The 144,179-nt window shown below is 42.9% G+C and overlaps 1 protein-coding gene across 1 annotated transcript; it reads right to left on the bottom strand.

Annotated features, from left to right (window-relative positions):
* Positions 1 to 50,209: 50,209 nt before the first annotated feature.
* Positions 50,210 to 122,767, bottom strand: LOC124712760 (alpha-1D adrenergic receptor-like). Its single transcript, XM_047242900.1, has 2 exons — positions 122,485 to 122,767; positions 50,210 to 50,454 (listed from the first exon to the last, which is right to left on the bottom strand). Exons 1-2 carry the CDS (start codon positions 122,765 to 122,767, stop codon positions 50,210 to 50,212), a joined length of 528 nt encoding a protein of 175 aa, XP_047098856.1.
* Positions 122,768 to 144,179: the final 21,412 nt, after the last annotated feature.

The following is a 144,179-nucleotide window of genomic DNA, read 5'->3' as shown; positions in this document are numbered from 1 at the left end:
TGTGCGGTTCTGGGCGCTACAGTCTGGAGCCGAGCGACCGCTACCGTCGCAGGTTCGAATCCTGCCTCGGGCATGGATGTGTGTGATGTCCTTAGGTTAGTTAGGTTTAATTAGTTCTAAGTTCTAGGCGACTGATGACCTCAGAAGTTAAGTCGCATAGTACTCAGAGCCATTTTTTGAAATCTTCATCAAAATTAGTGAACGAAATACAATAATTTGAAGATTTAAAAAGTTTGTAACCCCTGAAAATATCATACACACCTGTTCCCATTGTGGAACCCAACTCACAAGGTGTGAGGTCTGGAGACGTAGGAGTCACCGGCGACGAAGTTTATCTCCTGCTTTTTCCAGGTCTCCACACCTCACACCTTGTGACTTTTGTCTGTGGGGTTACGTTACGTGAAAGACCGCGCTTTTAAATCCCCTTTCGCCCTGTGGAATTCTGTATTGTACCTTTGTTCATAATTACTTGCAAGCGCCGGTTTATGCGTGGTTTCCCACTTAATTATTGCCCACACATGAAGTGGCTGTGCGGTTCTGGGCGCTATGCCTCACACCCTTGAAAGACTGCGACATCGCATTGTTGAAGCTGTGAATTCGGTAACGAGAGGCCAGATGCTTCGTGTTGTCAGGAAATGAGCCACCGTTCTGATATTTGTCATGTAATACATGTTACTTCAGTTCATAAAAATTTGAACTTTCCTCTTTCGAGGAAAGTTGGAATTGTGCTTGTATTTTTTGTAGTATGGAGACAATAAACGTTTGAAATCTGTTCCTCCTTTTTGAATATCCCTCTATAAGAGGCAGAAAAATCTGCTGAAACCGTATTCCAACTATTTGCAATACTTTTTTTTATAAACATGATTTTTAATTTTGTTATCCGGGGTATATATGTACAAATTTTTTCGAATTTCTTACTCGAGAGCAAGCCACGTATAGTTGGCCGTTAGAGTAGCAGGAGTCTTTGAAGCTGATGCCGCAATATTTTAAAGTTCGTCCATGAGATTTGTTAACTGGTAAACTGCTGGTAATTTGATTGGAAAGTGCAGTCTTGTAAGTTGGAATGGTGGTTCAGTAGACATCAGTGGTATTCTGTGGATAAATAGGGAGTTCCCTTTGTACTTTCCAGTCCTAAATTCGGCTTTGATGATGTTATTCGATATCTGTTTGACCACCAACATTACATAGTTTTGGTGAGTTGAGATTTCTGAGTAGTATGATCGTCGATCCAGTTTTAAGTTGAAGGCAGTGCAATAGCATTCCTGGTACAGTACTTGAAAAGAGTTTGTAAATGTTGTATGGAAAATCACTCTTTCTTCAACGTTTATCCTCGTGTCGATCGATTTGTATATTCACTTTCCGCAGAGAATTTTCTTTTGAATGTTAAAGCTGATATTGTCGACAATATTATTTTTAATTGCCAAAATTGCCCTTTCAAATAGCCATTTCGGATTGGTATAGTTCTGAACAACGTTTGGATAAACTTGGTCGATGAGTTCATTTTCAGCCGTAGCTATGTTCCAGAAATCTCTGTTGAGTTTAACGAGGCCGGTCGTCTGGTCAGTAGGATATTTGCCTTCGCCTAATTGTGGAACTTGTTGAGCAAAATGTGCTGTTGTTTCGTCTTTCGATAGTTTAGCTCTCATATTTATTGTTAGTCGCAGTATTTGTATGTGTGGCCAGATATGTGATTTTTTTTTAAGCATGCACTGATCTCGCCTGCTTGTGTTGACTTGGAGATAACTGGAAATGTTTGTCGATAATCTCCTGGGATTTTGAGTAGAACTCCTCCCATCACTTCAGAGTTTCCTCGCAAGTCTTGTAATGTTATGTGCACGCCTTCGAGTGATTTTTATGTGCCATTGTGTCTTCGCCCCAGAAGATAATTAAGATAATTTTAGTTTGCTTTAGAAATTCATCACGTCCAGATGCTCTTGAGATTTTTACGTACCGGGCATTATTCTTCGGCCATATATACTAGAAGGTGTCAGATAGATTATATAATGGTAAGACAAAGATTTAGGAACCAGGTTTTATATTATAAGACATTTCCAGGTGCAGATGTGGACTCTGACCACAATCTGTTGGTTATGAACTGTAGATTAAAACTGAAGAAACTGCAAAAAGGTGGGAATTTAAGGAGATGGGACCTGGATAAACTGACAGAACCAGAGGCTGTACAGAGTTTCAGGGAGAGCATAAGGGAATGGGGGAAAGAAATACAGTAGAAGAAGAATAGGTAGCTTTGAGGGATTAGGTGGTGAATTCAGCAGAGGATCAAGTAGGTAAAAAGACGAGGGCTAGTAGAAATTCTTGGGTAACATAAGAAATATTGAACTTAATTGATGAAAGGAGAAAATATAAAAATGCAGTAAATGAAGCAGGCAAAAAGGAATACAAACGTCTCAAAAATGAGATCGACAGGAAGTGCAAAATGGCTAAGCAGGCATTGCTAGAGGACAAATGTAAGGATGTAGAGGCTTATCTCACTAGGGGCAAGATAGATACTGCCTACAGGAAAATTAAAGAGACCTTTGGAGAAAAGGGAACCACTTGTATGAATATCAAGAGCTCAGATGAAAACCCAGTTCCAAGCAAAGAAGGGAAAGCAGAATGGTGGAAGGAGTGTGTAGAGGGTCTATACAAGGGCGATGTACTTGAGGACAATATTATAGAAATGAAAGAGGATGTAGATGAAGATGAAATAGGAATACGATACTGCGTGAAGAGTTTGACAGAGCACTGAAAGACCTGAGTCGAAACAAGGCCCCGGAAGTATACCATATTCCATTAGAACTACTGTCGGCCTTTGGAGAGCTAGTCCTGACAAAACTCTACCATCTGGTGAGCAAGATGCATGAGACAGACGAAATACCCTCAAACTTCAATAAGAATATAATAGTTCCAATCCCAAAGAAAGCAGGCAATACTGACCCTACGACTTATCTTAGAAGAAAGATTAAGGAAAGGCAAACCTACGTTTCTAGCATTTGTAGACTTAGGGAAAGCTTTTGACAATGTTGACTGGAATACTCTCTTTCAAATTCTGAACGTGGCAGGGGTAAAATACAGGGAGCGAAAGGCTATTTATAATTTGTACGGAAACCAGATGGCAGTTATAAGAGTCGAGGGACACGAAAGGGAAGCAGTGGTTGGGAAGGGAGTGAGACAGGGTTGTAGCCTCTCCCCGGTGTTATTCAATCTGTATATTGAGCAAGCAGTAAAGGAAACAAAAGAAAAATTCGGAGTAGGTATTAAAATCCGTGGAGAAGAAATAAAAACTTTGAGGTTCGCCGATGACATTGTAATTCTGTCAGAGACAGCAAAGGACTTGTAAGAGCAGTTGAACGGAACGGACAGTGTCTTGAAAGGAGGATATAAGACGAACATCAACAAAAGCGAAACGATGATAATGGAATGTGGTCGAATTAAGTCGTGTGATGCTGAGGGAATTAGATTAGGAAATGAGGCACTTAAAGTAGTAAAGGAGTTTTGCTATTTGCGGAGCATAATAATTGATGATGGTCGAAGTAGAGAGGATATAAAATGTAGACTGGCAATGGCAATGAAAGCGTTTCTGAAGAAGAGAATTTTGTTAACATCGAGTTTAGATTAAGTGTCAGGAAGTCGTTTCTGAAAGTATTTGCATGGAGTGTAGCCATGTATGGAAGTGAAACATGGACGATAAGTAATTTGGACAAGAAGAGAATAGAAGCTTTCGAAATGTGGTGCTACAGAAGAATGCTGAAGATTAGATGGGTAGATCACATAATTAATGAGGAGGTTTTGAATAGAATTGGGGAAAAGAGGAGTTTGTGGCACAACTTGACAAGAAGAAGGGACCGGTACGTAGAATATGTTCTGAGGCATCAATGGATCACAAAATTAGCCATGGAGGGCAGCGTGGAGGGTAAAAATCGTGGAGGGAGACCAAGAGATGAATACACTAAACAGATTCAGAAGGATGTAGTTTGCAGTATATACTGGGAGATGAAGAAGCTTGCACAGGATAGAGTATCATGGAGAGCTGCATCAAACCAGTCACAGGACTGAATACCACAACAACAACATATTCAACGGTAGTTGTAGGGCGGCATGGGAAGTTCGTTCCAGTGGATGCAACGCCGGATGATGCTAGTGCAAGCCCGATGTGTTGTTCAGTACGTATTTCCGCCAGCAATAGATTTATTAGAAACGTTTTTCCGGTCCCGACTGATGCATCCAAGTAAATAATTCAGTCGGTGTTGTTGTCGATCCATTCCATGATGACGTCATTGAGGAGTGGTTTATTGTGAGCAAATGTAATGAAGTAGTTCGTTGATGTCGTAGCCTTTTTCCTTTGTAATTTTGAAATGTAGCACACTGATGGCAACTCTTCGTGTTGCTTGCATCCCGAGTTGTACTAAGGTCTTGTTGCTTATTGCTAAATAATTATCTCATAGACGAATTAATGTCTCATTGAAGATATCGTCGTTTAATTCGAAGGTCAGTTAGGATGAACTTGTCGGATTTGGCACAGTATTTCATCACTCATACTTTCTTTGAAGCAGTCCCATAGCTTTTTTTAGATTCGGTGGGTTACAAGTCCTTAGAATTACGGCTAATAAGTCTTTCATTTGTTCAGCTGAGGCTGTGAGGGAGGCTTCTTGTAGCGTTAATTCCCAATGGTTGTCGTTTTCCAATGGTCCTTAACGTTAGCATGGTTCTCTGTACGTCTGGCATAGGTGACCGTCAACAGTCTTGAGATCTGTGAAACTTTTGGGCCCTGTATTTCGTGTAGTAAATCCGGAGATAGAAACATTCGGCGTTGTTCTGATATACACTGTGTATTCGGTGTAGTACAACAGTTTGGATGTATGATCCTCTACTGGAATTCCTTTTCCTCGTCGTTCAAAAATTTTTCTTGTTGTGTTCCTGTATAATAGATCGGGACGTCGATCTACATTAATGTTTCCGCGAACGGATCCGTTTGGCACGGTTGGTAAATAGCTCTTAACATTGTCTTCTGAGGTGTTTCGCTCGCATTTTTCCTGACGGTGTCTTTTGTGAAGTAAACTGTCTGCTTATTTTTCAATTGTACTGCTACAATTCCAATTGGTTCGCGTTTGTGTATGGGAAAACTGAAAATCCGCCACGCTGCTTCGTTACTGTTGATGTATCATTCTATTTGGTACATGAGGATCTCGTCGTTTGTTTTGTTGTTCGCTGTCTTTGGCTACTTGAAAAAATGCCATTTCGCTGCGTTTGTTCACATTCTTACATTTGACGGATTTCACTGAATTGCAATTCTACGTTTATGTGTACTTGGAACGTTTCGGAAAGTAGTGTGTTATGTGGTACTATCCATTGATTACATATTTTCATCTTGGTCGCTGCCTTGTATTCGTATTTTTGCTGTGAAGTCACAGCTCCTGTAATTGAGACAGCCGTCAGCTCCGGTTTGTGTGTCGCCAAAATATGGTTTTGGGTAATTTTTTTGGACATTTTTCATCACTGATAAATGGCGAATTGGGGTTTAATGGCTCGCACGGTCCGTGAATAATGTTTTTCGCTACTATGTCGTGCAGTTCCGGCTCTTCTTGTCGATTGGGAAATTCACCTTGGATGATTTTTTCGATACCCGTAGGATGAATTCTATCGTGTAGCCATGTGAGATTGTGTAAAATCAGTAAAATTGAGTAAAATCAGTAAGCGGATCGAAATCTATTCAGTGATCACACCTGTACCGAAACTTAAGATGACAGAGAGGAGGACAAAATACTGAATTCGCTCTCCCAAAATTGTTTCACCTCGGAAGATCGTAACATGGTTTCTCCTTTCAATAGTACGATAACCGACCGCGGAATAGCGCCGGCCATGGTGGCCGAGCGGCTCTAGGCGCTTCAGTCCGGAACCACGCGGCTGCAACGGTCGCAGGCTCGAATCCTTAGGTTAGATATGTTTAAGTAGTTCTAAGTCTAGCAGTAATTGATCGTAGATCGCTTGAGTGATCCACCTAGCGACTGGCAGAAGGCTCAGGTCATTTCCGTTTTTAAGAAGGGTCGTACAACAGATGCACACAATTATAGACCTATATCGTTAACGTCAATGTGTTGCAGAATTATGGAATATGTGTTATGCTGAAGAATTATGAAGTTCTTGGAGAAGGAAAAGCTCTTCTACAAAAATCAGCATGTATTCCGCAAAAACAGATCCTGCGAAACTCTTCTCGCTCTGTTCCTCCATGAGATTAATAGTGCCGTAGACAATGGCGCTCATGTTGATGCCTTGTTCCTTGACTTCAGGAAGCATTTGACACTGTTCTGCACTGCCGATTAGTGAAGAAAATACGAGCTTATCGAGTATCGGTGCAGATATGCGATTGAATTCAAGTCTTCCTTGCAGACAGAACAAACTCGACAGATCTAAAGGTAACTTGCGGTGTGTTCTGCCTTGCTGCAGATCTCCAGAGTATTTCCACATGAATAGCCGTTTGGGACAGGATTACTGGAGCTCTAGAGCTAAGTCAGCGTCCGGAGGTTTTACTGTCAAGTAGTATTAAGATTGTGTCTCTATGGTGCCAGTCTTGTTGCTTGTTTACTGGTAATGCGGTTTCCTGTGCAGGCTGCACACGATGTTGGAGATTCAAACGGTAGAGTAGTGGCAATTATCTAGTTCACGAAGACCGCTCATATAAATTTCTGAAATAGCATATCTCAAAAGTGTAGTTCATTAATGAAGCCTTAAATGGAGCAAAGAGTGATTAACTATGTACTTGTTTTCCTGTTTCCTAATTGCACTTCCACCTGCAGGAAAAAAACAGAAGAGATTAAATGCGGAGGCAGATGTAACACGTCCAGCGTTGAAAATGCAGACGGGCATGGGTTGTCAACAAGCGGCAGCACCTGATTCACGTGTCTGACAGGTAGGTACCGCGGCAGCATAGGCACGGCCTACGAATATGTTATAAGGTTTTTTACTTTTCGTGATGTGGTATCGGTCAATAGAGGATTACTGGGCGTTCTGACAAAGAATTCGTTGGTCTCGGCATCAGCATTCTTGGAACTGATTACATTAGTGACAGCTTTTCCCAGAATTACTGAGGTCAGCATCCACTACATGTACAATGACATCATCATTCCTCCCTTTCTCCTCTGTGGCCAATGGCGTTACGCCGATAGGCCCCTGGGGCACCAATGGTGTGCAAGCGTGACCCCCATTTGCTTCGAACAATTTTAATTTTTATAGTTCAGTTGCATTAGTGTCATCATTTACCATCTGTAAGCAAGTCCAAAATGAAGTGCAGCCAGCAGCAGCGGCGATCAACTGCGTAGAAGAAGACTATCAGTAAGTATCTGTCAATATCGCCATATTGTTATAACAATACGGTTATGAGCATAAACCCACAAATTTTGCTTGTACATGTCTCAGCATACCATTGCGGCAGTTAATGTTGTACTGTTTCATTGCGTTTGCATTTTAAGGTGCACTACCGTACTGTCATAGATTAATAATGTTTATACTTAGGTTTTTGTCATTGTTACTGTGGATTAGGTAACACAGTTGTTCTGTGATGAGCCTGAGTATTTCTGGCTGACCTATCGCACCTGGTGTTGTTCAGCTGTGTCCTAGCACAGCCACAGCAGATACTGTCCCTGATCTAACGCAAGCAGAACTGCTGGACGAGAAGATGTAGGTGTTCAACGAGCCACAGCAGCAGTCTTCTACAGTGCGTTTATTTGGACTGCCAAGCAATCTGAAGGAATATAGCATCATGATGAGTGGCTGTTACTGTAATTGTCGCTTGTAAATTGAGATACATGTATGTGAGTAAAATTTGTCCTACAATTTTTTATTTTTTTATTTTTCATACCTATCAGCCATTAACAACACGCACGCACGCCCGAGTACGCCTATGCGTGTACACGCTCTCCTGTACATGAACCCACTAAAGTTGTAAGATAGGTATGCAGTCTTTCGCCCCTACTGTTCAATCCATAGGCCCTGTGTCGAAGAAGCAAGAAGTTTCAAGGCTGGAATTAAAATTCAAGATGATATTACATCAGTGATAAGATTCGCTGATGACATTGCTACCCTTAGTAAAAGTGAAGCAGAATGACAGGAGTTTTGAAACGGAATTGTCTAATGGGCATAGAATATGGCTTGAGACCACATAGGAAAAAAGTCAAAAGTAATGAGATGTAGCAGAAATGAGAGCAGTGAGAAAGTTATCAACAGAATTGAGAATCACGAAGTGGACAAAGTTAGGGAATTCTTCTACCTAGGCAGCAAAATAATCCATGATGGACGGACCAAGGAGGACATAAGCAGACCACTGGCAAAAAGGACGTTCGTGGGCAAGAGAAATCAACTAGTATCAAATATCGAGGTTAATTTTAGGAACAGATTTCTGAGAATGTACGTTTGGAGCACAGCAAGACATGGTAGTGAAACATGGACTGTGTGGAAGCCGGAATAGAAGAGAATCGAAGTCTTTGAGATGTTTTAAATGTTAAAAATTAGATTGACTGATAAGGTAAAGAGTTAGCAGGTTCTCCGCAGAATCGGTCAGGAGGGGTACATGTGGGAATCACTGACAAGAAGAAGGGCCGGGAAGATAGGACATCTGTTAAAACATTAGGGATAAAATCCCATGGTACTAGAGGGTGCTGTAGTGGGTAAAAACTTGAAAGTGAGACAGAAATTACAATACATCCACCGAGAAAGTGAGGACGTAAGTTTTAACAGCTACTCTTAGATGAAATGGTTGGCACAGGACAGGAATTCATGGCAGGCCACACACATCTGCTACCTGACACTCATCATCAGTCTCTGTGTGGGTGCAGTGCGGCCGGTGAATTGAGCGACGGATGGAGGACCTTGCCCCTCTCTAAATGCAATCAGGATGCATGACATCCTAGAGATGTTCCGTCTCTACCTATGTTAATGTACAGATACGCATTAAGATGTGGTGCTGACATGTATGTAGGTGCAAGGCCCACGTTATTGCAGTATTTTGAGTGGAAAAAGCCTTTTATTTTTGTCCTACCTATCTGGGTAGCTCAGCTGGCCGTTTTGGCATGCGAGGTGATCATCACCTGGGCAATGCGTTTCCCAGGCGTTCAGTGCAGGTATAGCATGAGAGTACGAATAACAATGTAAACAAGGTTTTTTTTACTGCTCTACCTAACACTGTACTTTGCGAGATTGTAGAAGAGAGGTGGTGATCGTACTTGTAGACGAGACATCGACTCGTCAGCTGGTAGTAAAAGTTTGTCTTTCTTCATTGTGGGGGCGATACCCCTAGTCGTGATATCTTAAAGTCAAGCAGCTAATTCTATCAATTGCATTTTGATCTACTCCTCGGATTATATACTGCTGGTTACACTCGCAAAGTGTGACGTAATTCGGAAATGAAAGGATTTCCGGTTCTTGTCAGCCATACGCAACAGCTAAACGATTGTAAAGAAAGATAAGACATTTGGGACTGATTATTTAGCGTGGATGAACTCCAATTGTGCAGTAAAAACATAATAAATTTATACGTTAAATCACTGACTCAGGAGTGCACAAAGTTATTGGTACACACTTGTTTGATCCTTTGCTAGAATGTAGAAGTGCTTTTTTTCCTTTTTTCTTTTTTTCTTGTTTTACGCTTGCAGATGGTTTACAACATCCTCCGATGTGGTGTCAGTTAACGAATAACTTGCAGTACTGACAATGTGTGGTGTTTAATAACACTCTGCAGTTCGTCTAATGATGTACAGGTAAGCTATCCAACCAAAATGCCCAGTGATCCTCTACTTTGGTCTGTTAATTTTGTAATTTTAGAGTCGTGTTCTATGCGTTGGTTCGTTCATGTTTCTAAAGACGTGGTTTTGTATGAATTATAAACGTACGTGGTTCTGTAACATCCAAGTAATTCTTTATGTAATTTTATTTAAAAAAAGTAATCATGGATTCATATTATCACCATTTCTTATATTGTAACATTTAAAATAGCACTATGAATATTCAGAATGATTACGTAATCCAGTTGTGTTAAATATTTAATAATTCTTTTAATGTAAATGGCAAGTAACATCTTCGTTCATCGAGCCAGCTTTGAGGAAGACTCATATTTGTGTAGAAACGTGTTTTGTAACGTGTAGTCAGTTGTAATACGGATTCTTATACGGACGTGTTGTATGTAAGACAGCTTAGAGGGTAGTTGGAAGAAATATGTACATAGTACCAAAATAATTTTTGGCTCTGATGAAAAATCAATCGTTGATGGAATTATTCGTTTTATTTTAAAATATCGTAGCAACATAGGTCTATTTTATTTGAAGTTAATGCCGAACCCGAAAATCTGAAGAAGATAGTTGGCAGTTGGCTACAGTGTACTGCTTGTCAATCGTGTTCAAGGATGTGCTAAATATTTTATTGTACTGGAACATCACACACCTGGATCTGTAAATATCTGACACTTTGATGAGAACGAGTGGGTTATACTGTGCTGCCGTTTTTAAGTAGGGATAGCTGTGTGGTGGGAACTTGCAGTTAAAAAGGGGTCAGTGGAAGTCGAGTAGTTAAATGATTTCCTCTGGAAACTTGATATAAAATCGATTGATCGCGGGTAACATACTGAACTTATTCACCTGTTCCCTTGAGGAACCCTGTTACTCTGGCATACAAAGCGCTCTATGTACAGCCGTTCCATCAGCGGCCTGACTTGCCTTAAGCTAGAGTTTCACACATTTGATGCGCCTCTCTCTTCTCCCTCCCTCCCTCCATCCCTCTCTCACTCTCTCCCTCTCTTCCTCCCTCCGCTTCGTCCCACACATATACGAATGTGACGAAGAGAAGCAAGTGAATACCGCTAAAGACGTATACGAACTGACCTCTCAGCATACGCCAACGACGATCGATAACATCGAAATAGCGGGCCCAGCAGTGCACAGGCATAAAACTTACGCCAAAAACACGGTCCATTATTTACTTTACACCTTGTCCCCTCTCCCTATAGGGTTTAGTATATATGCATACGAAACACAGACCCACTGGAAATCTAGAGCAGTTAAGCTCTCATTTTTGAAAATAATGTCGTCGTTATCCGAGAGTTCTGCAGAGCTACAAGCTAGGCGCCTGCTGCGAGAAGACATAATCAATAAACTTAGCGAATGATCATGACCGGTATTTCGCGTTGTGAAATCTGATAATGGTATAGCATTAGTCAGAGCAGGCACACCGGAACGACTGGTAATGACAAAGCTCGGCGAGAACGAGCGCTCTTTATATCCGTCAGGCAGCTGCGGCCGCCACCGCTGTCAGCACAGTGTGGGACTGGTATTGGAACGGGCGGCTCTCTTGGAAGTCCGACCCGGTCCCTCCCTGTGTCATGGTGGCGGCAGCGGTTGGCCAAGTCGGGAAACTTCATCCATCTCAAATTCAGTCGCCGAAACTATGTTGCGACAGTACCGCAAAGATCAAATTTCCAGGCAGATTAAAAATCCAGAACGAGATTTTCACTCTGCAGCGGGGTGTGCGCTGGTATGAAACTTCTTGGCAGATAAAAAATGGTGTGCCGGACCGAGACTCGAACTGGGGACTTTTGGCTTTCGCCGGCAAGTGCTCTACCATCTGAGCTACCCAAGCACGACTCACACCCCGTCCTCATAGCTTTACTTCTGCCAGTACCTCGTCTCCTACCTTCCAAACTTTACAGAAGCTCTCCCGCAAACCTTGCAGAACCAGCACTCCTGAAAGAAAGGATACTGCTTAGACGTGGCTTAGCCTCAGCCTGGGGGATGTTTCCAGAATGAGATTTTCACTCTGCAGCGGAGTCTGCGCTGATATGAAACTTCTTGGCAGATTAAAACTGTGTGCCGGACCGAGACTCGAACTCGGGACCTTTGCCTTTCGCGAGAAAGTGCTCTACCATCTGAGCTACCCAACCGCGACTCACACTCCGTCCTCACAGTCATGTCTCCACAATATCCTTTCTTTCAGGAGTGCTAGTTCTGCAAGGTTTACGGGGAAAGCTTCTGTAAAGTTTGGAAGGTAGAACACGAGGTACTGGCAGAAGTAAAGTTCTGAGGACGGCGCGTGAGTCGTGCTTGGGTAGCTCAGATGGTAGAGCACTTGCCCGCGAAAGGCAAAGGTCCCGAGTTCGAGTCTCGGTCCGGCACACAGTTTTAATCTGCCAAGAAGTTTCAGATTAAAAACGTTTGCCGAACCGGGACTCGAATCAGGGACCTTTTCCTTTTGCGGGCAACGGGTGCCCGAGCACGACTCACGACCCGTGCCGCGAAAGGCAATGGCACACTGTTTTAATCTGCCAGAAAGTATCAGTGCACACTCCACTGAAGAGTGAAAATTCATTCTGGACTACAACACGTATGACGTTACAAGACGAAGCAACAAAGTATTAACAGCAAGTGACTCACTAAATTTATGCGTCTAGTAAGAGACGCATGTCTTTCGCTTGTTGTTCCAAATCCTCCACGGAAAAATCAAACAATTTATTCAGTCCTAGACCTCCTGCTAGTCATTATCCCCTGCGTAAATACTTCACATGGCTGCACCCTACTTTGTAATACGAATCCAGCTCGCGGATGTTCCTTGAGAAGAAAGAGGAAAGAAATCTGGTGCCTAAGTAACATTTTACACCGACTGCGAAGCAGTCACAGCAAAATTCACAGTAATCAAAGAAAGTGTGTATGTCTTTCTACAGTTGTCATGCACAATCTTTCATTAAGGTAATTAATTTTGATTTATAGTGGCTCGTTTCCATGAACGATGGACCTTGCCATTGGTGGGGAGGCTCGCGTGCCCCTGCGTTACCGTACAAGCAACCATAACGGAGGGGTATGTGTTGAGAGGCCTGATAAACGTGTGGCTTCTGAAGAGGGGCAGAAGCTTTTTCAGTAGTTGCAGGGGCTACAGGTGGATGATTGACCTAAGTGGCCTTGTAACATTAACTAAAAACAGCACTGCTGCGCTGGTACTGCAAACAGCTGAAAGTAAGGGTAATCTATAGCCGAAATTTTTCCCGAGGGCATGCAGCCGTACTGCGTGGTTATATAATGACGGCATCCTCTTGGGTAAAGTATTCAGGAGGTAAAATAATCTCCTATCTGGATCTGCGGGCAGGGACTATTCAGCATAACGTCGTTATCAAGAGAAACAAAAATGCCGTTCTACGGATAGGAGCGTGGAATGTGAGATGCCTTAATCGGGAAAGTTGGTTAGAAAATTCAAAAAGGGAAATGGATAGGTTAAAGTTAGATATAGAAGTAATTAGTGAAGTTCAGTTGCAGGAGGAATAGAACTTCTGGTCAGGTGAATACAGGGTTATAAATACAAAATCAAGTAGGGGTAGTGCAGGAACACGGGTGAGCTACAACGGACAGCATAGTGAATACATTATTGTAGCCAAGATAGACACGAAGCCTACGCCTACCACAGTAGTACAAATTTATATCCCCACTAGCTCTGCAGATAAGGAGGAGATTGAAGAAATGTATGATGAGGTAAAAGAAATTATTCACATAGGTAAGGGAGACGAAAATTTAATAGTCATGGGGGAGTGGAATTCGATAGTAGGAAAAAGAAGAGAAAGGAAACTATTAGATAAACATGGACTATGGTAAGGAATGAAAGAGGAAGCCGCCAGGTAGAATTTTGCACAGAGCATAACTTAATCATAGCTTGCACTTGGTTTCAGAGGCATGACAGAAGGCTGTATACGTGGAAGAGAGTTGGAGACACCGAAAGGTTTCAGACAAATTATATAATGGTAAGATAGAGATTTAGGAACCATGTTTTAAATTGTAAGACATTTCCAGGAGCAGATGTGGACTCCGAACACAATTTGTTAGTTATGAACTGTAGATTAAAACTGAAGAAACTGCAAAAAGGTAGGAATTTAAGGAAATGAGACCTGGATAACTGGAAGAATCAGAGGTTGTAGTTTGTTTCGGAGGGAAAATTAGGGAACGACTGACAGGAACAAGGGAAACGAAAATAGTATAAGGAGAATGGTTACTTCTGAGAGGTCAAATAGTGAAGGCAGCAGAGGATCAAGTATGTAAAAAGGCGAGGTTTTAGTAATATAGCGTTATAGATGAGCGAATGGCGCTTGGAACCTGCACGGCAAATGTGTTAAACGAGTGATTCCTTACTTCCACGCAGCAGATCATTTAAACCATGCTAACCGTGCATATCTTTACTTACAGCACATGATCAGTAAAAGTTAAAAAAGATCATAAGAAATTTCACATGTTGATGTCGGAAGGTTAGTTCTCTATTCGACGTACTGAAAAATTTTGCTCGGGGGTCTGAATGCACATGTTCATAGAGCAGGTCCTAATGACGCCGATGAAAGGTTATAGATGGCTAACATATGGTCGGAGCATAACGGATAATGTGCTGTCTCGAAGGACTTTTGTTACTGCGTGGTACCAATACTCCTGAGAACAAATAGAGAATTTCACTTATGTATATTCAGAAACATTTGAACAACTTGTAGATAAGATGCCTTTCCTTGCAATGAGGGATAATCTTGATATTGGAAATCCACGTGTGTAGTTTTCTTAACATCCACATTTCGTGAAGACTAAGGAGATAGTGTCACTTAGCACACAAACAGTTGAACTCGAAGAGCTGAATTATTTAGTTCAAGGAATTGGCATCGACTGTACGAAGAAAATGCTGGAAGAAAATACTGATAATCTGAATCTGAAATGAAATATTAGTGTTTGTCCTCTAACGACAGTATCAAGTGTCCTGAAGACTACAGAAAAAAAAACCGCAGTCGATCCTCTTATTGCCTTCCAATGTTTGCATTGCCACGCAGTCTTTCGATGACCTGAGAGAATTATTCAGATCTGAGCTTTCATTCTTTCCAATGCGTCTCTTTACTGAAGACTGTGTGCGCAAGGGCAGAAAGTCAGCATTCCATGCAACATTCACTCCGATTCAAGAAGCCGTAAACTTTTGGATATTCAAATACGTAGTAATTGATTGAGAATGCCTTATACCGGAATTTGTAAGGAGTGCAACTAAAACAGTCAGGTTTCAGTCAGTGCATTAAGACCACTATATAAAAAAATCATCAGGAGCAGATTTTAACAGGTATTGTAATGTATACCTTAAAGATAATAAAATGAATAAAGTGAAATTTTTGAATGTTAATTGTTCGTTTTGAGGTCGGATACATCACAATGACGGCAGTAGTATAATAATGATGTGATATCATACATTATTTGTCTTAATATTAAAACTGAAATACTGCTGTGTTGACTAAAGAAAGTTGGCTGGCTCTGAGCACTATGGGACTTAACTTCTGAGGTCATCAGTAACCTAGAACTTAGAAGTACTTAAACCTAACTAACCTAAGGACATCACATACATCCATGCCCGAGGCAGGATTCGAACCTGCGACCGTAGCGGTCGCGCGGTTCCAGACTGTAGCACCTAGAACCGGTCGGCCACCCCGGCCGGCGACTAAAGAAAGTATTACCTGAAATTTCCTGTTCTGATGAAAGTCAGAAGCAGAAATCGTCGTTGGAGAACGGAAAAGTTTGGTGCTGTAGGATCATGAAAATAGTAAATTGCAATGGTAGTAATGATTTCCATGACAACGACTTTCATATTTGGATTTCGCAGAAAGAAAATGAGACTGTATTAATGTACATTCGACAACGAGCTGATGGCGTGATGTCATCACGTCACCAAGCCGTCCACTTTCAACGGTTTAATTAGCTGGAACATACATATGCCTCATTTGTAGTAGAAAAAATCACAGGGACAGTACAAAAGAATGAAACAAATAGCATTTGTAATTATCCACTATATTATTAAATTAAATACATAATCTCTTTCTCTTGCACGTCCATTCGAGAGATGGAACAAAGAAGAGGCGACACACGATGGTCCCCTATTAAGTCGTACTTCAATTTTTTCAATACATCTGATACTTGAATTTTCTGCGAAGCTTATCATATCTGCTACCAATTGACTCTCAGAAAAATGATTACATCTTTACCTTTAAATAACGACGCGGTACAGTATCCTAGTGACATTTTTTATCAAATCAGCAAAACAATCTCGTCGTGCTTTACTGTACTCGCCAATAAAATTCACTTCCACGCAACAACAGTCGTTACCGTCTCACAAGAAAACTTTTAATGCAAGGACATCAGCAAAGAAAACTTCCTCTGAATGCTGAAGACTGAAATGGCAGCAAACAGTATTGTGATTAAGCTGGCAGTTGAAGATACTGATGCGATGATAATGAACCTGCTGTATGAAAGGCTGCTTATTTTTATAGTTTCACTTTAAAAAAATGTAGTGTAAAAATACGTTTAAGCAGTGAAAGTTGCACACAAATAACGCTCTGCATGGAAGGTCGAAGTTCTTTTTGTCGTAGGCTGCAAGTAAATAACAGTACGGAGAAAACCGAAAAAATCGCTAAGTTTGCACCTCTCAAGTTAGTATCGGGTTCTCTAGATGGAAATGTTAGATTCTACACTGCAGACCACCTACACAGTATGCACTAAAAGTTTATAAAATTTAGGCTTTTCGTAAGGTCCAATATACATACCAATTGCAGTAATTAGCCCCTACAATATTTTTTATTGCCACTTACTAAGTGTTTGGGAGTAACGAATGCGTTGTGAACTCTGTAACCTGACGATATTGCCTTCCTTCAATTTCTCTCATGGCAGTTATTGTTGATATTACAAATACTGTAGACGTAAGGGAATTTGAAGTGTCTACTCAGGTGATGTACTTGGGGGGACTATTCACAGGTTTGATCTTTTTCTTTTTTTAATATTTCTCGGGTATTTAGCCAGGTGGAGTCGTCCAGAAGGCTCGATATTCCAGCAAGCCGATTCTTGCCATCTTCAGGCGATCCTGATGACTGTTTTCTGCTGGGCGCCGGGTCGCCGCCTTTATATCCCCTCTCCGCCAGAGACATCAAAATATAAGCAGAGACAGCCGCGATAGAAGACAGAGAATTGAGCGGATCCGTCATCTCTCCATCCAGTCATGCAAATAAAGGCTCCTGCGGACTTTACGGTAGCAGAATTGTCTGAGCCTTGGACTGAGACCTTCCACTCGGCACTGTACCAAACGTCCGCAATCGGTCACGCCAGCAAAAAACTACTTCGAAAATATCTTCAAAACAAATTTTCCCTTATATTCCTATCCCAGTATGGTGATTCTTAAAACTATATGCCTCTCGCATCCCATACATTTCATAACAGGAAACCGGTATTTCTGTCTCCAGAATTAGCGTGCTTTGTTCACAGTGTCATCCGGTTTTAATTTGCAAGTTGGAACTAGTCACATATGCGATTGCAGTCTTTCTTGGCGTATTCCAATGATGAATTCTTCTCGGGTTATCAGAGAAGAATTCATCACTCAGTCAGTTGATTGTATCTTCACTACGATGAAAGTAGATAATGTTCAACAAAATAGATGTAATAGACACGCAAGCTACAATATATCGCATTAAGTTTGAGTATTCGTTCTCAAATTGCCAATTAACTGTAATATCGAAGTTAAAGGCATTAAATATTGTTTTAAATTTTTAGGTCAATGTTCATTTTTGTTGTTACTGAGGCGAAACTACGACATTACTTGGGAAGCTTTCCTTTTTCACTGAGTGACCAAAAACTTCAAAGTTCTATTAGTGCAGTTGGTTAAGTTTTTTCTCTACTTGAAATGGACTCTAGCTAAATACTTAGAATAAGACGACATATATGACAGATTTTGTACTCTACAGGACTTCGCAGCGATTGTGTGCGGTCAGAATCGTCAGTTCTTGTTTTACTCTCTAGGATAAAACTGAGCAAGTTTTACGTTTTCCCCTAGCATAAATAAATGTAGGCGATATTATATTTACTTAACAGTCAGGCAGGTTATCTGGAAGGTATCATATGGGCGTCTTTGTATTGCGTTGCAACTGTAATAAATCTGCCACAGTGAATAACACATTTACGTTTGTAAATGGTAGTCAAAGTCAGACTAATACATATCTAACAAACCTGTAGAAATCGTATCTGTCATTGTACAAAAAGGGATATATTGTTCCACGTTGGTGTATTTGAACAAAACAAACTCTTTCCATTTCTTGACATATTAATCAATTATTATGTGATATGATGAATATTGCTACGGAGATAAGCTACTGAAGTGACGGCTAAGCGGCTGCTTCAGCGAAGAAATTATCTGTGTTAGTGTTGTGGTGAGGTGTTAAAAGGAGAGCTCCAGGTTTTATTTTTACTAATGTATGGGGTGATCAAAATAAAACTGTTCCGGGGATCTTCCAGGAAATGAGTTATCATAGTTAATGAGCAGGTTAACTAATTACAGAAGATTCTGGAAATGGGCGCCGTTGACTTCGAGACAGAATCTGTTTGTTGTTTGTATTACATGGTCCCACAATGCCGGAAACGCTTTTTGGAGATAGTGTTATTTGATTATTTTGAATACTACTCGTTCGCCTGTGTACTAATTTCTATCATGTTTTGGACAGTCTTATTCTACCTTAGTATCCTCTTAATGCACTGAGAATGTTTCATACTTTTTCTTTTTTTCTGTTCCTCTTTACTCCACAGCCGGACTCTGTGGCCGAGCAGTTCTAGGCGCTTCGTTCCGGAACCGTGCTGCTGCTGCGGTGGCAGCTTCGAATCCTGCCTCGGGCATGGATGTGTGTGGTGTCCTTAGGTTAGTTAGGTTTAAGTAGTTCTAAGTCTCGGAGATTGATGACCTCAGATGTTAAGTCCCATAGTGCTTAGAGCCATTTGAACCACTTTTTTATATACTCCACAAATAAATTTAACGAGTGAGGACTGAGTTACTTCAGACCCGACTTCTGTATCACAGAATATAGAATTGTATCACACAATTACAGTAACTCGGTGGTACTGTACGTTGGTTTCCCTTCGCCAAGCGAGCAGTGGTGATTCAGAATTGTTTTAACGGGCAGCCCAATACGCAATAGTGCGTGAGTGTGAACAAACTTCCTGGTGGATGCCATATATTGAATCACATCACGTAGATGTAGTAGATAGCATCGATTAACGCAAAATGTAATACTACTCAATAATTTCTCTGATAATTGTTACGTCACAAGGAAACTTGGACAGTAAACGACTGTTGTGTCATTTTTTTTCCTTAAGTTCAGTCACACGAAGTAAATCGAGAAAGAGGGTTAGCATTGCTGCCTCTGGATCACGGGGACCAGGGTTCGAATCCCCTACCGGGTTGGGGATTTGTCTTTGCCCGGGAACTGGGTGTTTGTGTTGTCCTCATCATTGCATCATCATCATCATTTGTGAGAATGCCTAGACTGGATTGCGAAAAGAAAATGGAATGTGTAAAAATTGGAACTTCATACAGGCGCTGATGACTGCGCAGTAGAGCGCCCCACGAACCAAACATCATCATCATCAAATCGAGAAAGTGGGCAGAGATGCCTAGGATTTATTTGTAATATGAACAAATTCTTTCGCATTCTTTAAGAAACTATCGATCTTTTCGCCACTGCTACCAGTGAATATCTTTTGCCTCAAAAACAAAACAAAAATTTCTTCTACAATTTTGGAAATGAGTGTAAAATTTAATTCATCCCGTCGAACTTCAGTATTTATACCGTAAAATGATCTGTGCCTAATAAACCCATGAGATAGATTTTTTTTACGATATTAAGACTCCGTGTTTCTTTTGAGCTGTCATTTAGAGCGGGCATTTTTACGTTAACAAATAAAACCCACTCATTCAACACGTATTCAGAAGGAATTACTTTGCATCACAGAGCATTAGTTATTTTTTGTTTGGGTTGCAAGGGAAAAAAATGACAGAATTAAAACATATTGAAACATATGGAACAATTCGTTCCGTTCGGGATTTGGTTGCAATGAGGAAGAAAATTCTGAACGAGACGAGTGAGCGCTGAGTACTGTTATCAATCTGTAAACACGCCTCGTAGTTTCATTTCAAACTTAGACCGAGCGCACACGGACGGTCATTTTCCGGCAAGAAGAATAATCAGCACGAGAAGTCGCCTCACAGCTTGGCGCACAGCACAGTCACGTCATTCGAACATCCAGCTCCTAGTACGAAACTCAGAGCGGTGGAGATCTGAGTTGTTGTGGTCGTATGCGACCAGTAACACCAGGTGATGACCGATAACTACGAATTATGGTTCGTAGGCCTACCATACACCGAAAAGGACGCAACTCTGCGGACTCCCACACGACCAACTCGTCCTCTAGGCGACCACTACCAACAATATGACGAACCCCCAGCACTTTAATTCGTGAAGAACATGGATTAAAGACCATTTGGCATGCACTCTTCAGAGAGGACTGCAGGATTTTTCTAACGCCTCGTGACTGTCGTACGAATGCGCATCTCTCTCTGAAAATCAACACAAAACTTCGTTTTTAGAAACGGCTTTGCTGGATCAAAAGTTACATCGAGCGCTTTTTAAAGGAAGAGACCAAGATACCCGATGCCGACATCGTCGGCATCAACTTTTCAATTGTGAGTAACACGATCCACGTGAAAGTCATTAACGGCGCTACATGCGGCAGAGTTCTTTGAGAGATGAAGCAAGGATTCCGCTTCTGCCACACAGTCGGAAATGTTTGAGAACTATCGAGATTATTCGAGAATTACGAGTTGCACTTTCATTTTATATGATTTCGTAAGCAGCACATTGCACAACCGCCACACTGGGGGACTGGGTCTTACATCAAGGTACCTTCTCCTAGGTAGATTGCCAACCACAGCTTAAGAGATCTACCTCCGCTTTTCTTCCCTGTTAATTACACGCTAGAACAGAGGGTGGTTACTTTTGCCCGACAAGCAGTTTTGAGAACGTCTCATACGAAGCTCTTGTCTTCACTCTAGCCCAGGTAACGGATCTTCACAGCGTTCTGTCATCTGGGATAGATGAACCAATGTTTCGGACGTTTCGGACTAAAACTTTCCCTCAAATTCTAATTAATTTTATTAATTACCCCGGTCACTTCAAGCTATGCTGGTCAAATTAACGTCTCGTTCGTCCATTTTCCACTCTTCGTTTGGCTGTAAAAGTTTGGAAAAAGTCCATTATGTAATTTCTAGGGGCTCTTGTTTTCGCTCTACTCAAACCTTTGACCAAAGAAGACTTTTGTATAATGATATCTCGATCAGCTGTAATTCGTTTGTATGTACTCTGAACACTTTACAGCGTTTTTTGTTAGTTTAGCGAACACAACTGATAAACAAGAGATAAATTAATCGACAGCAATACGTTCTTCCACATTATCTAAAACAGTCTGACAATGCCCTGACTCACACCTGTAAAAACCTGTTATTGTATGTTGGTAACACATCGTCTTCTTGCGTGTTACGCTGCGATGACAATAAACCTGTGCAGCTCCGTGTGATGAAAAGGCGAGGGATATCGCGAATTCTGTCAGTGCCTGTGCGTTTATGTAATATGAACAGCAGAGCTTAAAACAGTCAATACATACTGAAATAGGTAGTTAAAGGCTTACAAAAGTTGAAATCCCTATAACATTACTAAAACTGAAAAATCTGAGCACTGCTTTTTACGTGATCTGTAAACATCTGAATCATTCCACTCTGAAGTTTTTTTTTCCGTGTCTCCAACTTGTTTTGTTGCAGGAACAGTGTTTGTTGAAAAGTACACGTTATGCCATACTATTTTCAAGGTGTAACAACTTGTCATGAGTCAATACCCTACAAAAGGCAATGTATAAACTAAATTGCTTTAGAGAAATAGCATTTTCATAGTAAGGGAAATTTGTGAAGTTGTGTAAGAAAGTTACTCGCATCCAGAATACGGCACAAGGCCTACAACTAGTTCATCTACATCTACATCTACGTCTACGTGATTACTCTGCTATTCACAATAAAATGCCTGGCAGAGGGTTCAATGAACCACCTTCAAGCGGGAAAAACGAGCACTTAAATTTTTCCGTGCGAGGCCTGATTTCTCTTATTTTATCGTGATGATTACCTCTCCCTATGTAGGTGGGTGCCAACAGAATGTTTTCGCAATTGGAGGAGAAATCTGGCGATGGAAGTTTCATGAGAAGATTCCGTTGCTACGAAAAACGCCTTTGTTTTAATGATTGTCACTCCAATTCTTTGTACTTTTTCGATATCATCCGTCAGTCCTACCTGATGTGGATCCCACATCGCACAGCAGTACTCCAGAATAAGGCGGACAAGTGTGGTGTAAGCAGTCTCTTTACTAGACCTGTTCATCTTATAAGTGTTCTGCCAATGAACCTCTGTCTTTGGTTTGCTCTACCCACAACATTAGCTATTTGATCGTTCGAATTCAGGTTATTTGTAATTGTAATCCCTAAGTATTTAGTTGAATTAACAGCCTTCAGATTTGTGTGACTTATCGCGTAATCGAAATTTAGCGGTTTTCTTTTAGTACTCGTGTGAATCACTCCACACTTCTCTTTATTTAGGGTCAACTGCCACTTTTCACGCCACATTATCTAAATCATTTTGCAATTAGTTGTGGTCATCTGATGACTTAACAAGACGGTAAATGACAGCATCATCTGCAAACAATTTAAGACGGCTAATCAGATTGTCTCCTATGTCGTTAACATACATAAGGAACAATAGAGAGCCTATAACACTTGCTTGGGGAAGGCCGGATATTACTTCTGTTTTACTCGATCTCTTTCCATCTAATGTTTTTACTACGAACTGTGACCTTTCTGACAGGAAATCATTAATTCAGTCGCAAAACTCAGACGATATTCCGCAAGCACACAGTTTGGTTACAAGACGCTTGTGATGAAAGGTGTGTGAAAGCCTTCTGTAAACCTCAAAATGTGGAATCAATTTGACATCCCTTGTCGATAGCACTCATTACTACATGAGTATAAAGAGCTAGTTGTATTTGACAAGAACGATGTTTTCTGAATCTGTACTATGAGTCAATAAATCATTTTCTTCGAGGTACTTCGTAATGTTCGAATACAGTATATGTTCCAAAACCCCTAAGGCAAATCGACGTTAGTGATATGGGCCTGTAATTCAATGGATTACTCCTACTTACATTTTTTTTGTATTGGTGTGACTTGAGCAATTTTCCGGTCATTAGGTACGGATCTTTCTGTGAGCGAGCGGTTGTATACATATATAATTGCTAAATATGGAGGTTTTGTATCAGCATACTCTGAAAGGAACCTGACTGGTATACAATCTGGACCGGAGGCCTTGGCTTTATGAAGCGATTTCAGCTGCTTTGTTACACAGAGGATATCTACTTGTATGTTTATCATCATGGTGGTAGTTCTTGATTGGAATTCAGGAATATATACTTCGTCTGATTTGGTGAAGCAGATTCGGGAAACCGTGTTTACTAACTCTGCTTTAGTGGCACTGTCATCAGTGACTTCACCGTTGTTATTGCGCAGTGAAAGTATTGATTGCGTCTTGCCACAAGTGTGATTTATATATGACCAGGATTTCTTTGGGTTTTCTGCGAGATTCCGAGACAGTTTCGTTGTGGAAATTATTAAAATCATCTCGCACTGAAGTGCTCTCTATATTTGGAACTTCTGTAAAACATTGCCAGTCTTGGGGATTTTGTGTGCTTTTAAATTTGGCATGCTTTTTTCGCTGCTTCTGCAACAGCGGTCTGACCCGTTTTGTGTCAGTTATTAATACTTATGGTATATATCTCTCATTTTCTGTCGATAGTATCTGTTTGAAATCATTCCACAACTTTACTACACTTAGATGATCAGAGCGGAAGGAGTGAATACTGTTTCTTAAAAAGCCGTTATGAGCATTTTTATCAGCTTTTTTAAATAGTGATACTTTGCGTTTCTTTTTGATGATTGTAGGTGTTACAGTATTCAGCCTAGCAGCAACTACCTTGTGGGATCTAATCCCTGTATTCGTCACGATGCTCCCTATTTGTCCAGGATTATTTGTTGCTAAGAGGTCAAGTATGCTTCCGCAACCATTTACGCTTCGACTGGGCTCATGAACTAATTGTTCAAAACAATTTTCTGAAAAAACATTCAGTACAATTTCGGATGACGTTTTATGCTTTCCGCCGGCTGTAAACGTATATTTTTTCCAGCATATCGAGGGTAGATTGAAGTCATCACCGACGATAATTGTATGAGCGGGGTATTTATTTAAAATGAGACCCCAGTTTTCTTTGAACTGTTCAGAAACTCTATCGTCTGACTCGGGGGCTCGGTGAAACGATCCAATTAATAGTTTAGTCCTATTGTCATGTATAACCTCTAACCATACTATTTCGCAAGGACTATCTACTTCAGTTTCACTATAAGGTAAACTACTTCTAACAGCTATAAATACTCCACCACCAACTGTCTTTAACCTATACCTTCTGAACACTGTTATATCATTTGAAAAAAATTCGGCTGAACTTATTTCCGACTTCAGCCAGCTTTCTGTACCTACAACTATTTGAGCTTCCGTGCTTTGTATTAGAGCTTGGAGCTCTGCTTTTTTCCCCGCACCGTTACGACAATTTACAACTATAATACCCACCGTTTCTAAAACTACCTTAATGTGTTTTACCTACCCCCTTTTAGACGGACGCCGTTTCTGTGGTTTCCTGAGACCCTCTAACCCAAAAAAACCGCCCAGTTCCTTCCACGCAGACCCCGCTACCCGTGTAGCCGCTTCCTATGTGTAGTGGACTCCTGGCCTATTTAGCGGAACCTGAAAACCCACCACCCGACGGCGCAAGTCAAGAAATCAGCAGCCTAGAAGTTCACAGAACCGCCTGAGCCTCTGATTCAGACCCTCCACTCACCTCTGCACCAAAGGACCACAGTCGGATCTACCGACGATGCTGTAGATGGTGAGCTCCGCCTTAATCTCGCAAGCAAGACTGCCAGCCTTTACCATTTCTGCTAGCCGCCCAAACCCAGAGAGAATCTCCTCTGATCCAAAGCGACACACATTAGTCCCGACATGAGCCACCACCTGTAGTTGGCTGCACCCTGCACTCTCCATGGCATCCGGAAGCACCCTTTCCACATACGGAATGACTACCCCTGGTAAGCACACGGAGTGCACACTGGCTCCCATATGTGAAAATAACGAATTCGTTCCACAAAATTGTTGTTACCTGTCTTTGAATTGTTTCTATAATCGATCGAAACTTGATACCATTAAAAAGCCTTTTTTAAAGTCTAAAGGAGGAGGGACCGGGAATAATTTAAAACAAGTTTATTTAACACAGACATTTATTTCACAAATTAATAAGACACAAATAATATCATGGTAATGATAATCTCTAAGAATCTGAAGTGTGCAGAGAACATACTTGAAATGGAAAGAATAAATAAAATGGAAACATTTAACTATAGATAAAATAGATGCTAGGAGAGCAACATGAATTCACTCTCTGAAGAGAAATTTACATACATGTTTCAACTGGCTTTGCCACGGCACAGACACCACCCGTGAAGGAAAGAGGATGTAACTAGTGAATTAATAGAACAGAACTAACAGAACCGATAACAGGTGACGAAACTGAAAAATCTTTTAGTCTACACAACAATTTAAGGATTTTGTAATAGACAACTTTTTTCATTTGTGTGTGCGAGGGAAAGTCATGAACTGTAGAAAATTTTAGCATCTGCTGATATCACTTTATCTCGAAGTCCTGTCATATAAATATCTCCTTAAGGGCAATATTCAGACGTCAATAGTAGTTGGACACCTTACTTGTTTTCTGATAAAGAAAAAGTAAAATGTATAACTATTGTATGAAAATTCTTCACTTTATAAGCTTAGAAAATTAAGTAATTACAGAGTACTTGTAATTTTTAAAGATAACAAAATTCATATGTAGAAATTCACTTTTTTCTTCAATCATGCTTGAAAATAACTGGTTTAGTTGATCTGGGGGAGGGGACCAAAGAGCGAGGTCATCGGTCTCATCGGATTAGGGAAGGATAGGTAGTCGGCCGCGCTCTTTCAAAGGAACCATCAGAGCATTTGCCTGAAGCGATTTAGGTAAATCACGGGAAACCTAAATCAGGATAGCTGGACGCGAGTTTGAACCATCGTCCTCCCGAATGCGACTCCAGTGTTCTAACGACTGCGCCACCTCGCTCGGTGATGAAAATAAGCCGTAAAAAGCGCAGATGGGTGAACAGATGATTTTCATGGTTATACAAGCTAGAAAAGGAGTTTAACTGAAAATGGAGAACGACAATTTTCAACTTGTTCACACTATCCAACCATTAAAAAAATATTTCCCCCCGTGAACTATGGACCTTGACGTTGGTGGGGAGGCTTGCGTGCCTCAGCGATACAGATAGCCGTATCGTAGGTGAAAGCCACAACGCAGGGGTATCTGTTGAGAGGCCAGACAAACGTGTGGTTCCTGAAGAGGGGCAGCAGCCTTTTCAGTAGTTGCAGGGGCAACAGTCTGGATGATTGACTGACCTGGCCTTGTAACACTAACCAAAACGGCCTTGCTGTGCTGGTACTGCGAACGGCTGAAAGCAAAGGAAAACTACGGCCGTAATTTTTCCCGAGGGCATGCAGCTTTACTGTATGGTTAAATGATGATGGCACCCTCTTGGGTAAAATATTCCGGAGGTAAAATAGTCCCCCATTCGAACCTCTGGGCGGGGACTACTAAAGAGGACGTTGTTATCAGGAGAAAGAAAACTGGCTTTCTAGGGATCGGAGCGTGGAATGTCAGATTCCTTAATCGGGCAGTGAGTTTAGAAAATTTAAAAAGAGAAATGGATAGGTTAAAGTTAGATATAGTGGGAATTAGTGAAGTTCGCTGGCAGGAGGAACAAGACTTTTGGTCAGGCGAATACACGGTTATAAATACAAAATCAAATAGGGGTAATGCAGGAGTAGGTTTAATAATGAATAAAAAACAGGAACACCTATAAGCTACGACGAAAAGCATAGTGAATGCATTATTGTGGCCAAGATAGACACGAAGCCCACGCCTACTACAGTAGTACAAGTTTATATGACGACTAGCTCTGCAGATGACGAAGAAATTGAAGAAATGTATGATGAAATAAAAGAAATTATTCAGATAGTGAAGGGAGACGAAAATTTAATAGTCATGGGTGACTGGAATTCGGTAGTAGGAAAAGGGAGAGAAGGAAAAGTAGTAGGTGAATATGGATTGGGGGTAAGAAATGAAAGAGGAAGCCGCCTGGTAGAATTTTGCACAGCGCACAACTTAATCATAGCTAACACTTGGTACAAGGATCATAAAAGAAAGTTGTAAACATGGAAGAAGCCTGGAGATACTGACAGGTTTCAGATAGATTATATAATGGTAACACAGAGATTTAGGAGCCAGGTTTTAAATTGTAAGACATTTCCAGGGGCAGATTTGGACTCTGACCACAATCTATTGGTTATGAACTGTAGATTAAATCTGAAGAAACTGCAAAAAGGTGGAAATTTAAGGAGATGGGACCTGGATCAACTGACTAAACCAGAGGTTGTACAGAGTTTCAGGGAAAGCATAAAGGAAAAATTGACAGGAATGGGGGAAAGATATACAGTAGAAGAAGAAGAATGGGTAGCTTTGAGGGATGAAGTAGTGAAAGCAGCAGAGGATCAAGCAGGTAAAAAGACGAGGGCTAGTAGAAATCCTTGAGTAACAGGAGAAATATTGAATTTAATTGATGAAAGGAGAACATATAAAAATGCAGTAAATGAAGCAGGCAAAAAGGAATACAAACATCTCAAAAATGAGATCGACTGGAAGTGCTAAATGGCTAAGCAAGGATGGCTAGAGGGCAAATGTAAGGATGTAGAGGCTTATCTCACTAGGGGTAAGATAGATACGGCCTACAAGAAAATTAAAGAGACCTTTGGAGAAAAGAGAGCCACTTGTATGAATATCAAGATCTCAGATGGAAACCCAGTTCTAAGCAAAGAAGGGAAAGCAGAAAGGTGGAAGGAGTATATAGAGGGTCTATACTAGGGCGATGTACTTGAGGACAATATTTTGGAAATAGAAAAGTATGTAGATGAAGATGAAATGGAAGATATGATACTGCGTGAAGAGTTTGACAAAGCACTGAAAGACCTGAGTCGAAACAAGGACTCGGGAGTAGACAACATTCCATTAGAAGTACTGACAGCCTTGGGAGAGCCAGTCCTGACAAAACTCTAACATCTGGTGAGAAAGATGTATGAGACAGGTGAAATATCCTCAGACATCAAGAAGAATATAATAATTCCAATCCCAAAGAAAGCAGATGTTGGTGAAAATTACCATACTATCAGTTTAATAAGTCACGGCTGCAAAATATCAACGCGAATTCTTTACAGACGAATGGAAAAACCCGTAGAAGCCGACCTCGGGGAAGATCTGTTTGGATTCCGTAGAAATATTGGAATACGTGAGGCAATACTGACCCTACGACTTATCTTAGAAGCTAGATTAAGGAAAGGGAAACCAACGTTTCTAGCATTTGTAGACTTAGAGAAATCTTTTGACAATGTTAACTGGAATACTCTCTTCCAATTTCTGAAGGTGGCAGGTATAAAATACAGGGAGCAAAAGGCTATTTACAATTCGTACAGAAATCAGATGGCAGTTATAAGAGTTGAGGGGCATGAAAGGGAAGCAGGGGTTGGGAAAGGAGTGAGACAGGGTTGTAGCCTCTCCCCGATGTTATTCAATCTGTATATTGAGCAAGCTGTGAAGGAAACAAAAGAAAAATTCGGAGTAGGTATTAAAATCCATAGATAAGAAATGAAAACTTTGAGGTTCGCCGATGACATTGCAATTCTGTCCGAGACCGCAACGGACTGGTAAGAGCAGTTGAACAGAATGGATAGTGTCTTGAAAGGAGGATATAAGATGAACATCAACAAAAGCAAAACGAGGATAATTGAATGTAGTCGAATTAAGTCGGGTAAAGCTGAGGGAATTAGATTATGAAATGAGACAATTAAAGTAGTAAAGGAGTTTTGCTATTTAGGGAGCAAAATAACTGATGATGGTCGAAGTAGAGAGGATATAAAATGTAGACTGGCTATGGCAAGGAAAGCGTTTCTGAAGAAGATAAATTTGTTAACATCGAGTATAGATTTAATTGTCAGGAAGTCATTTCTGAAAATATTTGTATGGAGTGTACCCATGTATGGAAGTGAAACATGGACGATAAATAGTTTGGACAAGAAGAGAATAGAAGCTTTCGAAATGTGGTGCTACAGAAGAATGCTGAAGATTAGATGGGTAGATCACATAATTAATGAGGAAGTATTGAATAGGATTGGGGAGAAGAGAAGTTTGTGGCACGACATGACCAAAAGAAGGGATCGGTTGGTAGGACATGTTCTGAGGCATCAAGGGATCACCAATTTAGTATTGGAGGGTAGGGTCGAGGGGACCAAGAGATGAATACACCAAGCAGATTCAGAAGGATGTAGGTTGCAGTAGGTACTGGGGGATGAAGAAGCTTGCACAGGATAGAGCAGCATGGAGAGCTGCATCAAACAAGTCTCAGGACTGAAGACCACAACAACAACAACAAGAAAGATGTTTGTATTTTTATAGTAACTTAAGTAATGGAAGAAGGTATCTCTAAACCTGTTTTTAAGATGACCAACAGAACATGCTCCACGTTGTTAAGTATTTGAATTGAATTTTTTTGATTTTTATGGGAATGTACTTACATGATAGAAAGACTGACACAATGAGTCATTGTCAATTGCTGAGAATACGAAGGTTCCATTAGTTACTAGACTGTAATAGCAGTAGAGTAAAGAAACTGATGTTCGCGCTCCCACTTCCTTATGGAATAAATGAGTTAGATTTATTTTGGAAATACAACTGAAATGATACCGAATGGAAAGTAAAAGTAACTCTTTTGATTTTTGTTATTCATCGTAGCTCTTTCATCAATATTTCTTCCTTTTTCGGGTAATATTTCTTATTTTAAGTTCAACAGTTTCTATTTTTGTCATATTAAAGAAATTACCAGGAAATACTGTCATTATGGACTTTTGAGATCTGAAATATCTCTTTAGAAACTGCAGTACATTCGTGTTCAACAAAAACTTCTGCAGACGCATTAGGTATGCTACGCTACGACTGTCAACGATTTCATAGTTAGATGATCGCTAAAACAAACGTTTCTAATCATGGATATAGATCAGGGTAATCAATTACTACGTCTCCTGGATGAACATGTGCTAGTACATGGAAAGGTTCAAATCATCGTCGCATATTTGATTAGATTTTATGAGATCATTATTAAATTTTTCGCCAATTTTCATCAATTAAATGACCCAACTGCCCTCTGTAAGATGTTGTACTAAAAAAATGAAAAACAGTGAGTTACGGTTTCTTCTTTACTGTCAGTTAAAAAAAACGATCACAGATTCAGCCTGCGGATTGTGACATAGATTTGATTTCAAAAAGGTAAAACTTAAAATCAATTTTTTTATAGTTTTGCGACTGAATTCATCAGATAATACACTGAAGTGAACGCATAAATAAGTGAGAAAATTGAGTGATTCCCCCGAACATGAAGGAATAAGTTTGAATTCATCTATCGTGATTTATGTAGTAACAAAAAAGAGACGGAAGAATTAACAGATGGAAATACAGTGGGCAGGAAATAGTATACATTTTAGGGTCCAAGGAGACGCACATTTGGTTCTCAGTTTGCCAGGAAATGACTCTAGCTTTATTACTCGTCAGAGATGCTAACGTCTAGCGACAATTATTTTTTCAAGTATTTTTATGCAGAATAGACTTAGTAGATGATAGCTATCCCGTGCCTTATGTCTGATGGTGAGCCGGGTTTTTGATTCGTTTAATTCTTATGCTTCGTTATGGTTCTTGTATGTTTTTGGAAAGAATGTGTGTATGAGGTAAATCACGCGCCTGAAAGAGTACCAACACTGTTACCACAACTATGTGTGTGAATATGCAAAACTAACCTCTGACAGAAAATAATCCTGAATGTATTCGATAAAAATTAGCGTACATGTAACAATGTCGCTATTAGTGACTGCTTCCACAAGTCGGCTCCCGGTATCAGAATACTGACAGGAGGTCTGCTGAGGTAACAGTGCGTCAGTGCATGTGTCTCAGAACAACATTACCTTACTCGCTCCACATTTAAATTTAAATATGTCTAATCGATGATAATTTTACGTTACTGTGGCAAATTAAAGTCGTAACTTCGCAATTAAATCTTGATAACTGGAAAAGGGGTACGGAAGATCCACACTAATTTTGTACGCAGTTTTACCTGTTTAAGAGATGAAATGCGATAGACTGTTACAGAACTCATTTAGAAAATAGATGGATCATCAGAGACGGACAACAACCTCTGCCATTTAGTCAACTGATAGGCTTCATTACGGGCAGCCGAGTCTGGGAACAACTGAGTCCTGAAAATCAGAGGACGATAGAAAAGTTCATCTCGACGACGATGGTGAGTCATACCGAAACATTTCTAATCTGAGCTCTAGATAATGGCCATAAATTCCTACTTCTTCTGGCTAAACATGAAAAAGCAAATTTGCTTTGACTGTTGAAAACAGTAGCAGTTTCACACAGTGCACAAATAATAGACAGACACAACTAGAACTACGTGAAAAACCATTAGATAATAGGAAGTACTTATATCATTTCAGTACATTGAGACATACACATATCGTATACAAACAGCCTGTATGAAGGTATTCACAGTTATGCCAGATCACCAACTCCTTTCAAACGTATCTGCAGAGAAAAGAATCTTACGTCTCACGTATTCAGTTTGATTAATCGTAAAGTTTTTTGTATGTAAGCTTACTATTGGAATGTAAAGACGAAATCTTTGAGAAATTGTTCTCAATGAAAGAAATTAACATTAAAAGGAGTGCAGAACAGCTGACATAGTTTCAAAGTGTATTAGGTGATACACTGATATGGTTTGCTTCATAAATGGCGCGTACTTCCAGTTGTGAACACTGAACTGTTTAGATGCTCCTTAGGCTCAAAATATTTTCTTACCGTTCTTTTGTTTTGTTAGTTCGTAAATGATATTAAAATAATGGTGAAAGTCAATTACGTGTAATTAATACTTCACTGCCTGATATGAGCAGAAACTGAGAACGTAAAACTTCCTCGTTTGGTATTCTATGAAAATGAACCGTACACTTTAAAGGACTTTGCTTTCTGTTTGAAAGGTGTATGGCGTTTGCCAATTACAGAACAGATGTCAGAAACGGCAACCTTTGTACTACTTCAGTGTAAGAAGCATTGTAACAGATATTTTGTTTCAGTCTTCTCCTTTAGGGAGAGTCATATTCGTAACGAGCCGCGACGTCGCAAGCTGTAGACATGATGGACGCAGCGTAACTCTCTGGTGAAGTCGCCTTCGGCTGCTGGAAGTCACGAGGTTCCTGCAGGTGGCAGGCCGGTCGTTGTGTTGTGACGCATGGCTGCATCTTGTGGCAGAGTCTTCTGTGATAACACACCGTGAATATTTCGTTAGTCATTATATTGCTTCAAAAATAAATAACATTTACAATTATTATAAATACAGCTATATATCGAGTGAGGGAAAATGACCTTTTTATATATCTGAACCTGCCCTAAAGTATTTTCTCGTTATCCCTATGCGAGATACACGAGTACGATGATTATCACACAGTCTCTTTCGCATACAGGTGCATGCTGTACTTCTTTCATAGATTCTTATTTAAAGCTCCCGAGAATTTTTGTTAAGCTTTCGTATAGACTATTCTGTCCTATTACGATCCTCGCAGCGCACCTCTGATTTAGGATTTAATGTACCAAAGTAGCCTGCTAAAATGAACCTCGAGGATCTGTGTAAATAACGCCATCAACAAACCTGTCCTCTTGATGCTACCCCTATTACACGTTATAAAAACCACGTAAGGATTAACAGAAAATTATCGCTAAATACGTATACGACATGAAATGCCGGAAACTGTCAGGTTCTTTCTCTTTGTTACAGCAATTACCCTCTATGTATTCACGTTTAAAGGGAGTCGCCATCCATTCCATTAAGTGGAAAACTGTCCTCATCTTCTTGGTTCTCTTTTAGGTGATCCAGTGACGATAGTTCCCTGTGGACAACATCATGGTCGGCGAACAGTTTCATAATGCTGCTAATCCCATCTCAGAAGTAGTTAACTCATACTTAGAGCGTTAGAGATCCTCTTATACTTCCTTGGAGCAGTTTCGATTTACTTTCAGTTTAAAAACTGTATTCATGACAAGCTGAAGTTGTAACATATGCAACACGTACCACACAACGCCAGGGAGGAATATCTCACCCCGGTGCTGTAACATTGCGATTTGGATTTTTCATATTTGTACATGTTGTGCAACAATATCAGTCAAGTGCAGAATAATAATAAAAATATTCCTTTGGACGACGTATCTCAAACATTAATTCATCCATGATTGTTGATGGTTTAGCTGCTATCTCTTTCACTTTCAAGAACAAATGGGCAGCGAAAATCTTTGATACTCATTAAGAGAGCCAAAATCTGTTTCCATAGATGAAAAATTTGAGAAATTTCACACAGATATTCCAGGATCATCAATTAAAGACAACGTTTTCTTTGACACTGTCAAAAAAATGAGGTGTTTGAAGAACCAATAACTACACCGTCCACACTGTTAACCAGATATGACATCTTATTGCTTCCTTTAAAGACACATCTAAATAGGTTTATGCTGGAAAAGCCTTTGAACCGTTAAAATGTTACGACAACTGTACAAAAGTATTTTCCATATCTTGCAGCAGGTTACACAATAAATAGAAGTTTTTATAGTTGATAAATGTATTGAAAATTCTAATAATCTGTGTGCTGAGAAACTATCGATCGATGCGTGCATACACCTCAGAAAAGATCACTTTTACTTAAAGCGTGGGAAATTTTCTGTTTTTCCTCATAACGCTGTGAGGACGGGGCGTGAGTCGTGCTTGGGTAGCTCAGATGGTCCTTTGCTACGTATTTTCCGATGCTGACAAGGGCACACTCGACTTTTGGTCCCTACTGATGACGACACGTGCAGCTTTCAGCCGCCACCCCTAGTACGGAACCCGTTTCGCAAATTATTTAGGTTCATTATTTGTGGATTCTCCTGCTCACTGGGGCGTTCCGGGTATGAGACGCTGAAAATGAAGAAGAATCCTCGAGCATGTTGATCCTCTACAGACTGAATAGGAGGGAACCCCTCCCAACAGACGAGAAGACGACTCGGAAGCTCGGCTACGGCAGTTGTAGGATCTTTTTTTTTTTGTAATGAAACAAAAATAAATCCATAAATACAATACAAAATAAAAATAAAATATTAAATATGTTATAAAAATTAAATAAATAAAACAACATACACGAACCCGCTACGTCCTCTTCCCGATCCTTCGATCCTCGGAAAAAAAAATGGTAGAGCACCTGCCCGCGAAAGGCAAAGGTCCCGAGTTCGAGTCCCGGTCCGGCACACAGTTTTAATCTGCCAGGAAGTTTCATATCAGGGCACACTCCCGCTGCAGAGTGAAAATCTCATTCTGGAAACTTTCCTCGTATAGTTTACTTAACTCCCACTTCCTTTAAATATACTGTTGAAATGCACATGTGAGTGCGCATAACCTTTTGCGGCTGGGTTGAACTACTATGGAGTAAAAAGCGCACTAGAAAAAAGTTTAGAATTTCAGCCACTCATGCGACTGTCATCAGGCGCGACTGTAAACATAGCGACCGAACCGCAGCACGCACACACGCATTAGGCGCCACCAGTGCTATATCAGGGCAGCCATTAGCCACTGGTAAGTAAATACAAAACAACAAGCTGGCCCCGACATACTATCATCACATGAGCCCAGGAGGAAATGCATCGCAACGGAACAAGAAAACCCTTAAGTGACAGGGTTATGTGAGTTATTTTCGTTGTGGCAGTAAGAGACTTATTTTAATTAAAAAAGGCACATTTTTCCATTTGATTCCCTAATAGCTCAGTGCACTTTGTTAAACATTTCTCCAGTGTGTAGATACCATTCTTGAACTGAGATTCTCGAAAGTCTGAAACACATCCACACAGTTTCCGTGACATTTTTAAATAGTTTCTTATCGACAAGTCAGTGTGCACGAAATCTAGCGAATAGGATGGATCTTGAAAGACTTTTTATTTCAGATACCGCCGACATACCGTTGTCAAAACATGTTATGGCCAAGTGCAATTTTATGATTAAGTTTCTTTGTTCTTTTGCAGTCCAGGTTTGACTACCGTATTTTACCATCGAGTTACTCCAAAATCTTGTATGATATTGGACAACTAAGGTTTCACCTTTAGCAAAGTAATAGATAGGAAAACTCTTTTTTTCATCCATGAAGCTACTGACTTGAACCTTTCTCACAGATGAAATCGATTTGATGGTCATTACCGCAAGTCCACCATCCTCATCTGAGTAGCTGGATTGCTGCTTCGTGTCTGGTGAAGTGGGGCACTCATACTGGATTGACTTTTTTTAACGTTACTCACAAAATTCGTTTCCGTTCATGCCATATGCCATCGTTCAGCAAACGCGCCACCCATCTGGCATAAGCCTTTCATATTGTTCATTCGTTGTGTTACAGTCTATCATTTTCTTGTATGTCTATATAGCGTTGACTGTTTCGTACATCTTCAGTTACAGAACGCTCGGTACGAAATTGTATACTTTCTCCTTGTCTTCACCACGGTTGTAGACCTTTTGAGGTCTTTCGTGTGATTAATGTCTTCAGACCTATTACTACGTCAAAATTCCATCGTGACTATTATAACTATTGAAAACGTAAAGTAACAACATAATTTTCATGATGGCACGGTATTCCAGTTTTCTGATTGAACGAACACGCGTAACTTTAATAGCCATATGAGTAGAATTATTCATAACATCAAGTACAAACTTGTTCTATAATAAAACAAGCGGAATTTCACTCTTATCTGAGCCGTTTCAGTACCATACGAACAAACGTCTCTCATTAGCTATATAAAGAGAATGAAATGCGTTCTTAATTAGTGGCACACGGTAAACTGATGAAGACTGTCGGTACTGCATTATTTTAGACGCCAGCGCTGTCATACATTGGGGAGAATTTTATTGGAAGTAAAATGTCTGAAAATGAGTGATGTATTAAAATGTGAGGAGGATTCGAAACGGTAAAAAACTGACCTGGAAAGCAGGATACGTGAAAGAATAGACAAAATATAGAATAGATTCCAAAGAAAACGGATAATGTCACGAACTGTTTATTGATCTGTACTATCACTGAAAAAAAAATAGTCGGAAACACCAAAAGTTTTGTTTACAGATTGAGTCGATGCGGATAGAGCGGCACGGAGAGGGGGAACAAAATTCATGGAACATCGGGAGAATTCTGGTTAAGTAGTGCACTGAGAGGGGAGATATATTCCTTGTATGATTTGCAAGTGAGTATTGGTCAAGGTTTGAAATCTGTACCATATGAGTCTGAAGGATGAAATCAAATTTGAGGCGTGATGCAACAGCGATATTCTTAAAACGGCTCTGAGCACTATGGGACTCAACAGCTGTGGTCATCAGTCCTCTAGAACTTAGAACTACTTAAACCTAACTAACCTAAGGACATCACACACATCCATGCCCGAGGCAGGATTCGAACCTGCGACCGTAGCAGTCGCACGGTTCCAGACTGCGCGCCTAGAACCGCGAGACCACCGCGGCCGGCAGCGATATTCTTACACTTTGTTGATATCATAAGAGAAGATACTGACGTGCTCAGTATAAGTTCGATGAATTCACTGAAATAATGGGGGTATTCCTTCCAGTCAAAGATATTCGATGAATTTAACAACTGTTGTTTTAAAGGAAAACTTACAAAGTTTTATAAAATTTTGTTTCGTTACGCTTCTATATACTTTGAACGTAACGGCCGAAATATCAGGGAGAGGGAGCAATGATTGAATTAACATTCGTCAGCATGGGGCTTACTGTAAAAGAATGGTCAGTATTAGACACATCCAACGTAAGACATTAAAAAAAAAATCTGATTTTAAATGTGTGTCGACTGAGTGAGAAGGGACACAATGAAGTTCCGCAGAACTTAAGACACATTCCAAACAAACGGTGTTCGAATACCAGTCTTATCATCACCATTTTGGTCTTCTGAAATGATCTTCAATCACAGCAGACAAATTCTAAAGGTACTCTGAATGAAAACACACATCACGTGTGTAATCTTCTACAATACTTATTATCGATTTCACAAACCGGATTTTGCTTTTTATCTCATCATGAGTTACAAAAGATAAGTATGTGCTGCAACGAAATTTTGGTGGTTCGAAGATTGTAAATTAGTGCAACTACAGAGTATCTCCATTTTCAGGAATGAAAATATTACGTTAGGTTAAGGAATAATACGGGAGGGATTATTTCAGTGTAAATGCGATGTAAAATTATTAAACTATGATAAAATATGTGACACATTAACTAATTAACCATATAGAAATTACAAGAGTCGCTCCTAGAAGGAAATAAACTGAACAGTAAACTTTGGTACAAGTTCCAATGATGTTGCTTAACAAAATAATCTTGTCTTTAATAGGTCGTAAATTACGAACAGATAAGATATACTAGTGAGATTAAGCAGGTATGTGAAGTCAGGTATGTGAAGTGTTGTGGGCTGGCAGGAGAGCCAACCCGTAAGCATAGAGGAAGCCGAAAGGCACGCGTTTAAGCTCACGCAGGCTGGCGGGAGGTCTGGAACAGGACAAGGAAATTAGAACTTAGAAAAACGGACGCAGATGGTGGAATACTTAACTTTAATCCACTAATGTTGAACGTAGCTCTTGTCTGTGCGGTATTTACAATATCAATAGTAACTGAACATGGCGCCTTGCTAGGTCGTAGCAAATGACGTAGCTGAAGGCTATGCTAACTATCGTCTCGGCAAATGAGAGCGTAATTTGTCAGTGAACCATCGCTAGCAAAGTCGGTTGTACAACTGGGGCGAGTGCTAGGAAGTCTCTCTAGACCTGCCGTGTGGCGGCGCTCGGTCTGCAATCTCTGATAGTGGCGACACGCGGGTCCGACGTATACTAACGGACCGCGGCCGATTTAAAGGCTACCACCTAGCAAGTGTGGTGTCTGGCGGTGACACCACATGAAGCAGCTGTGATTACACAAAGTAAACATTTTTAGAACAAGACCAATTACAGTAACTGAATCAAAGGAAAACGGGTCACATGAGTTCGAAGGGAATTTACAATATGGCATGGATCGGATTATGAGTAATGTCTGTATTTAGAACAGGTGAGTAGAAGAACTTTGGTCATTCAGTTCTAAGCTTCGGCTGAGGGACCTATGTTGATTATTTCCAATGTTTCAACATAGTTCTTCGTTGTATAACACAACAGCTTGAACATATTTCTCCGCCTCAGTTTGTGCTTTTTTTTCCTGTAGCAATCTCGATGAGTACGCTAGAAGTTTTCCCACCCTCTTTGTCAATTTCTAAGATCGAATAAAAATACTTTTTTGACTGTATCGGCGTGTACGTCATTCTGCATTTTGCGACAGCCTTGTGAAACATCTACTACATCTTTAAGTGTTTGGTTCAAATGACTTATCAAACACGCAATTTATTTCGAAGACAAATAACTTTATTAGGTGCAGTCACAAAGTTTTAATTATAATTTCGAAAAAATGAAGTCACACAACTGATTTTTGTCTGCTTGTAAGTGTATGACCATAGCCATGGTACACATACATTGACGTTCCCACACCGCAGTACCCTGTAACGACGCTAGAGTGATCAAAATAAGATGATGGAGCCCGTTAATAGAGTGTAGCGCTGTGTGGTGTGTTCATTTAAGAAATAAAATGTAGTGTTGTGTGGTAATTCGTTTCTGTATTTGAAGGGGAACAACGTTGTAACAATTCATGCTGGTGGAAGTGCATAGAAACAATGCACCTTGATATGAAAGTGTAGTAAGCAGCCGCAGACGGACCCAATGTGATCAAACGAGTGTCTGTGAAGAACCGGGCATCGAATGGAAAGTAAGGGCTCCATAGCTCGAAGACTGGTGTGTCACAATGGACGCGATATTGGAGAAAGTGAAAATCAGTCACGTGTCAGGATTCAAACTTATTGCAAGACGTTGCAGACATGACAAAGATTGCCGCAAGCTGTGTTAGGAGACTGATCACACCAGTCGAACCGAGGCATCAGTGGGAATTTTGCAGCTGTGTGAGACTAATTCAGATTTCTTTAGTCGCCTAATCGCCATGGAAGGCGCCATGATTTAACCATAACCTCCAAAGGATGGAGCACAGCAAATAATAGATTCACCACAGCCAAAAAAAAAAGACCCAACCGCAGTTGGGTTGAGTGGTTTTTCGGACTGCCATGGAACGCTCGTAAGGGACAAAGCATTAGGAAACATGCTACCGAAATCTCCCGACGAAGTCAAAACGAAGCGACGCGGGAAGCTGTCCAAGGGAGTGGGTTTCTGCTCCACGATGGCGCCTCAGCTGATTCTGCACATGTCACAGTCACAATTCCACTCTCTTTGAGCTATCCAGTTTTGTCTCACACCAGCTAATCCGATGACGTGGCACCCATTGACCGTTTCCTCTTCAGTCGTATGAACAAACTGAAACTATTCCGTGGCAGGTATCTGCAGCCCTTAACTCAGCTTGTATGGTCTCTTAAACCGGGTCACAATTTTCGAGCTCGCTGTACAAGGCTATTTCTGGCAGAGTACTTTTGTACACCCCTGCAAGCTTCCATCGTTAAATCGCAAATCCTACAAAGTTTTATGAGCCATTGCATTATCGTTTTGTTTGTTTGTTTCTTTGTTACTGACACGTCTTTGGCTTTCCAAGCCTGCGCCACGTGAACTACCTACCTGTTTTCCTCAGTACAGTACAAAATTTGTTCGCAGGAATATGTCAGTTTCATCGACCCCAAGTTTCATGAAATTATTAGTCGGTTCAAGGAGGACGATGTCAGAGATACGGATTAAGAAATACACAAAAAATACGACGATTTCAAAATACTAAGTGATCACAGCTGGCAGCGAACAAGAGAACCATTTACAGGAAGAATCTCCGGACAGTGGTGATGGTGACTTCTGTGTTTCTCCAATAAAATACGTGACGTTATTACTTAAAGATCTGATGTGTTCTGAGCGAGGGTAAAGAAAAATGTAGATCCCAGCATGGAATGTCAATTTTGCAGATTTATTTTCTGTGCCTATCGAATGCAACTTTTGTGCAAGTGTAAACCCTACAATTTATGGTTGCCTGACATTGTCGACAGGAGAGCGATTTCTTATTATCATCTAGTTGGAGAAGTTTTTAATACGGATCACATGGAATGTCCACGTATGTATTTCACGCAGTCTGGACTAAATAAAACTTGTCCAGTCAGAAGATTATATTTTTCCTATAATTTAGTTCTATGTAAAATTTACTTGCCAAAGACAAACAATAATTTCTCAGAATGCGAAATTCAGTTCTCTCCATTTCGTTTGTGTGCACTATTTAAAAAATAGTAAAAATAATGAGATTTTGTGCGATAAAAAATAAAATGATTCAGGCTTTAATTAGTGCAACAAAATCAACGTAGAGTATTTAAACAACTCTTAATTTATTCGAAACATAAATGCTATATAACTAAAATTTTCAGATGTTTTGCACCTTAAATCTCGGTTTAAATATAGGGGTCCAAAGGACCGGACCTTGTAGCGTACCTTACGGAAAAATCACTAGGTGATTTCCATGGTGGAATTTTTCTTTACCAGCCAGAATGCAGACAACTATAAACAATGTGTTCACAAAGTCAGTCATCATTGGTATATATGTTTCGCATTGGAGCACGAATATGAGGAGAAGGACAAACACCACGTTTCATAGTCATGCTTGGATCATTTTCGAGTTGATAAGTAAGACTCTACCCCTCGTGCCTCGTGTGTGGGGGAGTAATTTTGATGAGTGAAATACGAGTGCGCCTTTTTGCATGCTTCGACCTTTGATGCTGTGCGTCACGTATTCGCATGATACGACAGCGACGCTAATAAATGGAATGTTAATTATTCCTGAGTGCTAATGCAGAATCCATAGGAAGCTGCCAACGCCTCAGACATGTGATTTCGTCTCCTGAGTGCTTTTGGTACTTCTGGAACGACTACATGTTTGCGCCTTTGTTTACGGCACACGCGCAAGAAGCTATAGTCATTTTTTGGACAATTACAGCTAGACGCAAAGGTAAGTTTAGTTCTGAAAACTATTTGTTCGTTATACACCACATGTGAGGTGACGTAAATGACATTTGATATAATAAGCTAGTCGCAAATGAACTCAAAACGTTGTTTGTGTAAAAAATATAATCATTACGCTTTTGTGTACCTCTGTGGCCGCATACAAGAGATTAAATCAAGTGACGATAAAGTAAATATTTCCGCTGATTTGCTTCAGAGATCAATTGTGTTCATTATTTACGTGTATATGTATTTTAATTTATTCCAAATAATTGATATGAACATCGGACGTCAACATTGTTTTGACTGGTTATATTTAATTTTCATTGCGGTATGGGAATTGTAATGAACTGTGAATACTCTGAAGCTTCATTTTATTAGCTATGAACCGCCGAGTTTTATGGTTCAGGAAATGAAAATCGAGATTTCAAATCTAGTTCACCACACCCGCAATGGGGATATAGCAGTTCCAAAATTCCCGGTAATAAATAAAATGATCTATTAGAATTCACATTCAAAGTAGCAGAGCCATAACCTAAGCAAGGAGACGACATGACAAACAATAGGAGAGATAGGCCTGCAGCCAGTGCAGAAGCAGAAGTACAATGGAAGAAGCATCAGCCTCCGAAAAACCAGTTCCAGTTAAGTCTACCCGAACTGATGCAGTAAGTCATTGGCCTCAGCTTACAGACACAATGAAATGTTAAAAAATACCACACTGTAATGGACAGACAGCATTAATGTGTAGTAAGTGTAACGTTCATCTGTGTCTACACAAGAGAATAAACTGTTTCTCAGAATTTCACGAGAAACACTAAGTTGTACTACACATACAGGGTGTTACAAAAAGGTACGGTCAAACTTTCAGGAAACAGTCCTCACACACAAAGAAAGAAAATATGTTATGTGGACATGTGTCCGGAAACGCTTACTTTCCATGTTAGAGCTCATTTTATTACTTCTCTTCAAATCACATTAATCATGGAATGGGAACACACAGCAACAGAACGTACCAGCGTGACTTCAAACACTTTGTTACAGGAAATGCTCAAAATGTCCTGCGTTAACGAGGCTACATGCATCCACCCTCCGTCGCATGGAATCCCTGATGCGCTGATGCAGCCCTGGAGAATGGCGTATTGTATCACAGCCGTCCACAATACGAGCACGAAGAGTCTCTACATTTGGTACCGGGGTTGCGTAGACAAGAGCTTTCAAATGCCCCCATAAATGAAAGTCAAGAGGGTTGAGGTCAGGAGAGCGTGAAGGCCATGGAATTGGGCCGCCTCTACCAAGCCATCGGTCACCGAATCTGTTGTTGAGAAGCGTACGAACACTTCGACTGAAATGTGCAGGAGCTCCATCGTGCATGAACCACATGTTTTATCGTACTTGTAAAGGCACATGTTCTAACAGCACAGGTAGAGTATCCCGTATGAAACCATGATAACGTGCTCGATTGAGCGTAGGTGGAAGAACATGGGGCCCAATCAAGACATCACCAACAATGCCTGCCCAAACGTTCGCAGAAAATCTGTGTTGATGACGTGATTGCACAATTGCGTGCGGATTCTCGTCAGCCCACACGTGTTGACTGCGAAAATTTACAATTCGATCACGTTGGAATGAAGCCTCATCCGCAGAGAGAACATTTGCACTGAAATGAGGATTGACACATTGTTGGATGAACCATTCGCAGAAGTGTACCCGTGGAGGCCAATCAGCTGCTAATAGTGCCTGCACCGCTGTACATGGTACGGAAACAACTGGTTCTCCCGTAGCACTCTCCATACAGTGACGTGGTCAACGTCACCTTGTACAGCAGCAACTTCTCTGACGCTGACATTAGGGTTATCGTCAACTGCACGAAGAATTGCCTCGTCCACCGCAGGTGTCCTCGTCGTTCTAGGTCTTCCCCAGTCGCGAGTCATAGGCTAGAATGTTCCGTGCTCCCTAAGACGCTGATCAATTGCTTCGAACGTCTTCCTGTCGGGACACCTTCATTCTGGAAATCTGTCGCGATACAAACGTACCGCGCCACGGCTATTGCCGTATGCTAATCCATACATTCAAATGGGCATCTGCTAACTCCGCATTTGTAAACATTGCACTGACTGCAAAACCACGTTCGTGATGAACGCGTTTGTGTACCTCTGTGGCCGCATACAAGAGATTAAATCAAGTGACGATAAAGTAAATATTTCCGCTGATTTGCTTCAGAGACCAATTGTGTTCATTATTTACGTGTATATGTATTTTAATTTATTCCAAATAATTGATATGAACATCCGACGTCAACATTGTTTTGACTGGAGCAATAGCCGTGATGTGCTTGATGCTAGTACTGTAGAGCAATGAGTCACATGTCAACACGAGCACCGAAGTCAACATTACCTTCCTTCAATTGGACCAACTGGCGGTGAATCGAGGAAGTACAGTACATACTGATGAAACTAAAATGAGCTCTAACATGGAAATTAAGCGTTTCTGGACACATGTCCACATAACATCTTTTCTTTATTTGTGTGTGAGGAATGTTTCCTGAAAGTTTGGCCGTACCTTTTTTGTAACACCCTGTATAATTACACTGTTGGAAAAAAATTGTACACCCTTTTAGGGGTTTCCAATTCACTCAAGATTAATTGTTGCAACACCACATATGGAGTACATGTAATGATTGTACTTATAGAGGGTGGTCCATTGATCGTGACCGGGCCAAATATCTCACGAAATAAGCGTGAAACGAAAAAACTACAAAGAACGAAACTTGTCTAGCTTGAAGGGGGAAATCAGATGGCGCTATGGTGGGCCCGCTAGATTTCGCTGCCATAGGTCAAAAGGATATCAACTGCCTTTTTTTAAAATAAGAACCTCCATTTTTCATTACCTATTCGTCTAGTACGTAAATAAACATGAATGTTTTAGTTGGACCACTTTTTTCGCTTTGTGGTAGATGGCGCTGTAATAGTCACAAACACATGGCTCACAATTTTAGACGAACAGTTGGGAACAGGTAGGTTTTTTAAAATTAAAATACGGAACGTAGGTATATTTGAACATTTTATTTCGGTTGTTCCAACGTGATACATGTACATTTGTGAACTTACCGTTCCTGAGAACGCATGCTGTTACAGCGTGATTACCTGTAAATACCACATTAATGCAATAAATGCTCAAAATGATGTGCGTCAACCTCAATGCATTTGGCAATACGTGTAACGACATTCCTCTCAACAGTGAGTAGTTCGCCTTCAGTAATGTTCGCACATGCATTGAAACTGCGCTGACGGATGTTGTCAGGCGTTGTCGGTGGATCACGATAGCAAATATCCTTCAACTTTCCCCACAGAAAGAAATCCGTGGACGTCAGATCCGGTGAACGTGCGGGCCATGGTATGGTGCTTCGACGACCAATCCACCTGTCATGAAACGTGCTATTCAACACCGCTTCAAATTTAGACCAATTATCCTTCTTCCCATAATGCCGCAACATACATTAACCCGCCAAGGTCGCTGATGTTCCACTTGTCGCAGCCATCGTGGATTTTCCGTTGCCCAATGGTGCATATTATGCCGGTTTACGTTACCACTGTTGGTGAATGACGCTTCGTCGCTAAATAGAACGCGTGCAAAAAATCTGTCATCGTCCCATAATTTCTCTTGGGCTCAGTGGCAGAACTGTACACGACTTTCAAAGTCGTCGCCATGCAATTCTTGGTGCATAGAAATATGGTACGGGTGAATTCGATGTTGATGTAGCATTCTCAGCACCAACGTTTTTGAGATTCCCGATTCTAGCGCAATTTGTCTGCAACTGACGTGGGGATTAGCCGCGACAGGAGCTAAAACACCTACTTGGGCATCATCAATTGCTGCAGGTTGAGGTTGACGTTTCACATGTGGCTGAACACTTCCTGTTTCCTTAAATAACGTAACTATCCGGTGAACGGTCCGGACACTTGGATGACGTCGTCCAGGATACCGAGCAGCATACACAGCACACGCTCGTTGTGCATTTTGATCACAATAGCCATACATCAACACGATATCGACGTTTTCCGCGATTGGCAAACGGTCCATTTTAACACGTGTAATGTATCACGAAGCAAATACCGTCCGCACTGGCGGAATGTTACATGATACCACGCACTTATACGTTTGTGACTATTACAGCGCCATCTATCACAAAGCGAAAAAAGTGGTCCAACTAAAACATTCATATTTCTTTACGTACTACATGAATATGTAATAAAATATGGGGGTTCCTGTTTTAAAAAACGCAGTTGATATCTGTTTGACCTAGGGCAGCGCCATCTAGCGGGCCAACCATAGCGCCATCTGGTTTCCCCCTTCAAGCTAGACAAGCTTCGTTCTTTGTAGTTTCTTCGTTTGACGCTTATTTCGTGAGATATTTTGCCCGGTCACTATCAATGCACCACCCTGTACATCAACAGCACAAGCTGCCTGCTCAAACACCCGTATTAGATACTAGTATGTGACGTGACCTCCACAGGCGACAATGCAGACACCAACTCTGGCATCCAGTCGATCAATGCTGAACACTGTCCTGGGATATGTTAAGCCAAGCCTGCCCGATCTGTTCACGTAGTTCTTTAAGAGTCGTTGGTTGATGAGTTGTACGAGTCACTTCTCCTCCCACCATATTCCACACGTGGTATATTGGAGAGAAGTCCGGAGATCATGCTGGCCATGGAAGCTACTACATGGCTATAAGAGCAGGTTGAGTTCCACGGGCAGTGTGTGAGCGAGCATTGTCCTGTTGGAACAACACACCACCTTTCTGTTGCAAGAACAGTACAAAAACAGATCCAACAAGATTCTCCACGTACCGAGCACTGGTTAGTGTCCCCTGCAGAAACTCCAAAAGTCAACGAGAACTGAATCTTAACACATCCCACACCATTAGGCTTGTTATGGGGCCAGTATGTCTTGGAAGAATGCGCTCTCTGAAACAGTGCTCACCAGGTCTACATTGTACGCACAAACAACTATTTCTCGCATGCAGGCAGAATCTGTTTCCATCGCTGCAGACCACGGCGCGCCATCCAGTCTTCCAAGTGATCGTGTGACGGCACCGGTCGAGCCATGCACATCGGTGCTGTGGCTTGAGTGGAAGACGGCCTAAGGTCTGGGGGTTCCCGGTTCGCAACAGTTTCATGTTGACACATTTGAGATCACAAGCCTTCTTTTCCGAACTGTGGTAGCTGTACGATCTGCCACTGCTGTCGTTACAATACGTCGATCCTGGGGGGCGCCTGTGCTGCCTGGACGTCCAGAAACTCTCCTACGAGTGTGAAAATGATCAAGTGACCAGTGATACCAGCATCGTTGCACAACCGACGCAGCACGTCCAATTTGTGTGGCTATTCTCCGAAAGGACCATCCCGCCACTCGGAAGAACTTAATTTGAGCTCTTTCAAACGCGGTCAGTTGACAGTAGGAACCATAAGTGCGTCTTCGTGGCACGGTTGTCTGCTTCTTTCACACGTGTCCACCACACTTAGCTTTCTGACTGTGAGCATTCTCTATTAAAAGGTAGGCACAGATGTCGCTCTGGTAGCTCTGCCACTACACTATCATATTTCATCCATCTGGTTGGAAGAGACCGCAGCTGTTTTCGTAAATTGCACTTGAGGAAACATTGAAACCAACCAAGAGCCTTTTTCAAATTATTTATGAGTGCGTCTTCGTGGCACGGTTGTCTGCTTCTTTCACACGTGTCCACCACACTTAGCTCTCTTACTGTGAGCATTCTCTATTAAAAGGTAGGCACAGATGTCGCTCTGGTAGCTCTACCACTACACTATCACATTTCATCCATCTGGTTGGAAGAGACCGCAGCTGTTTTCGTAAATTGCACTGGAGGAAACATTGAAACCAACCAAGAGCCTTTTTCAAATGATTTATTGCATCATTATACACTACAGGCCGTTAAAATTGCTACACCAAGAAGAAATGCAGATGATAAACGGGTATTCATTGGACAAATATATTATACTAGAACTGCCATGAGATTACATTTTCTCGCAATTTTGGTGCATAGATCCTGAGAAGTCAGTACCCAGAGCAACCACGTCTGGCCGTAATAAAGGCGTTGATACGCCTGGGCATTGTCAAACAGAGCTTGGATGGAGTGTACAGGTACAGCTGCCCATCCAGCTTCAACACGATAGCACAGTTCATCAAGAGTAGTGACTGGCGCATTGTGACGAGCCAGTAGCTCGGCCACGATTGACCAGACGTTTTCAGTTGGTGAGAGACCTGGAAAATGTGCTGGCCAGGACAGCAGTCAAACACTTTCTGTATCCAGAAAGGCCTGTACAGGACCTGCAACATGCGGTCGTGCGTTATCCTGCTGAAATGTAGGGTTTCGCAGGGATCGAATGAAGGCTAGAGCCACGGGTCGTAACACATCTGAAATGTAACGTCCACTGTTCAAAGTGCCGTCAGTGCGAACAAGAGGTGACCAAGACGTGTAACAAATGGCACCCCATACCATCACGACGGGTGATAGGCAGTATGGCGATGACGAATACACGCTTCCAATGTGCGTTTACCGCGATGTCGCCAAACACGAATCCGACCATCATGATGCTGTAAACAGAACCTTGATTCATCCGAAAAAATGTCGTTTTGCCATTCGTGCACCCAGGTTCGTCGTTGAGTACACCATCGCAGGCGCTCCTGTCTGTGATGCAGCGTCAAGGGTAACCGCAGCCATGGTCTCCGAGCTAATAGTCCATGCTGCTGCAAACGTCGTCGAACTGTTCGTGCAGATGGTTGTTGTCTTGCAAACGTCCCCATCTGTTGACTCAGGGATCGAGACGTAGCTGCACGATCCGCTACAGCCATGCGGATAAGCTGCCTGTCATCTCGACTACTAGTGATACGAGGCCGTTGGGATCCAGCACGGCGTTCCGTATTACCCTCCTGAACCCACCGATTCCATATTCTGCTAACAGTCATTGGATCTCGACCAACGCGAGCAGCAATGCCGCGATTCAATAAACCGCAATTCCGATAGGCTACATTCCTATGTTTATCACAGTCGGAAACGTGATGGTGCGCATTTCTCCTCCTTACACGAGGCATCACAATAACGTTTCACCTGGATACGCCGGTCAACTGCTGTTTGTGTTTGAGAAATCGGTTGGAAACTTTCCTCATGTCAGCACGTTGTAGGTGTCGCCAACGGCGCCAACCTTGTGTGAATGCTCTGAAAAGCTAATCATTTGCATATCACAGCATCTTCTTCCTGTCCGTTAATTTTCGCGCCTGTAGCACGTCATCTTCGTGGTGTAGCAATTTTAATGGCCAGTAGTGTAATTTCGGACCTAAGCCCATCTTCAGATTGTTCCATTGACTTCTTTGCAAGTTTTACATTTGTGTCGTCCTGAATAGCCCTCCTTTACACGTTATAAGACAGAAGTTTGATTTTCTTATATATTCCATATTTCGTTCCCTGCATTAATCAGTGTGGATCATAAAACAAAATGAAACCTCTGTCTTACAATGAATAAATTTTCGTGGAAGCCAACGCTACCGTCTGGCGAAAGGGGTCAGGCCTGAAACTGCTATTGGTGCAATAAAAACATTTCAACAAAACTTGTGGCTGGATGAAGTATTTCCTACAGTCTAATTATGCTGTCTGTTGGCGGACGACGTTGGAACCATTATCAGTACGTCTACCGTCCTCCAGGAGGCCTATTCCGTCATTGGACAATAATCGACGTTGTCTTTCCAGATGTAGTAACTTGTTCCGGCAATGTGTTTAAAATGTATGCCGCCATCTATTTATTTCATTTTTAGTCATGAAAATCTTGTCACTATATCATATATACCATATCACATACAGGGTGTTACAAAAAGGTACGGCCAATCTTTCAGGAAACATTCCTCACACACAAAGAAAGAAAATACGTTATATGGACATGTGTCCGGAAACGCTTACTTTCCATGTTAGAGCTCATTTTATTACTTCTCTTCAAACCACATTAATCATGGAATGGAAACACACAGCAACAGAACGTACCAGCGTGACTTCAAACACTTTGTTACAGGAAATGCTCAAAATGTCCTGCGTTAACGAGGCTACATGCATCCACCCTCCGTCGCATGGAATCCCTGATGCGCTGATGCAGCCCTGGAGAATGGCGTATTGTATCACAGCCGTCCACAATACGAGCACGAAGAGTCTCTACATTTGGTACCGGGGTTACGTAGACAAGAGCTTTCAAATGCCCCCATAAATGAAAGTCAAGAGGGTTGAGGTCAGGAGAGCGTGGAGGCCATGGAATTGGTCCGCCGCCACCAATCCATCGGTCACCGAATCTGTTGTTGAGAAGCGTACGAACACTTCGACTGAAATGTGCAGGAGCTCCATCATGCATGAACCACATGTTTTATCGTACTTGTAAAGGCACGTGTTCTAACAGCATAGGTAGAGTATCCCGTATGAAATCATGACAACGTGCTCCATTGAGCATAGGTGGAAGAAACTAAAATGAGCTCTAACATGGAAATTAAGCGTTTCCGGACACATGTCCACATAACATATTTTCTTTCTTTGTGTGTGAGGAATATTTCCCGAAAGTTTGGCCGTACCTTTTTGTAACACCCTGTATATCTTAATGGCGCGTTGCAAGCGTACAGTTTCGCAAGTGCCTGTTGTTGCAAATATGTGACATAGCCAGTTATACCTGAGAGGTACAGCAGATTTTAGATTTTACGTTATGTACTTAGCACGTCATTAGTGGCTACAAAACATGAATTTAGATTTTTCTTTCAAGTAGAAATTTATTGGGGTATTAAGGTCCTAGACAGATGTACTTAGAGTGTCGAAAGTCGGACTGTAACCTTCCACGAATAGCTCTTACCACGTGGCGAGTTGACGCGACGCGCTGGCAGGGCGGTGACGTCACGTCAAGGGGAGCGCCGCAGCTTATCGTCGTGGTTTCTGGAGGCGCCACCAGCGCCAGTGGCGCCACCGGCGGCGGCGGCGGCCAGCCTCCCGCGGCAGGCGCAGCAGAGGGTGGCGCGGAAGGCGCGCCGCAGCTCGCGCGACGAGCACGCGTAGATGAACGGGTTGATGCAGCTGTTGAAGTAGCCCAACCAGAAGGCGAACGTGAACGGCGCGCCGGACAGGTCGCACGACGAGCACGACGCGTCTAGCAAACACAGCAGATCAGACATTTTCGTTATACGTCGTACGGTGTATGTGAGTGCATTCTACCTCAGCAACCATCTATCAGACGCAAAGCTAACCCGGAACGCATGTTTACTTTTCAGCGGTGTGCGTGCTGATGTGAAAGTTTCTGGCAGATTGAAACTGTATTCCAACCGCAGCCTTTGCTTTTCACTGGGAAATGTAGTTCGGTGAAGTCGGGAAGGTAGCTGAGAATTACTGGCGGAAGTAAAGCTGCGAGGGACGGTTGTGAATAGTTCCTGGATATCTCAGTCCCTTTGCTCGCGATAGGAATGGTACCCAATTCGAGTCCCAGTCCGACATACAGTTGTAATCTGCCAGAAAGTTTCAGGGAGCTGAGTGTTTCATTTTGCAGTAAACAAATACACTACTGAAATTATCCAAAATGCCTTGCCTTGACTTTTCACCTTCCATTGACACCCGCAAAAATCAAAATGGCTCTTAGCACTATGGGACTTAATATCTGAAGTCATCAGTCCCATAGAACTACTTAAACCTAACTAAGCTAAGGACATCACACACATCCATGCCCCAGGCAGGATTCGAACCTGCGACAGTAGCGGTCGCGCGGTTCCAGACTGACGCGCCTAGAACCGCTCGGCCATCAGGGCCGGCCCTGAAAAATCATTTGCAGCCCAGTGGACAAAAACTGAAGATTATAAATATGACATCATATAACTGGCAGGAACAGCCTTGGAGCGCAGAACATAGTTCCCATGCACCGCTGCACAATTCGTAGTGTACTCAGCTCCGTAGTACTGTGAACGATAATGATGTAGGAGTAGACGCACCAACATGTACAGTACATCCGAGTGAGTCAAAGTACATTATAATTGGAAGACCGAAATTCGCAGAAAAACTTCGGTATTACAGACATCGCTCCGCCAGACCTAACAAGGGAAGCTGCCCTTAGAATCCCGGTCAGATTTAGTGGTAAGGTAGCCCAATGATAAACTGTCAAAACAGAATACAGATCGAGCATGAAGACAGGTATAAGGTGTACTGATCTACGAAAAATACAGCAAAATAATAAGACCGAAAAGACCAAGCTTAACAACTGCTGTATTTAGGAAGCAGAACAGCCACGGCGTCGTAGTTATGTGGCAACGGTGTTGGACTGTCCAACGGACGAGCCATGCCCAAAACTACCTCGTGCGAATTTTTGTGAATTGTCCATCCGGTCATTGAAGTGTTTGTTCTCTTTCTGTGGTACTATACATTGGTTACAGAACATGAACCATGTGGTAAGAATACGTTACCGTCGCAAGTAAAAGTGATGAATAGTGAGAGCAGGCGATATACCATATAGACGTCTCACAGAAATCAAAATTACAAATAAAAGGATGTGAACTATGTTACAAAAAAGGAATTCAGAAGTCAAAACTTCCAAAACGGAACCAAACTTCAAAAACGTTAAAACATATGTTTTGACAGAGCACAGAGAAACTGCATGATCGTGGAACTGTTGCGCTAATTTGTTTTCATAATTTCCTTTGGAGTGATCACATTCACATTCATACGAACACCTAAATCGTGCAAGGAGGCATGTCTCACTCACTTTACCAGACGACAAATTAGATGTGTCAGTAAGAGATTCCTATCATATGCCAAACGTACTGTCACTAATGCCGTGTATGACACACCGGCGTGTTATCCGGTGGAGGATTCGGATGACTTGTCGCCTCGTCTTCAATCATTTGCGGTTCGCAATCGAAAGCCACTTCCTTTCGGCTTCTAACAGAGTAATTGTACATAATCAACTGTCATTATAGGTCTCACACTTCGCTGTAGCAAACGGATACAGGTACACAATATACACACAGATACACGATACAGACACTAGTTTGAATACAACGCACAGCGGAAAAATAAAAATAAAAAAAAAATGCCTCGATGTAGGGTTGAACACAGCTCGTTTGCCTTGGGAGTCTAATACCATGACCACCTTCTTTTTAACAGTCTCATTTTTTTTATGGAAAATGGATCAGGTCGTGGGATGGCGGAGGTAAGGTGGGCAGAGGTCGCAACCCGAGAACCCGAGGCTTCGCCACAATGTCTCCCCCATCCCATTTATGGGAACAAAGGGTGCAATAGTTTTATTGTTTTGAATTTTTTTAGGCTGTAAGTACACTCGTTGCTCCGAATTGGGGACGCACATAACTGGAAGCATACTTATATTTGGAGCAAGGGGCAAAAAGAAAGAGAGCAAAGTGTGAGGCTAAGAAAGCCATTAAGTAAAACCTAAGGTTGGAGTCCGTAACACCATTAACCGGCACTACGTCTGACACAGGATGGGAAACAAAACTTTGAAGAATCTTTCGCACTGAGGACAAAAAGAGGAAAGGGGGCAAATACTGGTAGACAGTGCGAAGAGTCACGACGAACCTCTCCATCTGCTTTATGATCCAGGTATGAATTCTCGCAACGAACAATGTAGATCCCACTTTGTACTGTGTATTGTTCTATCATCGTCTTGTAATTTTAGCTTCTCTTACCCGTGATGATCCAGCTGCGTGGAGCGTCGTGGAACGCACTCCAAAAATAATTGGAAAAATATTGTCGATGCTTTTGGTTACAGAGGATCTTGTAATGTCGTTCCTGCAAATAGTTCCAAAAGTCTAAAGCGTATTTAGTGCCGTCTTGAAACTGCATGTCCACGAAGCCACGTCACGGCATTAGTTTTCGTGAGTCGGTACTACGTTTCATACGGGAATAATATAGTCTTGGGTTCGATATGATTCGGTGTCACTCGAAGGAAATACGCTCACATTTGCTTCACTAAGTGCCACACTGCCGTAGACTCGACACAGCTAAGACGATGTTCATTGCTGTCTTGAACGCCACAGCTCGTGCACTTGGGTGAGTCCACCATATGGATCGCATGTAGCCTTGATCTGGTCACCTGCTCACCGTTGACAGTGATATACCACATCGCCGTGACGGCGGTGTCCAGCGTTACGTGGTGAATTGTCTTCCACACTGCTCGCCAGTTGACGCTCGGGTGCTACCTCTCCACGATGTTATCCGGTCGTCCACGCTGCAGGACACGATCAACCGTCCTTGCCGTCGCCAGTCGAGTCGCTGGTAAGGCAAGTCGAATGTAACTGAGTTCGAGTTAAAAGACATCGATGTAGAAGAGTGACGAGGGGACGTTGTGTATTGGCACAGGTGGCGAGAGGGAGATCGGCGCTAGTTCTTCTAATAACCAACTCGTCAGGCTGTCAGGACTAGCGTGATGAAGCCCAAGCCGTCCCCGATTCGGGGGAAGGACGAGAGTCTCATATGTGATCTTGAAAAGCAAAGCCGCCAGCACACGGCGAGCTAAGATCACGGGTATAGGTAATATCTAGGCGATGTGCGGAATGCGTGACGCTAAATGTGTGCTGACATACTGGGTCCGTTGGACGACGTCCAGTGCTCGTAGGCGGTTGTTGGCTATTCAAGTCCGAAAAGTCGTCGAAAATTGTGAGCAGCGGTTCGTCGTATATTGTCTGTGAAATCAAAGTTGAGACATTTAAAGTATCTCCAAGCTGTAAGGGGGTGACGCTGTCCTCGGGCAGTCCGACTCTGATGTTCATCGCCACTGATTTTGCGACGTTCATACGAGTACCAGTGACCATGCTATATGTAGCTGTCCAATGCACTGGAGGTGTCGTTGCCGTCGCGGATGACAATCACCAGGTCGTCAGCGATGCTTTACATCGGAAAGTGTGGCCTCGTAGCATCATACCCGTCAGTCGTTGGCGCTGGCCGCATAGGAGTGGTTCCATGGTCACAGCGTAAAGTGGACAGAGAGCAGCCTTGGCGTATCGATAGAGAAATGGTGAGAGGCTGCGCGGGGCGGCCGTTGACGATCACCTTGGATCTCGCGCCACGGAGTAGTCGCATGACGACACTGACAAATGGCTTCCAAATCATTGACGTCCATGCGATCGAAAGCTTGACTGAAATCGATTGCTGCCAGTGCACCCTCCAGACGACATGCCCTCGCCAGTGAGATCAAGTCACGAAATTCGCTGAGTGCTGTTTGAATATTATTGTCGCCTCCTAATGACGTTTGATCGGGTGAGATGACTTGTTGTAAGGCCTGGTGTATCCGCGAGCCCAACAGTCGAGAAAATATCTTAAAGTCGCAGTTCAATAGCGTCAGCGGGCGGTAGTCCTGCATCCGGACGGTTTGTGAATAGGAATAATCATCTCTTCTACAAGGGCCGCAGAGAACGGCGCTTCTGGGGATAGTAGTTCGCGATAGATGTCCGTCCATCGGGCGGCTATTAAATATTGAAAAGTCCGGTAAAATTCCAAGGGGAGCCCATCAAGACCCGGAGACTTCTTTACAGCTCCTCTTCTAAAGGCGTCGATCACTTCTTCTTCCATAATTTCTTCCATCAACGCCGCTTCCATTGCCGTAGATCGTCTGAGAGACGTCCTCCAGTGTTGTCGGATCAGGAGTCTGAGCTGAAAAGAGTTTGGAATAATGATCGTAGAACGCTGTGCTTATGTCTTGTCGCGTGGTGAGGCGACGATCGTCCTCCGTGTCGATGAAGTATGCGACGGTCTTTGGCGTCGTTTACGTTCACGAAGTACGTGGAACATAGACGGGCGTTCCGCTCGCTATCCTGCGTTCTCGAACGAATTATCACCCTCCCCCCCTCCCCCCTGTAGGTGGCGTCGCACATTAGCGATGATCTGAGCATTAGCACGGTGGACCGCCGTTTGTCGTTTCGGAGATGGCGCCATAGCATCGCAATCTCGCAGTACTCTGAAGTAAAAATCGAGTGTATGTCTATGCCAAGAAGCGTGGTCGCGACTAAGTTATCAACGTTCGCCTCAGTGCCGGTTTGGCGCAGTTCAACCACCGCGGATCGTCACGGGATATGCCAGGTATCCTCAACGACTTGGCGGCAATCCGGGTAAGACAGGTGAGCGACGTTTAATATCCATGGGCTGCGGTTTCTCCACACTTGCTGTCGCCGTAGGGTGATGGCACAGATGGAGGCAGAGTGGTCCGAGAAAGCTGTAGGCCATAGCTCCGCATCCTATGTCCCAGAGGCAAGAAAGTGTGAGACATAAACCTGGTCGATGCGACTGGAAGAGTGACTCGTGAAGTGTGTAAATCCAGGTCGGTGGCTGTGAAGATGTTCCCAAGTGTCCACCATCTGCAGGTCTCGGATTAGTGTCTCGAGTTCCGGGCACGGATCATGTCATGCGATTTGGTCTCTGGGTGCCAGTACACAGTTTTAGTCACCTCTAAATATCAGATGGTCGTGGTGGCCTTGGAAGAGCGGGGCGACGTCTTCCGCAAAGAATCGCGAACGTTCGCGACGTTTCTCCGTCCCGGAAGGTGCGTAGATGTTGATAAGGTGGACACCCAGTACTATGAGTGCCATTCCTCTTGCACCAGGCAGAAAGAGGATATCGTCCGCCACTATCCCTTCCCGAAGAAGTACACAGACGCCGCTGCCTGTGGGGGAATCTGCGTCATAACCGTAAATGCTGGAAAGTCGTAGACGCACCCCCCCCCCCCCCCCCCCCCCCTAGAAGGGCTATATCGATGGAAGCAGAATTCAACCTATCCTGAATCAAGGATAACTTAGCGCGCGTCCGTTTAGTGTTGATGTTTAAAGTCGCAATACGATAAGTTTGAAGTCTGTCCAAAGCACTCGTGTTGGCACTCAACACCCTTGTGTGTGCACGTGACGTCAGGGTGTCTCATCGCTGCCACTGATGTTGGAAAAGGATCAACACTGGTGGGGTAAATTCCCCCGAGTGTCGTCCGACACGATTGGCATGGAGTTTTCCTCACTGTCGTCTGCTCAGTCGCCATGAAATACCATCGGCTGTTGGTGGCTGTTGGTGACTGGCTGGTAATCTGCAGCGGCTGTCTGCATGTGATCCTGCTGCTCTGTGGGGTCGGGGGGGGGGGGGGGGGGGGGGGGGCTGAAGCCGTCACCCTGGCGATCTGGGTAGATGGAATGTTACTGCGGCCTCTGCACCGCCGGTACCGTCGTCGGATTGTCCACAGTCCTTGTCAGATGTTCGCTGAAAGTACTCGTCGGATGGAGCACGCCGCCGTCTCTTATGTTTCCGTGGGGAACGCTGTTTACGGACGTCTGTTTCAGTATCCGAATGTGGAGGATCTCTTCAGCTGTTTCGGTGTCTGGAAGAAAAACCGCTGTCGGTACAACTCGTGGGTCAATGGCCATCCTGTCATCCGTGCTTTCTTGCAAGCTCCGTCGGTGATAGTCCTCAGGAGGGTGCGCCGATGTAGTGGCTGGTTCCGGTACTGCAGAATCCATTGTCCTCGCTGTCGGGGGTGGCTATGGGACGAATGTGGTCGGTATTGGTATAGGTGGCTGCTCGTGTAACCCCGGCGTAATTGAGAGGAAAGGTCGTTACCACAGAAGGAGCCTTATATTCACCTGCCGGGATTTGAGCAAACCGCCGTCGGAGACAATCCGACCTCACGTGTCCTTTTTGGCCACAACCGGAGCAAGTGTGTGGCTGTGCGTCATAAATAATAATCGCCCTACACCTGTCGGTGACAAGATAGGATGGTACATGTTTTGTCAGTTCAGTTTTGATCTGTCGTACGCCGTTAAGAACAAGGTACATTGTAAAGGTGGTCCATTTTTCGGCCATGTGGCTGACCACTTTGCTGTAAGGCTGGAAAGCCGCGGTGACTACGTCCGTTGGCACTTCGAACTGGAATTCGAAGACTCGTATCGTACGGAGCCCAAGCCCCGAGGGACCGATAGAGACTGCCCCAATATGGTCATCAGAATGCTTGAATTTAAGATCGTTAGCATGCGGAAGCACGATTCTGTTGCACACCTCGTCCGTTACTAACCTGACGTAGACAACACTGCTCGTGATAGAGAGATGGATACCAATGATATCCTAAGGATCAATTTGAACGTCATCACGTAGAAAACGTTCCACTTCAAAAGCACGCGGTCGGGCATGATATGGTTGAAAACTGATCTTGATGGTGGTTTGTCTGTATGAATGTGCCATATTACGTCGGTAGTGATGGACTCTAAATTAGCGGCGACGAAGTATGCAGTATGATTCAACAGAGAATTTCTGAGTCTTCTGGCCAACTTAAAACCAAAACAAATACGTTTCTCGTAACACTTAACATACAAACACTGTTGCAACCTGGTGAGCTTCATAATTTAGGAGATAATTAAAAGAACAGAAGATTCAAATTTTGACACTTCAAGAAACACGAGCGACAGACAATAACATCATGGATTTCGGTAATTATCGTCTTTTTAAAAGTACAACGGATAAAAAAATACCTAATAATACACCGCATCTGGGAGTTGCTTTTGCAGTCTCCAACAATATTTTAAATTCAATAACGGAGGTAAAACCCATTCATAATAGACTAATGACAATTTCTCTTAAATGCACAAATAAGGTATACACTTTAATTAATGCCCATACGTCAGTCAATGAGGATAACTGTAAAAAAACTGAAGAACTAAACGAAGCTTACAAAACGTTAGAAGGCATCATCTAGAAAATTCCCTCAGACCATGTTAAAATTGTAATGGGTTGTTTTAATGCTCCATTAGGTTAGAGAAAAAATATAAGAAAATGGTGAGGGGATTTCCTGAGCATAAATGGACAAACCAAAACGGCCAAACACTTGTTGTCATGTGCAAAAATTTTAACCTTAAAATCATATCAGCACATTTTAAAAAGAACCCTTCTAAACAAACATTTGGTAGGCACCCAGTACATTTATTGGGCAATTTCAAGTGGATCGTGTAGTTATTTCATACCCTAATACCAAAGAAGTTTTTAATGTCCAAGTTAGGAAAGGGGCTAATATAGATTCTGATCATTATTTTTGCGAATAAAAGTAAAACTTCGATCTCTAAAACTCTTCAAAACGAAAGAATGTTATCCCAAAATTTGACACTACTAAAATATCCACAACTCTAACAAGCGAACTTAACAAAAACCAATCCAACAATTGGCAAAACCAAAAAGAAAAGTTCATCACAACAGCACACAATTTAATTCCGCTTCGAAAGAAACAAAAACACCCTTGGTGGAAAGCGAACTGTGGAACAGCAGTCTAGGCATGAGGCATGAGGCATTAAAAAGTTGGAATAGTAACAAAATGGAAAATACGTACACCACCTTTCTAACTGTGAGAAAGTAGAAGAAGCTACGAAAATGCCCAACATTTACAAATCGAAAAAGACTTCTAAAGGAACATACAGGAAACTTGTATAAAACATTCGAAACAAAACTAACTGGCCACTAACCTCAAAGTCTGTGTTTCAAAAATGAAAATGGCTGTTTGGCTCTTGATAACCAGGAAAATTGTAAGGTACTTGCTGATTATTTTGAAAAACTATTAAACTGTCCAGAACCAGCGAATAAATTCCAACCACAGCAAACTATTAATACCAACCCCAGCTCTAAAGAACCTGACGAAATCGAAATAAATAAACAGATTAAGAGACTTAAAAGCAAGAAATCATCCTGAGAAGACGGTATAGTTGCAGAACTACTAGAAACAGTTGGCCCTAACACTATACAAGAGATCATCAAGTAGTAGGACAAATCTAGCCAACTGATAAAATACCTGATGACTGGAAAACTGCCCTAATTCATCCATTGCATAAAAAAGGGGGTGGAACCGATGTTAAAAATTACCGAGGAATCTCTCTTCTCCCGGTCACATACAAAATTCTCTCGCGTTGAATATTTGGTCGAGTCCATGAACAGCTAGAACCTAAAATTGGTCAATACCAAGCATGTTTTAGACCAAACAGATCTTGTCCGGAACAAATTCTTAATCTGAAACTGATCCTTAGGCACCAAAGGATTTCTGGTAACAATATTGTGTGTAAATTTGTGGATTTTAAAAAGGCCTACGACTCAGTTGAATCTCTTTTCCAAATTTTAAAGGAGCAAGGGATAGATAATAAAACTCTAACATTGATTAAGGAAACGTTAACTGACACTGGGTCTAAATTCATGGGAGAAATTTCTGAACCATTTGATATAAAGACTGGTGTTAGACAGGGAGATGGATTCTCCCCATACTGTGTTTTGGAAAAGGTGGTTACAGAATGGCGAGAGCAAAAGTCGACTCAAAATATAGATTAATCAATAAAGTTAGGCAGAAGTAAATTAGAGAGGATTGCCTCGCCTTTGCGAAAATGGTTCAAATGGCTCTGAGCACTATGTGACTTAACTTCTGAGGTCATCAGTCGCCTAGAACTAGGTACTACTTAAACCTAACCAACCTAAGGACATCGCACACATGCATGCCCGAGGCAGGATTCGAACCTGCGACCGTAGCAGTCGCTCGGTTCCAGACTGTAGCGCCTAGAACCGCACGGCCATTCCGGCTGGCTCGCTTTTGCAGATGATCTGGCAATTTTAACTAGGGTTTTTACCACAGCTAAAAATGTGGAATTCTTAAAGAAGTTGCGGAAAAAGTAGGACTATAAATATCGTTCGAAAAACGGAATTTATAACATGCAACAAATAAGCAGCAATGTTTTTGAGTACAAAATATGGAATAATAAAAACGGTTTCTCAGTTTAAATACTTGGGGGAAATCTCACAAGAAAAAAAAGCTGCAAACGAAGATCACTGTCAAAAGTTGTAACTGCATTCAGATTAACAGAAAATATTTATAATAAACACAAAGGAAGGCCAACCATCAAAAGTGACATTGATGGATTGTACCTCGCGTGGTCCTATTGGGCAGATAGTGAATAATAATAATAATAATAATAATACTTTCGGACAAAGTTTAATGACCGTGGAATACGGAAAATATTAACCGGCACTACCTCTCATGTAGGGCGATATTTCTGAAACCGCAGAGCTGTTAGTAATTGTGATCCTTGGAGCACTCAGTGAAGCACAGTGCTCCAAAAGAATATACTGCGCAAAGTGAATGTCTTGGAAGCCGACGCTGTTAACTGGATATCGAATATTCATACACAGAGGGTATGATAAAAATTAGTGAAAATTGACGCAGGTGTAAATGTACGATAGTTGAAGTAAAAACTTGGCAGTAAAAATGGGCGTGCAAAGAAGATAGTTGCGAATGTGTGGCTACGAGTCAGTGGCTTCGAAATATTGTCCTAGCACAAATTTAGCTGAAATTTTAACTTCTCGATTAAGTTCCCATCCAAATGGCCAGCCTTAAAAGAAATACAGTACTTAAGTGCGTATGTTACAATAATTTACGGGTCACTCGTTCCTGTTAAAGGGTTTGTTCCACATGTCGTCCTCATCATTGAATACAATACCGTACTCATCTTTGCAGTGAATTACACTCCCAAATAAACTAGTAAATCCTGACAAATCTGGTCACTTCGTTGCTTCAGCTCTTGAAGCGTTCACTTGAGAGGGAACCCTAGAAAAAAATTCCAGAGAATTCAAATCGGGTGAGCCCAAGGCAAGGGAACTACTCCATGTATCCATTTTAGATCATACTGGTGAGAATGATATCGTCTTACATCAGCAGCAAAGTGTGCCTGCATGCATCTACTATGCTCACCAAGAATTGGCTACAAGTGAAACATGAGCTTAATTAGGAATGGACGTCATCGAAAAGTTAACATTTAAAATGCCTCTGCACTAACTATGATGACACTAATATCAATGGCGGCTCGTATTATCTCGCAAACGGCTCGTTTACAGTCCCCTGTCAAATGTAACGTTTTAGCTTCTATTACCGCACAGTTTCACTTCTGTCAGTTTCTGCTGTTAATTAATTACATCCTGTATAGTTATGAATATTGAATTCCGTGTCAAAACTATTTTTCCCATAGAATATGATACTTGTTTGTTGAATGTTATGATTTCTAATTTTTGTTTGGAAGTTTTGTGATTTGCAATCCGCCTTTTCTTTCGTATGTCTAATTTGTAGATCTTGGTCTGCCATATCACAGGTGAACTCACTGCCCAGTCACATTAATGTGTCCACCTGTCAAAAGTCTGTATAACCATCTTTTGCAGTGTAAACCGCTGAGAGACGTGCAGGAAGAGAGTCAGTGACGTTACGGGAGGTGCCGAGAGGGACGTACAGCCATGCCGACTCCAGATATATGGCCAGCTGCGCCGGGTTCCTCGGCTGACAATCCGATCGAGGTGGTCCCACAGATTCTCGTTTGTGTTTCAATCCGGACAGTCCGGTGGCCAGGAGAATGTGGTAAACTCATCTCGTTGACGTTCCTACTACGCACATACAATGCGAGCTGTCCTGCTGGTAGGTGCGTCGTGATGAGTAAAAACAAACTGCATATAGAGGTGTACATGGACTCCAAGGATAGATAGATGCATACTTTTTTCGATCCATTATCTCTTCCAGAATGACGAGATCACCCAGGTAATTCCACAGACAATAATGCTCTCCTCCTTCGGTAAGTCAACAGACTGGTGAAGAGATCTTCTACTTTCTTAGTCCTGTCTTCCACATTCAGAAAGCCAAAGCTGAAAACAAACATTTAATAAAAGAAATTATGAGATAAAAAAAATAAAAAATCGTCCCTCTCCCACAACCAGAAAAAAGTAAAATAAAAATAAAACTCTTCCCCTTTCGCCTTCTGGACACACACACACACACACACACACACAAACACAGCCCACAAAAAATTATATCACACACACACACACACACACACACACACACACACACACTCGCACGCGCGCGCACACACGCACGCACAAATGCATACACAAACAGAACACAAATACTTCAATAATTACACTCGAAAGTTAGGCAATAACATTCGATCTTTGACAATAATATCTAACAGTCGGTAACACAAACCAAACATTACATTGAAACAAGTGTCAAGTTCATAGTGGGAATAAAACCGCAAATTGGCATTTAGAAGAAGAACAACAACACCAAAAATGCAACAGGAGCGTAATATGTAGGAAATCGTCCACGCAACCTGTAAGTAGAGTTCAAAATATTACTACGTAACAGGAAATACCAACCAACAGAACTGTTTATAACCTATAGGTACAGTGACTAAAACGTAAATTAAATAGCAAACATATGTACATATTCCAGGCTACTTAAGATGCCTTGCAGAAAATAAAGGCGAAACTTGTATGACACTAAAACTGTGTTTTATTCAGTTACTGTCAGATGGTCCATAAAGAAAAATTATCAATATACCGTAAGACTGGTGAAGGGTGATTAGTGTCAAGCGTTTCACGCCGAACTAAAGTGCGCGTCATTTATGACGGCGGCCGAGTTCAGGTTCGTTCTGCGCATCTGACGTCACAAAACACAGTCAGCCAATGAACAGAGAACGACGTTGCCAGAGCTCGACTGCAGTGCGGAGCACGGAAGAGTGTCTTCAGTTTTAGAAACGTTCAGTCATAAATAAAGTAATTGAACAAAAGCAATGTCTTGATAGCAGACTTTCTTTTATAGTAAGTTTCAAAAAAGCATTCTTTATACCAATTGCTTCATATTCTATTAATTAATTAAACCAAACAAGCAATAGGTGTTTGTATCATTCTCACTAACCGCTGTTTCACAATAAAGAACAGCGGTAATTGTTTATTTACTATTGTACTTCGACAAAACGTGACTAATTCATAGTCATACCAACAGTGTTTGTCGGTATTTTGCGTGATATTTTAAAGTCCTCCGGGGGGATATATTGAACGACGAGCTGCCTTAGCTGCCTTAGCGTTAGCCGGCACGGTAACTCAGCGTGTTTGGTCAGAGGGCAAGCTGTCCTCTGTAATAAAAAAAAAAAAACTGAGTTAATGGATCGACAACGAACTGATATGGGTGTCTTTCGACGTCCACCCCGAACAGATACAACGAATATAAGGACCAAAATGAGATTAAAAAAAAATAAATAAAAAATTGCGTAATGGTTAAAGCTTATGACTACTAAGCGAAAGGTTCTGAGTTCAGACCTTGTTTGGTGCTTAATATTTTCTTTATTTAAAAACAATATCGAAGTGTCTTACTTAATGAATTTTATTCGTTTGAATGTAATTTTTTGAAATTTCTAGTGGCAACTAAAATCGACCTCACAGAAAGTATACGCTATGTACTTTTACCTCTGCAAACTCTTCAAAATTTCGTGCAATGGTTTACTGCATCTAATACTCCACAATAACTGCGTTGAACATCGAAACAAAATTAAGTCATTTAGGGGGGAAGGTATCAGTAAAGAAGATGTGTAAAAATCAAATTTTTGGGCCAAATAGTTTTTGTGAAATCGAATGATAAAGTGTGTCAAAGCAGTGGAAACACCATAAGTCTGCACAGGCGAGCAGTGCAATGACAAAATCGCGCACATCGCGGAGTGCGGGGAGTACGTCTCTGTAGCAGCAAAAGGGTTAATGTGGCCGTGGTGGCTTTAGTTCATAAACTCCGCGCTGCCCCCTAAACGTAAGTTTGCGAACTATACTATGGCGCTGCTTCTCTTGGTGCGTACAACTGGCAACACAGCAATCTCCCGCGTATGGGCGGGCATACGCGAACCGCCAAGATAAAAGAATTGAACTATAAGCGTCATCTGCCTGATCGAGTTTAAAACGTGGTTCATCTGAAAGAGCCACCTGTAGCCTTTCAGTGGACGTTCGGTTGCCATACTGGAGTGCAAATTCCAGGCGTCGTCGGCGACGAACAGCAGTCAGCGTGGGTGCGTGAAGCAGTGGCTGCTGCGGAGTGCTATACGCACCAACGTTTGCTGATAGTTGTTGAGGAGGCTCTGTTGGTAGCCCCTCGCTTCATCTGGGCGGTCTGTTTCTCAACAGTTGCGCGTCTAGTGCCCTGCACATCTGCGCAGCCGTCGTTCAACCCTGTCATCTCTTACCCGTGGTGTACCACAGCTGCCTCGGCGTTGGTTTTGAATAGCGCCATTTTGCGTGCACGGTATAAGTACGGAGGCACGCGAACGGTTCATGAACTTAGCCGTTTCGGAAATGCTTCCCCCTTTGACCCGAAAGGCAATGATTATGGTCTTCTGGACGTCAAACACATCACTCCATTGGCGCATTAAGACCTCAACACCACTGGTTTCCATCTCCATCCTGACACGTTTCATGTACCCTGAGCTGTTAGTGCTGCCACGTGCCGTCTCGGGGTGGTTGTTGCACGTTTACGTTGAACACAGGCGGCTATCATATTAATACGCAGGACCGTTAATAAATAACGCAACTTAAGGACGCCATAAGGAAACCCACGAAGTGATGTACTCGTATTCATTGTATCAGCACTACAGTGACTTCGTCAGTGGAGGCATGTATCTCAAATGGCAACAATATCATGGTTAAGAAATTGAGGTGTCTACAGTCCATGAAGAAAAACCGTTTATACATGCATTCATGTGTCAGCAACGGCGGAATCCGAGCACGTTTCACAGACGAAGATTTCCATCCTCCACTGTGGCCCTCCTAATACGACGGCTATTTTTTGACCTCCGATTGCCCACGAAGTTAACATCACAGAGAAAATCCGGTGAAGCTTTGTGCAGATGTATCACAAGAGTTGTTTAGTATGCACATCAGTCGTGTCACGTGTTACTTTTCAGTTCTGATCACACAGTGAGCAGGTAAAAATGTCTAAAAGATAGTGTCTCCCGCCAAGTGTGAACTGCCCACTGCTGATTCGTACGTTCTCTTCTTCGTGGCAATTCTCGGCCGCACACTGCAGGGGCAACGAAAGTGCTCCTGTAGCGTTTTCATTGGGACGTGTATGGATCACCTATTACGGCAACTTGGAAAACAGAGAGAGTGCTTGTAATCCCCTTTCCCTCAAAAATATCTCTCTCTTTCATACCTCCTCTGTGTTACCACACATAACATATCGCTGATCTCATTTGCACTAAGATTGCAGCACATGCGAGGTTCCTGTTCGCTTCCACCGCCCTGAGTGGAATACATAAATTCTAATAAAAGTTCACCAACCTGCAGTCTTCTGTACTTGTTGTCTCCTGCGCAGAAAACAGGCTGTAAGAAACTCTTTGTGAGGATTTGTTATTTTAGAAATGATTAAATTTCCAATCAGTTTGTTAATATGGGATGCCACTCGCTTTTTATGGACAGAACACGAGAAACTGTACAATTACTTTCCTTTTGGAGTCACAAATGATTTCTAACTTCAACAAATTAATGAACTGCATATATCCGTAATTAGTAGCACACTATTCACAACTATATGTCCAAATAACCATACATTGCAAATTAAGTCTTAACTGATACCGCGGTGGACAATATGTCCATCCTCCGAGACTGTCAAACTAGGTCTGATCTCAGAGCCAAGCTTCCCTCGTCGGAAGTTCGAGTCCTCCCTCGGGCATGTGTGTGTGTGTGTGTGTGTGTGTGTGTGTGTGTGTGTGTGTGTGTGTGTGTGTGTGTCGTCTTTAGCGTAAGTTAGTTTAAGTTAGGTTAAGTAGTGTGTAAGCTTAGGGACCGATGACCTCAGCAGTTTTGTCCCATAAGACCTTACTACAAATTTCCAATTTTCTCAGATCCGAGCCACTTCGCCCACAATCGAAGTTAGGCGTGATCCGAAGATCACCGAAGTGCTTCGTCTGCCTCTTTCGTTCCGCAGTTGTTTAATATTTGCTGGTTATAAATACTTGTGATACAATGGAATGAAAGCACCCTGTTGAGAGATGCTTTAAACATGACATGCAATTAAATACGCTGGTTAGCTTGTCTAATATTAATAACAGAAGACCGTGATTTTGGCGCGCAACATCCGAATGCAGCAGCCAAGCGCGGAGAAGGAGCTTAATTTAGGCGGTCTTTCCCAAGATACCCGTACCGAAAAAACAATCTGCCATCGGTACCGCAAACTGCATTGCGGCATCTCGCCACTGCTGCCTTCTAAACTGCTCTAAAAAGAGTTTCTTGTAGCAGAATATGATGGCTGCAAAAGCACGAAATATTACACTAGCATACAGTTCGGTTTGGCTCCCTCTGATTTTCATCTCTTCGCTCACATGAGCCTATGAGGACAATTTGGTACAGACAACGACCTGCAGACCAGCCTATGGGAAGATGAAAATCACAAGCGACTGACTTCTATGACGAGGGTATCGGAAAAGCGATGCCACGCTATAACAAAATTCAAAGTGGAGTGGCGGTTGAGAAGTAGCTGGAAAGTAGCTAAATGTTGCAAACAATACGTTTTTAAAACTGCGAGACTCGAACTCGGGACGTTTGCCTTTCGCGGTCAAGCGCTCTGCCGACAAAGCTACCCAAGCACGACTCACGACCCGTCTGCACAGGTCATGGGTTCGAGTCTCCGTCCGGCACGCAGTTTTAATCTTCCAGTGAGTTTCCCATCACACACTCCATTCCAGAGTGAAATTTCATTCTGAAAACATTTATGGTGGTCTATTTCACGGCCTATAGAAGCTCTTTTTATTTTTTTTAAAGAAAAAGGGCTCTTATCCTAAACTTCAGCAATAAATAACGTTCCTTATGGGGCCTGATGGAAAGAAGTAACACTGAACCTCTGCTTAAGTGGTTATTAAAAACACTGAAATAAAAAGAAAGAAAAAGTGGTATGGCACTGTTGGTGAGGTGTTACCCCAGCTGCCCGGCAAAGGGTTGCTTCCTTCACACGCAGCCGGCCGCAGTGGCCGAGCGGTTCTAGGCACTTCAGTCTGGAACCGCACGACCGCTACGGTCGCAAGTTCGAATCCTGCCTCTGGCATGGATGAGTGTGATGTCCTTAGGTTAGTTAGGTTTAAGTAGTTCTAAGGTCTAGGGGACTGATAACCTCAGATGTTAAGTCCCATAGCGCTCAGAGCCATTTGAACCCTTCTTTCACACACAGTGGCCTCTTTTCATGCCATGTGTGATAAGTGTTTCTCTTGAGTGACTGTGGCTGTAATGGGTGTGTACGTAGTGTGGTGATACGTTGCGTTGTATGCTGTATGAGGGAGTGGAGAGGGTAAAACCCCACTGTCTGCTCCTCTGGAACAGCTCCACAGACGCTGCCTGCATTAACGTCCCCATCCATTGGACGTATAGCAGTCAACAACGTCACATGTCCTCACTTAATCAGTCATTGGAATTTAAAACGGGACATTGGCATAGAATGTGCTGTCTGGGAGACGAACCCGGATCTCTGACCACGGCAGTGCGTTTCCTACGGCGCTGTCCGCTCACACCTCAGATGTTCATTACGTTGACAGCAACATATAAGCCGCGAAAGAGTAAAAATACGCCGTGTTAGAAATATTCAATATGCTGTCCCTGAAGTCGTTTCGAGTGCTGATGGTGTGTGAAATCTACACTGCCAGTATATGGCCGGCAATGGGAGGATTGGCAGTAGTAAGTTTCTGATTACCAGACTTTGCCCTAATGTTCTCGATTAAGTTCCAAATATCATTGCAATATCTCATGAATTGAGTTCATGTAACATGTAACGTTAGACCGACGACACCTTGGTGCTGTTTGAAAGGGTTAGAGGATCTGTCGGCAGTGTGTTCAACAGTCTTCCTTCTCTCTCACTATCAAATCGTCGTAGAGCACAAACATAACACTCTGCTGTCTAAGCATCCGTTACCCTCACCTGCACTCTACAAATACGCATACAATAGCCTCTCACATATCCGTAAAGAAAGACACCAGTATGCCCAGAGAAAGAACAGTAGCTCCAACAGGCGGCTGAAGCCATCCTGTGGGATATCCCAGCCATCAAAGCCACACTACTTTTTCTGACTGCTTTGACACGACTCGCCACAAATTCCTCTCCTATGCCAAACTCTTCATCTCAGAGTAGCACTTGCAATCTACGTCCTCAATTATTTGGTGGATGTATTCCATCCAGTCTTTATTTCTCTCTACAGTTTTTGCCCTCTACATCTCCATCTAGTACGCGAAAGTCGTCTCGTGATGTCTTAACAAATGTCCTAGCATGTTGTCCCTTCTTCCACATATTCATTTCCTCGCCGATTCTGCGGAGGATGGCCTCAGTCTTTACGTTATCAGTCTACCCATTTTTCAACATTCGTCTGTAGCACCACATCACCAATGCTTCGATTCTCTTCTTTTCAGGATTCTCCATTGCGCATGTTTCACTTCCATACAATGCGAGTTCCAAACGTACACTCTCAAAAATTTCTTCCTCAAGTTATGGCCTATGTTTGCTACCAGCAGACATCTCTTGGCCAGGAATGCCATTTTGCCACTGCTAGCCTCTTTTTTATATCCTCCTTGCCCTGCCCATTATGAGTAATTTTGCTGCCTGCGTAACAGAATTCCTTAATTTCAACTACTGCGTTACCACCAATCCTGACGTTAAATAACTCATTGTTCTCATTTCTGATACTTTCGCCTTTCTTCGATTTACTCTCAATCCATATTATGTACTCATTAGATAGTTAATTCCATTCATCAGATCCTATAATTATTCTTAGCTTTCACTGAATATAGCAATGTCATCAGCGAATCGTATCACCGGTATCCTTTCACCTTGAAGTATAATTGTACTCTTGAACCTTTCTTTTATTTCCAACATTGCTTCTTCAATGTACAAATTGAACAGTAGTGGCGAAGACAACCTCAAAATCCTTGTATCTTTTTTAATCCGATTACTTCGTTCTTGCTTTTCCACTCTCATTGTTCCCACTGGCTCTTGTACATATTGTATATCACTCTTCTTTCCCTATAGCTTACCCTCATTTTTCACAGAATTTCGATCATTTTGCTGCACTCTGCATTGTCGAGTGCTTTTTCCAGGTCGACAAATCCTATGAACGTGTTTTGAATTTTATTTAGTCTTGCTCCCATTATCAATCGCAACGTCAGGACTGGTTCTCTGGAGCCTTTACCTTTCCTAAAGCTAAAATGACTCTCTTCTAACAGATCGTCAATTTTCTTTTCCATTCATCTGTATATTATTCTTGTTAGTCACTTGGATACATGAGCAATTAAGCTGATTGTGTCATAATTGTCGTACCTGTCGGCTCTTGCAATATTCTGACTTGTGTAAATGATGTCTTTCCGAGGCATATGCCAGAGTCATACATCATACACGCCAGTGTAAATAGACATTTTCTCGCTACTTCCCCCAATGATTTTAGAAATACTTACGGGATGTTACCTACCCTTCTGCCTTATCCGATCTTAGTCTTCCAAAGCTCTTTAAAATTTGGTTCTAATACCCGATACCCTATCTCTTCTACATCGACTCATGTTTCTTCTTCTATCACACCTTTAGACAAATCTTCCCCCTCACAGAGGCCTTCAATGTACTCTGTCCACCCATCCGCTCTCTCCTCTCCATTTAACACTGGAACCACATCGTTCTGTTAATGTTCCCTCCCATGAATTTACTTTCACCGAAGATTGTTTTGACTTTTCTATATGTTGAGTGAGTCGTCCGGCAATCATTTCATTTTAGATTTCTTCACATTTTTCATGTATTTGTTTCGACTTAGCTTCCCTGCACTCCCTATTTATTTCATTCCTAAGAGGCTTGTACTTCTGTATTCCTGAATTTCCCTGAATATTTTTCAATTTCCTTCTTTTATCGATCAACTGAAGTATTTCTTCTGTTACCCATGTTTTCTTCGCAGTTACCTTCTTTGTGCCTATGTTTGTCTTTCCAACCTCTGTGATCGCCCATTTTAGAGGTGTCCATTCCTCTTCAATTGAGCTGCTACTGAGCTGCTCCTTATTGCAGTATCTATAGACTCAAAGAACTTCAAGCATATCTCTTCATTCAGTACACGGCATCTATATTTACATTAAAAAAGTCTCAGTTAAGTTGTTTCTATACCTCTGGAGAAGATAACGTTAAAGAAAAATACGTAAGACTTCCAGTATCAATTCAGAAATATTGTATGCAAAGACCAGCGAGAACACAATCATCGCTTCTCCATCCCAATACAAACATGAATTACTTAGGTGATGGCTATCTGATACGTTATAAAAGTTACAAGCATGTAGCAAGTTCCCGGACGTGGCTCGAAACAAGATTGTATCCGTGGTAGTGTAAGGTGTGTTCAGATGGCACGGTTTGTAGAGCGTTACTTCAAAAGCCAAAGATCCGGTTTTAACGCAGTAGTATTCCCGCAGCGGTCTTTAAGACGTGAACCCAGAGTAAGTGTGTTAGGTTGCATCAGGACCTTATCTTGCACGCGCTGTGCGAATGCAGTGCGAGCTCGAATGTGTCTGCTGCAAAAACTATACTACTTCTATTATTCCTCAAAACAGAAGAAAATATGAAACACACATCAGACAAACGTAAAAAAGCAAGTTTTCGTCGAAGAGTCATACTGAAGCGTTATATGTAGCATTAACCTCTTATTCAAAAAATTATTAATTCTTCTCTGTGTATTAATTTCTACAGTAGCTTGACTTTATGACATTTTATTAATCTAAATCATCGCCGACATATCCAACAACCACTTCACAATTAAAGAGCAAGTTTATTTTATATAATATTAACGTTATCGCTCTGTACTAGTACAAAAAAGAATTTGAAAACTTTCCCACAGATGTAAGTTCTCCGAAGTAAATAGAGAATATGAGGACAACACAAACTAATATTGCTTATGAAAATGTGTGTTTCATCTCGGTGGAAAATGTTCTCCAATAATTCAAAAAGGTTACTCTGAAAGTCTCCATTGAGGAAAACCGAATACTCAAAATCGTTCGTTGCACTGACATTTATTTCTCGACTCTGCTTGTGAGTTCATTTCCGCCCCAAGTTGATGGTCATAAAACAGATATCAAGAACGTCAAGTTACCAACGAAGTCATTGATATTTCACCAATATTCTGACAAGCAGCAAAACGTTGTCAGTTCTCAAACGGAGCGTCTGACAGACAAGTCGCTAACGAAGAAAATTTAAACAGCTCGCTGCCGCATTACGCCTACTGAGCATGCTGCTGCTACCCGCTTCTCTGGAGTACACTAGGTGTTGCCTATGCAGAAGGCACAGCGCACCAGCAAAAGAAACAGAATAATCCATGTTCGTATTCTTCTGTTTATTGCTCATCCTTCCGTGCCCGCAAAGTAGAAATTGTCGCTCTTGTGCAGGTGGAATAAGAAACAGAAAGAAACTAGAAGACATTCAGTAACGTCTGTCAAAACTTAGCACGAATCTGGAAGATTATTGCAAGCTCAAAATCGAAACTTCTTTGTAAGTACGTTCTTCAATACATACATTTTAAACTGAATACTCGTAAATGTGTCTTATGACACAGAAAATTAAACCTGAGTATCTCTTTCATTTACTCTTCGCAGAGATTTCGTAAACTTTGTTATTGGGGTCTGAAATCTGCACCGATTATTTTCTCCATAACTCATTTCTTCATTTACACTTCCGCAATGTCCCTCTAGTTTTCTCTTGAGAATTCGTTAAAAATCAGCGTACTTACTGCCAACGAATTGACTCTGAACTGCTGTGGAGATCTTTCGCAAAGAACTACGACAACTAGAAATACGTAGAGTACAACTGTGTTTCAGTAAAAAAGAGGTGAGTGAATAAGGAGCAGCCGAATGAAACCGAGACAGATGAAAAAAAAAGACAATGGGCTGTTTATAATGTCAAAAGTAATCGCCATAACTGTTAATACATTTATTCCATTGTGGCATAACACCGTCAATGCCTTCATGGAAAACTAATTGACGTTGCCTACGGAACCTTGATTGTACCTAGGCGTGCACCTCTTCTTCCGAAGCACATCGATGGCCACAAAAGTCCTTCAGGGCTCCAAAACATGGATGTCGCATGGAGAAAGATGGAGACTGTGTGTAGGATATATAAGCCCTTCCCAGCGTAACTTCTGCAGCGCCGTCAAAACAATCTCGGCAACATGTGGGCAGACACTGTCTTGCGACAGAATGATGTCGTTCGCGAACATTCTTGCACGTTTGGACTCGATGGAGTGCTTCAGTTACTGCAAAGAGTTCACGCTGGACAGACTTGGTGGAAAACGTGTATACTCAATGTGAAAATACAGAACATATACACTCCTGGAAATGGAAAAAAGAACACATTGACACCGGTGTATCAGACCCACCATACTTGCTCCGGACACTGCGAGAGGGCTGTACAAGCAATGATCACACGCACGGCACAGCGGACACACCAGGAACCGCGGTGTTGGCCGTCGAATGGCGCTAGCTGCGCAGCATTTGTGCACCGCCGCCGTCAGTGTCAGCCAGTTTGCCGTGGCATACGGAGCTCCATCGCAGTCTTTAACACTGGTAGCATGCCGCGACAGTGTGGACGTGAACCGTATGTGCAGTTGACGGACTTTGAGCGAGGGCGTATAGTGGGCATGCGGGAGGCCGGGTGGACGTACCGCCGAATTGCTCAACACGTGGGGCGTGAGGTCTCCACAGTACATCGATGTTGTCGCCAGTGGTCGGCGGAAGGTGCACGTGCCCGTCGACCTGGGACCGGACCGCAGCGACGCACGGATGCACGCCAAGACCGTAGGATCCTACGCAGTGCCGCAGGGGACCGCACCGCCACTTCCCAGCAAATTAGGGACACTGTTGCTCCTGGGGTATCGGCGAGGACCATTCGCAACCGTCTCCATGAAGCTGGGCTACGGTCCCGCACACCGTTAGGCCGTCTTCCGCTCACGCCCCAACATCGTGCAGCCCGCCTCCAGTGGTGTCGCGACAGGCGTGAATGGAGGGACGATTGGAAACGTGTCGTCTTCAGCGATGAGAGTCGCTTCTGCCTTGGTGCCAATGATGGTCGTATGCGTGTTTGGCGCCGTGCAGGTGAGCGGCACAATCAGGACTGCATACGACCGAGGCACACAGGGCCAACACCCGGCATCATGGTGTGGGGAGCGATCTCCTACACTGGCCGTACACCACTGGTGATCGTCGAGGGGACACTGAATAGTGCACGGTACATCCAAACCGTCATCGAACCCATCGTTCTACCATTCCAGACCGGCAAGGGAACTTGCTGTTCCAACAGGACAATGCACGTCCGCATGTATCCCGTGCCACCCAACGTGCTCTAGAAGGTGTAAGTCAACTACCCTGGCCAGCAAGATCTCCGGATCTGTCCCCCATTGAGCATGTTTGGGACTGGATGAAGCGTCGTCTCACGCGGTCTGCACGTCCAGCACGAACGCTGGTCCAACTGAGGCGCCAGGTGGAAATGGCATGGCAAGCCGTTCCACAGGACTACATCCAGCATCTCTACGATCGTCTCCATGGGAGAATAGCAGCCTGCATTGCTGCGAAAGGTGGATATACACTGTACTAGTGCCGATATTGTGCATGCTCTGTTGCCTGTGTCCATGTGCCTGTGGTTCTGTCAATGTGATCATGTGATGTATCTGACCACAGGAATGTGTCAATAAAGTTTACCCTTCCTGGGACAATGAATTCACGGTGTTCTTATTTCAATTTCCAGGAGTGTATTTTATTCAAGGGTTTCTCTTTTTTCTACTATTCATAGATGGACCTAATGAAATTTACATAATCTACTAGTGTAGATTTAAATAATTCAGTGACACCTATTGACAAGAATAGTGTCGATAGTTTTTATCACGTTTTTTCAGCTTCAGGGCAGGTCATACTTCTGAAGAACTCAGTGCGGTGAGTAACTTCTGTGTTAGTAGAAAGACAGAGAATTTCACGCCGCTGCAACGTGTTCTCCAATACCTTAGTGCACCAATACGGGTTCAGGTGCAAAATTCAAGGTCAGAGTGTAACCAGATACCCCAACCACTCCTCTCGCACTGTTTTGTGTGGAACATTCGGCCATGTGTTAAGGCAATCCCCCCCCCCCCCCTCCAAGGTCACCCATGCCTATGAGGCATTTGTGTGACATAAAAACGGGGGAGAACAAATGTCACCCACCAACTGTGAGAATTCTTGCTCAGATAAGGTTCTAAGACAAGTCACCCATCCCCCATTGATCTAGGCCAGTAGGATGACTTAAAAAAGGCATGAAATCAAGGTCGCTCAACCTTTCCCTTTCTCTCTCTAGATCCGAAGGATGACTTAAAACAAACCTCGTCATTCGAAAGTCTATGCACTGTAGTGAAAGGATGATCAGAGAACTCAGACACCATCCCCAGAGATAACATAAAGAAACTGCGTACTGGAAAGTCAATGTTATTAATCCCTTCGTCACATTAATATAATACCCTGACGTGGCAAAAGTCATGCGATGTGCATATGAACACATGGCGCTAGTATCGCACATACAATAAATAAAAGTGTAGTGCATGGACGAAGCTGTCATTTGTACCCACATTATTCATGTACAAAGTTTCCGGCGTGAGTATGGCCGTACGACGGGAATTAACTTACATTGAACGCGGAGTGGTAGTTGGAGCTAGACTCATGGGACACGCCATTTTTAAAATCGTTACGGAATTCAATATTCTGAGATCCACAGCGTACCGAGAATACTGGACTTCAGGCATTACGTCTTACCATGGACAACGTGGTGGCCGACAGCCTGCATAACGATCGAGAGCAGCGGCGTTTGCGTAGAGTTGCCAGTGCTAACAGGTAAGCAACACGTCCTGAAGTGATCGCAGATATCAATGTGGGACGTAAGGTGTATGTATCCGTTAGTACAGCGCAGGGCGTTAATGGGCTGTGGCAGCAGACGACAGACGCGAGTGCCTTCGGTAACAGCACTATATCGCCTGCAGCACCTCTCCTAGGCTCGTGACCATATCGATTGGACCCTAAACGACTGGAAAACCGTGGACTTGTCAGATGAGGCACGGTTTCAGTTGGTAACAGCTGATGGTAGGCTTCCGATGTGGCGTAGACCCCACGAAGCCATGAAGCCAAGTTCTCAACAAGGCACTGGGGAAGCTGGTGTTGTCTCCGTAATGGTATGGGCTGTCTCTTCACGGAATGAATTGGATCCTCTCGTCCAACCTAATCGATAATTGACTGGAAATCGTTATGTTTGACTACTTGGATACCATTTGCAGCCGTTTATGGACTTCATGTTCCCAAATAACGGAATTTTTATGGATGACGAAGCTGCACGTCAGGACGTTCTGTAGAATTCGGGGGAATGATTTGGCCACATAGACAACCCAAAATAAATCACATCGAACATAATCGAAAGTTTAGTTCGGCAACACTTTATGAATGGCATAGAGTCAGCATGGCACAATATTTCTGAAGGGGATTTCCAACGACGTATTGAGTCCACGCCAAGTCGAGTTGTTGCACTCTTTTTTCTTTTTTCTTTTTCATTCATCAGTCTTCTAACTGGTTTGATGCAACCGCCACGAATTTCATCCCCGTGCCAACCTCTAAGGGCGGCACTTGCAACCTACGTCCTCAGTTACTTGCTACATGTATTCCAATCTCTGTCTTACTCTACAGTTTTTACCCTCTACAGCTCCCTCTAGTTACTGATGGTTAAACATATGTTCTTTCATATTTTTGCTTGTTCTTTTCAGTATTTTCCACATATTCCTTTCCTCTCCGATTCGGTGCAGAACCTACTCATTCCTCATCATCTATGTCCACCTAATTATCACCATTCTTTTATAGCACAACATATCAAATGCTTCGATTCTCTTCTGTTCCTGTTTTCCTCACAGTCCACATTTCACTACCATACAATGCCGTGCCTCAAACGTACATTCTCAGAAATTACTTCATCAAGTTAAGGTCTACGATTGATACTAGTAGACTTCTCTTGGCCAGGAATGCTCTTTTTGCCAGTGCTAGTCTGCTTTTGAAGTCCTCTTTGCTCTGTCTGTCATTGGTTATCTACCTAGGTAATAGAATTAATTAACTTCATCTACTCTGTGACTATCAATCCTGATGTTAAGTTTCCCGCTCCTCTCATATCTGCTACTTCTCATTAAGATAGTATTTCTTCGATTTACTCTCAATCCATATTCTGTACTCATTAGACTGTTCATTCCATTCAGGAGATCTTGTAATTCTTCTTCACTTTCACTAAGAATAGCAATGTCATCAGCTATAAGTATCATTGATATTCCTTCAACTTAAATTTTAATTCCACTCTTGAACCATTCTTTTATTTCCATCACTGCTTCCTCGATGTATAGTGCGAACAGTAAGCGCAAAAGGCTACGTCCCTGTCTTACATCCTTTTTAATCTGAACACTTCGTTCGTGGCCTTCTACTCTTATTATTGACTCTTTGTTCTTGTACATGTTGTATATTACTTGTCTCTCCCTATAGCTCAGAACTGTTCTCAGAGTTTCGAACACCTTGCTCCACTTGGCATTGTGGAACACTTTCTCAAGGTCGACATATCCTAAGAATGTGTCTTGATTCTTCTTTAGTTTTGCTTCCATTATCAACTGCAACGACAGAATAGCCTCTCTGGTGCCATTATCTCTCCTAAAGTCAAACCGATCGTCATCTAACGCATCCTCAGTTCCCTATGGTATGAACACATTCCTTAGTTGAAGCACTACATGTTGTCCTCGGGTCCTTGCAACACGAAAAGCCCTTCTCCAGGGGTTTTTAACTTCTTTGACCGCTCTCGTCTCATACTTTCGTCATGTAATAATACCTTGTCTCCCGCCTCAAATTCTTTTGGATTTTGCATGCAATCATAATATTACTTATACTTTTTCTTAAGTCCTTATTAAAACTCCTTGCCATCTGGTGCATCTGGGGCAGTCCCTCCTTAAGTTCTGTTGCGTAATCATCATAGTCGTATCGTACTTTAACCAGATCTCACTGTAGGTTCGCGGAAATATTCCGTAATTTCCCGAGAAATAGCCTGATTTGGGTGAACCAAGTCGATGAGTGCAGTGTGGTGTTGTATACGAAAATGACAAAATATACCCATCCATCCAGTTTTCTTGCTTTGTTCCCTCATAATGACATAGATACTCTATTAGCATTCAGTGCATGCTCCGTTGGTCTAGAAATGGTTTGCACAAGACTGAAACTTCTCAGTCTTCAGTAAACTACAAACTCTCTTCTGGATATCACTTAGGAAGTTTGTTGTCAATAATACTAACGATATTCCGCAATTGGTGATTACTTACTGTACGAGACTCACGCTATTGTGCCTAATGTGTTATAGGCTCTGCCACGATTTAGTTTCGTGAAGTGTTGGATGTATCTCTTCCCTTTCTTTGTTACGTGAAGCGGGCGAACCACAAAAAGCAAATACTTGGTCAGGTATTTCGGTCAGCATAAGTCCACCTTGAGCTTATTCCGCGTAATTTTCTGTTTCTGATAACGCATGCAACGTCAAATGTACTCTCTTGCGTCTTTTTTTCATACCTCCCCATGACAAATACCTTTTAAGACATATGTGCAGTTGATTCCCTAGCGTCCATCTATGGGCGAATCATGAAATTCCTTTGAACCGGCTGGGTTCTCTTCTTCACTAATTATTAGTTACTGGTCGTTCTGCTCTTGCTGATCAGCCTTTCCCACGTTCTTAAGGACTGCAGCTGAGTCTTCTGGTATGCGTGACAATTCATTTCGCGACCCTTTTTTGTACATAATCATAAAAGAGTATTCTGCCAGTTTAACCCTGAATTTCATTAACCTTGACGATGGATTACTTGTACGCGCAATCATTTTAACGGCTTGAGATCAATATAGACGACAAGTATATAAGTGTTCTAGTACTACACTGTCCACAATATGGCTAAGAGCTCTCGCCCAATCGTACTGTACCCTTCTACTGGTCAGTTCAGCATTCTGGACGCGAGAGGTATTGGTAAATCCTGTCCTAATTCTCCTTAACTGTATAAGGCACCGATTGGTTCCTGCTGGCCTCTGTTGTGATTATGAACTGCTTCATAACATCAGGATACTGTAAGATCGGGGAACCAACAATTATCGCTTTTAATTCTTGGAAAGCCAGTTCCTAGTGTGTCGATCACTTGTAGTTTGGTCCCTTCTTCAGTAATTCATGTAACGGTTTCGCTATATGGCTAAAGTCCTTGATACAATTTCGGTGAAATGACACCTTACCTAAAAAATTCTTCAGCTGCCTTGCATATTCTTTTATTGCAGTTACTCTTTGTGGGTTGGGTTTTAATTCTTCTGTCATAATTATTTGTCCTATGTAAGTTACTTCCTTCTGTGGGAACTCACGCTCGTCAACCTTCAATTTTAGTTTGTGCAGTCAGGATCATTAAAATATTTGTGAGTCTGGCATCATGCCACTCTAACATAGTTCCGAACACGTCATCATCATCTAAATATACAAACATCTTATGTCCGTGAAGTCTGGTTAGTATTGCTTTCATCAGTCGTCGAAAGTAGCTCATTTATCTATCACTCCCACTGGTAATCTCTTGTACTCATAATGTACCTCTCGAATAGAGAAGATTGTTTTCTTCCTGTCATCCTCATTGAACAGTATCTGTTGGGAATCCTATGCACAATCTAAAGTGGGGGAGTATTTGGATTTTCCTAGGCTGATTAAAATCTCATGAGCACACGGTAGTGGAAATACAGTGATAACGTAGTTGGCCTTATATTTTCCCCCTTGACGATTACTGTGCCTATCTTCACCTTGGGGCTGTACAGTATAACTTCTTATTCCGTGGTATTCGGAATACTATTACTCTCTGCACAGTCACAAATTCTGCAGGCAAATATGAGCCCATTTGCTGTTTTTGCTTCTTTATTATTCCTTCGGTCAGGTCTGTGACCCGCATCTTAATCCTGAAAATCTTTTTGTCTCGTGGGCCTTTTCCTTCAGTTGTTCATGTTTGTTTTTTGTTTCCTTTAGTTGTGATGCCCTATTGCTTCTTATTTCTTCTGCTCTGACGCTCAGGAGGATATTCTCCTATCTCGGATCTATTTCGGATTCTATCTGAATTCCTACTGATGCGTTCAGTGCCGCATTTGCCCTCGCAACCCATCTTTCTCGGCTGCCCAGTGTCCATTCAATGGGACAATGTTCCTCTAATGACAGCTTTATCCTTGTCTACAAGACTTGATGGTTCGGCTTCCGTTCTGTCCGTATTCATAGTGGTCAACCTCTACTATATGAAACTTGTGTTTTACACACACACACACACACACACACACACACACACACACACGCACACCTCGTCATTTATTGTCATGTTAACATTGCAACTTGGCTATCTGCATATAATCCATGAGGAAATCTAGATTAAACACCCAGTTCCACTACTCTGGTGGAATACTGGATATTCTTCATAAGCAAATTGCATTTCAAAATCAGGATGACGCAGGTTTGCGATGTACGTGTCGTATAAGTCTGTAGTTTAAATGGAACATTTTGAAACGTTGGGAGGCAGTACCAAGCACTAATATTCAACTAAACAGGAGGAATAATAAGTATAGCGTAGACTATCTCTTGGCGGAAATCTGTGTTATGCATTAGATTCCATTGGTCTGCTGGAGCACGGGCTTTTCGTCATAGCCCAGCTGCATTTCAAAATCAGGAAGATGGATGTTGCTGGTGGATCTATCAGAGAGGACTAGTTTTAATGAAACATTTGTAACGGCAGGAGGTAGCATCACTCAGCAACACTCCACTAAAAAGAAGGGGCTGACAGTCACATTGCAGTCAATATTTGCTAACACAGATTCAAAAACATATGACATGGAAATTGTACATAAATGCCATATTAAAGCTGGGGAAACATATTTTTCCTCATTGCAGAATTTGTTAAAGTGATAAACCATGCATCAAAATTCCATGTTGAGACGGATAATACCTAAAAGAATCAATGTGTTGAACAGCTTTAAACCATTTACTGTCGAATATCATGTTCTGCAATTTTTCTTCCATGGGGATAATAAGGACACACAAAATCAGGCTGTTTCCGCCTATGGTTTTAATTATATACCTGTTAAACAGACTTTACAATCAAGAGCGAAAAAAGCTTATAAACTATTCGATGACTGTCTTACGTTTTAATTATACACCCTAAAATCGTTGATTTTTAACAGAGACGATATGATTACTATACATAAGTTTCGCTGTGTATTTTTCATGTTACCGAGCAGTATTTACAATATGTCCCCTGTTATATGCTTCTATTGTGAGGTAAATTGGTGAGCATCTATTCTTTTGCTAAGTGCTACAAACTCTAGTTCTATACACACAACAACATTAAGGATAAACGTTGATGACATGTGCTAAGTCCTCTTCCCTCAATGCTTTCATTGCTGATGTTAGATTTTATTTTGATTGTGAATGTTATGATACTCTTTATAAATACGTGTAAGATGTGAGTCATATATATTCTGACTTGTAAAATATTTGGAAGTAACCACCTGACGCAGTATGAAGTGGAATGATTCCATAAAACGAAATACAAGGAAAAAATGCGATAAACGTGGATCACATGGGGGATGGGATAAACAAAGTGCTCTCAGGACGTCTACAACACAAGTAGAAAAGTCCCAGCATCAAATATCCAATGATTTATCACAAATAACGTAAAATAACAGTAGTACATCTCTTTGACTACTTATATGCAGTTCATTACATTTACATCGTCCGCCCCCGGTACCTGAGTGGTCAGCGTGACAGAATGTCAATCCTAAGGGCCCGGGTTCGATTCCTGACTGGGTCGGAGATTTTCTCCGCTCAGGGACTGGGTGTTGTGTTGTCCTAATCATCATCATTTCATCCCCATCGACGCGCAGGTCGCCGAAGTGGCGTCAACTCTAAAGACCTGCACCAGGTGAACGGTCTACCCGACCGGAGGCCCTAGCCACACGACATCATCATTACATTTACATGTAGTAGTCATTCATTCACTGCAATTTGCAGTTAGATACAAACCGCTGAAATACCAATTTCAACGAAAAAATTCATTGATTTACACAAAAGTGAAAAAACCAACTGGCATACCCTCCTGACGTTAGAGTCCGTCAAACGATGATATATATGAAGGACAGCATTTCCCTGTTAAGATATGTTGCTTGAGTTCTAACAATATTTTGTATTGCCCTTTTATATCTAAAGAATCAAGTACTATAAACAACATTGAACTATATATAACTGTAAGTGTATGTTCTCATAACCATACCCAGTATACTCTCAAATGACATACAAATAAAATTATGTATTCCACCCCACGATTACCTTTGACTCATTGTTGCTATCCTCAGGGTACTGTAGTTTGCCATTCATTATCTCCTTTTATATGAGGTATCACTGAAGAATGTAATGCTGGTCTGAACTCTAGATTTCTTTATGCTTAATAGATGGTCATGCATCACTTTCGGTCATGACTCCTAAAATTATAACGCATATTGACACTTCTGATAAAATCACACGACATGTTTAGTTGACTAGTGACGTTTTCAGTGTGTGTTAGATGCTGATGCCTGCACCTGTATGTCAGAGTTCTTAGTGTACCAACACTAAAACACGTGACAATATATGGGGTAACGTGTTGCAGTCTTCACTACAATACTGGTAATATGCCACCAAAAAATACCTAACCTTACCCAACCCGTCCAATCTAGTCTAGAGTTGTTTATCATCTGTATGACATATTTTGGGAAAGTGTTCAGATGGATAGTAAACTGTCGTGGAAAGCCCACGTTCAGGATCTTGTTCAAAGACTTACTGCTGCCATTTTTACTATTCGAACACTATCTGAAGTAAGTGATCGTTCGACACGAAAATTAGACGCCTTGCTTATTTTCATTCGCATATGTCATATGGTATTATATTTTGGGGTAACTCTTGCCATTCTCAAAGGACATTTTTGGCTCACAAACCGGCAGTTCGGGAAATAAGAGGCGTAAGTTCGCGAACGTCTTCTCGACCCCTGTTCACTAGTCTGGGTATTCTGACATTGGCCTCTCAATATTCACTATGATATCAAAAGATCCGGACACCTGGCTGAAAATGACTTACAAGTTCGTGGCGTCCTCCATCGGTAATGTTGGAATTCAATACGGCCCAACCTTAGCCTTGATGACAGCGTCCACTTTCGCAGGCATAAGTTCAATCAGGTGCTGGAAGGTTTCTTGGGGAATGGCAGCCGATTCTTCACAGAGTGCTGCACTGAGGAGAGGTGTCAATGTCGGTCGGTGAGGCCTGGCACGAAGTCGGCGTTCCAAAATACACCAAACGTGTTCTATAGGATTCAGGTGAGGGCTCTGTGCAGGCGAGCCCATTGCAGGGATGTTACTGTCGTGTAACCACTCCGACACAGGAAGTGCATTATCAACAGGTGCTCGATCGAGTTGGAGGATGCAATCGCCATCCCTGAATTGCTCTCCAATAGTGGGAAGCAAGAAGGTGCTTAAAACATCAATGTAGGCTTGTGCAGTGATAGTGCCACGCAAAACAACAAGGGGTGCAAGCCCCTCCATGAGAAACACGACCACAACGTAACACCACCGATTCCGAATTTTACTGTCGACACTACACACGCTGGCAAATGACGTTCACCGGGAAATCGCCATACCCACAGCCTGCCGTCGGATCGCCACATTGTGTACCGTGTTTTGTCGCTCTACACAACGTTTTTCCATTCTTCAATCGTCCAATGTTTGCGCTCCTTACACCAAGCGAGGCGTCGTTTGGCTTTACCGGCGTGATGTGTGGCTTATGAGCAGCCGCTCGACCATGAAATCCAAGTTTTCTCACCTCTTGCCCAACTGTCATAGAACTTGCAGTGGATCCTGATGCAGTTTTGAATCCTGTGTGATGGTCTGGATAGACGTCTGCCTGTTACACATTCCGACCTTCTTCAACTGTCGGCGGTCTCTGTCAGTCAATAGACGAGGTCGGCCTGTACGCTTTTGTCCTGTACCTGTTCCTTCACGTTTCCACTTCACTATCACATCGGAAACAGTGGACCTAGAGATGTTTAGGAATGCGGAAATCTCGCGTAAAGACGTATGACACAAGTGACATCCAATCACCTGACAACGTTCGAAGTCCGTGAGTTCCTTGGAGTGCCCCATTCTGCTCTCTCACGGTATTTAATGACTCCTGAGGTCTCTGATACCGAGTATCTGGCAGTAGGTGGCAGCACAATGCACCTAATATGAAAAACGTATGTTTGGGAGTGTCTGGATACTTCTGATCACGTAGTGTATATATTCTTTACTGTCGTTTCTTGTTAACAATATCAGCTTATTCCCAAGAATTAGCAGCTTTCACTCAGTTAATACTAGGCAGAAAACCAATCTGCGTTAGGATCGCACTTCCTTAACTCTTGTGCAGAAATGTGTACAGTGTACTGCTGCATTCATTTTCAGTACGCTACCACAACAATTCAAACATCATAGCAGTAATCCACGCACTAACAAATTGAAACTGAAGGGTTTCCTCATAGGTCACTCTGTCGAGGAGTTCCTTAAAAAGTTAAGCTGATTCCTTTGTTGTAGTGTTGATTGCGTTTATTTAGAATTACGGCTCGACTTTTTTTGGATACATTAACATTTTATTTTATCTGTTATTACTTTTATGTTGTAATTTCATGTTCTGACACGTTCCATGACCTTGGAGATTTGCTCCTCAATTTTGTTCTACGGATGTGGACGTGTAAATAAAATAAAATATGTGAGTTCTGAATTCTAGAACTATTCTGATTAACATTTCCCTCTAACTCGTCGAATTGTGTTGGTTCAAATGATTCAAATGGCTCTGAGCACTATGGGACTTAACATCTATGGTCATCAGTCCCCTAGAACTTAGAACTACTTAAACCTAACTAACCTAAGGACATCACGAGAATTTTGTTCAGGATACATGTGTATACATGTGTATTGTATGATCACCTAGCAATCTGGGGTACAGATATTGCTTTTGAGAGGAGCGGGATTCAGATTTAGGATTTCTGCAGTATTCCTAAATCTCTTACGGCAAATGCTGAGTGGCATACTTACCTGTCCTTGACAAACCTGTGCCTCTGCTGTCCTCATTAATGATATATTTAGCTATTTTTGAGTACATACTTGTGGTGGAGTAAGGGAGCTGAGCAATCTGTACAAGAAATTGTAGTGGTGGTCTTATATATAGCCCTTCATGGTAATCTATCTAGGAGAAGCCTCTTCGTTTCTTCATAATTACTAGAATCTCCATTTATTTCAGCATGCTTTCAGTACTTAAGCCGGATTCTCCCTCTACAGTTTCATCTCACTCCTTCCTCCATATGTATCTCCTCCACAAAAGACATTTCCTCGTGCCTTCATTCCTTGGTTGCTCAAGTCCAGTTCTGTCACAAATGTATTTTCTCTCCATCTCTCTATGGTTACAGATGACAGAGGGATACCCTTTTTAGGTTAGAATCAGGATTCAGGCACCTTTTCTGGAGGAAGTTAAAATAACAGAAGAGCACCACAAAATGCCTAAGAATGCACAAAAAGGCAAGGTTAGCCTCGCTCATCAGAGTATTAGAGGATTGAGTAATAAGGTATAAGAGCTACTTGTCTGTTTGGAAAACTGATAGAGATCTGTAAAGGTAAACATCCTGCGCCTACGTGAGCACAACATAACCGCTGGGTTAGACAAATTACATTGAAAAGATTACACTATAACATATTACTAATGTAGAACTAACATGACAAAAGGAGGAGTTGTTGCATATATTACTACAAAACGAAAGTTCAAAAACACTGAGCCATGTAGAGTATGTAGTGATTAGCACACAGAAGTGTCAAGTAATACTGAAAAATAATTATCTTTTATTTCAACTGTGTCTAGATCCCCACAAGGAAATTTTGAACTTTTTTTATAAGGAATTTGGAGTCCATATAATGCTATCTGTCAGAAAGTAGCAAGACGTTAATAGACTGCGGTGATGTCAGTGTACGTTTTCTAAAGGATTCTGATAGGAAAAATCATCTGAAAAACTTATTTCGATCTTACAATTTGATCACAGTATTTAACTTTCCAACACAAGTGGATAAAAACACTAGAACCCTAAATGATAATGTTTTCTTTGATGAAGCTCAAAACAGGAGAGCAATCACATACCCAGTACCAAATGCTCTCTCTGATCATGATGCACGGTTAGTTGGGATAAAGAAGCTAGTGCCTTACGTCACTCGTACTGCACGTTGCAAATCGCTTACAATATAAATGGCTCCAGAGCTAGTGTTTTTGTGAACAGATTGCAAGAGATGACCTGGGCTATGGGCTAAAGTTTGCAATGAACCAAATGGAGGCATAGAATTTAATCATTCTATGACAGATTCATATCATTATTTGGAAATAGCTTTCCACATAAATTAATATGAAAGGACATTAAACGACCAGTAAGAAAACATAGACCACTGGAGGAATTACATTGCCTTGTGCACCAAAAGTGAAATATATATGTTGGCAGAACAGATGTCCGCACGTACAAAGGCCAGACATTTCAAAACGGTGAGCAAACGTGAAGCTCTGCACGCGAACGAAACTAATCTGGAAAACATTCCGAAGCAAAAATGAAGCGTAATCAGAAAACGAAGACTGGTATTTTATGAACATGAAAAGAAAACAAGCGGTGTTTTTCATAACATCCACTAAAAAATCACCCAATACTGTAGAAACAAAAACTGTAACATCGGAGGTAGGAGCCAGTGCTTTGTAGAGATGCAGTCCATTAGTTTCCCTCATCCGTGTCATCATACTCGCTACGCTGTTTAACGGCAAACTCTCTGTTCCGCTGCATACAAACATAAAACAGTTGCGTGTAGTATAGCAGCGATACACGTTGCGTGTAGTATAGCAGCGATACACGAATAAACGGGTGACACAGGAAGTGCAAGTTTAAACTGCACGCTTAATTAGAGCGTGATCCACACTGCTGCTCTGTTTGCGAGTTTCTGCCTGCCACTGTGTGGCGTACGGGGTGACGGCAGGCAACGAAAACTGCTTAGACATGCTACTAACTTCCGTTCTCCTGTAATTTTGGTGAGCGGAACGACAGATTCACCAAGTGTGTTAAATCAGTTTTCTCGATACAAAGCGCAGGTAACTACTCTCTGGAATTTATTCGCCTACTCTCCAGGACGGTCAGATGCAAACGACCGAGTGAGGTCTAGGCCATGGACTTGCATTCTGGAGGACCGGGGTTTAAATTGGTGTCCAACAATACAGATTCAGAACTTTCCTGACGCTTCCTTAAAATCTCTTCCTAGAAAATGTCTGGGTGATTACTTTGAAAGGGCCTTTCTCCATTCTTACCCAATGTGAGCTTATACTTCGTTTCTAATGGCCTTGGTCGTTGACAGATTGTTGAAATGCAACATTTAATCTACCTTCCTCGTGAATGAATGTACAAATACAGTTATCGGTGGAATTAGTTTTAGTTTATTAGCAACATCCATCGGCGATCTTGTTAAATAAAAATAACGCAGTCGCACACAAGTCACTGGTAGCCAGAGGGAAAAGATGCTCTCCAAGGGTCGTCTGGACTTTCAACTCGTGGAAAGCAGTGTTCTGTGCAAGATACACTGATGTGACGAAAGTCATTGGATAATGATGTGCGCATATACAGATGGTGGTAGCATTGCGTACACGAAGTATAAAAGGGCAATACACTGGCGGAGCTCTGACATTTGTAATCAGGGGATTCACGTGAAACTGTTTCATAAGTGATTATGGCCGCACGACGGGAAATAACAGACTTTGAACGCTGGATAGTTGTTTGAGCTGGACACATGGGGCATTCCACTTCGGAAATAGTTTCGGAATTCAGTATTCCGAGATCCACTGTGCCAAGAGTGTGCCGAGGATACCAGATTTCAGGTATTATCTCTCACCACGGACAACGCAGTGGCCGATGGCCTGCACTTAACTACCGTGCGCAACGGAATTTGCGTAGATTTATCAGTGTTATCGGACAAGCAACACTGCGTAAAATAAACGTATAAATCAATGTGGGACGTACGACGGACGCGTCTTTTGGATATTGCAGCGATATTTGGCAATAATGGGCTTTCGCAGCAGACGACCAACTCGAGTGCCTTTGGCCCGCAGCGCCTTTCCTGGGCTCTTGACCCCAGACAGGTGAAAAATCGTGGCCTGATCAGATAAGTCCCATTTGCAGTTGGTAAGAACTGATGGTAGGGTTTGAGTGTGGCGTAGACCCCACGATGTCATGGACCCAAGTTGTTAACAAGTCACTGTGCACGTTGGTGGTGTCTCCATAATGTTGTAGGCTGTGTTTACACCTTACGAACTGGGTCTTCTTGTCCAACTGAACCGATCATTGATTGGAGATGATTATGTTCGGCTACTTGGACATCATTTGGAGCCTTTCATGGACTTCGTGTTCCCAAACAACAATGGAATTTTTGTGGGTGATAATCCGCCTTGTCGCCAGCCCACAATTGTTCGTGATTGGCCTGAAGATCACTGGACAATTCGAGAGAATGGTTTGGCGGCCCAGATCGCTCGACATGAATCCCATCAAACATTTATGGGCCATGATTGAGAGGTCAGTTCGTGGACAAAATCCTGCATCGGCAACAATTTTGCAATGTGGACGGCTAAGGAGGCAGCATGGTTCAATTTCCGCAGGGGATTCCAACGACTTGTTGGGTCCATGCCATGTCAAGCTGCGTCACTACGGTGGGCAGGAGGAGGTCCGACACGATATTAGGAGGTACCCGACGACTTTTGTCACGTCAGTGTTTGAGTTTTTATGTTTACAATACGTATGCCACTACAGCAGTAGTGTGAAAGTTAAAACGGCACTTTCAATTCTGTTACAGTTAGTTTCTTTAACTCGCAGAACCAGTATTTGCAAACTTTTCGCAAAGACAGTCTGTAGTCAGCAGTGGATGCTGAGCAGACTCTGACCGAGTGTCTTCGGTAGACGGTAGTGGCAACGCGTATATGTCGAGTTGTCGTCACTTCCAGCCTACCAGAACAGCGAAAGTTATTGGTCCTTCTGGCCAGTGAGTTTGAATATATACTGTGTTACCGGGTTGTTCAGGCGAGAGATCTTGCAGTTTGGAAGTGGCGGCTACCGCTGGACACGAGGAGGGATAGTTTCAGTTACTTGGCGTGGTTGTTAAATTTTCGCGCACTGAGTGTGTGACGAATTGCGAAAGTATTCTTGTAGTTAGATGTGAGATGTTACAGAGGCTTAAGGGGAGGTTTACTATCTTTTGGTTCAAAAAAATCGAATTTTTTCCAATTGCATTTTTGGATCCATAAAAGTGTTTAGAATCCACCCCTGAAACGGTTTTTCCGATTACGGAACGTAAATGTTTCTTATTCGAGGTTGAACAAAAAAAATGCACCTGCCTGAAATCGGCCTCTTACACGCACCAGTTTTTTTTCTTTAGGAGGATGAGTTAGTGTACCGGTGCTTGGGAGGAAACACACAAAATTCAAATGATAGTTTGAACGCGTGTGTTTGGAAGTTAGCCCCCAAGCATTTGCATTCTGGTGCGATGACTGTGGAGATTGCGACTTTCCTGGCAGTGAGCAGCTTTAACGAAGGGTATTTAGCAATTCTGAAGACAATGACAACGATGGACGTCACCATGGGACTCTATTCGACGCACTTCGCCAAGCATTCGGACGACCACCGGATTCAAGCGGCCGAAAACCGCTTGTCACCGGCCGTACGAGTGGCTCTGTAGCAGCGCAGGATGGCCCAGATCGAACAGAACGCCCTCTATGAAGAAGAGGAAGGACTAGTTTATGGACCCGGAATAGCAGATTGAACGTAAGTTGTATAATATTACATTTATATGTGATCAAAACGTCAAACGCGTTTTTCTCGAAATTACTTTTTTTTTTTAATCGCTCGTTATGGTAACTTCAAATCTACTGAACCGATTGGCTTGATTTTTTCTTTCCGGCGAAGTTAACTAAATTTTCTAGGAGTTGTTCCACTTTTATTCCGATCAATTAACTATAAATATTTTTACTTGGACGACGAAGTCGAAAAATCGATGGAAAAAAACCTTTTTTTCAAATGGCCGCCATTTTGTTTCCTATGGTCCAAACACCTTAAGCAAGGTACAACTAAAGAATCTTATATGCTTCGCTAACGTCAACTCAATTTTGATTTCAGACAAGCCGGCTGACCTGTGACGTACCATACGTGGTCTTCATCGAAATTTTGTTTCGTTCCGACGGCACTTCCGCCTTTGCTCTTCGACATTTCCGGTCGAAAAAATTCCAGTTTGTAGAGGAAATATCAATAAACATTTTGACCAAATTTGACACTAATATCTATAACACATCCCGAGAAAGAAGTTTCAAAGAACATGCTTTTTTCGGGTCAAAGATAGTAAACCTCCCCTAAAGGAGCGCTGGTTTTGCGCAAGTTGGGAGCAGGTTACGGAATTGGATCATAGTTATTCAATCGAAAGTGTTTTGGACTCAGTTCCACGATTCTCTGAAGCATTTTAGGTCATCCAATGCGTTACTGGAATTCATGTAAAGAAAACTTCTATTTTTATGGTTGTTTGTGTTTTGACCTATGTTTCACAGTACTGTATCTCCCGCGTGATTAATATGAAACCAATATTAGATGTCAATTCAAATTTGCTGTTACACATTTCTGTATTCCTGTCACTTACTGAATTATCATACGCAACGGTGATCCATGTTTTCTGCGACGCCATCTTGAGCACTCGTATCTAGTGGAGCCCATTCTGTAGACTCACAGATTATTATCCATGGTTTAAGCAGCGAAATAGATGAGTTCACACACAATTTTCCCAGATTAATAGCGATAAATACACTGCTGTGTTGCATGCGAGAGTTTGAAATTGTGAAAATTAGGGTTTTTGTCGCTGGCTCCAGGGTAATTGTATTGCAAATTTCCTACAGTTTAGGGCGTATACTCGTGTGTGCTCCTGTCTCCACGAACTAACTTGCACAAACCCTGATACGTATGTCATCAACAGTTCTGTATAGTACATACAGAGTTTGTCTTTCGGAGCACATCATTATGGAACCACTTTGATGAAAAGTTGGAATTTGGACTCGTGTTGCACCCGTGTTGTGATCACCAAGTAGAAATTACTCTATTTGTGATTAATCTGAATTCAATATATGATATCAATTTAAATTTTCTGTAACTGATTTCCACATTCCTGCCATTTTTACCCCTAGTTTCTGTGAATACAGTCCTAGGAACCATCTCACTGCAGTGTGTTACAAGCCGACCTTTCCTACGCTCAGTAGCCTTGATAGATTTTCAGGAGTGATTTTTGTACTGTTTGATGTTCAGTTATACAAACGTTGTCTGCCAGTTTCTCGTTGCACGGTTTCTTATGAGTGTGTTCTATTATGACTGTTTCCTTTTCTCATTTTCGAAGTCAGTTTGCATTATAAAATTATTGGATCACGAATATATCTACACACATCAAAAAAGTTTTGCATTACCCCAGTTCCGAGAATTCCTGAAGATAGTCGTTCACTGTGGACATTGTGTCATAGACACAGTCCCTTTGACTGTTGAGAGATGTCAGTAAACCCACCAAAAGAAGTAAACAACCAGGCATGAGCAGCACCTACTAGACGGAGGGAATGCGACAACAGATCAGTTCCAGACATTCCATCAGGAAGGAGGTACATGGCTCGTATTGTCTGCAGTTCAACCATACCTAGGCGGTCAATACCGCGGTTCGATTGCGTCAGCATTGTTACTTTGTGTCAGGAAGGGCTCTCAACAAGGGAAGTGTCCAGACGTCTCGGAGTGAACCAAGGCGATGTTGTTCGGACAGGGTGGAGATACAGAGAGACAGGAAGTGTCGATGAGATGCCTCGCTCAGACCGCTCAAGGGCTACTATTTCAGTGGATAACACTACCTACGGATTATGGCTGTGAGAAACCCTGACAGCAACGCCACCATGTTGAATAATGCTTTTCGTGCAGCCACAGGACGTCGTGATATCACTCGAACTGTGCTGCATGCTGCGCAACTTCACCCCCGACGTCCATGGCGAGGTCCATCTTTGCAACCACGACACCATGCAGCGTGGTACAGATGTGTCCAACAACTTGCCGAATGGACTGCTCAGGACTGGCATCACGTTCTGTTCACGGATGAGTGTCGCATATGCCTTGAACCACACAATCGTCAGAGACGTGTTTGGAGGCAACCCGGTCAGGCTGAAAGCCTTAGACACACTGTCCAGTAAGGCGGAGGTTCCCTGCTGTTTTGGGATGGCATTATGTTGGGGCCGCTGGTGGTCATGGAAGGCGACGTAACGGCTGTACGATACGTGAATATCCTCTGACCGATAGTGAAACCGTGTCGGCAGCATATTGAAGAGGTATTAGTTTTCATGAACGCCAATTCGCGCCACCATCGTGCACACTTGTGACTGACTTCCTTCAGGATAACGACATCGCTCGACTAGAGTGGCCAGCTTGTTCTCCAGACATGAGCCCTATCGAACATGCCTGGGGTAGGTTGAAAAGGGCTGTTTGTGGACGACTTGACCCACCAACCACTCTGAGGGATCTAAGCCGGATCACTGTTGAGGAGTGGGGACAATCTCACTCAACAATGCCTTGATGAACTTGTGGTTAGTACACCACGACGAATACAGGCATCCACCAATGCAAGAGGACGTGCTACTGGGTATTAGAGGTAGCGGTGTGTACGATGATCAGGACCACAACCTCTGAAGGTCTCACTGTGTGGTGGTACAACAGGCAATGTATGGTTTTCATGAGCATGGTGATCTCTATTCCAATTTTCTGTACAGGTTCAGGAACTCTCGGAACCGAGGTGATGCAAAACTTTTTTTTGATGTATGTATAATAAGGCATAGCATCAATAAAACAGAGTTTAGTCCAGCTGCTTGTCTTAGTGGGCGAGTTAATAACACGTTATCCCACTCGGAAGTGTTATTTAAATCGTTTACGTTTGTGGAAAATTGCTATCTTTCGAATCAGCTGCGACAACAGGTATAAATTTCACTGACAGGCGTACACAGAAACCATATGGCTGCGTAAACGTCATCTGTCGTAAGCACGCCCCAGCGGCATCCCCGCCTCTTCAAATGCCTAAGAAATCCCAGCCTCTCCCTCCTTTCCCTCCCAGATGCCATGGACATCTCCCCGTCTGCCTGTTCTGCCCCCATCTCCACTGCCCTCTCCTCTCCCTCCCCGCCGGCCGGAGTGGCCGTGCAGTTCTAAGCGCTACAGTCTGGAGCCGCGAGACCGCTACGGTCGCAGGTTCGAATCCTGCCTCGGGCATGGATGTGTGTGATGTCCCTAAGTTAGGTTTAAGTAGTTCTAAGTTCTAGGGGACTGATGACCTCAGAAGTTGAGTCCCATAGTGCTCAGAGCCATTTTTTCTCTCCCCTTCCCATAAATACCTAGTGTCCAATCCGGACCCGTCCCTCCCGGAGGCCTGGAACCTCACTCTGCACTTCCCAGGAGCCCCTATATCTCTCTCTCTCTCTCTCTCTCTCTCTCCTCCCCCCCCCCCCCCCCCGTAGGGACTCCATTCTCATCACCTCCCCTAACCCCACCCTCCATACCGACATCCTCTCCCCAATCCCATTTGCCCACTTTGGCCCCAATGCCTTCCTCACCCCAGCTCCTCCACCTTCCTCTTACCACGAACCCCAACCCCCATGTCGCCCGCCTACCATCACTGCCGTGATTACTTGGCTTAGTCTGATGATCACGGAGGAGGAGGTGTTGGCAGAGCTCCAGGCGCATCCCTACCTGCATGTGCGTGTCGTCCGCCGAATCTTAAATCCTACTAGCCCCGCCAGCCTCATGCGAGTCTTCTCTGAGCACGTCCCCTCCATCGACCTTCTCCAAAAAGAAGGTGCCCTCCCGTTCCAGCGCTGGTATAAGGTTGAGCGCTCCTGTTCCCCTCCCCAATCCGTCTGCTTCCAGAGGTGCTTGCGTTATAATGCACATCAAACATCAGAGTGCTGAGAGGCCCCTGTCTGCCCACACTGTAAGGAAGTGCACTTCCTCTGGCAATGTCCCAACATCCAGTCGTCCCTTCCTGTAACACTTGCAACCTATCCCACCCCACCTACTCCCAGAAGTGCAAGCCCTGACCCCCCTTCACTCCTGAACTCACTGTCCCCGTCTGCCCTCTGGATGCCCCCACCCCTCATGGAAACTCCCTTCGTCCTCCCCCCCCCCCCCCCTGCCGAGGACATCAGAATTATTACCATCGTCCTCCAAAACGTCCATCCGTTTCAGCGCCCCCACAACGTCCAACAAATTGCTCTCGACACCCGGTCTGTTCTCCACCTTAATACCTACGCCACCTACTCCCATAACCTTTCAAAGGCGGAAGGCCGCAATGTTTAAGCTTAAAAGGTAATTTTGAGAATAAGTTTCCAAGCGGCTGGAGGCCCACAATTAATTTTCCAAAATTAAAAAAAAAATATATATAATCATAAGCCTTAAGTGGCTAAAAGGGCACTAAAAGAAAAGACAACACAACGACAATAACCTGTCAGCAAATATCCATTTGAAGGAATTCAAATGGTTCAAATGGCTCTGAGCACTATGCGACTTAACTTCTGAGGTCATCAGTCGCCTAGAACTCAGAACTAATTAAACCTAACTAACCTAAGGACATCACACACATCCATGCCCGAGGCAGGATTCGAACCTGCGACCGTAGCGGTCACGCGGTTCCAGACTGAAGCCCCTTTAACCGCACGGCCACACCGGCCGGCCAAAGAATTCAAACTTACTTATACGCGGCTGAAGGCCTTTGATTTACATAAAACACAATAAAACCAAGAATTTCTTAAATAATTGGCTATGATAGATTATAACATACAATTGTATATGTATTAAGCTGTCAAAACTACACACCATGTTGGGGAAGTGACAATAGGTGAAGAAAGGACACTGCCTGAAATTACATTAGTGGCCAGGGCAGGTGTCCGGAACACTAACGGCCACAAGGCAGAAAATTCCGCTAGTGCACTTGAATTGTAGTCAACCAATAAAGTTAATTCCAGTGCATAGCGGCTAAATTTCAGCAATACAAACACTCGATGTTGCTCACAGGAAAACCTCCGCAACAGCGAACCACTGAAACGAACCACACGACATGAATGGACGTGGCTTGTGTACTCAAAACACCACTCAACTTTGACGTCCTGGGTCTGTGAGCCACGAAGCTCGTAGCGATCGGACAGCTCCACACACGCTCCGACACTGCGCAGGGACAGCCAGCAGACCCAGCCGACTGCACCGCGCGGAGATATCCTCCCTGGTCCGCACCAACCGACCGACTACCCTAAGAATGCCGACTACATAGTAGTCAGTGGAAATAACGCCAACTACACACACAACCTGACAAACACTGCACGGAGATCTGAACGATACCCAACAGTAACAAAGCACACACTGAGACAAATCGGGAGTCGATGCATACACACACAGCTGACTAATGAACAATCGGCGAGCCAAAACGCGTCGTCCGGTAGGACGACCGACCGACTATCCACCAAGACCGTGGCTCATCTCAGGTGATGCGCGGCGGCAGTGGTCGGGCGAGCGATGTCGACGCAGACCTCACAACTCTAACCAGACTGCACTAGTGCCTCATTGCAACTCCCCGACCGGCATGTCCGGACTGCGCTCCAGACACGTTCCTACTCCTTGGGAGCCCGAACTCGCAATCCGAACTGGCTTACGACAGACAACGACCGGGAAATAATAGCAGTCGAGCAAAGATACTACGAGAGGGGATATATTGATACGCGCTGCTAGCGCCGCTCACGGTCAGGCAATGCAGCAACTCAGTGACAGTAGTAATTAAAATTAACGTAGTGAGGTGGAAATACGTAAAAACAGGGTGTAAAATACATTATGGCGGGAGCACGAACCAATGAGTAACTAGCTGAGAAATTTGCACATTGCCGAAAGCTCGTAGTGTGAAATAAATGACTGCGGTTATACAACAAACAAGGTGGGTGATGTAATTATTTATCGGGAACAATTACTTTCAGACCTTGTTAACACGACTGTTGTCATAGCGGGTGAAGGGACTGTCCACACGAAAATCGTATTAAAGATATAAGAGAAATAGCTACAGATAGTCACCGAGAAAGTTGAAATAAACGTACTGGTTCATTTTCACAGTAATCTGTATGATTACTGTGGATACCAAATGATGGTTGTGATTAACACATTCAAAGTATCACAGAACCATCTCCGGCGTGAATTAAGCTTCCACACATAGCGGGTTAAACAAATTATTGGGTCGACTGTGAATTCGACGCATCGCATCATATGAGAAAGAAGGAAAACCCCGTTTCGTAACAACACACTACACGTCGGCTGTTGCCCAGATTTCTTGATGTCTGTCGCACTGAAGACATATAGCTTCATGTGCTGCTTCCAACAATGGCCGTTTGTCAGGTATCCTGCTCCAAACGTGTAGTGCATGCAGTAGTAGTAGTAGTAGTAGAGGGGTTTTGGGGGCGCACGACAGCAAGGTCTTCAGCGCCCGTTCAGTAACTGAAGGTGCATGCAGAATTCTTTGGAACATTCGTTCGGAAACTGGTTGAGGAGGACATAAATTCATGACAGCAGGAATTAGTCTGGTTCGAAATTGTCATCGTCTAGGCGTAACACTCGTCTCCAGTTCTTGTCAGTTTGGTTCTATTAACGACCATTGATCTTACGCCATACTGCACGGATCCGTGTTAGTACACTAATCCTTGTAGACGCGTTGGACAGTCAGTGCCCATGCACCAACAAATCGGGCAACTTCATTCACGATATGGTCATGGTAAATACAGATACGATATCTCATGTGTGTGACTCTGTGGCGTCTTCACCTCAGCACACTTTACTGTGTTGATTCGATACAACTGTCTGGGGCGTAGACACAACTTCATTGTCACAACACACGTCAGGCTCATACGATCGACTCATACCAGTTCTACACCGCCTAGTAGCACTCAAAAGAGACCAGTGAGCTCTTTTATGACGATGATTTATAATTTTTCCTACGAGCTTAGTATGGATGTCCACGCTACGTGTGATATACTTTTAGTTTCGTTTTCGTGATATGTAGACCGAATTGCCTTTCTTGTAAATAATATTCGTGACTGTCCAATGGAAAAATATGCAAGATATTGCTCTCCACAGGTTGTTTGAAACTCAGCCGGTGGGAAAGACGTATTGTGAAACATGTAATGAGTTTTATGTTTACGTACATATGCCACTACAGCGATAGTGTCGTTTAAATCGTTGTCGAGCATAGAATGTTATTGTCTTTCGACTGTACTACGCCAGTAGGTACATATTTTACTGACGAGCGTTCAATGTATACACGGTAACTGTGTAAAATCATGAAGACCTAAGTGGTCTACGGGTTGGTGCGACGGAGATGGATTCGTTCATGATAAAGAAGACAATAAATAAATAAATTCATAAAACGTAAAAAATATTATTAAAAAAGTCACCTTCCTGGTATACCCTTTTTATTTTTTATTTTTTACTTTTTTTAACTTATTGGGGCCTTTCTTGAAAGGGGTAAATGCATGAAGTGGTGTTTTTCTTTTGGGGCTGCTTCTTCAAAATTTAGGCTAAAAGTGGTGGTGGCATTGGCGGCCGAAGACTTCCGGCGTAAGAAGTCAACCTGACCCTGCCAACGGCCTTGTCAAAGAAGGCTGAGGAACGGACAGAGGTTCAGGGCACTCTCTTGCCCTTGGGTTGGGAAACTGCTCCTAAAGACGAAATAATCAGTAATGATCAACGGCATGAGGACGAAAGGGCAACGGAATCCACTACATTAAAGACATAATGTGAATCCACAGGACATGTGTGACCTGTAATTGACAAATTGTCGTGATGATCTATCCATTGGCGAAAGAGTCAGGAATAGACCTCCATTCGGATCTCCGGAAGGGGACTGCCAAGGGGGAGGTGACCATGTGAAACAGATTGAATACCCGACGGAAGGATAACGTTCTACGAGTCGGGGCGTGGAATGTCAGAAGCTTGAATGTGGTAGGGAAGCTAGAAAATCTGAAAAGGTAAATGCAAAGGCTCAATCTAGATGTAGTAGAGGTCAGCGAAGTGGAATCGAAAGAAGACAAGGATTTATGGTCAGATGAGCATAGGGTAATATCAACAGCAGCAGAAAACAGTATAACGGAAGTAGGATTCGTTATGAATAGAAAGGTAGGACAAAGAGTGTGTTACAGTGAACAGCTCAATGAAAAAGGTTCTTGTTAGAATCGACAGCAACAACGATAGTTCAGGTATACATGCTGACGTCACAAACTGAAGATGAAAAATTAGAGAAATCATGTGATGAAATTGAACGGATAATGCAGTACATAATGGGAGATGAAAATCTAATAGTCTTGGGGGACTGGAATGTAGTTGTAGAGGGAGGAGTAGAAGAAATAGTTACGGGAGAATATGGGCTTGCAACTAGGAATGAGGGAGGAGAAAGACTGAGTTGTAATAGATTTCAGCTAGTAATAACGAATACTCTGTTCAAGAATCACAAGTGGAGGAGGTATACTTGAATAAGGCCGGGAGATATGGCAAGATGACAGTTATATTGTATCATGGTTAGACAGAGATTCAGAAATCAGATACTGTATTGTAAGGCATATCCCGAAGCAGATATAGACTCAGATCAAAATGTAGTAGCCATGAAGAGTAGGCTGAAGTTCAAGACAGGAAGAATCAATACACAAAGCAGTGGGATACGGAAGTGCTAAGGAATGAGGAGACACGCTTGAAATTCTCTAAGGCTATAGGCACAGCAATAAGGAATAGCTCAGTGGAAAGTGCAGTTGAAGAGGAATTGACCTCTCTAAAACGGGCAATTACAGAGGTTGTAAAGAAAAACGTATGTACAAAAAGGTAACTGCGAAGAAACCATGCGTAACACAAGGAATACTTCAGTTGATCGATGAAAGAAGGAACTACAAAAGTTTCAGAGATATTCAGGAATACGAAAATACAAGTCGCTGGGGAATGAAATACATAGTAAGTTCAGCGGAGCTAAGACGAAATGGCAGTATGAAAACTCTGAAGAAATCGAAAAAGAAACGATTATCGGAAGGACTGACTCAGCACACAGGGAACTCAAAACAACATTAGGTGAATTTTAAAGCCAGAGTGGCAACATTAAGAGTACAACGGGGATTCCACTGTTAAATGCAGAAGAGAGAGCGGACAGGTGGAAAGAATGCACTGAATGCCTCTATGATGGGGAAGATGTGTCTGATGTCAAAGAAGAAGAAACAGGAGTCGATTTAGAAGAGATGTGAGATTCACTATTAGAATCAGAATTTAAAAGAGCTTTGTAAGACTTAATATCAAATACGGCAGAAGGGATTGTTAATACTACATCAGAATTTCTAAAATCATTGGGGTAAGTTGCAACAAAACGACTACTCACGTTGGTGTGTAGAATGAATGAGTCTGGCGACATACCATCTCACTTTCGGAGAAGTATCATCCACTCAATGCCTAAGACTGCAAGAGCTGACCAGCGTGAGCATTACCACACATTCAGCTCAACAACTCATGCCTCCAACTTGCTGACAAGAATGATATACAGATGAATGGAAAAGAAAATTGAGGATGTGTTAGATGACGATCAGTTTCGCTTCAGGGAAGCCGGGATGGCGGATGTGCCGCCCAAAGAACGAATCTGTTGTTTGGGGAGATGTAATTAAGGATTAACGATAAAGGATAATTTCTAAAAAACGATTTTATAGAGACTCCTCACTTGGCAAAAGGTAACTGCATTGAGTTAATTTTTCTTCAAGCACTGGACGAGTAACTGTGTTGTGCAAAGACTTCATTGTGTTTAATAATGTCTACGTGTTGGCATTCAGGGTGAATAGTCAGGTGCCCAGTATTCTATTTAGTTTCCCCAAGGAAAATTATCTTAAATTTCATTAGGAGTCTAAAAGACCAAATTTTACGTGATTTATTAAAAAGAGTCTGTTGAAAATACTCAGTACGGTGCTTGACAATGGAGTAAGATGAGAAAGAGTAACAGTTCAAGTCAGCTCGAGTGTCCTTTGAAGGCTTAAGTCTGATTCCAAAATACCCTCTTACTTATTTACGAAATATTTGATTGAAGTTGATCCTCACTGTTTAAATGGAAAATCTCTTTGGTAAAAAGTTGCACTGTCACGCCTTACAATAAAAAATACAAAAAATTAATTTACTAATACAGTTTGGTAAAACAACTAAAAAAGACAAACTGACACTCATTGATTTTCTTCACTTCATTATTTTTGTGTAGCCGGACGAAACAGTCGAGTTATCCGTTGCCAAGGAAAGAAAGAATTTGTAGGATCTAAACGAGCATTTGAGAAACTATTAGACACAGTTTGGGTTTACAAAATTTCAATTAAATTAGTAAATAGGTTCTATAAAAGGGTACAGTTTTTATAACCCAACAGTTCAGAGAAAGTCATTCTGAGAATTCATTACATTCATTTACAGATAATCAGAGGCAGTTTAGATTAACTGGTGTCACACACATCAAAAGTAATTTTCACAGTTATTATCATATTTAAAAAGAGGGTAGCAAAATCAATTGTAGATCAGACATGGTAATCGGAATTTAGAAGTCCTTGCTTTCACATAGCTAGCGAGAGATTTTGCTACGCACAGTTTACAGTTAACAGGTTCCACTCTCTTAATTAGGTTAAATGTTTGGGAGGTGCTCAGAGGGAATGTCGTGCGTGGTTATGAACGACGACCAGCTACACTTCCGAAACACCGTTTAGCATCCGTAACTGGGGATATGTATGTAAACAATACATATTAACCTTAGTTTCAGAGAACTACCAGCTAAAGAAAATACTATCGATTAATTCATACAGGACAATGTAATAACGCGCACTGCCAGTACGTCGAAGGCAATGTTACAAAGTGTTTTTGTAGCTACCCTATGCCGCTGCCGCAGCAGTCGGAAGTGCGAAATAACGCAATGATGTCCTCAGACTTCTATCCAAAGCCGCTCCTGACTCGTCTAATTCGGATAAATTCGATACATAGAGTATTGTAGTAAGAGAAGATGTAGGAGCCTTCATATTGCTCTTCTTTGCGACTAAGCGATTATAGGAGACTAAACTGAGTAGTGACGTATTTTTTGCGACATCAGTTTCAGTGAGACATTTACAACGAGCCGAGGGTTATGCGGGCCAACTACTGAAGTTAATTCTGCAACTGGGTTCAAATAAATGGTTCAAATGGCTCTGAGGACTATGTGACTTAACATCTGAAGTCATCAGTCCCCTAGAACTTAGAACTACTTAAACCTAACTAACCTAAGGACATCACACACATCCATGCCCGAAGCAGTACTGGAACCTGCGACCGTAGCGGTCGCGCCATTCCAGACTGAAGCGCCTAGAACCGCTCGGTCACACCGGCCGGCTGCAACTGGAGGCCTCTGTAGTTCTGCCTGAGCAACCTGAAACGCGACGCCCTACCGTCAGTGGTGCAGTGGGTTGCCGTATGGTACACCATAACGCGCCATCTCCACAGCCAACTACACTGATAAGCGAAAACACTGTGACCCCTGTCCATTGCGATGTTGGATGTCCCCTGGTGGCGCTGTGGGCACATGACGCGGCAGTGAAAGTATGTAAGCGGAGCAGACATGAGTTGGGGATCACTCTAGTGAAGATATGGGTTCCAAATGGAGAAATCCATTGAGATAAGTGACTTCGACGAAGGGCAGGTTATTATTATGCAGGCCCTGTGTCTCGAAACCGGCGAAGCTGGTCGAATGTTCACGGGCTACTTTCGTGAACGTCTAAGGAAAGAGGTAGAAGGATAATGAAGTAGGAACTAAATGGTTGGACGTCCACGATTCGTCACAAAACGTGAGGTTCGGAGGCTTGTCTGCTCTGTGAAACAGGACAGATGGTGATCTGTGGTATCTCGGCCGAAAGAGCACAATGCTGGTGCACGCACAAATTTTTAGGAGCACACCGATCATCATTTATTGTTGAACATGGAGTTCCGCAGCAGACCACGCTTACGTGTTCACATGTTGACACAGCCACCACGTCAATTAAGAATGCAGTGGGCACGGGACCAGCGGTATTCGACCGTCGATTAATGGAAACGTGTCGGCTCTTCGGGTGAATCACATTTGTGCTACACTAAATCCACTAAGGGTGTAAGACAAGGCTGTAGCCTTTCGTCCCTACTCTTCAATCTGTACATCGAGGAAGCAATGATGGAAATAAAAGAAAGGTTCAGGAGTGGAATTAAAATACAAGGTGAAAGGATATCAATGATACGATTCGCTGATGACATTGCTATCCTGAGTGAAAATGAAGAAGAATTAAATGATCTGCTGAACGGAATGAACAGTCTAATGAATACACAGTATGGTTTGAGAGTAAATCGGAGAAAGACGAAGTTAATGAGAAGTAGCAGAAATGAGAACAGCGAGAAACTTAACATCAGGATTGATGGTCACGAAGTCAATGAGGTTAAGGAATTCTGCTACCTAGGCAGTAAAATAACCAATGACGGACGGAGCAAGGAGGACATCAAAAGCAGACTCGCTATGGCAAAAAAGGCATTTCTGGCCAAGATAAGTCTACTAATATCAAATACCGTCCTTAATTTGAGGAAGAAATTTCTGAGGATGTACGTCTGGAGTGCAGCATTGTATGGTAGTGAAACATGGACTGTGGGAAAACCGGAACAGAAGAGAATCGAAGCATTTGAGATGTGGTGCTATAGACGAATGTTGAAAATTAGGTGGACTGATAAGGTAAGGAATGAGGAGGTTCTACGCAGAATCGGAGAGTAAAGGAATATGTGGGTCAAATGGTTCAAATGGCTCTGAGCACTATGGGACGTAACATCTATGATCATCAGTCCCCTAGAACTTAGAATTACGTAAACCTAACTAACCTAAGGACATCACACAACACCCAGTCATCACGAGGCAGAGAAAATCCCTGACCCCGCCGGGAATCGAACCCGGGAACCCGGGCGCGGGAAGCGAGAACGCTACCGCACGACCACGAGCTGCGGACAAAGGAATATGTGGAAAACACTGATAAGGAGAAGGGACAGGATGATAGGACCTGCTAAGACATGAGGGAATGACTTCCATGGTACTAGAGGGAGCTGTAGAGGGCAAAAACTGTAGAGAAAGAGAGAGATTGGAATACGTCAAGCAAATAATTGAGGACGTACGTTGCAAGTGCTACTCTGAGATGAAGAGGTTAGCACAGGAAAGGAATTCGTGGCGGACCACATCAAACCAGTCAGTAGACTGATGACCATCTGAATTCCTTCGTGCTTGATGCCTTCTCCGACAGCGATGTCATCTTCCAGCAGTATAATTATTTGTGTGTCAGAGCAGGAACCGTGGTACAGTGGTTTTGGGAGCTCACATTGATGTCTCAGCTACCAAACTGGCCTGATTTAAATCATATTGAACCCAAATGGTCGCTATCGCGTGCCCTCACCGCGTACGCATATCAGCGGCCTTGTATTTAGGCGTAGACATCGAATGCCATATACATCCACAAACCTACCAACAAAGTCAGATCCCTGATATGGACAATCAGTGAAGTATTTCGTTCCAAAGACCATCAAACAAGCTAATAAGCAGGCGGTCATAATGTTTTGGTTCATCAGTGTACAACACGGGACTGTTATAACACTCCAGGCTTCAGCTAGTACAACTGAGCCTGCACAGCGGGCACAGCATTCCTCAGGCGCCGAGTATACGACCGGCACAGTCTTCGTGTCAGTCGTCTGTCGAATGTGTGGCTAAGCTGCTACAGCCTCAAAGGTCAGTGGCGCGAACATGCTGAATGAAATTTTCATTCTGCAGCGGAGTGTGCGCTGATATGAAACTTCCTGGCAGATTAAAACTGTGTGCCGGACCGAGACTCGAACTCGGTCCGGCAAACAGTTTCCATCTGCCAGGAAGTTTCAAGCGAACCTGCTGTCTACGAGGCGTCCTTGATGGTTCTAGGCTTCGAACTGGATTCGAGAGGCGAGGCCGTCTGTGAACAGCATCGCCTGACACTCTAGGCACTTTTCGAACGGTCTGGGCTTATCTTGGGGTGCCTGCGTGTTCCTGACAGCCACTTCGGACCACGTGTGGGGTACACAAGCCCACTCGTGAAGCCTTGCAGCGTCGTGGAGCTGACACCCGACATGCATCATGCCAGCTGCTGTTGTGGTGCCGCTAGCACTCGTCACAGTATACGTAGCTCACTGCCTGCTAATCAGGTTCTGGGTCGCTATTATCGCAGTGCTGTGTGGAAAGCAACTAATAATAAAGAATTTTCCTGTTCAGATAGCATTCTTGACTTCGTATTCGCCACAGTGCTGGAGAATCCGTCTCACACTCTTATCTTAACCGTCAGGAGTGGCCGCCCAGCGGCACTGGTGGCATTTAGCTGTAACGTATCACATATCAAAGTGATTTAAAGTGTATTTTATTTGTGTGTTACGATATTACATATAACATATACTTAATAAATGTCTCTTATTTCTGTTTCAAGTCTAGCACACGAGCCACCCAGCATTCCGATAACAGTATTTCGATGTCGCAGCCAGATAGAGGGTGGACCAGAATTCCATTAACATAATTTTGGAGGCTGTTCATGGATATTTTCTGAGCGTTTTGGTATAACAGACCTATGGTCGTCGGTGGGTCGCTACAGAGTAACGGTGTAGTTACGATTTATCAATTTGTCACCCCAACTACGTTTGTTTATGGCAAAATATCTTCACAACGATGAAGTAATAAGACAACACAAAACACAGAATAATGCAGCAATCCACAGAATGTACACCTGTCATTGCAATTTACACCTGTCCATTTACTCATGTCCACATACTACTACCACCATCAATAGACAGTCTTTAAGCAAAACTAGTGTCGATGGGAGAACATCTCAACATAACGTCTTAGGGGCGCTGTTCCAATGCTTTCAGTGAATCCGTAAACGAGGTGTATTTAGGAAACCTCTCCTGTAGTAAATCTACCGTACTGCTATGTACCACCGTTAACGAATAACTAATTCAGTCGGAAAGAAAGGCTTGAGAATCGAGCATTACTGGTTGTAACAAGTGTTTCCGAAAAGATACACGGCGCTTCCGGTCGACTGTTGCAGTGCGATACAGATATTTTCAGTGGAACTTAAACAAACAAAATTCTGTTATTCTATAACGAGCCATCGGGGACCTATGGTCCCTTATCCCAAAAAACTCTAAATATCCCAAACAACTTCAGAAATGGTGTCGGTGGTGTTGTGATTCACCCTGTATATGAAGGTGACTCTCAGTGTCACATGCGTAACAGACGGCGATCGGAACTAGGTCCCACGGTGCACTGTTGTAGATCTCTGATTTCCTTGTATTAATTAAATTTCAAATGAAATGAGAAGAAATAACTGAACGAGTTACGTGAATAATATAGTGTATTTCATATTGAAAAAATGTTCACTAGCTTCCAGTCGCAATCAAGAGCAATCGCTCTGATTTGTTACTTGCGAAATTTACATCTATGTGTACTTGAAACTAAAAAACGATTTAGCATTGAAGGTATGTACATGTGAATGGTTCTGCAACGTATTTGATGATTTTAACTGATTCACCGAAAATTTAAATTGATGCTGAGGCAACCGGGGTAAGTTGAGAGAACCAGAGGTTGTTGAGAGTTTCTAAAGAGCATTAAACAACGACTGAATGACATAAGCGTAACGAACATAAGTTGAAATAGTGAACGCAGTATCAAATAGGTAAGAAGACAAGATCCAATAGAAATTTATGGGTAACGTACGAGATGTTAAATCTAACTGATAAAAGAAGGAACTATTAAAATGCGAAAAATAAAGCAGGCAAAAGAGAATACAGATATTTTAAAAACGAGACTGATAGAACATGCACCCTGGCTAAACAGAAATGACTGGACGAGAAATGCAGTGCATGCATCCATGGATGCGTGGGTAGGGAAAAGATAAATGCAACCTATAGGAGCATTAAAGAAACAAAAACCTGAGGAAATCCTTGGATAAGACAGGTAATATTATATTTAATTGATGAAAAAAAGAAATATCAAGCAAACAGAGCCGTCTATGCATAAAATATGAGAATTACAGAAAGTGAAAATAGGAAAACAGGTGTGGCTACAGAAGAAATATAAAGCTCTGGAAGCTTGCATCTCTATCGGAAATATAGATGCCTCGTATAGGACTACTGGAGAAACCATTGGAGAAGAGAGAAGCATCTGAATGAATATCAGGGTGGCAAGTCAGTATTAAGCAAAGAAGGGAAAGCTGACAATTGAAAGGAGAGCTATACACGGGGAATAAAAGCAGTATTATAGAAACGGAAGAATAAGGAGATGAAGATGAGCAAGGAGGTATGATATTGCGAGAAGAGTTTGACAGAGATCTGGAATTCTAAGTCGAAACAAGGCTCTTGGCGAAGACGACATTCCCTTAGAATTATTGACATCCTTCGAAGAGCCTGCCATGATAAAACTATTCTAGCTGCTGTGCAAGATCTATGAGACAGTTGAAATACCCACAGACTTAGGGAAGAATAATTGCTACAATCTGCTGCAAGCAAGGCACGTGATGATAGGTGTAAATATCCATCAGTTTAATATTTCATGGTTGCAAAATACTGACACGAATTGCTTGTATATGAGGGGGAAAACTGGTAAAAACTAGTCTCGGGAAAGATACCTTCGTGTGCCGGGGAAATGTGGGAATACGCGAACCCATACTGAATCTACGACATATCTTAGAAGGTAGATTGAAGAATCTGTATCCAGACTGCTGTAATGAGGCGAAGGGCGTGAAAGGTAAGCAGTAGTTAAGAAGGGATTCAGACAGGGTTGTAGCCTATCGCCGTAGTTATTCAATCTGTATCCTCAGCAAGGAGTAACTCAAACCAAGGAGAAATTACGAAAGAGAATTAAGATTCGGGGAAAGGAAATCAAAACTTCGTGGTTTTCTGATGTCATTATAACTCTGCTACAGACTGCAACATGCTTGGAAGAGCAGATAGACGGAAAAAAATAGTACTTTGAAAATAGTTTATAAGATGAATATCAACAAATGTAAGGCGAGGGTAAGGGAGTGAAGTCGAATTAAAGCAAGCGATGCTGACAGAATTAGACTAAGAAATGAGGCACTAAACGTAGGCGATGGGTTTTCCTATTTGGGCAGCAAAATAACTATGGCCAAAGCAGAGAGGAAGGATATAAAATGAAAACTGGCAATGGAAAGAAAATCGTTTTTGAAAAAGAGAAACTTTTTAACAACGAGTATAAATTTATGTCTGAGAAAGTATTTTCTGAAGACGTCTAGAGCGTAGCTGTGAGCGGAATCGAGACGTGGGAGATAAACCGTTCAGACAAGAAGAGAATAGAAGCTTCTGAAATGTGCCGTTACAGATGAATGTTGAAAATTGCATGGGTACATCCTGCAACTAATGAGGAGGTACTAAACTGGGGAAAAACAGAAGTCTGTATTGCAATCTTCTTTTTAAAACCAATTTTTGTATCCTAAGATCACTGTTTTAACATAGTTACCGGGTTACTAGTGTCGGTAATGTGTACTGCCATCCTCAGATTTAAAAAAGGGAAATTGCCGAGGTTACAGGCCTGCATACATAACAGCTCAATGATAAAAATTGCATGTCCATAAAACCGGGCAGTGGTAATTACATCAAGTAACAGACAAGTCACGTACGAGTTGTACTTATTTTGTGATACAACACTTGGCACGTTATTGTAATGCTTCGACTATTTTATGGTCTGCTTTTATTTAAAATTTTTGTTTATTAGAGGTATTCATTATTATTTGCTGACTCTGGACTGTGTCCATCCGTATGAGCAGAATTTTGTGAGAGTTGTTATTTTACTGCATATTGTATAGTCCTCATGTGACAGAGTGGTGTAAGCATTGTATGATATAATTACGATTGACTGGTTGTATGGGTTTGTGATTTTTGTCACTGAACTGTTGTGTATGCCATACGACATTTTCACTGTTTGAATGTAGGCCTGTAACCTCGGCATATTTTCTCTGTACAGATCTGCGGATGGCTACACATATTTTCGAAACTAATAATCCAGTAAATGTTTTAACATAGCGATCTTCGCAAATAAATTCTTTTTCAAAAGAAGACTGCAACACAAAATTATAGATTGCCTCCTGCACTGAATAAACATATCAGGTAAACATAGAAAGAAATTTGTTACACAACTTGAGTGAAAGAAGGGACCTATTTACAGGACTCATCCTGAGGCATGACTGAATCGACGGTTTGGTAATGGAAAGAAGTGTTAGGGGTAAATACTGTAGAGGGATACCAAGGTATCAGAGCAGTAAGCAGATTATAATGGATGTAGGTTGCTGTAATTGTGAAAGGACTTGTACAGAACACAGTAGCGTAGATAGCCATATTAAGCCAATCTTGAGACTGAACATGACAACACTGATAATGACAAATGATATTAAATTTTGTTCAATGGAAAACTTGTCACCAATACCGTACAAAAAGTCCTGAAAAATTGTGAAGACTAATTATCACAGAATAAAGGAAAGTCGCTGGTTTCAGGTACTCTACAGGTAAATTAATATTATTTGTTTTCCGTACGACATCAACGAACCTGCAAAACAGTTCGCTTACGCTGTTGTTCAGATAAAGAAAAATAATGAAGCCTACTTCAGGAGCTAATGTTCGAGCACGGTCATTTCAAGACAAAAATAAAATCTTCGGATAACTACACGCTAGGTCATAGCCACGACCGAGGTATTGTCCATAGCGTATCCGGCGATCGGAGCATTGCTACCAGGTGTCGGCTAATGCGCAGCTCTTCACCCAGAGCTTACGTCCTAACAGCGACTGAGTGCGGCCGCAATGTAGAGGGAAAGTGCAGACATCGCTACACTGCAACTTGCGCTACAAATTCCACTCTCCATTCCAGTTTCCAGTCGAGGGAGCAATGACATCGTGGTTTTAGACGATTCCTGTATTTACACAGACCTTTTGCGTTCAGCTCCACTCGACCGATTAAAGGGCTTCAGTGTCAAGCTTAGACGCCCTAAAGTTAATCACTCTTTTGATGGCGTACAGAAAACGACGTTAGGTGGGAAATCGACACACGTGTTGCCTTGTTGACCGGCATCCATTACCAGTGAAGAGCGATCTGACGTCCGACAAAGGCGGCGCGTGCTGTCGTCGCTAGCACAGTAATTACTCTGAAACAGAGGCGGCGGTGCTCTGCAGAACATCAAAGGGCCGCCATTGATAACGCGGCGTTGGAGAGGCGCCGAGTCCTCCTCGGCCCTCCGTCAGGCTCGGCTTTGAGCGAGTTAGACTTGCGAACGCATCCTCGTGTGCTGGATAGCGTCGCACACGTAGGCAGTAGTTATGAACCGTGGACGTCGCCACAGAAAAGTTCTCTCAAACAACCAGAGGAAATGGGAGGCCGACGGCTTTCCAAAATTCGTGATAAAGCGGAAGTGGCTATCACGGAATTCTCTTCTAGGTAACCTGTCACCTATTACATAGATATATAAACTCATTCCTTGTTTATGGCACTGTACATACGTACTGTTAAGTTGAAAGCGTGCAGATATCGATACTGCTGAGAGGTATCGAATATTTCCCTTCCCATCTCTACTGGTCCCATGACATAGACGGCGCGAAGATATCCCGTCAGCTACGGGGGTGATGTGAGCTTTTGGCGCCTGCAGAAAAGGCACGTAGTCTACGACATCACTAATGGTAAAAAGAAGTACGAGTCCAGTCCCGGCCCCGTTGATGCGAAGTATTTACACTACTGGCCATTAAAATTGCTACACCAAGAAGAAATGCAGATGATAAACGGGTATTCGTTGGACAAATATATTATACTAGAACTGACATGTGATTACATTTTCACGCAATTTGGGTGCATAGATCCTGAGGAATCAGTACCCAGAACAACCACCTCTGGCAATAATAAGGGCCTTGATACGCCTGGGCATTGAGTCAGACACAGCTTGGATGGCGTGTACAGGTACAGCTGTCCATGCAGCTTCAACACGATATCACAGTTCATCGAGGGTAGTGACTGGCGTATTGTGCCGAGCCAGTTGCTCGGCCAAAATTGACCAGACGTTTTCAATTGGTGAGAGATCTGACCTGCAACATGTGGTCGTGCATTATCCTGCTGAAATGTAGGGTTTCGCAGGGATCGAATGAAGGGTAGAGCCACGGGTCGTAACACATCTGCATTGTAACGTCCACTGTTCAAAGTGCCGTCAAAGCGAACAAGAGGTGACCAAGCCGTGTAACCAATGACACCCCATACCATCAGACCGGGTGATGCGCCAGTATGGCGATGACGAATACACGCTTCTGATGTGGCGTTGCCCCTAACTATTCCCTCATTTTTTTATTTTTTATTTTTCTTCTATTTATGTATGTATTTATTTATTGTTTTTTACATGATTACATTTAGGAAACGTGTACAAATGAGAATTCTAGTAACAGTGTTACAACAACAAAGGTGTCATTCAAAAAGTAAACAAAAAAATAAAAACCTAAATATCTGATGCAATTTCAGCTAAAAAGTTCTTCAATAAATGTAACTGGTTCCACTTGGTGCTTCGCCATCGTTATCTGATATCTCCAACAGCGCCTTTAAAGGGTAGCTGCAACGGAGGCATTCTGCTTTGCTAGTGCCTAACAGGAAAAGTGCAATCCTTGCAGTAGCCTGTCTATTCCTTCTCTCATGGCTGACAAGGCAGGACGTTCAGCCGTTAGTGTGATGCGGCACAGAACATTAACCGCAGCTTGGCACTCCCAGCTGAGTGGGGGGTTAACGAAAACGCTGCGTAAACAATTTGCGAAGAACTTACGGTATCTCTGTGTACATTCGAGGGCATTGTGAGCATTTTGGAGGAACCACCAGTAATCAAGCTGCTCTTTCTCTCCGTCGCTAAAGATATAGGCGACTGTAATTCCTTTGAACCATGTAAGCGCATGATATTATGCGGCGGGAAAGTAAGATTCATCTGGACAGAGTAGGGTGTGAGGGTTAATCATATCAGGCGTGAACCGGAGGTAACAAGCCAATACCTTCTGTGTTAGTCGCCAAACTCCGGACGACGATTGGCATGTAAAACAATGTTCATCGGTATCGAAGAGTGACAATCTGGGCAATAAGGTGAGTCTGCCAGTCCAATAGCGTGAAGTCGCTGTTGTGTGGCATATTTTTTGCTGGCGAACTGATACAACTTCGAACGCACCGTGGATGACAGAAAGCTGTGGTGTATCGTTTTCCACACTCTTGGCCAGTGAACCGTAGGGTATTTGTTGTCCACCACGTTATGGGGAACAGCCCGCAGAAGGTTGGTATAAAAATCTTTCGCCTTTGGTGGACGTGTGGCGGGGAGGAGCTGTAATCAAGAATGAAGGTCAACACATGGGAGAGCTGTGGTGCGACGTGCGCAACCAACACCGGCGGGACGTTAGAGACTGGCATCAGAACCTGTAGTAAACGACGCGTGAGAGAGGTATGTTGGCTTTTTCAACATTTTCTCATGTTGCTCATGTAAAGGGCAGTTGCTCTCGCCCTGACGTTGACCAATCCCAGCCCCCCTTTGGGCACTGGGAGGGTAAGAGTATCGTGTCTTACTTTAAATATATGACCTGCGGGAACGTAGTAACTGAAGGCCGCCTGAAGCCGGCGACCAATCTGCAGCGGTAATGGGAGCACGTCTACATCTACATCTACATCTACATTTATACTCCGCAAGCCACCCAACGGTGTGTGGCGGAGGGCACTTTACGTGCCACTGTCATTACCTTCCTTTCCTGTTCCAGTCGCGTATGGTTCGCGGGAAGAACGACTGTCTGAAAACCTCCGTGCGCGCTCTAATCTCTCTAATTTTACATTCGTGATCTCCTCGGGAGATATAAGTAGGGGGTTGAGTTTTGATGCCACGTAGATGTTCAAATATTCAACGCGTTGCGCCTATGATCTGTAGTAACCGTCGGTAGTTTGCTGCAGCTGTTTTACGTACATCCTTCGTGAACCTGATTTCCAAATATCGCAGATCAGAATCTGGTGGGAGGGGAGCGAGAGCTTCCGGTCCGAGACCACGCCCAATATCCAACGCCGCCGCCGACTTGATGTTCAGAAGTCTGCCTGCAGCCTGTCCGTATCGCTCGATCCAGGTTAGTGCGCTTTGGACTTTGTAATTGGAACGAACCAGCAGTAGCAGGTCGTCAGCGTATGCCCTATAGCGAAAGGTGACATCCCGCAGCGTGATGCCAGATAGGCGGTGGTTAAGGCCCCCTAGGAGTGGCTCGAGTGCGATTGCATGAAGGTAGGTAGAAAGGGGACAACCCTGTTGTAGAGACTTCTTAATGGGTACTGGTCCTACCGTCCTTCCATTGACCTGGAAGTGAGAGTTGGCTGCGGTCCAAAGACGCCAGAGGGTATCAATGAGGCCCGGGGGGACTCCCATACGGTCCATCACTCGTAGGAGGATGTTATGGTGCATTCTATCAAAGGCGCAGTTGAAATACAGTAGATGGAGACGATCGCCGCTCTCAGACGGCCCCGCAGTCACCGGTGGCCACGTGTATGTTGGCTTCTCCCCCTCCGACGTCTGTTCTGGGGTGAGAATCATCGGGAAAGTCGTCTTAACGCGGCCCGCCATAAGCGTGGCGAAAATCTTGTAATCGGCGTTCCGCATTGTAAGCGGCCGATAGTCGTTAATTGATCGCCCTCCACCTGGCTTGTGTACCGGTATGAGAAGTCCTTCTACAAACGCTGGCGGCACAACGCAGTCCGGAGACATAAGCTCGCGGAACATTATAACCCAGTGAGGCATCACGATGTCACGGAATGTCCTTTAGAATTCGGTGGGCAATCCATCAGGCCCAGTAGACTTATTGGCCGCACCTTTGTCCACAGCATCTTCGACTTCTTCGAGTGAGACTTCCTCTGTTGTTGCATTCACAGTAGCCTCGTCGATAGTACGTGTTACCTGCTGTAACACTTCAGTAGTGGCCTCGCCATCTACTGTTCTTTCCTGGTAAAGATGACGAAAATGATCCTCCACCGCCTTTATTATGGTTGCTTGGGTCGTACAGAAGCGACCGTCTTGTGTCTTGAGTTGCGTGATTAAGTGTTGGCGATGTCGGCGCTTATCCGCCACAACGTGGTGCATAATGGGTTCCTCTGCAGCCCTTCGGTCGTGCCGTCGTGAGCGGACTACGGCACCTTCTAGTCGGCGCTTCGTCAATGATAGTACTTGAGTCATGATTCTTCTTTGGTCATGTTGTCTCTCCGGGGAATGGGGTAAGGCGTCGAGATCCCTGAGTACCGCGTAGTAAAAGTCGAGGGTCTGTCGATGCCATGCAGTCACGTCCTTGCCACACTGCATAAGTGTCCTGCGGATTGCTGGTTTGGCACAGAGGAGCCACCACTCCAGGGTCGAGGTGTATCGTGGGTGGCGGCGTTCACTGTCAGTCCACGTTGCTTCAGCTTGCCGACGGCAATCCAGGTCCTCGAGGTGAGTTATGTTAAGCTTCCAAAATCCCATTGCTGCGCCAGACTTGCTGGGGGCGTAGATGTTTAGTGTAGATATAGACACTATGATCGGAACAGGCCTGAGGCCATTGTTCGGCGGTCACCACTCCTTGTGTGAGGTCTTGTGACACATATATGCGATCAAATTGGCTGGCCGAATGACTGGTAAGATGAGTGTGGCCAGAGCGATTACCGTGGACTTTTCCCTTCCCACGTGTCGCACAAGTGAAGTTCTTGGATCATCGCACCCAGTTCCGGACAGCGCATGTAGTGTGGGATTTGGTCCTTGGGGTGAAGTACGCAATTAAAATCGCCGGCGAAGACGCTGTTGTCGTACAGTCCAAGGAAAAGGGGGGCGACATCCGTGGAGTAGAATCTGGCGCAGTCGTGACGTCTGTTGGTACCCGACGGCGCGTAAACATTAATGAATCGGGTGTTGAGCGCCGTAAGTGCTATTCCTCGCGCAGAGGGTAGATACATGACGTCAGTAACTTCAATACCATCACGCACTAATATTGCCACTCCGGTGTCTGTAGGGCCACCGGGCGTCACATATGTGGCGTAACCATAAAAGTTCGGGAGTGCTGTCGTTTTCACTTCTTGCAGGAAAGTAAAAACAACTCCCATGGCTCGTATTGTTTCTTTGAAAAGTTGGATCTTGACAGGAGAATTTATCATGTTGAAATTCATTGTCGCCAATCAGTAAGTCTGGCAACGCGTTGGCTGGGCGAGGTGATCCATGTCGAAAGAAAGAAGCGAACATCGGAAGTGATGCCACCCCCGCCGAACGCGGTCCTCCTTGTGCTGCTTATGCTGCACGATCCGGCGGCGCCTCAGCTAGCCGCGGATCGGGATCTTGTGTCTCGACGTCCTCGGCCCACGAAGCGGGCGCGGATGTCTGTTCATTTTCCATAGTATCGGAATGTTTGATAGTAAGGGACCGGGCGACTTCGCTCCCTGCACTGGTACCTTCCCGCTGCTCATTATTTATGTCAATGGGCTGATATTCGAACGCTGCATGTTTCTCTGTCTGTTCTGCAAAGTTGGAGTCAGTGGAAACGGCCTCAGCCTCGCGGTTGGCTTCTTGAGAGGTCAGTTGTTCTTCCCCGGCCGAATGTGAACTGCCGTGTTCCGTCACGGTCCGACGAAGGCGCTTTCCTTTCGGCGTATCGGTGATCGCTGTTTCCGTACGTGGCCTTCATTGTCAGGAGACGGCAATGACTCACGTCCCGCCGGGACAAATGCTTCGGTCGGTACAATAAGGGAATCAACTGCCATCTTGCTTTTTTTCCCTCTTTTTTTAAAAAAAATTGTTCAAATGGCTCTGAGCACTATGGGACTCAACTTCTGAGGTCATTAGTCCCCTAGAACTTACAACTAGTTAAACCTAACTAACCTAAGGACATCACACACATCCATGCCCGAGGCAGGATTTGAACCTGCGACCGTAGCGGTCTCGCGGTTCCAGATTGCAGCGCCTAGAATCTCACGGCCACTTAGGCCGGCTGCCATCTTGCTGTCGTCAATGTCTGTCGTGTTCGGTAGCTCCAGAGTCGAAGTACTATTTTCCACTACTGGCCAGGCCGGTGGATCATCCAGGTTTCTGCCCGTTAAGGTTCTGTACCGCTAAATCGGTCGACTGTGTCTGTTGAGAACGTCGTGAGCGCCGTCGCGTAAGTCACGGGGAGAATAGTCTTCGTCACTGGTGGTGCAACGTCCGTCGGTGGGAATTGTGTGATCCGACGCTGGAGACATTCGGAACGAAGGTGACCTTCCTTTCCGCATCCGGAACGCGTCTTCGGCTGGCCGTCATAACTATGGCCCGGCACCCTCATATCTGTAGATAGGATGGCACGTGTCCTTGGAGGTCAATGGGCACTTGGCGAACTCCATTGAGCACTGGATACGTCTAAAATTGGGTCCATTTTTCAGCCACGCGTTCGTGTACCGTGCCGTAGGGGAGGAGCGCCGCCACAACGTCTGCTGCAGCGGGTTCAAATGGAAGTTCGAATATGCGTATAGTCCGCAGTCCCATTGCGGCATGGCCGACCTCGACGTTGCCAACATTTCCGTCTGCGTGGCAGAAGCGGAATTCTTGTTTCGTCTCACGAAGCACCTTGTCGCATGTAGCTTCGTTTATGAATTTTACATAGACCGTGCTACTGACGATCGAAAATTGACTGCCGACAATGTCGGCAGCCGGGATCTTGTCTTCCTCTTTTAAAAAGCGTTCGACTTCGAGCGCCTTTGGTCGGGTAAAGTCGTTCCGAAATGAGAATTTTAAGGTTCATCTTCTGCATTGGTTTGCCATGGTCTTGTAGCGCTACGGCGTTGCATTAGTGTCGGCCGAAGAAAGTAAACAAGGCGAGCGGGCCCGCGCTGACGGTGGAGAGCACGTCTGCTACGCTCGGCTGCGGGAGCCGCACTCACGATGATGATGAAAACAACGCAAACACCCAGTCCCCGGCCGGAGAAAATCCCCAACCCGACTAGGAATCGAACCCGGGACCCCGTGATCCAGATGCAGCAACGCTAGCCACTAGACCACGAGCTGCAGACGTGAAAGGATATCAGTGATAATATTCGCTGATGACATTGCTACCCTCAGTGAAAGTGAAGAAGAATTATAGGATCTGTTGAATGGAATGACCAGTCTAATGTGTGTAGAATGTGGATTGAGAGTAAAACGAAGAAACATTTAGAGCAGCTACGTCACCACATGAATGTTTAACGAAGTAACCGGTAATATGTAAAAGTAAGTGTTCAGCGCGATGTTGCTTACGAACATCTGAGGTGACAGCTGAATCTACCAATTAAACACGCGATTCCGTACTGACAATTGTATATAACAATTTTGTGTAGGACAAGAGCTACAGCACGAAGTTTGATAGTATCCATATCAAAATGTAACTGTACCTTTTTGCTTAAATAAAGGCACTTAATTTTTTTTTATTTATGACGCACTGCCGAACCAATTCACTTTTCATTGTAGCGATCCAAGATCCCCTAATTATCTGCTACACCGGGGAATGAGACATTATCTATAGAAAACACGAGCGAAAGTTCTCGCATACGGCCAACAGACTATTTTGCTATATTTTAGAGATGTACAGCCCTGAACGCACCCTAATCCGTAGGAAAACTTTCGAGATGTTGGTGGTCTACGGAAGATTTTTCTTGACGATCTTTCAACTGCTTAGCGTGTAACCTGCGGACAATGGGAGCTGCACCCTCCAACAGAGGCTTGAGATGTGAGGATTGATCAACTCTTCAGTTTTTCTTTCACCTGTTATTTTTTTTGTATCTATTACGTGTAATTTCTTTTTTTTTATCTAGTTTGTCGATCCCATCCGTTTCCCAGGACATAGAATAATTACATTATACGTGTCACTATCTTATTTGCTTTCATAATTTATTAACAATCTTTTAGTTAATATCTACCTTGCTTAGGTTTCTTTTTTCCACATAACGGAAAAATGTACCTTGTGAAGATGCTTTACGTAAAGAAAACGCACTTCAGTACTTCCCACCGAGTGAGGTGGCGCAGTGGCTAGCACACTGGACTCGCATTCGGGAGGACGACGGTTCAATCCCGCGTCCGGCCATCCTGATTTAGGTTTTCCGTGATTTCCCTAAATCGCTCCAGGCACATGCCGGGATGGTTCCTTTGAAAGGGCACGGCCGACTTCCTTCCCCGTCCTTCCCTAATCTGACGAGACCGATGACCTCGCTGTCTGGTCTTCCCCAAACAACCCAAACCCAACCCAAACTTCCTGAAACGATTGATAACAAATTTTAAAGGTAGTTCAAGAGAAGAATTGTCTCTGTTCCTCGGTGGGAGACTTAATATTTGAAAAAAAAAGAATAGTCTGTCGAGAAACGCTAGTATTAGACGTCGTTACCTGTTTCAGGTTTCATTCCCAGAAGCGGTGAACGGCTCCCTACAATCTGACGTTAATCCATTTATTCTAACTTCCTTCTCTCCTCCCAACATTTCTCTGCTAGGCCTTTTTGTGGTATCTACGCAGTGGTCGCTGCAATAACCCCACCCTGAATGGTAGAATATCTGTTCAAGAGCATAATTTACGTGGAACGGCTGAATGTTGCATGCTATCCTTGCCTAAGTGGGAGTGTAAAGTCTTACTTATTTTAGGTAAATGAGAATTAAGCTTGGATACTTTCAACGACTGTGCAAAACAATCAAATAGCTGTGTTAACGAACATCGAAATGAAGATGTAGATTACAGTTAATTTAAGCTTCTATTAGCATAACTTTCAAACTATGGCGGTGCATTCTTAACAAACATAATCAACGATTATAAATGTTTCTTACGTTATCTCAAAGAAATTTATTTGGTATTCTATTTCTTTTCCAAGTGTCAAAGAAGACCAAATAAATTTTCTTAACATAATAAAAATAAAGGAAAATGTCATTCTTTCAACAAACAGAAAACCAGAATCCATAGACACAATACACGATCCACTTAGCATCGTCCCCATAAACAGAAGCTAGTTACACTAAATCACATCATATACAGAACTTTGTGACGGGCAAAACCTCTTGTTCGCTCTTATGTGGTTGGCCGAGCGAGGTGGTGTAGTGGTTAGCACACTGGACTCGAATTCGGGAGGCCGATGGTTCAAACCCGCGTCCGGCCATCCTGATTTAGGTTTTCCGTGATTTCCCTACATCGCTTGAGGCAAATTCCGGGGCGGTTCCTTTCTAAGGGCACGGCCGACTTCCTTCCCCAACCTTCCCTAATCCAATGGGATTGATGACCTCGCTGTTTGGCCTCTCCCCCCACATCAACCAAACAACCAACAACATGCAACAGAGGATGACAAGAGTGAAGGATGTTTCCTCAGCAGTAGGCCTACGCGCTGCCAGCTAGGAAGGCGCAAAGCACTGTGGGTGCAGGGCCAAGACTGGAAAAAGTCACAGGAATGTTGCGAGGCAGAGAGGAAGTTACTGCCCTTTTGTGCCCGAACACACGCAATTTCTCTCTCTCTCTATCTCTCCCTCTCTCTCTCCCTCTCTCTCTCCCTCTCTCTATCTCTCCCTCTCTCTCTCCCTCTCTCACGGTCAAGCTACACGCCCGCCCACACACACATACACACACACACACACACACACACAAATAAAAGAAGGCAGTCATAGACACACATTTCTCACCGTACCCGCACGGTCATTAAGTTTCGCGTATCCCTTTCCCTTGCCGTATAATAGCAAGAAATTATTAAGGCACTAAAACACTCGCACAAATATTCCAGCAAACGAAAACAATGCTAACCGCAACCACCTCATAGGGAATGGAACAAGTACATTACGTACCTTTCACACAACCGCTACAGACACCAAGAGCTTCAAATTAACACACCAGTAAAAGCAGGTGCTGAATATGTCATTCCTCATTATAATGGAAATAGTGACGTATGAATAAAACTATAAATTGAAGAAATAATGTTTCGTCCCACATCCATGACTTGTGTAGTTTTCCAACATGTTACGAATATAGGAAATCGCTACTACTCTCTTCTTTTAAATGGAGGAAAAACTAAACCTGCTTTCCCTGTGGATTCCAGTAGAGCGTGTTTTGTCTCTGCTCTTGAACCGGGTAATGTGGCTTTTGCGCAGTATTTGGTCTGACAACATATTTTAAGCTTAGACTGTGCCCAGTCTGCAGCAATTCAGGGTCGCCAGCTCGGGAAGCTTCCCGCCAAATTTTCGCACCGTTCAACTGCTGTCGAGAGACACAAAGACGCGCCTTGTAGTGTTCTCCCTAGTTCAACACAGTCAACTGATGACCGCTACCAATATATTATGGCTTGCACGTAGCCCTACAAGATTACAAAAGAACTGTGAGCTGTATTTGTGGAGACAACTGTGCAGTACGCAACTGCCTTCATGTAATAAATTTGATCTATACCCTAGCAACCTCACCACAAATGTCACAGCAGCGTTATGCGCCAACAAGAGGGGCAGTTGAGCACTTGAAACAGAACCTAGATCAGTGATGTTAGGTTTTCTTCAGCAGAATTTGCCTGACCCCTGATGATCCTTCCAATATACGTCTCAAGCATGCAGTCCCACAAGTTCAGGGGAAAGGAAACGTAACTGACTAGCAATCAACATGTTCTGAGTTCCAGGTTCGATATCCGCCAACACTGAAATTTTGAATATAAATCATCAGCAATGGCGACCAAAGACTTCCGGCGTAAGGATCTCTCATTAAAAAAAAAAATGGTTCAAATGGCTCTGAGCAATATGGGACTTGCATGGTCTATAGCCAGAGTTAAGCGGTATCCATAAAAACTTCCCGAGAGACAATCTCCACTCATTCCAAATTAATAATCTAATAATCTAAATGTAGACCAGATGTGGCTTAAATTCAAAGAAATAGTATCGGCAGCAATTGAGAGATTTGTACCGAATAAATTAACAAACGACGGAGCTGATCCTCCTTGGTACACAAAACGGGTTAGAACACTGCTGCAGAAACAACGAAACAAACATGCCAAATTTAAACAGACGCAAAATTCCCAAGATTGGCGACCTTTTACAGAAGCTCGAAATTTAGTAAGGACTTCAATGCAATATGCTTATTACAGTTTCCACAACGAAACTTTGTCTCGAAACCTGGCAGAAAATCGAAACAGATTCTGGTCGTATGTGAAGTATGTTAGCGGCAAAAAACAATCAATGCCTTCTCTGCGCGATAGCAATGGAGATACTATCGAAGACAGTGCTGCCAAAGCAATGTTACTGAACACAGCCTTCCAAAATGCCTTCACAAAAGAAGACGAAGTAAATATTGCAGAATTCGAATCGAGAACAGCTGCCAACATGAGTAACGTAGAAGTAAATATCCTCGGAGTAGTGAAGCAACTTAAATCACTTAACAAAAGCAAGTCTTCTGGTCCAGACTCTGTACCAGTCAGGTTCCTTTCGGAGTATGCTGATGCATTACCTCCATACTTAGCAATCATATACAACCACTCGCTCGACGAAAGATCCGTATTCAAAGACTGGAAAGTTTCTCAGGTCACATCAATATTCAAGAAAGGTACTAGGATTAATCCAGTAAATTACAGGCCCATATCGTTAACGTCGATATGCAGCAGGATTTTGGAACTATATTGTGTTCGAACATTATGAATTACCTCGAAGAAAACGATATATTGAGATACAGTCAACATGGTTTTAGAAAACATAGTTCCTGTGAAACACAACTAGCTCTTTATTCACATGAAGTGTTGAGTGCTATTGACAAGGGATTTCAGATCAATTCCGTATTTCTGGATTCCCGGAAGGCTATTGACACTGTACCACACAAGCGGATCGTAGTGAAATTGCTTGCTTATGGAATATCGTCTCAGTTATGTGACTGGATTTGTGATTTCCTGTCAGAGAGGTCACATTTCGTAGTAATTGACGGAAAGTCATCGAGTAAAACAGAAGTGATTTTTGGCGTTCCACAAGGTAGTGTTATAGGCCCTTTGTTGTTCCTTATCTACATAAACGATTAGGTTGTATGCAGATGACGCTGTAGTTTATCGACTATAAAGTCATCAGAAGATGAAAACAAATTGCAGAACGAGTTAGAAAAGATATCTGAATGGTGTGAAAATTGGAAGTTGACCCTAAATAACGAAAAGTGTGACGTCATCCACATGGGTGCTAAAAGGAACTCGTTAATCTTTGGTTACACGATAAATCAGTCAAATCTAAAGACCGTAAATTCAACTAAATACCTAAGAATTACAATTACGAACAACTTAAATTGGAAGAAACACATAGAAAAAATGTTGTGGTGAAGGGTACCTAAGACTGTGTTTTATTGGCAGGACACTTAGAAAATGTAACAGACCTACTAAGGCGACAGCCTACACTAGGCTTGTCCGTCCTCTTTTAGAATACTGCTGAGCGGTGTGGGATCCTTACCAGATAGGACTGACGGAGTACATCGAAAAAGTTCAAAGAAAGGCAGCACGTTTTGTATTATCGCGAGATATAGGAGAGAGTGTCACAAAAATGATACAGGATTTGGGGTGGACATCATTAAAAGAAAGGCGTTTTTCGTTGCAACGGAATCTTGTCACGAAATTCCAATCACCAACTTTCTCCTCCGAATGCGAAAATATTTTGTTGTCACCGACCTACATAGGGAGGAGCAGTCACCATGATAAAATTAGGGAAATCAGAGCTCGTACGGAAAGATATAGGTGTTCATTCTTTCGGCGTGCTATACGAGATTGGAATAAAAGAGAATTGTGAAGTAGGTTCGATGAATCCTCTGCCAGGCATTTAAATGTGATTTGCAGAGTATCCATGCAGATGTAGATGTAGAAAGGTACATAAATTTTGAAGAATAATAATTGTCAGGAAATGCAACCTAACTATTTTCCCATGTCACCTCTTTCGAAGGCCCCAGTATTCTGCTTCCTTTCAGGGCTTCTCTTCTGGTTTCTTGTTTCCTGCCTTCTTTCCATAACCACCTCTTCAACCGATTTCTCATTTGGAGAGTGGTGCTGTAAATGTATTTTTCTCAAGATGTCTTGAGTGAATTTTCCAACGTTAAAGCCCATTCTCTACAATACCTTCATCCTCCCTACGTCCCTATCATTAAACACAAGAGCTGCATCATAAGTTGCAACTCTGCTAACTGTAGCAGATGGAAACGAGAATTTGGTTTCAGGGCATAAACAAAGCACTTCGTTTGTTACTGTTTCTAAAAACAGAACAGAGTCAGAGATGATCTTACAACCAAAGAGAATATGCTGCGGCCTTCGAGATTTATTTCTTCAAAGTTAGTCAGGGAATTGTTGTTCACCGCGATATTATTGAAGTGTTGCTTGCCAGCCGGTGTGGCCGAGTGGTTCTAGGCGCTTCAGTCTGCAACCGCGTGAACGCTACGGTCGCAGGTTCGAATCCTGCCTAGGGCATGGATGTGTGTGACGTCCTTAGGTTAGTTAGGTTTATGTAGTTCTAAGTTCTAGGGGACTGATGACCTCAGATGTTAAGTCTCATAGTGCTCAGAGCCATTTGAACCGTTTGAAGTGTTGCTTCGAAAATTGGACGTGTAGAGAAGGTCGCGTCAAACATTCTTTCGGACTCTTCGGATGTGATTTCATCGTTGACAATGAAAACTTGTTGTCCATGTGTACTACTAAAATAAATAAATAGAATAAACAGAAAGTTGACATTTTCGGTCAGTTCGATGAACGTCTCCCCTTAATCATTTAACGCCCGTTATGTGTTGAAGACTGGAGATTGATGGTGTAACACATTCCATTTCCATCAGTGTATCGTGACACGATTTTACAGCACCTGGCGAAATGATACGTGTCCGGTTCAAATGGCTCTGAACACTATGGGACTTAACTGCTGTGGTCATCAGTCCCCCAGAACTTGGAACTACTTAAACCTACCCTAAGGACATCACACACATCCATGCCCGAGGCAGGATTCGAACCTGCGATCGTAGCGGTCGCGCAGCTCCAGACTGTAGCGCCTAGAACCGCTCGGCCACTTCGGCCGGCGTGCGTGTCAGGTACTCGAGCGCTAGATACTCACCGATGGGCAGGATGAGGAAGAAGGGGAACCAGCAGAGCAGGAAGCCGCCCACGACGATGCCGAGCGTCTTGGCGGCCTTCTTCTGTCGCCGGAACTTGGCGGCGCGTCCGTACAGCGTGAGGCGGCGACCAGCCTCCTGCCACGACTCGCCGCCCTCCTGCAACACGGAGTCATCGACGGTAGACGAGGCACTGCTCTGCACCCCATACAAGGCGCCAACTACCCACACTACTGTTACCTTTAAGGAGATAGGGAATGACTCTGATACTCTCTCCATGTCCATCTCTTTAGTGGTGATTGCGGGACTCAGCTGTTCGATAGAGGATGTCAAATTAAAACCTTTTCAGCCGTCAATTTTCAACATTTCATTTGGTAACCAGTTTCAGCGTTTTACTACGCCATCTTAGTCGGCAGGTGATGGTTGAAGTGGTCACCGCAGCAGATATCTACTAATAACAGTGTTGCTGGCCCCTGTTTTGATCACAAGCGAGGTAAAAAATGTTGTGTGACTAGGGCCTCCTGTCGGGTAGACCGTTCGCTGGGTGCAAGTCTTTCGATTTGACGCCACTTCGACGATCAGCGCGTCTATGGAGATGAAATGATGATGATTAGGACAACCCAGCACCCAGTCCCTGAGCGGAGAAAATCTCCAACCCAGCCGGGAATCGAACGCGGGACCTTAGGATTGACCTTTTTTTTCCATTTCGTTCGTTATTGATCGTTGTGTTTGGTCGTTGCTGACGTCGCAAGACATCCTGTTCAAGTTCGGTGGTTGATCCTTCCACTCAGTTTTTTATTACAGAGGCCAACCGGCTCTCTGACCGAACACGCTGAGCTACTGTGCCGGCATACATTCGGTCGCGCTGACCATTCAGCTACCGGGGGCGGACACAAGCAAGGTAGATTATATTATAAAACTAAAAACCCGCCTCCATTGCGAAAAAAGCACCTAGTGTTAAGTGTTAACCTTGGTTTCGGCGTAGATACCTACACCTTCTTCAGAACAACAATAAAACCCACAAGTGCCTAAGAAGACTTTTGTCAATGATTAAAAGAACACCACAGCTATACATTTATAAACGAAAAAGGAAAGGAAAACACAAACAGTACATATGTACAAAGTCAAAACCACTACTTACCTTAATGGTGTACGCTCCACCTCATACCGGCCTATGTTCGATGGGCCATGTCCCGCCATAAACTGCAGCTACAAACGGACGCTAACTTACTAGCCTTAAATCTCTCCATGCAAATGCCGGGATGGTTCCTTTGAAAGGGCACGGCCGACTTCTTCCCCCGTCCATCCCTAATCCGATGAGACCGATGACCTCGCTGTTTGGTCTCTTCCCCGAAACAATCCAACCCCAACTTACTAGCCTGACCCGCTATCTCGCCGGGTCAGGCTAGTAAGTGAGCGACCGTTTGTAGCTGCAGTTTATGGCGGGACATGGCCCATCGAACATAGGCCGGTGTGAGGTGGAGGGTACTCTATTAAGTTAAGTAGTGGTTTTGACTTCGTACACATGTACTGTTTGTGTTTTCCTTTTCTTTTTCGTTTATAAATGTATAGCTATGGTGTTCTTTTAATCATTGACAAAGGTCTTCTTAGGCACTTGTGGGTTTTATTGTTGTTCTGAAGAAGGTGTAGCTATCTACTCCGAAACCTGGGTTAACACTTAACACTAGGTGCTTTTTCGCAATCGAGGCGGGTTTTTAGTTTTTTAACATATTAACCAACGATTGCTGACACGCTGCGATGTTGAAGGTTCTTAAGGTAGATTATACCTACAAGTCGGTAAAGGGCATGAAGATGGCTTAGTAAAACCCTGAAACTGGTTGCTCAATAAAATAATGTTGAAAATTGAGGCTCAAAGGCGTTTAATTTTACATCCTGACTCTGATACAGTCGAGGAAATTCACACGTTTCTTTTGTCAACGATGTCGAAGTTCGTCTTCCTTGCACGTGAATCACGGAGTGAATGGCATGATATGTAAAACAAATCGAAAACTAACTGCAATGACGGAAAAAGAACGCAACACAAAAAAATAATGTAGAGTAATGAAATTTCGGGAATATATTTTTCTAGGTAACATTTAAGTGATTAACATTGCCAGAACCCATATAAGTGTAAGAGCGAGATATGCCACTGAAAAATTGAAATGCCGGTACATTACCATCCGGCGTAACCGCCAGAATGTTGAATGCAAGCATGCAGCCGTGCATGCATTGTATTGTACAGGTGCCGGATGTCAGTTTGTGGAATGGAGTTCCATCCTGTTGCACTTGGTCTGTCACTACAGGGACGGTTAATGCTGATTGTGGATGAAGCTGGAGTTGTCGCCCGGTAACGTCCCATATGTACTCAACTGGAGGCAGATCTGGTGATCGAGCTGGCCAAGCCAACATGTCGACACTCCGCAGAGCATGTTGGGGGACGTTACCCTGTTGGAAAGCACCCTCTGGAATGCTGTTCATGAATGGCAACACAAAAGATCGAATCACCGGACTGACATACAAATTAGCAGTCGAGAGAGCTTCTGCTGTCATACGAAATCGCATCCCAAACTATAACATCAGCTATAGATCCAGTGTGGCTGGTTGCAGGCCCTCCAATGGCCTCTTTCTAAGTAACATGCGGTCATCACTGGGACCAAGGCACTACCAGATTCCATCAAAAAACCTTGCCCTCCAATGAGCTCTCACTTGGCTCAACTGGAGTCCCAAAGGACAATAATTTGAGGTCAGTGGAATGCATGCTACAGGGCGTCAGGCTCGGACCTGCGTTTCAGGTAACCGATTTGTAACACTTCATTGTGTCACTCTGACGCCAACTGCTGCTCAAGTTGATGCTACAGATGCAGCACGATACGCCAGGTCCATACGCCAATACGATGGTCTTCCCTCTCCGTAATGTCACGTGGCCGACTGGGGCCCGGTCTTCTTACAACTGTACCTTCTTGTGATCACCATTGCTAAAATCATGTACAGTGGCTATAATTCCACCACGTCTTTCTGCAGTATCTGAGAAGGAACATCCAGCTTCTCATAGCCCTATTACACGACCTCGTTAAATCTCAGTGACATATTGATAATGGCGTGTTTGTTGAATTAAAGGCATTCTTGACTAACATCAACTTACCACCTCCAATCTCAAAAGTAACTAACGCTTTCGAGCCTTACAGCGTGTATTTAGAACAAACCTGATTTTCATTCTCATAGTGATGCTACCAGCGCCACTGTTATGCGACGGGCGCCAAACGTGAATAGACGTCAACTTTCAGATGTGGAGACACGCTTACACCTCACAACTCCTTAATGTCGCGATTTTTTTTCGTCAGTGTACATTAGTGTTGAGCCCGATTTCTTTGTGTGTTGATGATCTTGCTGGCGGCCTTCCCGAACAGACTGGGTTATCGGTAGGAATGGCATTAGGGGGCCGGCCGGAGTGGCCGAGCGGTTAAAGGCGCTACAGTCTGGAACCGCACGACCGCTACGGTCGCAGGTTCGAATCCTGCCTCGGGCATGGATGTGTGTGATGTCCTTAGGTTAGTTAGGTTTAAGTAGTTCTAAGTTCTAGGGGACTTACGACCACAGCAGTTGAGTCCCATAGTGCTCAGAGCCATTTGAACCATTTGAATGGCATTAGGGTATATCTCTGCAGCACCTGAAGCGATTTGAGCTTGACACGTACAATACGCGACTAACTAGAATTTTAACACTCCATCCCTCGGGATGTGATGCCGACCGACCGCCGTGCCATTTTCTATCAGTGGCGTCATTTTGATACAGTATGGAATCCATGAAGTCAGCTCACAGTTCTCCCAGACATTAGCACTTTTACAGAGATTGGAGTTGGGAAATTTCGGCTATCTTGTCCCTCACCTCCCCCCCCCCCCCCCAACCCCCACATCAATGAAAAATTCTTGACAGTACCTGGAATTGGATCCGAAATGTCTGTATGACAGCTTTGCTACCGTGTCTGCCTTGGGAAAAAAATACTTTTTTGCATAGGGTGCTCCATCAGATTCTGTTTATGCTTACTGAACTAGTCACATATTTTAAGAAGCAGATTCTGGCGCGAACTCCTGCAATGATACGGCAGAGCTCGTTGTTTTTTACTACGCTCACAGTTACCATGGCTACATGGGATTTATATTTGGTTCGCTGCTGTCTTTCTGTTTCACCGATGATGCCTTCAGGAGCCAAGAACCATTTCGAAAGACAATGCAAAGCCATGTAATATTATAACTGTTCAACACTATCACTGTTATTACAATCTTCAGGAAGGTCGCCTAGGAAGACACTTCCTGTCTAGAAACGGGTGAAAAAGTGGAGATTGACTTGTACGTATTTTCCCTGTTACCGTATGCAGTGACCTTGACATTTCCCTTTTCGACTACGACACAGTTAGTGTCGCCACCAACACACTGCGGCCTGGTTGCTAAATGGTGAAAGCGCCGTGACTTGCTCATTCTGCTAAATGTAGCTATGGTAGGGAGCCTCTATTATCACATGGCGTCGAACACGCAGGTAAACAATACTCAGAAAAATTATGAAGCGATCACGTTTCGTATCCTGAATGCAAAGCCTTCAACGGCTAATAATTCTGACTGGTTGTTCCTAACGACACCTACAGAATAATTCGACGGTGTTGGTCACCTGGGGAGAAATAAGGTATGTCTGTGGTATTCTGACGGCCTGATGGCCGATATTCCATTTACTGTAATACCGTCCAGTTGCACATGTCAGTGTATTAGTCAAAAATGGCTCTGAGCACTATGGGACTTAACATCTTAGGTCATCAGTCCCCTAGAACTTAGAACTACTTAAACCTAACTAACCTAAGGACATCACACACATCCATGCCCGAGGCAGGATTCGAACCTGCGACCGTAGCAGTCCCGCGGTTCCGGACTGCAGCGCCGAGAACCGCACGGCCACCGCGGCCGACTCAGTGTATTAGTCCTCATAACTAATAACCACTTGTGTAACAACGATATCGTAGTTTAAAGATGGCTAAGAGAACCAAATATATTCTAGACATATAAATCCTCCCATACCACGGATACGTTACAGCAACCTTCATGATATACTTTCAGTAAAAAAAAAAACTCTATGTTGCAAATGACAGCAGGAGCTTTATTTATACCTTTCGCCTTCTCGAGGCATGTTCAGAAGTTCTGCATGGGAAGAAATAAATAGAAATTGCGGGTGCATTGGGTATCCCAGTGCAAAAAAAAATCGACTTTGTTTGAGGAACTGGAGATTGTGGAACAGTCTTATACAGCTAAATATCAACTAATTACTAAAATCAGACGCTCTAGGAATATATATATATATATATATATATATATATATATATATATATATATATATATATATATCAATTATTTGGTGGCTGTAATCTCTGTCTTCCTCTACAGTTTTTAGCCGCTCAGCTCCAACTAATAACATGGAAGTTATTTCCGGTGCCTCAGCAGATCTTCTACCATCCTGTCCCTTCTTCTTGTCAGTGTTTTCCACATATTTCTTTCCTCGCCGATTCTGTGGAGAAGGTCCTCACTCCTTACCTAAAGCCCATTCAGTTTTCAACATTCTTCTGTAGCTCCACATCTCACATGCTTCAATTTTCCTCTGTTCCGGTTTTCCCACAGTCCGCGTTTTACTATTATAGAATGTTGTTCTCCAAACTCTCAGAAGTTTCTTCCTCAAATTAAGATCTATGTTTAATTTAGTAGACTTATCTTGGCCAGTAATGCCCTTTTTGCCAATACTAGTCTGCTTTTGATGTCTTCCTTGCTCTTCCGTCAAGGGTTATTTTGCTGCCTAGGTAGCAGAATCCTAACTGCATCTATTTCGTGATGACCAATCCTGATTTTAAGTTTCCCGCTGTTGTCATTTCTGCTACTTGTCATTACATCGTCTTTCTTCGTTTTACTCTCAGTGTATTTTCTACTGTCATTAGGCTCTTCAATCCATTCAGCAGATCCTGTAATTCTTCTTCACTTTCACTGAGGATAGCAATGTCATTAGGCAATCTCATCTTTGACATCCTTTCACCTTCAATTTTAATTCAATTCTTGAATCTTCCTTTTATTTCTGTCTTGCTTCTTCGATGTATAGATTGAACAATAAGGGCGAAAGACTACATTCCTGTCTTAAACCCTTTTTAATCTGAGCACATCGTTTTTGGTCTTGCACTCTTATTGTTCCATCTCGGCTCTTGTGCACATTGTATGTTACCCGTCTGTTTTTATCAGAATTTCGAACACTTGCGCCATTTCACATTATTGAATGCGTTTTCCATCATCAGCCGCAATTGCAGAATTGCCTCTCTGGTGCCTTTATCGTTCCTGAAGCCAAACAGATCGTCATCTAACACATCCTCAATTTTTTTCGTTCTTCTGTATATTATTCTTGTCAGCAACTTGGATGCAAGAGCTGTTAAGCTGATAGCGCGATAATTCTCACACTTGTCAGTTTTTCCAATCTACGTGATTGTCTGGCTGATGTTTTTCCAAAAGTCGGATGGTACATCGCCAGACTCACATATTCTACAGATCAACGGGAATAGCCGTTCTGTTGCCACTTTCCCCAGTGCTATTAGAAATTTTGATAGAATGATATCTATCCGTTCTGCTTTATTTGATTTTAAGTCTTCCCAAGTTCTTTTAAATTCTGATTGTAATACCGAGTCCCCTATCTCTTCTATACCGATCGCTGTTTCTTCTTCTATCGTGTCATGAATTAAGTCTCCCCCTCATAGAGGCTTTCAAGGGGCTGTTCCCACGTAACAGCTTTCTCCTCTGTATTTCAAAATATAATTATTATTTATTGTATTTCCAAACATGTAATCGCCGCCTTCCGGAACTCGAGTCCGCTGCGTCGGCAGCTTCCTACTTGCCATTCTTACTTAGCGTCTGCAAATGTTGTTATGTATTCACGACTACTACAATTAGTGTTGCAAAATTTATGTTTCAACATTATATGTGTGGCCCTATGTTAGCACTGTTGCATGGCTTCGCCGAAGTTAAGAAACATCGTCTTTTATATGGTTCCACTACGAATTTGCCTTTTTGTTGCTAGTTTTTGCCAACATAAAACAAATATTTTGTTTTTCAGTTTTGCATTCTAGGTACATACCAAAATGTTAGCTATTTGTGATTAATGAACAACACGGAGTTCCCAACCCTAAGTCCCCCTTCATTCCGATTTTTTATATAGTGTTTTTTTTGCATTTATTTAACCTTCTCAAGCTAGACAGGACCATAAGCCTATTTCTACTTATTTTTTTCCCATTCAGAAATACTACAGATGGTCAAAAAGGCGAAACACGTAACTAAAGCTTCTGCTGTAACTTGCAACATAGACTGTTTTTCTTACTCAAAACGATTCCTTACAGTTTTTTGCCTGAGTATTGCAATACTGACTCTACGACTTATTTTAGAAGAAAGATTAAGAAAAGGCAAACCTACGTTTCTAGCATTTGTAGACTTAGAGAAAGCTATTGACAATGTTAACTGGAATAGTCTCTTTCAAATTCTAAAGGTGGCCGGGGTAAAATACAGGGAGCGAAAGGCTATATACAATTTATACAGAAAGCAGATGGCAGTTATAAGAGTCGAGGGACATGAAAGGGAAGCAGTGGTTGGAAAGGGACTGAGACAGAGTTGTAGCCTCTCCCCGATGCTATTGAATCTGTATATCGAGCAAGCAGTAAAGGAAACAAAAGAAAAATTCGGAGTAGGTATTAAAATCCATGGAGAAGAAATAAAAACTTTGAGGGTCGCCAATGACATTGTAATTCTGTCAGAGGCAGCAAAGGACTTGGAAGAGCAGTTGAACGGAATGGACAGTGTCTTGAAAGGAGGGTATAAGATGAACATCAACAAAAGCGAAACGAGGATAATGGAATGTAGTCGAATTAAGTCGGGTGATGCTGAGGGAATTAGATTAGGAAATGAGACACTTAAAGTAGTTAAGGAGTTTTGCTATTTGGAAAGCAAAATAACTGATCATGGTAAAAGTAGAGAGGATATCAATTGTAGACTGGCAATGGCAAGGAAAGCATTTCTGAAGAAGAGAAATTTGTTAACATTGAGTATAGATTTAAGTGTCAGGAAGTCGTTTCTGAAAGTATCTGTATGGAGTGTAGTTTGGACAAGAAGAGAATAGAAGCTTTCGAAATGTGGTGCTACAGAAGAATGCTGAAGATTAGATGGGTAGATTACATAACTAATGAGGAGGTATTGAATAGAATTGGGGAGAAGAGGAGTTTGTGGCACAACTTGACAAGAAGAAGGGACCGGTTAGTAGTACATGTTCTGAGGCATCAAGGGAATTACAAATTTAGCATTGGAGGGCAGCGTGGAGGGAAAAAATCGTAGAGGGAGACCAAGAGATGAATACACTAAGTAGATTGAGAATGAGAGAAGAAGCTTGCACAGGATAGAGTAGCATGGAGAGCTGCATCAAACCAGTCTTAGGACTGAAGACCACAACAACAACAACAACAACAACAACAACATTGCGATCGTGCGTTGTTGCAAGATTAGAGAGGAGCGAAGGTAGACTGCTAATTCCTACACAGTTGATGACCAGATTTGGCCAATAACGTGGCAGCTATGGCAGAACCGGTAGACTGAATGGTAAGCTACAGATGACGAATGTGGATGTCCAAGCAAAAGTAGCCGAGGGTGGGAGAAGGGGTGGTGGATCCGTTTCATTGGTTGACTCCACAGAGACTGTGGATGACGGTGCTAGCTCTCCTGTGGCCGCTAGTCAGTGATGACCCGCAGTAGATTAGTTATTATTTGGGGGTAATAAGGGATTCGTGCTAATCTGGTTCTAGGAATTTGGCATGCTGCTCTGGCAATCGTGGATTCACTTGCATAGAATTCCGCAAGGTGTCCCTGAAGAATTTGTTTTTCTTAACTCTGATGTTTGCCAGTGTTTAGGATTAGAAATGCCCAGTAAGCCATCTTCTGCGATGGTAGTGCAGACGACAAACGAATGTAGTATGGTCGTTTAAGTGTTTTCGTCGTTTTCCCATTGGATTTAATGTATACATTTTTTGAATTTTGTGCTTTCTTTACGATTAATTTCAGTAACTATTAAAACAGTTAAACTATAAATCATGAAGTAAATGTTAATATTTCTTGTATACTACTTTCTGTAGCAATGTGAAAATACGACCCGCATTGAATTCCACGTAGCGGTTGCCGAAAATTTAAGTAGTGATAAACAAATACGATGAGCTAAAACATTATGACCACCTGCTTAACAGCTTCTTTGTCCGTCTTCGGAACGAAATACATCACTGATTCTCCGTATCAGGGATCCGAAAGTCTGTTGGTAGGTTTGTGGAGGTACGTGGCATTAGATGGCTACGCACAGGTCATGTAATTCACGTACACAACGGGCCGCTGATTTCTGTACGTGGTGATGGCGCGCTATAGTGAACCAGATGGATTCTGTAGGATTTACATCAGGTGAATTCGGTCGCCGAGACATCAACGTGAGGTTCTCAAACGACTGTAGCACGCTTCTGGCTCCGAGTCACTAATAACTGTACTGCTGAAAGATGACGCCGTCGGGGAAGACATCAAGCATGAAGGGATGCAGGCGGTTCGCAGCTCTCAACGTGTCTTCGATTACCATCACAAGTCCCATGCAAGCGCAGGAGCATGTCTCCGATAGCATAATACCAGCCTGCGTCCTGGCGCGCTGCACATTTCGAGCCGCCGTTCACCTCGACAACGGCCTTTCTGGAGACGAACGGCGATCTAGTGTAGCAACAATGTTATTCACACGAAAAGCTGACACGTTTCCATTGATCGGCGGTCGAATCCCGATAGTTTCGTGCTCACTGCACTCGTAATTGATAATATTTTGGGTCAACATGTGAACACGTAGGGGTGGTCTGCTGCGGAGCTCAGTGTTCGACAATGTACGGTGAACGGTGTGCTACGGAAGACTTGTGCTTCCACCAGCGCTGTGCTCTTTCGGCAGCGGTATCAGAGATCACCATCTGTCCTACTTTACAGATCAGACAAGCCTCTGAACCACACGCTTTGTGAAGACTCTTGGACGTCCAACCATTTAGTGCCTAGTGGTAGTCACGGACTGCGACACCACCAGGTGTATTCCAACGTCACGTTGGGCAGTGCTCATAATACTGTTTCGGCCCATCAGTATAAATACACTGTTACGACCGTATAGTAATTCTAGTAAAACATAACGTTGTGATCCTGTTGCTGGAGAGAGCAAGGTAAGGAGTGTGGAAAACGGAATCGGTAACAAGTTACTTCTCTCGAGAAACTGGATAACGAATAAAGGCTTAACGCTTTCGTTAATTAGGCTTATTACTTTCACTCCATTAGACAGCACAGTGAGATTCAGAATTTCATTCAGGACAAATGATTAAAGTCTGCCAAAGGATTTTAAAAATTTCTGATGATGAGTCTTTGTGAATTCCAGTTGCTGAGAAGTACATTGTCCATTTACACATGTTATGCACTCACTAAAGTAAATGTATTGATTAATTTATCCATGATAGTTGTGGCTGAGCCGCGAAGTTGTGGATTAGAATGCATTATGTGAAAAACAAGAGCTATAGAAGAAGAGGCAGCTGCGTAGCTCAGAGTATTGATGAAGACATGTATTACGCCAAATGTCGAGTTGTAGTAGCTGAAAATTCAAACCCGTCTTGGCATGAATAAAGCTTCACTATCTGATCAAACGTATCCGGACATTACTATGTAGTGCATAATTAACGAATGGATGGCACAAGAAGTGGACCCGTCAGTATAAAAGGAGGCGGAGGGTGTTTTTAGCAGAGAAGCAGTAAGAGCAGAGTGAATCGATCAGTAGAACTCAATGACTTCTAACGTGGACTAGTCATTGGATATCACTTGAGTAACAATATCATCATGGATGTTTCATCACTTTCCATGCTGCTGAAGTCGACTAATGATGGTGTAACTGTGGAATGGAAACACGAAGAACAACCGCAGTCAAGCCACCATGAGGAGACCACATACTGTATACTGAGGAAAAGAGGCCATAGAGCATAGCGGAGGGCGGTAGTAAAAAATCGCAAGAAACGAACGGAGGGAAACACTAGTGAATTCCAAAGTGCTACCACCAGTACAGCTAGCACAGTAGCTGTGCGTATGGAAACAGTGAGCGAACACCTCCTCATAACCCACATTTTCCCGCAGTCAGCGCTAAGCGACGGGCGGCCGCTGTGGCCGAGAGGGGCTGGGCGCTACAGTCCGGAACCGCGCGCCTGCTACGGTCACAGGTTCGAATTCTGCCTGGGGCATGGATGAGTGTGATGTCTTTAGGTTAGTTAGGTATAAATAGTTTCTGGGTCTAGGGGACTGATGACCTCAGGTGTTAAGTGCCATAGTGCTTAGAGCCATTTGAATTTGCTAAGCGACGATTACGGCGGTGTAAACAACGGCACCACTGGACAGTGGACGTCTGGAAACGAGTGACTTGGACTAATGAGTCACTTTGTACCTTGTGGCAATCCAATGACAGTGTCTGGGTTTAGCGAATGCCTGAGAAACCTGTAGTGCCAAAAGTGAAGAACGATGGAGGACATATTACAGTATAGGCCTCCTTTTGTCGTTAGGGTGTGATCCCCTTATTACGCTTAAGAAAACGCTAAATGCAGAGGTGTATGGATACATTTTAGAGCATTTTGTTCTGAGGAAAGTAGACGAACATTTCGTAGATGACGACTGTATCAGCCATTCCCACATAGATAGACACTTCATTGAAAGAGTCCCCAGAAATGTTCAAGCCGTCTTAAAGGCGACGGATGAGACACTCCATTTTAATGTCCACTAACAAGTGTCTGGATCCTTTTCATCAGGAAGTGCATATGAAAACTGTTTGTTTGCTGCAATTCTTCAGAGAAAGATAAACCTGTAGTTTCAAATGACTAATACATTTAAAGGTTCTTCTAGATCACCTTTAGAACGTTTCACCGTAACAATTGGGAACAGTTGAAGAACGAACAACGACACCGCGCAGGAGACGCTTCAGGTTTCGCAGCAGTGAATACAATAATTATGTGCACAATTTTTTACATCTTTGCTGTTTATACTTTCATAATTAGTAGAGCAGAATCGTGGAATATTTCAGAACTACTGCAATTGCGAAAGATTTATAGTGACACCCCAGTAATTGAAATTGGGTTTACCCTCATGTAATTCATTTAATAATCTGCCTTGATTAGAAATCTGAGGAAAAATGTGCTTCTACGATGGAAATTAGCTCTTTGCCTTAGTCCCGTGCTTCTTTATTATTCAATTATTGATCCGCTTTGCACGCTAATTATGTTTACGCCAAAACCACGATTAAATGCAATGAGATTTCCAGCAGTAGATGTCTTTTATTTATTAATTTCACTAGCAGCTGTAACACAATGAGGTGAAAGAAGTCATTGGATACCTACTAATATGGTGGCGGACCTCCTCTTGTCTGGAGTAGTACAGCAGCTTGACGTGGCATGGACTCAACAACTCATTGGAAGTCCCATGCAGGATTACTGAGCCATGCTGCCTCAACAGCCGTCCATAATAGCGAAAATTTTGTGGTGCAGGATCTAGACCTCACGATTGTGGCCCATAAATGTTCGATGGGATTCATGTCGGGCGATCTGGATCGCCTAACCATTCGCTCGAATTGTCCACAATGTTCTTCAAATCAGTCAAGAACAAGGCGCATTGTCATCCACAGCAATATCATTGTTGTTTGGGAACACGAGGTCCATAAATGGCTGCAGATGGCATCCTAGTAGCCAAACTTAACCATTTCCAGTCAATGATCGGTTTAGTTGGACCATTCAATGTAAACACAGCCCAGACCACTATGGAGCTACCACGAGCTCGCACAGTGCCTTGTTGACAACCTGGGTCTTGTATCTGCGCCACACTCGAACCCTACCATCAGCTCTTACCAACTGAAATTGGGACTCATCTGACCAGGCCACGTTATTTCAGTCGTCTAGGCCCGCACCAATATGGCCACGAGCGTAAGAGAGGCGCTGCAAGCGATGTCGTGCTGCTAGCAAAAGCACTCCGTCGGTCGTCTGCTGCCGTAGCCCATTAACGACAAATATCCCCGCACTGTCCTAATGAACGTGTTCGCCGTACGTCCCACGTTGGTTCGGTTATTTCACCCAGCGTTGCTTTTCTCTTAGGGTTGACAACTCTACGCATACGCCGCTGTAGTCGGTCGTTAAGTGAAGGCTTTCGGCCACTGTGTTGTCCGTGGTGTGACGTAATGCATGAAATCAGATTTTCTCGGCGCATATTGACGCTGTGGATCTCGGAACACTGAACTGCGTAATGATTCCCGAAATGGAATGTCCCATGCGTCTAGCTACAATATCATTCCGCGTTCAAAATCTGTTAATTCGGCCATAATCATGTCGGAAATCTTTTCACATGAATCACCAGGGTCCACATGACAGCTCCGCCAATGCACTGCCCTTCTGTACCTACCGCCATCTGTACATGTCCATATCGCTATCACATGATTTTTGTCACTTCAGTGTGTAGGCGATGCACTAAGTAGTGACCACAGACGTGTTTATGATATTAAGCATGCTTTATGTAAGGGCTCCTGTTACTTATCGATGCAAGCAGTCACTGAAGAATCTTTGCAAATGATGTACAATCAAATCCAAAATTTGAGGACAGCAGCTGTCAGGTACCTCATAGATATTACGCCAGTGACAGCTAGTTTAAAGAACAGAAGACTGTGGAGACAAGTTGAAACATGTTTGATGCGTAAAATCAAAATTATAAACAGTAGTGAATTCCAAAGTCAGATCTCTAACACTATATTTTTCTCGTGCGTACCCTTCACAAATCTCACATTACCAGACTGAATTTCGCAAGGTAGGGGCTGATGGTGGTTTACCTAAGACATGCATATTAAAAGCTTATCCAGTATCATCTTCTGTTGGTACATTCTTGGCATGTTATCTGTGAACTAAGTGAAATGAAATATGTCCAGTTGGTGATATTTAATAGCATCGAGCAGCCAAATTTCCGTTTATTTGTAGCGCAATGTGAATTAAACCGTAATGGAGTTGATCGTTAATGAGCTTTGGGAAATTTTATTAACGGTGCATAGAACTGAACCCTCTTGTAAAACGTATCGTGGAGTATCATATAAAGTTATTACGTTGCATTACAGTAGTACTGCCTGAACCTTGCTACGGCTGGGGTTGGGGGAGGGAGGGGTGGGGGGATGAGCCGGCCGCGGTGGTCTAGCGATTCTAGGCGCTCAGTCCGGAACCGCGGGACAGCTACGGTCGCAGGTTCGAATCCTGCCTCGGGCATGGTTGTGTGTGATGTCCTTAGGTTAGTTAGGTTTAATTAGTTCTAAGTTCTAGGCGACTGATGGCCTCAGAAGTTAAGTCGCATAGTGCTCAGAGCCATTTGAACCATTTGGTGGGGGGATGAGGTTGGGGGAGGGGGGGGGGGAGGGAAGAGGGATTAGCTTTCCTGCTAATTATGAAATAACAAGGTAAAGTCCTGTCAAGTGCAATGTTATGCTTTGTGTTGGTTTAACGTGACTTGCTAATTAGTAATGACATATTTTAATAGCAATCGTGTCGAAACCTAGCGCAGCGTATAACAAAAATGTAAAAATACGCGTAAGATACAACTCGCTTTTATGAAACATAATTTACGATTTGTGAGCGCTCAAAAAGGTGGTTAAACGTCGCATGGATAATTCAGACTGCGAAGCTTAGACGAGGTCTGTGAACAAAACTTTAAAGAGGATTAGTATCATTTGTAAAATAATAATAGAAACGTTTTATAAACCACTGTTATTGTTTTCCAAGACTCACGCAACAATGTTCGTGTATTTGAGGTCTCATATTTTATTACTTCATTCCTTCTTATCAAACATTTAATCAGTCTTACTTAACATCAGTTATGTCAGCTCCGGGAGGGGACTGCCAAGGGGGAGGTTACCATGAGAAAAAGATTGAATAATCTACGAAAGGATAACGTTCTACGAGCCGGGGCGTGGAATGTCAGAAGCTTGAACGTGGTAGGGAAACTAGAAAATCTGAAAAGGGAAATGCAAAGGCTCAATCTAGATATAGTAGGGGTCAGTGAAGTGAAGTGGAAGGAAGACAAGGATTTCTGGTCAGATGAGTATCGGGTAATATCAACAGCAGCAGAAAATGGTATAACAGGTGTAGGATTCGTTATGAACAGGAACGTAGGGCAGAGGGTGTGTTACTGTGAACAGTTCAGTGACCGGGTTGTTCTAATCAGAATCGACAGCAGACCAACACCGACAACGATAGTTCAGGTATACATGCCGACGTCGCAAGCTGAAGATGAACAGATAAAGTGTATGAGGATATTGAAAGGGTAATGCAGTATGTAAAGGGGGACGAAAATCTAATAGTCATGGGCGACTGGAATGCAGTTGTAGGGGAAGGAGTAGAAGAAAAGGTTACGGGAGAATATGGGCTTGGGACAAGGAATGATAGAGGGGAGAGACTAATTGAGTTCTGTAACAAGTTTCAGCTAGTAATAGCGAATACCCTGTTCAAGAATCACAAGAGGAGGAGGTATACTTGGAAAAGGCCGGGAGATACGGGAAGATTTCAATTAGATTACATCATGGTCAGACAGAGATTCCGAAATCAGATATTGGATTGTAAGGCGTACCCAGGAGCAGATATAGACTCATATCACAATATAGTAGTGATGAAGAGTAGGCTGAAGTTCCAGACATTAGTCAGGAAGAATCAATACGCAAAAAAGTGGGATACGGAAGTACTAAGGAATGACGAGATACGTTTGAAGTTCTCTAACGCTATAGATACAGCAATAAGGAATAGCGCAGTAGGCAGTACAGTTGAAGAGGAATGGACATCTCTAAAAAGGGCCATCATAGAAGTTGGGAAGGAAAACATAGGTACAAAGAAGGTAGCTGCGAAGAAACCATGGGTAACAGAAGAAATACTTCAGTTGATTGATGAAAGGAGGAAGTACAAACATGTTCCTGAAAAATCAGGAATACAGAAATACAAGTCGCTGAGGAATGAAATAAATAGGAAGTGCAGGGAAGCTAAGACGAAATGGCTGCAGGAAAATACATTGAATACATTGAAAGCCTCTATGAGCGTGAAGATTTGTCTGATGTGATAGAAGAAGAAACAGGAGTCGATTTAGAAGAGATAAGGGATCCAGTATTAGAATCGGAATTTAAAAGAGCTTTGGAGGCCTTACGGTCATATTAAGGCAGAATGGATAGATAACATTCCTTCAGAATTTCTAAAATCATTGTGGGAAGTGGCAACAAAACGACTATTCACGTTGGTGTGTAGATTATATGAGTCTGGCGATATACCATCTGACTTTCGGAAAAGCATCATCCACACAATTCCGAAGACGGCAAGAGCTGACAAGTGCGAGAATTATCGCACAATCAGCTTAACAGCTCATGCATCGAAGCTGCTTACAAGAATAACATACAGAAGAATGGAAAACAAAATTGAGAATGCGCTAGGTGACGATCAGTTTAGCTTTAGGAAAAGTAAAGGGACGAGAGCGGCAATTCTGACGTTACGGCTAATAATGGAAGTAAGGCTAAAGAAAAATCAAGACACTTTCATAGGATTTGTCGACCTGGAAAAAGCGTTCGACAATATAAAATGGTGCAAGCTGTTCGAGATTCTGAAAAAAGTAGTGGTAAGCTATAGGGAGAGACGGGTCATATACAATATGTACATCAACCAAGAGGGAATAATAAGAGTGGACGATCAAGAACGAAGTGCTCGTATTAAGAAGGGTGTAAGACAAGGCTGTAGTCTTTCGCCCCTACTCTTCAATCTGTATATCGAGGAAGCAATGATGGAAATAAAAGAAAAGTTCAGGAGTGGAATTAAAATACAAGGTGAAAGGATATGAATGATACAACTCGCTGATGACATTGCTATCCTGAGTGAAAGTGAAGAAGAATTAAATGATCTGCTGAACGGAATGAACAGTCTAATGAGTACACAGTAGGGTTTGAGAGTAAATCGGAGAAAGACGAAGGTAATGAGAAGTAGTAGAAATGAGAACAGCGAGAAACTTAACATCGGGATTGATGGTCACGAAGTCAATGAAGTTAAGGAATTCTGCTACCTAGGCAGTAAAATAACCAATGACGGACGGAGCAAGGAGGACATCAAAAGCAGACTCACTATGGCAAAAAAGGCATTTCTGGCCAAGAGAAGTCTACTAATATAAAAAAAAATGGTTCAAATGGCTCTGAGCACTATGGGACTTAACATCTTAGGTCATCAGTCCCCTAGAACTTAGAACTACTTAAACCTAACTAACCTAAGGACATCACACAACACCCATCCATCACGAGGCAGAGAAAATCCCTGGCCCCGCCGGGAATCGAACCCGGGAACCCGGGCGTGGGAAGCGAGAATGCTACCGCACGACCACGAGATGCGGGCCTACTAATATCAAATACCAGCCTTAATTTGAGGAAGAAATTTCTGAGGGTGTACGTCTGGCGTACAGCATTGTATGGTAGTGAAACATGGACTGTGGGAAAACCGGAACAGAAGAGAATCGAAGCATTTGAGATGTGGTGCTATAGACGAATGTTGAAAATTAGGTGGACTGATAAGGTAAGGAATGAGGAGGTTCTACGCAGAGTCGGAGAGGAAAGGAATATGTGGAAAACACTGATAAGAAGAAGGGACAGGATGATAGGACATCTGCTAAGACATGAGGGAATGACTTCCATGGTACTAGAGGGAGCTGTAGAGGGCAAAAACTGTAGAGGAAGACAGAGATTGGAATACGTCAAGCAAATGATTGAATAATCGAGGACTCAAGCCCAAAACACGGATACACATCTTCATCTACAGAAGGGGAAAACATAAGGAGGAAAGCAAAATATGTTTTTGATTCTTATCTATGATCTTACTTAATCTCAGACCGAACTTACTCACTGAATTACTGATTTAATAGTTCGTTAAAAATTTCCAGCGTAATTTCTAGCTACGATGGACGGCTGAAAACATACTTTTGTTACCAATACAGGGCTAACTCTGTCACTTCTGTACAATCAATTGAAGTGAAAATGACATACGCGAATATATTTCACCTATCCCCTATAGCGTTTTACACCACTTAATTCGATCAATATCATTTACAACAGCTTGACTGCCGAATACAGAGATTGTAGGAAACATCATATTAGACAGAAAGAGCCCCTGCCCTTTTGAATTACTCCTACTCGTTTCAACATTCTATGGATATTAGTTGCCTACCAGTGAGAATACTGACGATTGCCAACACGTTTATCATGCCCAGTTCCATTCCAGTTAATGAACACCATGACTTGTCTACCTGAAAACTTGAAACAACAAAAGCATAGTTCAGTCTACAATGAGTCAACACATTATGTACTATAAAGAAGGAAAATTAATAAGTCAGTTCAGTGTTTGATGTAGTTTATCTATTGCTCATCGTATTAAAATTCATATTAACAATAATTTTAAATAAAAGAACATGTAAGTAATTTCGATAAGACAAATATGGCAACATCTTGCTAATTGAAACTTCCTGGCGGATAAAAAGTGTGTGTCGGACCGAGAGTCAGACTCGGGACCTTTGCCTTTCGCGGTCAAGTGCTCTATACCAGCTGAGCCGCTCAAGCCTCACAGCTGCACTTCCACTCATCTCCTAAGTTATTTATTTTTCATTCTGGTAAGACCATCGTCGGACCAGAGGCTCCAGATAACATGAAGAGCCGATTCACGGAGTCGTTGAGTAGTACCTGCTAGTACCTGTCGCAACTGCTCAGTGCTCCGTGAGCCACTTCTTCACTTCATCCAGAGCCTCTGGTCTGACGATGGTCATATAGACCGAAACTGGGTACCGGAATCAAAAATCAATAAGTTATTGCAATATGAACTGCATTTGTATTAAAGCCACATCGCCCGAAGACGTGGTGTTCGTGCGATTATCTGCAGTCATCCTAATTACTCCGAGCATCGAAACAATACACCGCTGCGTTGGGACAGTCTTTCTGTCACCCTGCCTGAGACGGACGTATTCCGGAAGAGGAGGGTTGAAACTCACCTCTGGGCCGGCCGAAGTGGCCGTGCTGTTAAAGGCGCTGCAGTCTGGAACCGCAAGACCGCTACGGTCGCAGGTTCGAATCCTGCCTCGGGCATGGATGTTTGTGATGTCCTTAGGTTAGTTAGGTTTAACTAGTTCTAAGTTCTAGGGGACTAATGACCTCAGCAGTTGAGTCCCATAGTGCTCAGAGCCATTTGAACCATTTGAAACTCACCTCTGATCCTAACGATTTAGCATCCCCTCGGTAACCTGAAAAAGCTGCAGATGCTGCGGTTGACTGTCTCCCAGTCCCGCACTGTTCTAGCTATTCCTATAACTGTGCTCAAGTGGATGTTACGGGAAGGTATAATTGTAACACTCCGTCCTTCATACTGCCATACCATTTTAATTCAAGCTTTATTAAGGCGACGCCCTACTCCCTGATAACTACAACGTAGATGACCGTTAGAAAGCTACAGACACCATATCGTGCCATGTAGTATTGCCATATGTCGCCCCATATAAAAAAATTGCGACGTTAAAGGTCGATGCACCAAACGCAGTGCAGCCATACACTTCTTTTTCTTTTTTCCAGTATAAGTGCGCGGCCAACTTGTAGTTCACTCTAATAGTCTTTGTCATGTATTACAAGCACACAGAGCAGACGATGCACAGCACACGGAACAATCTAATATACACATGAAGGACACGCGTACAAGGAGTGTATTTTAAACATGACCCCGGTGGGTCTTTGATTTACAAAGAAGTGATGCAACTCCGATTCCAAATAAGACGACTTGGGAAAACACCTCTGACAATAAATATAGTAGATGCGTGCTGCGCTTAAGGCTGCCAGGATTTGACTATCGCCAAAAAGCTCAGAACTAATCTACGTATTGACTGCTGGAAAGCTGTTGGTGTTTTGTACAGTAGGCGTCACATAACGAGTTTGAAGCCCCCCATGCTGGCAATCTTGTCCTTAATCATTAACAATACTCATCTCTCTTTACAAAACGCTTTACTTCAGTCCTTGGAAAGAGTCGTAGGACTGCTCTTCTCGTGTCTAAAGTTCTCGAACTTCATTGATGGTGTATCGTTTCACCTACAGAAGAAATGTCTGCTCTGTATCTGGGAGTATTAAAAACTATCGATTGAAATCACACGGAAAATGCTTCCCGCCTTCAGTACCATTTGCGTCTTGGGTACCATTACATGCCACGAAAATTGTTCCCACTTCTAATATCGACAGAAAAACAAGTCTGAACTATAGGGAAAGACGGTTAAAATGCAATATCTGCAAGAACTAAGAGGGAACAATGACAATAGAAGATCAAAAACGAGGTTCTCGTTTTAAAAAAGGTGTAAGACAGGGACACAGTCTTTCTCCTATACTGTTCAGTAGTTACATCGAAGAAGGAATGACGGAAAGAAAAGAAAGCTTCAAAACTGTTAATAAAAGATGAAAGACTGTCAATGATAAGATTCACTGATTAGATCGCTATCCTCAATGGAAATGAAGAAGAATTGCAGACGTACTAAACAGAATCAACAGTCTAATGAGTACTGAATGAGGTCAATGACCGCTACCTTGGAAGCAAAATAGCACACGACGGACGAAGCAAGGAGCGTACAAAAAGAAGCCTAGCACAGATAAAGACGGCATTCCTCGCTAAAGAAAGTCAACTAGCATCAAGCATAGGTCTTATTTGAGGAACAAGTTTTGTAAATGTAAACGTTTGAGAACTGGATTATGTAGAAGTTAATCATATATTTTGAAGAAACCAGTAATATGAGTTTCGAAGTGTTTGCGATATGGCATTTATTTTATTTATTATACGTCAAGATCCGTAGGACCAAATTGAGGAGCAAATCTCCGAGGTCATGGAACACGTCAGTAAATGAAATTACGACATAAAAGTAATAACGGATAAAAATAAAAAGTCAATCCATAAGTTTAAGAAAACGCAATCAACAATGCAACAAGAATCAGATCAATTTTTCAAGGAACTCCTCGGCAGAATAGAAGGAGTGAGCCATGAAGAAACTCTTCAGTTTCGATTTGCAAGCGCGTGGATTACTGCTAACATTTTTTAATTCGAGTGGTAGCTTATTGAAAACGGATGCAGCAGTTTACCGCACACCTTTCTGCACAAGAGTTAAGCAAGTCCGAGCCAAATGCTGGTTTGATTTCTGTCGAGTATGAACTGAGAGAAAGTTGGCTATTCTTGGGAATAAGCTAATATTGTTAACAAGAGGTAAGGATTATGTATATTGAGAGGCCAATGTCGAAATACTCAGACTCGTGAATAGAGGTCGACAAGAGGTTCATGAACTTACACCACTTACTGCACGAACCGCCCGTTTCTGTGTCAAAAATATCCTTCTAGAATGGGAAGAGTTACCCCAAAACACATGAGGTAAGGCATCATGGAATAATTTCCATGGTAAAAGAAGGAACTATAAAATACAAAAACTGTTGGGGAAGACACAGACTGGAATACATCCAACTAATAACAGAGGATGTTTGGTGTCGGTGTTACTCGCTGATGAAGAGATTGTTACATGAGAGG

The sequence above is a fragment of the Schistocerca piceifrons genome, chromosome 1, assembly GCF_021461385.2.
Source record: "Schistocerca piceifrons isolate TAMUIC-IGC-003096 chromosome 1, iqSchPice1.1, whole genome shotgun sequence".
Classification (NCBI taxonomy): domain Eukaryota; kingdom Metazoa; phylum Arthropoda; class Insecta; order Orthoptera; family Acrididae; genus Schistocerca; species Schistocerca piceifrons.
Note: the sequence above shows the minus strand (reverse complement) of the source record. Positions and strands in the feature narration are given on the sequence as shown.

Coding starts and splice junctions, on each gene's coding strand:
- LOC124712760 (XM_047242900.1), bottom strand. CDS start 122,767: ATGGACATGGAGAGAGTATCAGAGTCATTCCCTATCTCCTTAAAGGTA. Junction 50,455..122,484: donor CTTCCTCATCCTGCCCATCG/GTGAGTATCTAG, acceptor TGTGTTTGCTAG/ACGCGTCGTGCTCGTCGTGC.